Below are 144,179 nucleotides of genomic sequence, written 5' to 3'. Positions count from 1 at the left end.
GAGTGTCATCTTCTGACTCTGAGATTCTGGAAAGCAAAGTGATATTTTGCCTTAAGGCTGATGTTGGTATTTGTGTATGTGTGTGAGGCGACACTTCCTCAAACAGACCAAAGTAAAAACCCATATTTTGCACAAAATGAAACTACAATCACCCAGGTGGAAAAGAATCTCACTGAGGGATGAAGTGGAGTAGTTCTTAAAATAAAAAAAAAAATTTACAAAGGGTATGATGTCTCCAACTGATCCTAAAAAATGCAGTAATAAGAAAAATTTCTTTAAAATATCTCTGATCAAAATGAACTGAAAAACTTATCTAGCCAACAGACAGTTACAAGTGGAAGCCATTTCCCCATCAACGATCACTCATAAGGCCCCAGTGTTTTGGAGCACATCTGAAATCTGGCATTTTTATTAATTCTAGTAAAAGAGAAAGGGGGAATAAATCATATGCTTCTACTCTAGTGACCCTCTAACAGACACATAAAGATGCTAAAGGTTTGTGGGTGAAGGAGGAATAAATCACTTTAATTAAATTTATTCAGTCACAAGTGCAAAATTATCTCCAGATCCAATTTCTCACAGACAACTCTCCCTATGTACAAACAGCCTGGAACTGAGGACAAGCTAAAACATCTTCTTACCCTCTTCTAATTTTCCCTCTGTTTAACAACCTTTCAGACAAGGTCTCCCCACATTTACACAATAGCCACCTGGATCTGCTTTCCTTCCAACAAGTTTCCACTTGTGGAAGTTTTACCAGTAAGCAACTTCGTCAAGGCCTTCGTCAAGGAGCTGGAGGCTTCCTCAAAGGGTCTTGGAACTCCTTGGAGGTCTTGTCCTGCACGCCTTGTGAAAGTTCTGCAGTGCACACCAACAGGCCTGGTATCAATATATCCATAAACACCACCAAAAAAAATCAACATTCTTTGCAGAAGGAAAACAGCAAGGCTCTCATAACCACATCTGTCAGCATTTGGCTTGTAAACAGCAACCAACTCAAATGAAAAATGAACACTGGCACCTTTCTGAAAGAAACAGGCTGTGAGCTTATGAGAAATGCAGAGCAAATTAAGGATGAGATCAAGCCCAATAATACTTCCAAAGAGAAATGAATCACTGAAAAACCCCACAGCAGGAAGAAAAAACAGAGCAACACTTTTTCATAAGGGTGAGTAACTGAGAAAAATTTTGATAGTGTTACCAACTTCTGCAGCAAGAAGTGCTAGGTCATGTTAGGAGAGCCCACTAAAGGAGAAATTGTATGCTGAAGCAGCAAAGGTATTTGTCTAAAAAAATTATCTGTAAGAGAAGGAGAAGTGCAATCTCCAAGAAAAATACTATGAGATCTACGATTGAAAAATAAGCAACTTTGATTTATGTATTCCTGCCACATCCTTCCATGATATTCAGCAAAAATGGCAGCAGCAGTGTTTTGTATTACACAGAATGTTGGATTATTGCTGGTTTATTGCTGGCTTTTGTTTCTCAGTTCCTCATAGATCTGACTTCTTGTTCTTCTTGCACATAAAGAGATTTGTTTCCTGAAAAGTCTTCATAAAGCAGGCTAATTGAAAAGAGCTTGCATAAGTCCAAGGAAAACTACAGGCAATTACAGAAAATTGTAGCTGGTCATTCAGTCCATAACAAAACCAGATATTAAACCAGTCAGCCCAAACCAGTTATTATCCCTCTTATTGAAACATCCTGCAGCAAAGTCTATGCAATAATACCACGTGCAGATATCCCTGGTGGTGCCAGCACTTTATGATGCCATCTACAGACCAGGGAGGTTGAATGTTGGATTTTTTCACTGCCTGCATGCTCTGGAGAGCAAGGCAAGAGGCTGCTCACCCCAGCTCCTGAAGCAGAGGGAAAGACAAAAAAATCCCAGTTCCCACACACTGGCTGCATTGCCCTGGGCTGAACAAACTCATGGAGTTTTCCTTCTTCCTCCCCCTGTTCCTAGAGCTCCCAGCTATTTTATTTACACAGTTGATGCCAGCTGGGAAGTGACCACTGCCTTGGAGGAAGCAGAAAAGTCAGGAACTCATTTCACAGGAACCTCTGAGCCAGCACACAGCAAAATCTTCTCAGTAGACACAGAGGAATGTCAAGAGTTGTGAGGAAAAGAACGGAGCAGAAAGATTTTGGGGGAAGACATCAAAAATTAAGATAACAGAGTAAAAAAGCAATACAAATTAAGAAAAAATTCACATTTCAAAGGGCAACACAAATGGAAAAATGCATGTGTTACAAGAAAGCTCAGCCTAGTCTGTGAAAATACAAGTTGTATATGCTCACATCATCTCAATGATGAGATTGACTGACTTGAAGCTACTAAACACAGTAAACTACCACTTTTCTAATTTTCTTCTGTTTTAACCAGTTTCCATCACTCTCAGAGAGATTTCTGCAGTGGCATCTTTCCATCCTGTTTATGAATAGATGAAACTCTTTGTGGAGTACAGTGTGTGAATAAACTACATTGAACTGTTGGAGAGCTACTAAAACTGCATTTCCACTTATACATGTGGTGTATTTACTGAGTTTAAATGTGGGTATTTCCAGCCCTTAGGGCTGCAAGACAAGGGACACAGGATTGTGCATATTTATGCTTATATTGATTATCCCTGCTTAAAAACAGTGTCCTAAGAGCCTGACAGATTTATTAGCTGTTTCTGTGTTCTTACCACAGTCAAAGTGGCAGTGTTCTTACCACAGCTTCAAGACAGGCAGAGAATCTGCCTGTAGGCTGGCAGGTTTTTTTGAAGAAGGTATTGAACAGGATAAAAATGTTATCACTGTCTCTGTACAAACAAAAGTAGCCCTTGAAACCAAAGACACTTCTTTTCCTCACAAGGAAAAGTATTTTAAGCAACAAATGCAACCATGGGACACACCAGGAAAGAACTATCACCATCCAGACTGGCCCACAAAATAAAATTCAACACACGGCAAGTCCACAAAGTGGGAGCTTACAGAAAACTTGACAAAACATTTATAATCCTCTGCCTGCCAGCTACTAAGTTGCTTTGAAAACTTTTCCTTTCCCTGTGCCTAAAAAAGAATAAACCCCCCACCAAAACACCAAACCAAGAGCAAAACAAGCCCCAGCTCTTTTTAAAGTAGTGCTGGCCCTGTTGTTTGCTGCGTTAGTGTGACTTGCCCAGAGCTCAGCAGGCAGCAGCCACACGAGGATGTAACGGAAGCAAAGAGAAGCTGTGCACAAAGCAAGATTAGGGAGAGTGACTAAAACCCATGAGCTGTGCAATTAAAATGTTGACAGAGACCTAAATCCCCCTAGCACCTTTCTCCTTTCCCATATCGCTCTTTCTCAACAGAGAACATTTCATCTAATCATCAGAGAGATTTTGGTGTTGAGACTTCAGCTGTCATTTTAAAAAGTTAAGCCTTTTTAACATACTTCATGATGTCAGTGATATTCCAACAGAGACATGAAATGCCATAAATGTTAAGTTTAATCTCGTCACAAAACACACAATGTAATCCTTGTTCCTACAGTTGGTTTACTGCCAAATAAAAAAAAAAAAACCTTTGCAAAGAGTACATGCAAATTAAATAATCTGAAAGATTCCCACTGTAGTTAGTGCTGAAATTCAAGATATCACCTGTCCAGTTAAGAAAAATTAATTTTCAGCCTCAAAACTTGATTTGAAAAATGTGAGACTCCTTCTTTTGTAGCCAGCCAGCTTAAAAACTAGCATTTTCTGTAATTGACATGTTTTCTTTCTCAAAAAGGCAGAAGAATGCTACTGTTATATACAACAAATATATTTAATTTTCACATCTCTCTTTCAGGCTTGATTTTTTCCATGCAGATTCTGCTGCAAAGGAAAGAAGAGAAAGGAAAACTGTAGGAAACCCATTAGTACTAGCTCTAAGTCTGGTTCATTGAGGAACTCTTAAGTACTTCATACCGAAGTTTCCTGACTGATCCTGTGTCACTTATTTTCTGTAGCTGGTGCTAAAATCCTCAGCAGCCAAATCTGCATTCCTTCAAATAATTTTTATCAAATACACATCAGCCCAGTAAACTCAGGCTGTCTAAAGCAGAGTGTTCCTGTGGAGGCAGTTCAGCATCAGATTTTTCCTCACAAGTATTGCATCTTCCCCAAGGTTTATTCTAAACTTTATGGAATAACCTGTCTGTGCTACCAGAGGTGTTGCACTTACTGTAAGAGTAGGTGATTGTCACCCAAAGGTTGCAGGAGCTTTGTCAAGACGAGAAGCAGAGCTCTGGGAGGTGAGTGAGGCTGAGAAACACGTGTCCACTAACAAACTCCACGACAGCATGTACAGAGAAGAAAATTGTGTTGGTTTCAGGTAGGATACATACAGGATAAAGGGGAGAAGATCCAATTTTAAATGGAATTGTTAAATAGCAGAAAATTTCTCAGTGGTATCTGATCTTTCTAGGAAGAAGATGCTATTTAGCACCACATTTACAGAATGACACCGTGGAGCACAGATAACCCAAGTAATGCTATTTGCACAGACCCTTCTTTCTAAGGATAGAGGTACTCTACCAACCCTGCAAGAGGATTCAGGATTTCACCTTTTTGTATTAAAATCTTAGCACAAACTTGCAAAAATGATAATCACTTCTGATTAGTGATACAGAAACAGTGATTCTTCCAAATTATATAAATTGCTTTTGCTGTCCAGTGATCTTTCAAGGCCAGAATGCATCATTTATTGTATCATTCCCAAGAGGTATCATACTTGGCACACGACCATGTCGAGTGGAAATTTCCCGACATACGAGATTGTATCAACACAATTTGTCATTGAGCAATAATTCTTTGCATGCAAATGTCTGGATAGAGTCCAATCAAAACTGTAAAATGCTAAACTACAAACATTTTGATCTTGCAGGCTGATGTGGAATGTTTGACTCCTGGCTGAGGCTCCTTCCTCAGCATGTGCATTGCAACCGTTTGCCTGTTACTGTGTCACATTCATCATTGATGTTGTAAGGAGAGGAAAAAAACTCAGGAGTTTTCATTAAGATCTGCTTATGTAAAAGGAATAAGACAAAAACAAACACCACCAACAAAACCCAAAAATATTACTTCAAGTTTTCATGGTATAGCCCTAGATATATGGCAAATCCACAGCTGTTGGATTTATCTCTGCATTCTCTCCAGCTGAACATGTGTTTTCAATCTGAGTTTGAAAGATTTCCTTTTTTTTTTTTTTTCTACAGCTGTAAAACAATACTTTCTAATCAGAAGACGGTGGTAGACAAGATATTCTATTTTTAAGACACTCTGGGAAACTGAATTGGCTCAGTCATTTGAGAGGACTGCCAGTGGTGCAATCCAAGATGACAACTTCAGTGTCAAAGTGCAAAATTGCTCGCAACAGCATTTAGCTAAGAATCTCATGTTTACCATGATCTCAATTTTATCCATCTTTTTTTAGATGCTAAAACATCAATCATGACAACTTCTTATTTAAAAAATGTTAAAGTTAAAACTTTTAAATCTCCCTGCATGTGGGAACATCATCAAGAAGAAAACCAAATTTAGATGATACAGAATTACAGCATCAATTGCTTATTTACCATTTCATCTTCTCATTAAGATCCTTCATATGAAACTACATAGCTGGCCTCATCCAAAGCCCTGAAAATCTGTAATTCCTTCCCTGTAAACTGGGGACTGGCTCACTGGGGTGTCTTTCCACTGCAGCTTTAAAATAAAGATGTTAACTTTATGGGCACTGAATTGCATCAGTGCCAAAGGGGAGCTGAGGTCCTTTCCTCCTGGAAACTGACTTGTGCAAACATAGATAAATTTAGATTTTTCCACCTCAACTGGACCTGGCAGAATTCAGCGGTGCCCTGGCAGCAGCAGCAAGCAGAGCAGTGTCCCAGGATGAAGGGAGAGGTGCCGTGAAGCAGAGAGGGAAGGAAATCTCGTGGGGCTTCTGGAGATCTGTGGGGAAGAGAGAAGCAGCAGCTGGACACTTCATGGGCACGAGAGCAGGGACAGATGTGGCTGCAGATCCAAGTCTGAATGTGGGTGGGGAGGGCAGCTGGGGGACAGCAGGAAGGGGTTCCTCACAGAGAGGAGCCAGAAAGAAGAGCTGGGAGGTTGGTGCAGAAGTGGTAGACAGCGGGGAAGAAAATCTCCCTTCCTCCAGCTTACTCTTTCATGGGATACTATCACAACTAAAGCAAGGAGATAAAACACAACTCTGAAACTATTAAGTGCTTTTCCAATTAATTAACTTTCTTATACCACTTACAGGTGTATATTCTTCATCCAGAAGTTAAAAAACAGATTAATTCGTAGTAATGGACATTTACAGTAGTGAGGATGAACATTTATTGCAACTGATTTTTAAAAATACATGAAGTGCATGTTTGAATTGTGGGGATTTTTTTTCTCTCATGTTTATCACATCATCTCACAGGGAAGCCCAAAGCCTTCCCAAGAAGAAAGCAAGAAAAAACTCACAAAGTCTCTTTCTTCAATTGAGAACTTCCTGAGATAGAACACCTTACCTTCTCCCCTAACACATGCATGAAAATTCCATTTCCTTCCCTCAGAAGAAGCAAGTTTCAGGTGAGCATTATCCCTGCCAGCACTCCTGCTGTCCCCTGTCAGAGCTGTGCAGCCACTCCTGGCAGTGCCATGGCCAGAGGGCTGTGTGACAGACGGGGTGTCTGCCACCTCCTGTGTCCCCAAGCCTGGCAGGCACAGCTCTCTGATGGGGAGCAGCATTTTGTGTTCTGGGAGTATTTTTCTCCTGGATTTCCAGGGGCTGGGGAGTCTCTGGAGGGCTGTGTTTCTTGGCTTTTGTGTTTGGGGTTTTTTTGCTTGTTTTTCTTTTTCAAACCCATCAGTGTTTATTTAATATAAGCTCTAAATTGCTTGCTTTGCTTGCTTCACCCCCCCTCTCCCCCCCTTTTTAGTATGCCTCTAGAGGCAACAAGCCAAAAAGGAATGATCGTTAGCTGTGCAACAATCTCATGCCTTAACATGCTTTTCTGTAATTTACAGTTTAACCAGCAGTCCTGTAGCCTATATTCTTAAATCAGCCTTTCCCCTGCCAAAAAAAAAAAAAAAAAAATTGTAAATTAATTTTTTTAATTGTAAAATTTCAACTAGTTTTTAATACCTGCTCAGGAATTTTATTAGATTTAGCTTTATCAAAATAAAAAAGATTATAGGAACAAAGATGCTTATAAAAGTCGTCCCTTACATAATTATATAGGACAAAATTTATAAAAATACTTTGTTCCTGTTTTCAAGAGAACAGTCACAGGGTCAATAAAGAAAAAGACATTCTAACTCCCTTGTCACTTCAGCTTAGAAGACAGAAGAGCTATTCTGAACTCGATAGAATCTGAGCAGCAGCTCCATCCGTTGTTATAGCCAGACTCAGAATTAGATACCCCAGAATCCTGTCCACAATTATAATCCCCATTGATTCATATTTCTTGCATTAAAAAAAAAACAAAACTATTATTTCCCTCTGTGGGAGTTTAACATCTTTCATGTGGAAACGTCACTGTTGTGTCAGAGGATGGGCCATCTATTCTGAACTCGATAGAATCTGAGCAGCAGCTCCATCCGTTGTTATAGCCAGACTCAGAATTAGATACCCCAGAATCCTGTCCACAATTATAATCCCCATTGATTCATATTTCTTGCATTTAAAAAATAAAACCTATTATTTTTCTCTGTGGGAGTTTAACATCTTTCATGTGGAAACGTCACTGTTGTGTCAGAGGATGGGCCATTGAAGAGGAGACAGTCCCTAATAGTGCCATGTCCCTTAGCTTTACCCACCTAGCTCAAATTCATTGCCTAGACTCCTCCACAGGACACCCAGCAAGCTGTCAGACAAAGAGAATGCTAAAAAAAAGAGCCACTTTCCCTACCCTGCAGCCCTGCAGGTCTCCAGGACTGGAAAGCTCCCACAGCTGGCAGAAGACACCGCTTCCATGCTGACAAAACGTGCCCTGGTGATGGGATGAGGGGACCTGCCAGGCAGCTGATGGCAAGGGACCTTGTGACCCTCTCAGGGCAGCTTGGTGGCAGCAGGAGCTGGCCAGAGATGGCCAAGCAGCTTAGGAGGAAAAACCTGATTGTGCTAAAATGCTAATGCAATAAAGTCCTCGAGATACAGGAAATTTAGAACTCCCTCCCGCCAAGGTTTATTTATTAAGATTACTTTACTGGTTCTTATTACTCACTAATTTAATGAGTGACAGGATCCTCAAGCTAAAAACCCAGAAAGCTTTACCTTTTGCAGAAAACCCCAACAAAACAAAACAAAAACCCCCAAAAGAGGTAAAAAACCCCCAAACAGCACATTTTATGTCCCTATGTTCTCATGGCAAGCTGTTGGCTCTTTTTAGGCATTGAGAGTCACCTCAGGACAAGGTAATGGCCCTCTTCTCAAAACTGTTCCATGACAAGAAAATTGTATTTACACACATAATTAAGGAAGAGGAAACAAGGTTTCTGATGGTCTCAATGCACAGAAAAGCATGGCAAGATACAAATTCTTCACAGGAAAGCAGCTATTTGAACCATCCTCTCCTTATTGACACATTTCAGACAAATACAAGGAAGCATCAGACTTAAACTACCCCAAGCAAGAATAAAACTTCTTGTTACTTGCTTCTCAAAACAGCATTATGAGAAGCCTTGAATCCAAGCCTTGAAGCCTTGAACCCAAGGCTTCTTTTGGGTTTATGGGCATCACGTCATGATTTCACCAGCACAGCGTGTTTGTGGTGATGTCAGTGTCTTTGCAAGTGCTTATTAAGCAGGTTTTATCAATGGATTAAGGAGCAGCTCAGCTGCCAAGAAGAGCAAAATAAATTTTAGATCAAAGCATATAATCAACAGACATAACAGGTGACTAAATACCACTGTCAGCATCTCCTTCCATGACACAGAAGGGGTATAAATATAAAAAACAACAGTGCAGACATTATCTACTTCCTCCTTCTTTTATTTTTCAGTTTTGACTAGTATAATCAGCCAGTGTCAGAGTTGAGTATGTGCCAGATAAATTAAGCCAGCCAGGGGCTAATGCACAATACAGGCCAATATTTCCTTTAAAATATTTGCATTCCTGAACTGGTGTGGCTTCTCTCAGTGCATGGTGGTGCTGACTTTTCTGGAATCCTCTGGTTTAGGCTTGTGCTGAAGGAATTGCTCTTCCACCCTAAGTCAGTCAGCTTGAGTATTACAGATGCCAAATTGTTCTCTTTTATTTAAACTAGTGATAGAAGAGCAATTTAGTGTATTTTCCAAAATAAATAACAGGAAAAGTAAGTGCAAATTTTCAGGCTTTAGTGGGTAATAAAGATAAATCACTCGGCGCAGAGTTGACATAAAAAAATGCTACAGTTGCATAAAATCTTCTATTTAACTCATCTTGCAGATTAGAAAAGAAAATGTATTTAGAATGGGAAACAATAACAACTGTGTGAGTTTGGATGTTGCCAGAAGCACGAAGGGCATTCCCACACAGGAGATTTCTGATCTTTCTCAGCAACATCAGCCCTGAAATCCAGTCTGCACCAGCAGCTCTCTGGACTGGGCAAGACTCCAAGGCCAATATTTCCTTTATTTTTATTTTATTCCTGAAAGTTTTATCCCAAACTGGGGGAGCACAAATATTCTTTTCTAGCCCAAATATTCTTTTCTAGCCCAAAACTGATTTACAGCCACCTCCTGAGCAAATCCTTGTCCCTGCTCTCCAGGCCAGCAGGACACCTCTGGAAATCCTGCTCAGAAGACCTTGCCTTAGGGGATTCTGGAGCATGTTATGGCACAGACCAAATAAAAAAAATATAATCTTTCCCATATGGCTGGTCATTTACTGTGGTTGATATTACAATACACATTATTATCTGAATTAAATGTTTTGGTTTTAATAATCTTATTGCAGTTTTATTTCTTGGAAAGCAAATTAATCTTCAGAAATTTGCAACAGTTTCACCAGTACACCTGCAGGTAAATCTCCAAGATTTGCTCTACAGTGAACAACATATTCTGCTCATTATAAATGCTTCCCCAACCCCCAAGAGTTCCTTTCAAAACAAATTAACCTATTTTCTGACCTAAAATAGAGTGAAATTGTAAAAGAATACCAAAAGAGTTAAAATTTTTCAAGCTGTTGGTCTACTTAAGAAATCTTGATTACCACAGGTAGAAGAACTCAAACTTCTGGATCTGGCAATAAATAAAATAGAAAGTTAAGTAATTTACATTTCTTATGGTCTATACCAACCTAAGATGATCTATGATATTTTTCACTCCATATTCACTCAGGTTACTGATCTACTACAGAAGATTAAGATGTAAAAGTCCAGCCTGCAAATTCAAAAAATGGGATTTCACATCCATGACTTAACCCCCACTCTCACAAAGCAGCTCTCTCCCCCACTCCTGAGCCCTTCACGGGTCCCTCCTCGGGCCCAGAGGATGTTTTACACTCCAAATTCATCCCCTCCTCATCTGGATTAATTGCTGCGGGAGCTTGCAAGTCTTCCTGAACATACTTGGCCAGCTGTTAGGCCCCAACAGTTTCCTTTATTTATCCCTTGAAATGAAAAAGGCTTTCCTGTCATGAACTAACCCTTTCCCTACTAAATCCCAGTTTTCCCTGCTGCTTTCATTCTGTTTGTACACTTCCTGTAGGTATTGCTGATGGGACAAGGAAAGACTTGCACACGTGCTGGGGGCCACACTGCTTCAAATCAAATGTGGAATCGGGTTTATGTGCATGTAAACGTGGGATTTTAGATGGAAAGGAGCCTCAGTAACACATAGAACACGTGTAAAATCTAGGAAATAATCATATTGAAACTTGTTGAGACACTGAATCAAGTCAAGATATTTAACATTACTCATCTTACTTTGAAATAATATTATTCCGCCATAGAAGAACTCAAAAATTCAATTTCTGAAGTAGTTTTATGATATTTATGGGAATACTTAGGCTTAATATCTCAAGATGCCCCATTTGCCCAGTTCGTGAAAACTTCTGTCAGTTTCTGTCTGTCTGTAGGTCTCAGGCAGTTATTTTGCATTTTTAGGTATCTAATCTTACATTTTCTCCCTTTCAAAAATCATCCCAGGTAAACACCAGCTGAAGGTGGACAGCAGGATGCTCAGCTAAAGAGCATTACAAGGTGCTTCTGCCAAGAGTTAGCACTTTCACCACGATGCAATTGCAAAATCACTCCCTTAAAATTACCAAAGACTGAGGAATTATGTTTTTATAGCCTTTCCTTCCCTTGTAGTCTCGTGTGTTTTATCTGCCTTCCTACCACAGGTACTGTCTCACCTCCTGGCTCCTGGCCAGCACTATGAAACTGATCCCTCTTTGCTATTAGAGCATTGTAATTTAATTTGAAGAGCAGGGAGCAATGCAAATGTTCACAAAGCAAACCAAGAAGAGCTACAAATTAAATCAGAACATTTCAAAAGAGCTGAGCTTGGCTGTTCCATTCTAATCACAGAGAAGGCAGTGGAAACAAATAACTTTTTCCCACCAAAGCAGTAACTGTTCAGAAAATCAGATATCCTTGCTATAATTTGAATTTTCTGGAGGCACTGTAGGAATCCCTCTGCTCTCAAGCAGAGGTATAAAAGGAATAAAGGATTTTTTTATACCAGGTGCCAACCACAAGAGAACATGTGCAGTTCTCAAGCTGCTTGAGATGAAGACACACAAGAGCTCTTGTCACCATTTTCCCATCTTTCACTCTTTTCTACAATAACCAAAGTAACACAAAAGTTCTGAGGGTATCTCAAAATACCTCAATATCTCAAAATCTCTTCAGTGAGAATCTTATTTTAATTCTCAGAACACTTCCAAGTACAAAAATAAAAATAAAATCTTGTACAAGAAAAATTACAACTAGCCCTATATGAATAAGTATACTAGAAAGAAACATTTTAAGCCAAAAGCCTTGCTGTATATAATTTTAAAAACATTTAAATATAACGTGTGTATTAAAAACATCCAAGCCAGCACACAGAAAGGCTTCTGGATGATGTAAATATAACTTTAAAAAAAGAAAAAAAAGTACAATTTAAAAAATAAGTCAATAATATCATCGTAGAAATGAACAATTTCCAAATGCCAACACTTTAAGCAAATTCTCATCTCTGTTGGATTATCAGAGCTTGTATTGCAAACTGTTGCTTCGAAACCAGAGTGTCTCTGTAGGGTTTGTTTGCCTGGATGGTTCAGTGCCTACAGCTCCTGTGTCATGGAACTGTTGCTTTAAATAAAAAGAAATGCAAGATCTCACATGGCCTTTTAGATCTTGCAAAAGTCAGACTTCAGGGCAGTTTGTTTTACGGCCCTACAACTATGATTTATTTGAGGTTTTAATATCACTTATCAGCTAGGTAGCGGAAACCCGATGGTAATTGTGTTATCTCCACATCGTGTGCTCTAACTGCTGCCTTCATTGTCTGCAAAACCACAATTCTCCCAAAATTTGTAACATCATCTGCCAGCTTCCTTGACTGGGTAACTACAAACACACTGGCTCCAAATACTGCAAATTCCTGCTTCCATTAAAGCCATGGGGCATTCAGCATCTGCATGCTCCTAACCTGGCCAAGAAATGGGCAGGAATTCTAAAACTGCAGTACTTTAAAATTAAATTTTAAGCTAACAGCTCAGCTATATTCTAAAAGGGAGCAAAAAGATTTTTCTAGGTTTTTAAAAACAATGTCAGTACACTTTGCTTTTTAGCCTGCAAGTTGAACGTCATGTATTCCCATTTCATAATAATTTAATTTTCTGTTCTGACTTAGCCCTTGAGTGAATATTAGTCCATAAATCAGAAGAGATTGTCCTAAAAGAAGCACAACAGAGAAGAGTGTGTCCAGTGTTCTTGGCAGTGCTGACCCTGAGGACACTCACTGCAGAGTTACCTCAGGGTCCAATTTGGCTGCTGCCCTTTCTCACCCACAAATAAAAAATTTCTTTCTTTCATATTTAAAAGTACTTAAATCCTAACTCTGAACATTGTTGTTGCTTGACCCTCACAAAGTTTCCCCAATGAACTCACAAGGAGACAAACTTTCCCCGCAGTTCAGTGCGCCAAACAACACAAGGAAGATTTGAATCTTTTTTTTTCTGTGCAAAAGAAAAGAGTTACATTTCCAGAAGCACCGAGGGCACACAGAGGATCACCACTGAAGATGCAATAAGTCAAATTAATCTCTGTAACGTGATGATTGAGACATAGGATTGGGCTGTCCTGGCTGAGACACATTGCTCCCTATGGCAGCAGTAAAGGGAAAGGGCTGGGTTCAAGTCCTGTGATCTACAATTTGTGCTTTCTTTCACAGATGATGGGCCTGATTCCTTTACTCTTATTCACACTGAGCACTACTCTTATTCTTCCAGGGATTATTTGTAAACCAAGAAGGACAAAGGAATCAGAGTCACTAGACGGCACAGACACAAAAGACATTTCAAAATGTGAGTTTTCTACGAGTTGATAAATTCAGACACAAGGATTTTTGCCTGAAAGACAGTCCAGACAATAGCTTTGGTAATTATTAATTGCATCTTTCATGTGGAAGTGAACTCTGAAAAGTAAATAGCAATTTAAATGTAAAAATTAAGTGTTCCACTCTAGATAAGATCTTACTAGAGGGGGACTGGTTGACTTCTTACTGTAATCTTTTTCCTGTTTAACAAAGCCAGCCAAACTCTCTTAAGTGTTCAACACTGCTGCTTTTTATAAAAATAAACCAGTCTTGTTATCAGCATAGCAGTGCTCCCAAGACAAATTACACCACTAATCATCTTATGCCAGGAAAACTTCCTGCTGCAGACGTACAATTAATCAGAGCAGGAGCTCTACCCAGCCTGTGAAAAGGAGTATTTAATGTGTGCTTACCCTGTGCAGAGCAGCCTGGGGCTGTTCAGCACCAAACCCAGGAGAATCTGCCTTAACAGGGAGCTCTGTCCCAGATATTTGGCCTGCTGGAATCACCTCCCTCTATGGGACATCACTACAAACCCCTTTTCAGAAAGGAGCAGGAGCAAGGAGACTAAGAGGGTTTAAAACCCTGATATGAAATGGGTCTCACACACACAGCAGGATCAGGGGAATAAATGAAAAGAAAAAAAAATCTTATTCTCCTTTGTATCTTCTTAAAAATTGCTTCCTTTCACAATAAATATTTTCTAACAATATAAGCAACTGAGTTATTTGTGTTTTGGGGTGGGGTTTTCTTTTTCTTGTTTTATTTCCTAGTAACTTTGACTTGGAATAATATTCAGCATACACTTCTGAAAATTCACAGATTTCTGAACAATACCCAAGGACATAAAGGAGACTTTATTTTGTTCCCTGAATGATCTTGAACTGTAAAAAAATATGAAGTTTCCCCAAAGTAGATCTGCTCTCCAGCTCTCAGAAAGAAGCGAGCACTCAGGCTCTTCAATTCCAAATCACAAAGAATGCAGAAAGCCCAAAACAAACACACATTCTAAGAGCTAAGTACACACTCTGACTGCTCAACATACCTTGCAAGCACCCTAACAATCCTTATTTTCTGGTGCTGGCAGAATACACAGTGATGTTTCTGTGTGACTGTTGCAACTTGCTCTATAATTCTGTGCCAAAACCAGAAACGTGGTAATGACATTGAATAGGTAATTAGTAACTATTAGAGCAGTATACAAACTAGGGCGTAGCCGAGGTGTGAGCATCTGGCTAAGCCACCTGGGGGGATTTGGCTTCCTAACAAAGCACCAGAGATGGTGGTGCCTCTGTAAAAGTTTCTGTAAAACACTCGGAAGGGCTATCAAAGGGTGAAACAAACCAGAATTTCATGTTAAATCCTATCACAACAAAAATGAGAAGTAGGAGAAAAATTTTCTAGCTTTACTGCCCCTTAAAAAAAAAACCACTAACAAAGCCACAGACAACAAAACATGACACCATCGTGGATGGAGTTTCAAGGAAAATGGGCCTAGCACCCTCTGTTTTTTTAATGTCGGGATTTGAGGTGCTCCGTGGGCTTCTCCAGTTTCAATTGACACGGAGGAAGGGTAAAGTGGTATTTGTGTGTCCCCATGAAACACTCAAAGCTTTGCTTCCCTAAGCAGAAGCAGCAGCCCAGCCCCAGAGTCACCAACTTTTTTTTTTTTTTTAACTCTTTCCTACCAGCAGCTGCTGCAAAAGCAGGAATTCCACCTTCCTCCTCCTCCTCAAGAGTAGTGGAATTTGCTTTGTTCTCCCCAGCTCAAACCAGGGAGAGGTGACACACGTTTGTGCACATAACACTTATGTGATGTTAGAAGAGATAATTGTCATGTTCCAAGAGGATTAGTAGAGGACTGGTAACTGATGAATCCACCACTGGTAACAAACATTCCCAGAAAAGAAATTTCCAGAGTTTGATCATACTGGAGAATCTTTCTGTGCTTGAAGTAAGTCTGGGGACACAATATTTCTTGAGGAGTAATAATAAACCAAAATACATTAATTGTTCCAATCAGATGGAGACAAACCCAGACAGCCCTGGGAGCCTGAACCTTTCCCCTGGGTGCCAATTATAGATCCCAGAGCCTCCCCTTGATCCCCAGGCACATCCCTGCTCATCAGAGTGAGATCAGTGAACCAGCAAGTCAGGCCTTCCCAGTTGTGAGTAGGTCTCTGGATCCAAAGGATGCAAAAAAAGTCAAGCAGAGAGCTTTATCTGTTTGGGGTACAAGGGAGGGATCCCTGCAGGAGCCAGGAGTGCACAAAGCCAGGCTGGGAGGTCACAGGTTATAGAGCAAAGCTGTGGCTCCAGCACAGAGATGTCCCCAGGCTGTAGCTGCCACTGCAAAGAGAAACATCAAAAATGCTAACGCTGAGTTATCACACACGTGGAAAGCTGAGGAGGTTGAAAGGGTATAACAATCTGAGCAGATAAAGCACTCAGAAATTTATTCTGCAGTGACTCATGGACAAACACTGGAGAACTCTCCAACACAAAGTCAGGGCTTATTACCCCACACAAACTTTTTAGCAGTACTATTTCCTGCACAACAGATTTTAGAGTTTGTTTTGTACTCTTTATGGCCCAGAAGTTATTCTAAAATGTACCTGAACAATTACAGCCCTACTGCAAATCAGCTGCTGGTTTCTCACAAGCTGTTTAACTTTGTGGCCCATTCCTTATTTAATGTAGTGCAAGCAATTATTCCAAGGAGTAGCTATCCATCCATTAACACTTCAGACAGGAACAGGTCTGTGCTTGCCCCTGAGCTACCCCAGCCTGTAGCTCTGGGAAGGCCATCTCCATGGAGCAAAGGGAAATGCACCAGCACAGTCACTAAGGGCTGGCTCTGACACACCTCAGCACCCCCAGAGGTCTCAAACACCTTCAGGTCTTCTCCAGGGCAGGCAGCACTGACAACATTTACCAGACCTCAGGGATTGAATAAATGTGTTAAAGATAACAAAAGTATCTGCTTAGCAACTCATACCCAGAAAAAGAAAAATCCTACTGCTTCTAATTATTTCCAGCTCTCTTCTTGATGGACTAACTACACAAAAGGCAAGAGCACAATGGGCCCAGCTGTAAGAGCAAGACAGGGGTTTTACCTGACCTCTGCTGGGGACTCAGAAGGGCCCAGGGCTGGCAGAACAGTGGAAATGGAGCTGTTGAGTTCTCTGGTTACTGCCTGCACTAAGAGCCTTTGGTAAGAGCAGTGCTAAAGCTTGCACAGTGTGAGGTGCCTGTTCTAGGCAGGAATTCCACTTCCTGTGCATCCTCCCTGCTCCAGGTGTTCTTGCCCTTCTCTGCCAATAGCCTGTGTCAGAATTATCAAAGGCAGCTATCAAAGCTTTAATGCATGATAGAACCACAAAAATGGATTGGCAGCACTGCCAAAACTAAAGTTGCTCTAAAACTGCTGTGGTTGTTAAATGGTTAGTGAATATCTCTTACACCAGGTTTTCTAATAAAAAAAGTTCATAATTAGTGGCAGTAAAATTATTGGTAGTTGAAAAGTAGATAAGGCAGGTCTTAGGTACTGGCAGGATTTTATACTGAAAAAAACCATCCTTTGCTACATCAGAACTTAGGGCAAAAAGAGATGCAAATATGTTTCAAATGAGTAAATAATATAAATCAAATAACAGTTATTTTCAAATAACAGCACCCCCTTGAACAGATTACTTATTAAACACAAAACATGGAAAAGAGTCAGAGCATTGTAAGTTTGACAAGAGAGTCTCAGCAATGCTTAGAATGAAATCAGTAGCTAAATGCAGCTTGCATCCCTCTCCTCACAGGTATGTCTAAGTCTACCAAAAGAAGCTGATGGCTTCTGATCATCAGCCTGCATGAGGTACTACAATACTGGAGAGCTACTTAAGTTGCTTGTGGCCCCAGTTATGAAATTTAATTACCTGTAATGCTTGGGGAGAATGTTACAGAAATATCTTTATCAGAATGTCAGGAAAAAGCGACTCTCACAATACTAACAATTTCCAGCTGGCTGTGCCAGGTGAGAGCTCCTTCTGTGGTCCAGCTGAGAGAAAAACAGGCAGCACAACCCAGATTTGGGTGTGCAGGAAGGTGAGGGGATAGCCTGTGCTAGTGAAGCCAGCACATTGCTTTTATCCTGTGCTAAATCCTCAAGGGCTTCTTTAAAATTCACCAACACACAGAGAGCTGCAAAAAGAAGGGGGACATGAGTTCTCACCAACAAGCCCCCTTGTCTGCTATCCCCACTGAGGGGTTTTCTCACTGCCAAATACATGATCACCCAAGATAACCACAAGGCTTCAAGAGCACCACAACACCACAGCAAGAAGCAAGGTGAGCGTTTGCTTCACTGGCAGCTCCTCTGGCACCTTTCGTTTGGGTTGTGGAGCTCGAGCTCCAAGGAGACACCTTCAGTGCCAGGTGAAGGATCCCAAAGAGCTGCAGTGGGAATAGCAGCTGCTGTAAAGCAGTCCTCTGCTCCCAGCAGCTTTCTGTGGGAAAGCAGTGCTGTTAAAAATGATTGCTGGAGAGCCCACACGGAAGGCAGTGAGCTTCATTTCACTCTCTTCCAGCACAGAGCTCAGCAATAATGACTGACACAAAAGCAGGCAGAGGATCAGCCAGCTTTGCTGATAATGATGATAGGAGCTAAAGGACAAGAGGAATTTCCTCAAGACTCCCTTTCCCTTATAAGTGAGGCTCACTTTAGTTTCAAGTTTCGAAGATGTAACTGAATTTTTCTACAAGGGCAATAATTATTTATATTAATAGGTTCATAGGCAGCTTCTCATCACAGCACGCTTTACACAGACATACAGCTTTTTTTTTTTCTCCACAGAAGATGACAAAACAGTACAAAATTACTCTGATTACACAATGTAAAAAGTCAGTAGGCGAGACAGCTTAAGCCAATTTCCCAGGGCTGCACAAAACACCAGGAGCAGTCCGGATCAGACCATGAGCCCCATTTCTGTTTCCTGCCCTACCTTTGAGGTTTGCTGCCTACAATATTAATAAGAAATGCCAGTTACAAAACACATTATCCTCTTTGGCAGATGGCAGATGTAGAGGGATCCTTCTCTTACCAGCTGTGATGCAAACAGTAGGTCTATTTGAAACATCTTCACCGTTGCTTCAAACAGGCATTATACTTCTTCAACAGCCCATAAATGTTTGGGAAAACAGACCTGATTTCTGAGCACACTGGCGGATATAAAATGCAATGTGTCAGTAGTCTGTTGCTGTGTTGCTCTTGAGGGCATTTTCCAAAGCCAGGGTGACTGGGATCCCGTATGGCACAGCCTTTGTGAGACACAAAAGCTGCTGCCAAAACACCCTGATCGAATGTACCAGCAGATAGGCTCCAGCACCTATTACAAACCTGTGAGAAAAATAAACTGGGATCCTGTTTTTCCCTGATTGCTTCTAGTCCATGGACTGATGCCCTCTGACAGAAAAAGCTGTCTCCTCATACATTAAGACTGTAATGCCAGTTTTTATGTTGTTTCCCATGCTGCAGAGCACGGAAAACACATGGAAAACAAATGGTTTGGGACACACAGAGGATAACGTGCTTGGACAGCGACAAGTAACAGGAAGGAGCTGGCTCTCCTCCTTTTCATGTGGCTCTGAGTAAACCCCAGCAGATTTTCCCTCTTCTTCAACAGCAAATTGTCTCCTTGCTTGCTGCTGCCCACACACTTAAGGAGTGGAACTACCAAGAGGGAAGTGATTCAGGGGACTTAAGGCCCTGATGGCTTTGACTGATGCTGTGTGCCCAAAAATCCATCCACTACCTTGCCCTGCCTTTATCCTGCCCTCTCCTGGGAGCCCCTTCCCACCCCGACTTGTTTTCTCTCAGGTAGATTTTAAAATGGAAACATTGTCATTCCTAATTAAACTAATGAGACTAAAATGGAAATGCAGTCTGAGAAGCATTTCTATGGAAGTAGAACATTCCTACCATAAACTTCTGCTCTCTGTGCATTTAGTCTCATCTATTTACCTGGCTGCTTTGTCTCATGGATCATTAACAGAGCTGTTAATTAGTGTCCCAGGTCTGCAAGCAGTGAGAAGCAATTTTTGTGACTGGAGCCTACATCCTGCCTGATGTCTCTTTACCACTGAAGGTTGCCCAGCCTTGACTCCAAGTAACCAGAACAAGTTTGCAGAGCTGGTAGATAAAGAGATTTTATGTGAAAATTGTAATCTGAAAGCAACACCCTGCATTGACAGAGGGCCTTTAAAAAAAAAAAAAAAAAAGAAAAAAAGGTCACTTTTGTAAAATGCAATCTAGCTACCACACATATTCAAAGTGGAAAGGAATGTTTCAGTGGGAACTTCTCCAGGAACGAGACCATGGGTCACAGAAGTACTGGAAAAAGTTTATATGACAAGTAAGCCACAACATATCAGCTGTCTGCTGTTTCTACTGCATGGGCAACATAAAAATAATTACACCCAAGGGCACAAATCGAGGGGGTTTTTTGCAGGTGTTCATGGAACTACTTTATTTGCTATTTCTTCTGGAGTATTTCAAACAGAATGTAAACTTATGACCAGAATTATAAATTTTGCCTTTAGATTTAGAGGTGCACACAACAGTTTTACTGATGGCACTTGCTTTTCAGAATGTCAGGAATGCACAGCAACACCTATCCTGTAATCCATTCATATCTCCTTGAAAAGATAATTGATTCATGTCTTGGAAAACATTTACAGGCTGTAAACTATATGACAGTTGGAAGTTATTAAACACCAGAGCAGATGTGTCCTTCTCAAAGCAGTGGGACTGCAAATGAGATCTCTCTTGCTTTCCTGTGTCTAACACAGAGCTGAGAAGTGTTTTTGGAGTAAAACACAACATACAGCTGCTCCTGTGCACAGCAGCAGATGACTTATTGTCATCAAATACCATGTTTCATGCTGGCTTAAAATTTCTCAGCTTCCAACTCAATAATTTAAGATGAAGCCTAAATCAGCGTGGTCAGTGAAACAAGGAAAGAAAGGAGGCAGCTGGGTATGGCATAGTGACCAGAAATTATGCATTTGCGGAAGAAGTGAGGGAGATTTGTGGGCAATGGATGAGGAGCCAGCAGCAAGAATATGTTCCTGATGATGGGAAGACAGACGGACACAGAGACAGAGGAAACATTGCTAATTACTGCAGGTTCCAGTACTGAATCACAAAAGATGCCACAATTTAGTACTTAAGGGTAGGACAGCAGCACCAATTGCAGGCATGTTTCACAAACAATTTCAAATGAATACAAATTGAGGCATTTCCTCCAAGCAATGTGTACATTCATAAACAGGCACGTGTCTACATAGTTTCTGTGCTTCTCTACAGCTACAAACAACAGCACTGTTCAAAAATTCACCTTTCTGGAATGCAAAAAGTTTGTGTTTCAACACGTAGAATTCCAACTTTCAGAAAACAAATTTATGATTAATCTGAGAATACATGCACAAGATATATATCTACATTAAATCAACTATGCTTCTATTAGAAATATTTACCTTAAAAATTTAATTAAGATGCTGATTGTTAAGGGATTTCCCCCAAATTAGTCAATAGGAATGAAAAACATCCAAAGTAGTAGTTCTTGTTCACTTACACTTCTGATATCATTACAGAGAAGGGGAATGGCTACTGACTGACAGCACTGTTCAAAAATTCACCTTTCTGGAATGCAAAAAGTTTGTGTTTCAACACGTAGAATTCCAACTTTCAGAAAACAAATTTATGATTAATCTGAGAATACATGCACAAGATATATATCTACATTAAATCAACTATGCTTCTATTAGAAATATTTACCTTAAAAATTTAATTAAGATGCTGATTGTTAAGGGATTTCCCCCAAATTAGTCAATAGGAATGAAAAACATCCAAAGTAGTTCCTGTTCACTTGCACTTCTGATATCATTACACAGAAGGGGAATGGCTACTGACTACATCAAACTTAATTTTTTTCCCCATAACTTACGGTAGAACAAACCTTGGACTTAATGCTTTTCTTTTCTATGTCTGTGTGTATTTCTCATGGGCTTTTACCTAAATTACCAAATAATCCAGGCTCATTTACTCTTTGTGCATTTGTCATTTTGTTCACAACAATGCAGAAGACCAGGATGTCTCTTCCTGCATGATTAGAATAGGATCAAATTATATCCTCATTTCTCATCAAATACCTCACCTTGGCAGAAGTAACTTGAACAGATATGGAATGGTAAAGAGAGAATTAATCTCTAATTCCAGAAAAAGTGCTAGAGCAAAATCACATATGCATTTGACAAAAAGAACTTAACAGTAAAAAAAGAAAATAAGTTTAAAATATTTCTTTCTGTTAAAGATTACAGTTGTTGAAAGGTATTAATGAAAAATCTTCCTAATGGGACAAATTAAAAAACTAAGAATAAAAAATAAATTTATATCCAGAATTATGAGGCCAAGAAAACAACATGCCTGAGTGAAAATCAATAAAGAGAGAAGAGGTAAAGTGCATAAAAAAATTGATACTTTTGAATATATGTAGTCTCTCTTGATTTTCATTGGGAGAAATTACCACATTTTATTTAATCAAAATGTTTCAAAATATCAACAGGAAGAGAGATACCAGCACTTTTCCTTAAGTCCTCTACAGTGCAGTAATTAGCTAAAACCACAGAAATTTAGTTAGAAAAAGTAGCCAAAATTAAAATTTTGATGGTAGCTTTTCTTAAATGTTTTACCATTTTTTTACTATTTTACCAAGAATCATTTAAAGTGTTTGAAGTATTTCTTTTCAGTTTTAAAATTAGATCCAGCCCCTCCTACTACAAACTTGCTATAGAAGTTCCAGTTGAAATAAACAATTAAGTGAAATTAGCTTTAAAACGTCAGGAGTATGAAGAATGAACTTTTTCATTACCTGTAAATTCCTTACATTCAAAAAAAAAACCAAAAAAACAAACAAAAAAAAAAAAACCAAGGAAGGTATAAATGTACTTTATTTTAAATAAGGTACAATTCAATGCACTTTTATGTGTTTCAATATCACATAAAAGTGCATTGAATCACACATTTGGCAGATATGACATAAGATTTCCTAAGTTAATGCAATGTTTCCAGCTCCTGATAGCCAGGATAATTTCATTGTTCTGTTGGTTCAACCTGCTGTGTGTCACAAAATGCTGCTGGTTATTCCCAGTCTAATTCAGCCCTCAGGTGCTCAGAAAGGGAGGACAGCAAACAGTATCATAGCAAATATTTTAATATTACAAATACGTCACACTTGTTTGCAGGACACTTGGAATTACCTTGGAGCTCAATAAAGGGACATCTACTGGGGCTAAAAGACAAAATCTTTGGAGCTTTACACTCTCTTAAACTTCTTCTTAGCTGGCAAATGTTGATAGAAATTGAGACATCTGTACCCTTATCTTCTCTTCCCCTTTCCAAAACATTATATTTTCTTTATATAAAATGGAAAAGCATTTTAAACATATAAAAGTGATATAAACATATATAAAAGCATGATAAACATACATAAAAGCGTTCTAAAACACTTTTTTCTCTCAGTGGGCAAGCTTTTCTGCTGGCTTCTGTTTTACTCTTATTTTGCCCAATACCTGCTCTTAAGACCCACTGCACAAAGTGCATTTGTATCATTACATGTGTTGAGCAGAGTAGCCTTACAAATATTCAAATAATAGATTAAAAAACGTACTGAGCTTTATAACAGGGCTTTAAAAAAAAAAAAAAAAAGAATAAAGCAGATTATACAGAAAGCCTCTCACCAGGGAACTCAGAAGAGGCCCTGTGGTGTTTCCACACCCAGCCAATTAAAGGATTACTGCCATTAAAAAACAAGTCTTTCTTTGGGTCTATAGGTTTAAGCGCATTATCTGAAATTGGTAGGGATCATCTTTGCTTGTAAAATGCCAGTAGCTTTACTGACAGCAAATTTTGAGTTGGGCATCTTGGAGAGCAGCACAAAAAGCCTCAGTGGCTTCTATAATAAACCAAACCAGACCTCATATCAGCTTCTACTGGAGCAGAAATATAATTCCTTTATTTTGAGTTGTCTTTTGATAGGATCATTTGTCAGCAAAAAACCCCTTCCATTTTCTCTTCAGTGACTAAGGACTCGTGTCCAAACTGGAAAACAGATCTCATTTGATCTCTTGTGTCTAAGGCAATTTTTCCTTAAAAAAGAAGCATTTATTTGGCTATCAAAACCATGTGGGCACAGCACAAAATATGAGGGTTTTTCTGCAGGTTTGATTTTCCATAGATCCAATACTGACACTAATTAAGGTGTCCACTGTTTTTGTATTGCAGAGTGCTGTAAGTGCATTGGTAGCTAGAGGTCAATATGTTGGTAAAAACCAACCAGGTTTGTTCAGAACAGAACAAATTGTGTATTGCATAGTGTGATTTTAGGGCTGCATGGCTGTTGTCATGAGGACTGGAAAAGGCAGAAAATAGGGGGACACATTAGCACAGATTTTATATAGAAAACATGGAAAATAGTGTGATTTTAGGGCTGCATGGCTGTTGTCATGAGGACTGGAAAAGGCAGAAATTAGGGGAACATATTAGGACAGATTTTTATATAGAAAACATGGAAAATTGTGTGATTTTAGGGCTGCATGGCTGTTGTCATGAGGACTGGAAAAGGCAGAAAATAGGGGAACACATTAGGACAGATTTTTATCTAGAAAACATGTAAAAGACCAATAACAGATACATGCACAGGCACACTTCAGGCCCAGCCTCTGCCCTTAGTGACATTAACCCAACCCACCACAGCACTTCTGGCTCAGTGTGACCACTGTGGCTCACAGATTGGCCAACCATAAACCAAAATTGCTATGAGAGATGGTGCAATTTCTGTCTACAGCCACCTCTGGATTAAGTATTGGTTCAACCTTAATTTACTTAAGCACTATTGCAAAAGGTAACAAATATGGTTGGCATTTGGCCTCTAACTGTCTACCCTTCATTATTTCCTCACAAAGGTCAGAACTGAGGCTTTATACCTAAAAACAGCTGCAAGCAAAATATTTTTGGGGGGTGGGAAGTTTCAGAGACAGGTTCTACAAGCTTTATCTGAATGAAGGGGTCCTGCACTGCCCCTTGATTTCACCACTGGAGCAGAGACACTCAGCTACAGGTTGTCCTAAAGATACTCCCATGATATCAAGAAGGAAAGCAAAACAAGACATACTGAAACAAAGAGATTCACTTTGGGCAAGGAAATCGAGGGCCAGGAATTATTCATGAACATACTCTCTCTCTCTGTTAAATGTGGTTCAGTAGCTGGCAGGATCAAAAATAGCTGTGATCTGGATGTGCCTGCGAAAAGAAAAGAAAAAAAGAAAAGAAAAGAAAAGAAAAGAAAAGAAAAGAAAAGAAAAGAAAAGAAAAGAAAAGAAAAGAAAAGAAAAGAAAAGAAAAGAAAAGAAAAGAAAAGAAAAGAAAAGAAAAGAAAAGAAAAGAAAAGAAAAGAAAAGAAAAGAAAAGAAAAGAAAAGAAAAGAAAAGAAAAGAAAAGAAAAGAAAGAAAAGAAGCAGATGGATGAAACAAAGTGTTTAAGCAGCTTACTTTACAGTAATACTAAATTTTTTCACTTGATGAGCAAATACCGGATTAGTTATGAGTTCTGCCATGGCAGGTGGCACCTACAGCATAGAAAACATATTTTACTGTACCTGAAAAACTCAGATAAAATTAAAAAGTCAATTACAAAGGCTGGGACATATTTAGAGCCACCTTTAACTACAGTAGTTAAAAAAATGGGACGCATGCAGGCTTTACATTATTAAAAATTAGAATCACTTTATCAGAAAGGTATTGATTTTATATACAGAGATTAAATATCTCAATTATTATTATATATATCTCAATTTATTATTAAACATAAGTTCTTTGTAGAATATGTTTTATCATCCTTTATCCCACAGCAGGGTTCTTCTACTTGTGCTTTTGAAGTGGTTTTGTCTTGATTACAGAACATAGAACCACACAGCAAGGTCTTTGCTCCAGAAATACACAATTTTAATGTGTTAAGGCAGTTAAAGTTCTTCAGTAAAGCTCACTGAAGAGAAGGAGATGTAAGGCAAGAGGTGGGATTTAAAATTCTTCAGTGACACACATAGTCCTAATACCTTTAATTTTCCTGATCAGCTTCAGACAGACAAAATCTAAATAACATTCAGGAGAGTCACCGGTCCTGATCAAGCTGGACACAGCTGCTCATGCAAAAGACACAGGACCAAAGATTTCTGTGATGAGAAAATCTCACACCTTTACTAATGGGGCAATTTTGGAACCTTTTCATCTAAAAATCAAGGAGTTCCTTACATGACTTACCAATCTGCACAGGCAAAGCTCAGCAGTTAAGGAAGCACTACAACAACAAATTGTTATCTTCGCCTAAGCTGGGCTGAGCTCTGAACAAGTGCCTCTGGTTTTGTCAGCAGCCTCATTTGTCAGAAACAGGGTGGGCCACGAGGACATCCTGTGATGCTGACCTTGACCAGGCCACCTGAAGCCCCCTGATCACCACTCAACCTTGTTCCTGATTAATTAGCTCTCTCTGAAGCCATACACACACAGCCTTCTTTTCTTAGTTAAGGAATTTTTAACAAGAATCTGAAAACCCCCCTCTAAAAAAAAAAAAAATTAAAAAAAAAAATTTAAATAAACTGTGTCTTCCTCTGCTAGTGCAAAATTAACCCAGAGGTTTTTTAGTGGATGTGCTCACTTCTGGCTGTTAGAAATCAGGTAAAATAACAAAGACATTTCCCACAACATCCCTTCAGGCACTGGCAGAAACAAGGAGCAATGCAATGTCACTGTCTAGAAAGAAAGAATGTGGTTATAACCTTCTGTTTAACTGACCCACAAGCATTGCTTCTGCTGCTTTTATCCAGTTTGCTCAGGTTCCTGGCAAAAAGGCAATCTAAAATGATTTCTAACTTCTCTACTCCGCACCCTGGAAAGCACAGTACTCACTTTATCTGAAAAATTAGCTTATCATTAGATCTGTGGCAAATTCCCTCACAGATGGTCTTTCTTTATCTTTTCAATGCCTTAATTGGATCTTTATTTTGTGGTGATCGAGCTTAATAAAGGTTTCACAAGACATCCTTCTTACTGTTATCACATTGTCTACAAATTCTGTTTTGAATCCCAAATATTCTTTCTGGAATGTTTCTTTCAATATGCTAAATGTATATCCAAACACTTTCTAATGCAGTTTTGCATACTCTCAGAATACAATTAAATCTTTGCAGACTATTAACAGACTGCATTTGTTAGTGATTAAACACCTGGGAACGTTTATAGATAGCCTTTATCCCACCATTTTTATTGGTTTCCTTAATTTCTATTTACATGCTAACTCTTCATCCAGTACTTACCTGCACGTTTAAATTTCAAATTAATTTTTCTCTAGGTCTTTTCACAATTACAAGTTATCAGAAATCACTGACATATAGTAGTTATACACTTGCAAACTAAATGCATCAAAATTTGCTTTGCCATATTAGTGATTAAACAAAATCAATTTCTATGATCATTTTGTCCAGATTAAACAGAAATCTCAACTAAATTGCTTAAGAGAAGTTCAATGCAATTCCCTCTTCAAAATTAGAAGAAGGGAAGGTTAGGTTTACTGCATCTGGGAATTAATTTCTTGGATTATGCTGTCCTTGGTTGGAAAAATAAATATTACTTAGGAATCACAGGATGGGTAAGGTTGGAAGGAACCACTGTGGGGCATCTGGTCCAATCTCCCTGCTCAAGCAGAGCAAAAACTAAACCAAAGAGAATCTAGGACATTACCTTTACCTTATGTGGGAAATTTACTTCAATACGTTTCTATTTTGTGGTAGTATGCGTGCTTCTAACAAAAATATTGCTATTTTCTGTAATAATGTGATCTCCTTATGATCCCTAGGACAACATGGTTTCCTTCTCCCAGCTTGAAATGAAGATAGTAAGAAATCTTTCACAGCAATCTAGGGCTACAAACTATTCCTTCCACAAGCCTCCCACATTATCACTTCCAAAGCTGTGTAACATGCTAAATGCTAATAGGATTAACTGGGTATCAACTGTAACATGAACTAATGAACACCTAATGAAGTAGCCCAAAGCCCCTGTGATACATAAGTAGATAATTAGATCAGTTTCCCTTCCACTTGCTCATCACCCAAATATTTTGCCTCTTACAAAATTGTGGGATTTTACAGACAAGCAGAAAATGAGGAGAGGGACCTAGAAATGAGTGAAAACTGCATCTTATATAAAACAATATAGGCTGCTCATACTTCTTTGGAAGTATGCCTATCTTAATCATTGGACACTTCTAGATCCTTGAAAATATAACCCTAATTCTCCTTTTCAGAGGAGATTTATGCCAGAATCCTCCAAAGGGCTTCAGTACTGATCCATGCAATGCTGCAATGCCTGAATTTAAGCGTCCTGCAATGGAAATCAGCACTCTGAGACAGGAGGTGGCATTAGATGGAGTGCTGTGGATGAGACACCCAGCTGCAGCACTCTGCTGCTGAGTTTTAGTCCACAACACTGGGATGGATAAGTTTTACTGAAGGCACACGGCTGCAGCGTATTTAATAAAGCTGTGTTGAGTTCAGTGTTGGTAGAATTTAGTGCTGTTTGGTAGCAGGAGTTCACCCATGTTTTGTGAAGTATTATGTCAGGTTAGCAGTGTTATTATTATTATTGTTATTATTATTAAAACTGCAGCAGAATTCAGAGGTCCCAATTAAGATGCAATGAGAGGACAGTGGAACAGCACCCAGGATTTTCAGTTAATACCACACATTAAATACCACAGGGGGAAATTTAAGCTGCTTGCTGGAGACACTTAAAAGGGCAATAAAGATTGGCACTGCAGATGCCAGATAGTCAGCAGTGCAAGCAAATAACCAAATAAGGTGCGGTCTGGAAAGTTAAAGAAAATAATCCCACAGCACAAGAGAGGGAACAATGGAACATCAGCATAACAAGATGAAAAATATTTTCAAAGATACACATGTTGCAAGCCAGTATTTGTTGAGACTGGAAGGAAGGTGACTGGAGCTGTCAAGACACGAAATGATAAGGGCCTGAGAGAGATTTCTGGCCATGTGAATGGAAAACAAAGGCTGAATCAGACTGAGACTGAGCAGAAAGGAGAAAAAGCAAGAAAAGTGAACAGGCAATGAAGTCTGGTGTGGAATAACGTGTGTGATCAGGTACACACTGCCCTGAGACCGTGGCATTTCAGGTCACAACATTGTAGATCCAGTTCTCCTTGGGCTAGTACCTCCAGCTTCCCGAGCAGATACCTTTGGCAAAGCCAGGCTGAGAACAAAGACGAGATGCTGGAAGGAGGCTGTGCAGCTGGTGCTGCAGGCACGAGATATCTCCTCAAGCATTTCCTAAGAAAGTCTTTGATGCCCCAGTCCTGCTAGAAATGCACTCTTCATCCTTCCCTCCCTTTTCTTTCTGTAAGTCCTTCCTGTGTTGCTGACTAAAGTACATCCACCACTATGGGATGGAGATTTCCACTGCTTTATTGCAATTTTCCTCTAGACTATTCCTGGTATGATGTGCATTAAATCTTTTCAATCAGTTTAAAAAAAACTTTTTTGTGGTGTGGGGTTTTTTTTTTTCCTTCAGTAAATAATTTAATATTTTATACAACTAACAAAGCTTAATGCTTTTATTTAAAAAAATAAATTATTTATAGAAGACAATTAGCCTGCATTTAATTTTCAGAAGTCTATTCTTTCTTCTTTTCTGACTAGAAAACTGTGTGCAGGTCAAAACAGCACTTCAATTCTTGACCCACTCTTAAATGACTCAGTGTTGTCCCATCGATTCGTAAGAACATGTTAAAACTTGGAAGAATGAAAACCTTCATGTTAAAAAACAGTCACTCCAAAGGCTGTATGTCATTAAAGACAACACCATTCTTCTGAGGGGAGAGATCTTTGGCATTTTTCATTAAAAAAACCCCACAAACATAACATCAGTTCAGGGTCATTTGTAAAATCTGAGGCTGAAGGCATGAGGATCAACTTTTCCCCAGATTCTCCTGCACTAAGAAATGTGAAGGTACATTTCTTTGTTTCTTTGCATCCCTGTTTTCCTTGCATCTTTACTGCTGGTGACCCTAAACTCATGTTTTGAGATGACTTTCACATATAACATTCCTACAGAAACTGTGCAAGGATTGTATTGACTTATGTGACAGTGTCCTAGTCCTTGAAAGATTGGTGGGATAAGTTTGGGAACCATGAGGCTTGTTTGTTAATGAGGAATTAGAGGCTGTGAAATTTTAAAAGGGATGGTGAGCCCCAAACTGTTATTCATCAGCCACACCAGCTGGACAGGCAGTGGTGAGATAATTTTTTTAAGCAAAAAGCAGGTTGCAGCACATTCTGAGTCAAGAATTTATGGAGCCGTTGCACAATTTGATTATACAGTAAACAGTCAAGAGAAAATAAAAATAGAAGAAAGAAGTACATAAATCCATTCCAGCAGAAACTGACTGGCTCTTTAATTTTGTTATGTTTAAATGTTTTCTTCCTGAAATTTATAGCTTTATACTCCCCACTTATAAAAACATAATGCACAAAAGTGAAAGGGAAAAGGCATAACTTAAACCAGCCCAGATTGTTTTACACAAATGTATTTAATTTAAAAAAAAATTTTGAGTTTTGCTGATTGCTCAAAATTTTGAACAAAAATGAAATCAACATTTCAACCTGCCAAACACTACGACAAAGGGAATTCAGAAGTCACAGCATAAAACTGAGCTGCTGGCAGTAGCTGCCAGCACCACTAAGACACTTTGGTGCTTTACTAGCAGACAGAGCTCGTTTTTTTCACTGTGAAACACAATGGAATTGCCATCATGTTGAACACACCAAATCCCCAGCATTTGGAGGGACAGGCTTCCAAGGACTGCAACATTTTGCAGCAGCCGCCTGCTCCCGACAGCGGCGAGCGTGCAAAGCCAGCACACAATCAGACACACCGTACAGGACAGGCTTTTCATTTAATCTGCTGACAATTGCTGCTAAAGCTGCTTCTGTGCAGTGGGGTTTAATTCCTGGGCTGTGAAGTCATGAGCTGGTGCCCAGCAGAGCAGAAAGGTGAGCGCCATCCTGTGCGCTGAAAGCAGAGAGGGAATTTCATGGATGGCTCCGTGAGCTGGGGGCTGCGTCCCAACAAAGGGCTCTGACTGCCAGCCACATTCCCTCCCAACACGCCCCAATCCCCAGCTGGAAAGGAACCTCTCACAAACAATGGTTAAGCCTCTGACTTGCGGCTTGAAGCGATTTCTTTGTCAGACTTTTGTCCGTGGACGTAATTAGTTGTTTGCCAGGGAATTTCTTGGCACGGCCTATAGCCTAACACTTTTAAAACCAGTGTCACCGTCACGTTTTCTGGAAAAATCCCTTCACCGGGATTTCTCTCCTGGGAAGCTGAGAAGCCTCGGAGAAAAATGAAAACAATAATTATCTGATTTGCTTCTCCTGTGTTTTGCTGCTTTGGACATTGTTTACCAACAGGTGCATGTTTCATTGGTTTCATGTGAATTGTTTTTACTTTATGACCAATCAGTCAAACTGTGTCGAGACTCTGGGTAGAGTCACGGGTTTTTCATTAGTATTCTTTCGAGCTTTCTGTCTGTGTCCTTTCTCTATTCTTTAGTATAGTTTAGAATAGTTTTAGTGCAGCATTCTTTAATATTATATAATATCATAAAATAATAAATTAGCTTAAGAACATGGAGTCAGATTCCTTCCTTTCCTTGCCTTTGTTGGGGTCTCAGAAAATACCACAAACTAGCACTGATTTCTACCCATTGGGAAAAGGGGTCCAAAATACTTTATTGCCAGAAGCCATTAAATTAGGGATATAATTAATTAGTGACAAAGTGTTGCTTGAAGGTATTGGTGCTATTTCTGGGACGCTTGCAAGGGAGTTCTATAAAAACAGAAAGGGGAAACAGAAATGTTAATTATTTATTTGTACCTAACACCCCATTTATCCAGGTTGTTCTAAGCCCTAGATTTGCATAATGATGTGTGGCACTGAGCCATGCCTGGTACCTGGAAAACCTTGGTGACTTCCCTGGGCTTGCAGAAACAGCAAAAGGAAGAGGGACAACTTCCACTGTCCCAGGCTGCTCCAAGCCCAATCCTTGGGCACTGCCAGGGATCCAGGGGCAGCCACAGCTGCTCTGGGCACCCTGTGCCAGGGCCTGCCCACCCTGCCAGGGGAGAACTTCTTCCTAATGTCTCATCTAAACCCATTTCTGTCAGTTTGAAGCCATTTCCCCTTGTCCTGTCTCCACAGTTCCTGGCATGTACGTGTGATGCCAGCTGTACCCATTGGCAGTAACCATGTTAGCCACTGGTAAATATATTCAGATGAGAAGGGAATCTGAATATAAAAATATTCAGATTTCAAACTGGAAATACTGAAAATAGTCAACCAAGGAACATCAGATATGAACAGATTTCAAGCATAAGACATACAGATAATTATTATAGTAAAACCAAAATAATTTTATTATTATTAATATTTTAACTTTATGTAAAAAAAAAAAAAAAAAGAGCTGGAATAATACCCTTCTAGTGAAATGTTTTAAAATAATGCCATAGAACTGTTTTTCAGTAAATATTACTAAACAGGAATATGTGTGCCAATATTCAAGATCTGCATCTGGCAGTAAAATCAGAGGCTGACTACAAAACTCCTGATTTCACAAATCCAATGAGGAAGCTGCTGTCCACATTCCTCAAGATAAAATCAGATATTAAAAATTGCAAACACAGAGCCTTCAGCATAACAAAGTTTCATATAAAATGCTTACATTCACCAAGTATTAAAAGCAATTCAGTACTTCCCTCCAATCACTAGACTAGAAAAGATTGAACCTTCCCAAAGAGTTAAAAGAATTCACATTATTCTGATTATCACAGATACAATCTTTCAAAATTACAATGTAAATAATTCTTAATCAACTTTCAAAATAAAAGTCATCACAAAGCAAAAGCAAGGTCATTCATTTTTAAATCATATTTGAATAAATAGGAAAAACAGAGACAAGGGAACATCTTCAGCAGTTTGGAATTCAGCATCCATAAAATACACAATCCATACTTACAGCAATGATGACACTTGGCTTTTGTTAATGTAGATAACACTTGGTATGAAAATGCTAGAGAATCCAGATGAAAATTTAATTATAAAAAAGTAATGGCATTGTTTATCTTTGAAAAAACATCAAACTCAGAGAAGCTGTTTTCTCTTCATAGGATAAATATAAATTTTGTATATTATATTTATATATTACATAGTTGTATATTAAATAGTGTACATACACATATATAACTGAGTTTCAGATTTTATTTTATTCATGGCCTTTAAAAATATGCTTCACTATTACAGTAAATACCAACTGTATGATTCATAGGGAATTATTGAAATAATTAAAAAGTATTGTGTAACTATTTCTAAGATTTGGCCACCCCCAATCAGATGACAGCACAACTTGGTTCTATTATTTTACCCTCAGTTTGAATGGCTGTGCTTTCAAAGAGGAAAAACTGTCTCAAGTAAGTTACCCCAAAATTCAGACAAGAACAACTTGAAGGCAGTTTTATGAAACCATCAATTCTTCAAATGCTGGTTCATGGGATTTTCATAACAAATTCAGTGACTTAGGAGCAAAAATCTCCACAACTAAAGAGGTAAGTTAGATTTGAGAGGTAGAAAGTTTCTATACAATTTGGAGGGGAAGTTAAATTCTAACCTGCTGTCTCTCTGTAAAATATAAAGATCATATTTTGCTTCAGATTATCACTCTGAAAATGGACTCTACCATCAAGACAGTGAAGCTGAACAAGTTCCTGAGTGCTACAATTTTTCCAAGTAAAGAGAGTGTAAAATTATTCAGCAATGGAAAAAATAATATGCAATGCTCCAGTACCAGTTCCAGATAGATTTCAGCATTTCTGCTCAGTGTTTGAGTACAAAAGTAACTCCCCAGCATCCAGGTGGGCAGAGGCCAAAATAAGACATTCTGCTGGTAAACAGCTAACATAAATACCAATCACTGAAACAACTAGATTAAAACAAAAAAAGATTTAGCATCTGTCTGTTGCTTACAAAAAGAACAACAGTTCATGGCTTTAAAAAATTGAGTTCAACATTTCATTTACAAGTACTTGCACACAGTTCTAAATTGAGCACATTAACCAGATTGCAGAGTCATAAGTTACTTCTCCAGTGAATAAACAATGGAATTAGTCAAGCTGCCAATTTTTTTCCCTAAAACAGGAATATCACATATAAGGCCCTGCGCTCCCTACAAGCTCTCTTTTCTCTCCTGGCGGGTCCATTTTGTTGTTATCTGTTGTGTTAGCTGGCTTCATGCAGTGTTCTGGATGGAGCAGCAGCAGAAGAAAGAATGTCAAAGTGGAATTGATCCACCAAGTTTCTCAGGTGGGTTTTCCAACAAAAAATAGAAAGTGCAGCTTAACAGAATGGGTCTGTTTTTGGTTGATATCTCATCCCATCCATGAGCTCCAGCATAGCAGAAAATGATGGATCTGCCCCAAAACAGACAAACACTGCAGAGCAGAGGAGTGTGAACACACAAACAACAAGACAGGGGGAATGGAGATGGAAGAAAGTGCAAACAAAGGCTGAATGAGGAAGGAAAGACAATTAACTGCTTTTCTCTACCATGGCAGACCAGAAGAATTCCCCATCATGGGCTTCACCTCCTCCATGCACATTAACCTGGCAACTCCAAAAACCTCTTGGATAATTTTTTTGTAGCTGGTAAGGCATTTCCAGTTGGGCACAATAATGTCCTTTTGTTTCATATCAAACATCATAGGATCCTTACAAAAACTTTAAATTTTGACTTTAACACCCACGAAACCAGAGCTGTCCTAAACCAGCAAACCTCTAAGCAGCTTACCCCTCAAAAATGCATGCCACGAATACAATCTCAAGAAGGAAACAATGCCAGCTTGGAAATCAGAACATCTGATCCCAACTGGAGAGATGGTGTGGCTGAGCATAAATTGTGAGAGGTGATATTTAGTAGGCAGAATTACAGAGAGCCATGGGCAAATGATGACAGGAGGTGCAGCACCCTTTGAGCTCATTTAAACCCTTGGAAAATTTTTATCCTGGCAACACTTAAGGAATTGGGAGCTAAACAGGGCATCTTGCTTTTGAAAATGCAAGGCTAAGAACTGTCCAAAAAATTAAAATAAAAATAATTTACAACTTCATGTCAAAATGTAACACTTCAAGAAGCAACACAACAAGTTACATCTAACCCACAGCTTCAGAAATTCAACCCAAGTAAAACTCAGTAAGCCAAAAAAAAAAAAAAAAGAAGGTCTCAGAGGAAACTTTTCTAGATATGGTAGATACAGATTCTTTGTTTAGCTACAGAATAACACAGATATTTCATAGAACTCCAGGGGAACAAACTATTCTTTTTAGAAGTAGCAGAAATTTGTAGGTATAATTCTGATCTTTCTTAAACATGCTAGAAGCTCATAAACAGGGAGATGCAAATATTGATCTCTAGCAATAGGACATCTATTTGTTTTTAAGATACAGGAATAAAGAATCCTATTATCTAAATAATAAAAAGAAAAATCTTGCATAACTATTTCTAAGGTTTGGCCATTCCCAATCACATGACAACACAACTTGGTTCTATTATTTTACCCTCAGTTTGAATGCCTGTACTTTCAAAGATGAAGAACTGACTCAAGGAAGTCACGTCAAAATTCAGACAAGAACAACATGAAGGCAGTTTTATGAAACTATTATTTCTTCAAATGCTGGATCATTTTCATAACAAAAAAAAAAAAAAAAAAAACAAAAAAAACAAAAAAAACCCAAAAAAACCCCAAAAACCCAAAAACAACCAAACAACCTCTTATCTTCCCAAAGAAGAAAATAATTGACATTTTCATGTGACAACGGACAACACCAGCTACTGTCTATTGTCCATTTATTTGAACCAGCTTTTGAGAGTACTGATTCAGAAAGAAAAATCCACTCTAAATAGAATCTGAATTAGGTTTGAAGCAGTATTCAATGTGATTGTTGTATTTGAGAATAAACCCTGCAATTTCCACTCAGTCAAGAAGAATTTCCAGGCTATTTTGGAAGAAGTGACTGAAAATTGGCTAGGGAATTGATAGTGACTAGTAATGAAGTTTTTACCCTACTGGAGAGACCAATGAGTTTTATAATTCATTGTAGCACAAGTCTTGAGAACTGTGAAAGAAACAGAGTCTCAGCAAGTTAATTTCTCTAAACTTTACTAGTTTACATGGCAATTTACCTGACAAAGGACAGCATGAGAATAAATGGTTCAGGCAGTTCATAAGATGGTAAAATTCCAAGCAGGTAATGTAAAATATTTCAGATTACATGTGGAAGTAAATGGAATAAATCTATCATAGTTCTTCATGGCTTCAGACATTATTCATTCACTAACCATTAATATTAGAAAAGCATTTTGAATGAGAAGTCATGAATGAAAAGATTTACATAGGGATATCTTTATTTGTATGCTACTGAAATTATAGTCAGACTGAAGGAGACTAAAAAGCCAAGAGAAACTTGTATCTTATGGGGTTTTTTCACTAAGAAAAGTGAAGCAGTATGTAGAAGATAAGACTCTAAAAATTCATCAGGTTCAATTTTCAAAACAATATTTTTAGGCAATTACAGCCTTGGCTTCCTCTGTTGATCCAAATAACCAGCAAGCTCATACTGACAAGCAAAGCTTGTATTTATTTGCATTTCAAACAGCTAAAAATTAACTCAAGATGCTCTATTTATCTGGATCCTTGCATACAGATTTTAGTGCAGGGCTATTTTGGCCTTCAGAACCCAACTCCCTGTTGAAAATGTTACACAGGAAGTTGGAAGTTCTGTCAGATGAATTTGCCAAGGAACAGAGTTAATATTTTAGACTTTAGCTGGATGCTTTTGGATGCTTTTATTCAAGTGAGTTAAGTGAAAATGAATGTGGGCATAGGAATAGTGAGGTTTGGGTTGCCAAGTTCTCCTGCTGAGAACCAGGGGAGGATGTCCTTTCAAAATGTTTGGCTTGCAGATGCAGAAACACAAATTGCATCAGTTCACACTCAGGTTTTCAAGATTTGTCTCCCACATAACAACACTGTTGGAATGAGCAGCTGGATCCTGAGGCACAGTGCTACAGGAAAATGGGTATTCTGGGCCTTCAATATATGAAATATCTGAATTGTTTCACATCAGACAGGTGCTGGATTTGTGCTCATAGCCACACATGTTCTGTAATGGGGTTGGTATAAAAATACTGTACAACTATAGGAGTTTATCATGTGAATTCCAACAACAGAGGTCACATAACTCATAAAAAGTCAATTTATATTAGGAGGATGTAAGTCACAATGCTAGCATAATTTTATATATGGGAATTATGGCACTCCTCTAACTCCAAATTATTAGATGGTATCTAATAAAACAGCAAGGCAGTCAGAATTGCTCATACAGATGACACAATGCTGGTCCAACAGCCCCGATGACAGGATCTGAACAGAGAGCACTGGGGACAGAGATTCTGGGAGATCAAACTTCCTTCCTGCTGGAGGAAGAGACAGCTCGTGGGCTGAGACAGCCCCATGTGATGTGCAAAGTGTGCTTCATGTCAAACATTGCATTCCTGAGCCACAGCTTTAAACAAACACCAACCCTCTCTGAGTTCAGACAGAGGACAATATTGATTATAGTTCCTAAAACAGCACTTCTGCAATAATATTGGTATTTTTGCCTGAAAAAAAAATTGTTTTGCTTTTACTGTGAGTGATTTAAACATCCCCCAAATCCTTCTACTTGCCTCCAGACTATGATGACACCATTTTAACTGTTTCATTTTGATGATATATTGAGCCAATTACACTTCATAAATCTCAAGAACTTGCTTAAGCACACTCCTGCCATTTTTTAAACAAACAAAAGAAGGCTCAAACCCAACACTCGTAGATTAATTATAAAATAAGGTTTATTACAGCTACTTACCATTAGCATGAATAATTTTTATTGCAGCACAAATATTAGGATTCTTTGATTATACATTTCTGTCTAATTCCCAGTGGGGGTGGAAAAAAAGCCACAGAGAATCCCTTGCTAGAAAGACCTCACAATAATAAAGCAAAAACTGTATCAAAGCAAACGGTGAGGGTCACTGTCACCTGAGCTGTCCTTCCCCCCCTCGTTCTCCTCTTCTCCAAGTCCTGCTCTGGTTCTGTCACCCCTTCTTCTGCAAACCACTGCGGGGGCTTGGCTTTTGTTCTGAAAAAAACCCACTTTATCCACAGCCCAGTTTACCCAAAGTACGTGGATTGATTCAAATCACTCCGACTGAGCGGCCTTTAAATCAGGTTCTCTACAGAAAATAGAATTAATGCTCTCATTCCATTCAGGTTTTCAAGAGAAACGCTGATTTTAATCTGTTTTACACCTAATATGGCTAATATTTTACAGCAGATATTAAAAATAAGCACTTTGCTATAGAATTATTTGATTTAAGAAGAAAGGGAAAAATATTATCAAATTATAAACCAGATTATACTTAGGGGAAAAAAAAGGGAGGGGGGGAAGCAAAATAAAATACTGTATTTACAGTAACAATAATGAAAATTATGACTGTTTGAAGTGGACTCTGAATAACCCAGTGAAATGCTGCAGCTCCCCTCACAGTGCTATTAATCCCAGAAATTTTTCTTTCAGCAGGATTCCTCGGCAGCAGAGCAGCAATGAAACACTTACATAGAAAATCCATAATTTTTGAATATCGGGGTAATTTTAGGTGAACATTGAACAACAACTGCCAGCAATCCTGTTCACAGGCTAATTCCCACTTCTCGTTTAAGCAAACACCTGTGTAGCTCTGCCCTCTCCTGGTGCACCCAGCACATGCAGCACACACTGCAAACACACAGAAAAAATAAATTATTGTGCAGCAGCACCGACCCAGCCAGACTGACCACAGGAGGAGGTTACAGGCACTACAGTCACTCCTCTGGGCTCTGATCCATCACTGGTTAAGTGTTTATGGATAGAAAACGATCTTTCCAAACACAAGAGAAATTAAATAAGTTATTGACACAATAAAATAAAATGAAAATTGGGTTTTGCCCTCGCTTCATTTGTAGAAAGATCTTAATTAATGCTTTACTTTAGAATTGCTAAATATTTTTTCTCTTAACCCAAACTAAATTTCTCTGTGTAACTGCTATAAATATTTAGATAAGGAGATAGTTTTGAGATACATGCTTAGATCTGAGTGGTATCTCCTGATTAAGTGAGGGAAAAATCTGAAGTTTCATTTAATTTGATATTTTCTTTTATCTCAGCACTATGATACTGCCTGGTCATGTTCTTTCTCTTAACATACTTCTTGTACACATTTGACAAACTCTAGGCTTGCTACCCAAAAGTGTGAACATATAAATACAAAAATGTTCCTCGTGAATCAAAAATCTTAAAATTTCCCCCAAAAAAATTGGGTCCTGGGAAGATCAGAATCTGCTGCAACAAACTACATGAAACTCTTGGATAAGCCCTTCAGGCATTTTTAGGACATTTGTGCAGAGTGAACAATGATAAGGGAAATGTGTCAAAACATTGCAGAATAACAAGAAAGCTCTTATTTTTAATTTTTTTTTTTCTGTAAAAAAAGAATTCCTTATTTTCTGCTCCTGCTTCCCTGACAGTAACACTACAAAGGGATCATTTTTGGGCCTTGGCCTCTCACAGTGATCCAAAGGTTGCAGCTGAATTAAGAACCTTAACAAGATTTAACATAAAATAAATATCTTTCCCCCCTCAAAGAGCTGGCTTTCCAAACAATAATAGCTGGAAAAGCAAGCGATATCAGAACAAACAAATGTTCTTGTGGGCACCAAAGAACAAATTTCTTCCAATTTGTAATGCAGGTACTCCAGTAAAAGGCTTATAAACAACTAAACAGCTCTTCCCAGAGGGACTCAGCCCAAAGTGTTGGTAGAATCAAAAGCTCCAAGTCTGTAGAACCCAAGGAAGGATCAGCTCCAATCTCCCATCCCTAACAGGACTACCTTTGTTTTCCTATAAAATAGTTTTTGTCTTATCCTTGCCAGAACTATGCTAGCATAGTCTAGAAAGGAAGTATTTTCTTAAAAACAATTTTTGTCATATAGAGGGGTCAAGAATCTTTCCCAGGCAGACAGCAAAACTACTGCTCTGAGAGGAAAATGTATATTTATACATATGCATTCACAAGCTACACACAAGTTCTACTGCAGTCAATAACAGTTTTAGAAGCACTGATGTAACAATATGTTATAAAATACTAGAATATTGTAACCAAATATGAGGATATTGTAGTTTCCTGATAGTAAGTTTATAATGACTTCATTTCCCATTGGAATTCCAAAAGGGTGGTTTTCTTATTCTGGAGATAGAAGAATTGGTTTGACATATAATTTGCATTTATCATGCCAATTTACAGAATTCCAGAACAATTCCACACTAATTATGCACCTACCTAATATTTTCCTTTTCTAACTTTGTTACCTTACTGCCTGGAACACTCTGAGTATCCTGCACTGCTGCTCTTACACTCCCAAAGAGCTTGAACCAAACTGCTCTGTTTCAATAACAATACAGGCACGCACAGAGGAACTGAGAGGACATTCTCATCTCTTTGTGACTGCACTGCTAGGAGGAAACTCTGTGAAGAAGGGAGCAGCAGCCACCAACTTTAAAACATGTAACTCTTACATGAAAAAGGCCCAAAATATACCTTGGGAGCAAGCAAGCTCCCAAGAAATTTAAACCTGGCAGACAGAAAATCCTGAGGTCCAAGAGCTGCCATGCCCTGGCACCTGATTCACCTGGAAAAGTCACAGGTGGGTCTGAAATGGGCTGTCAAAATCCTCAGCAGCAAACCCTGTTCTTTGCGCTGTCCTTTGTAGATGCTTGGTGGCACCTGTGGCATCCTGCCACAACCCTGCCAGGCAGGTTCAGATCCACAATCCCTGCTCCCTGGGCTCTCAGCTGGCCTGACTGGCAGGCTGGAAGCAGGATCTTGGTGTTTGCTCTGCATAATTGCTGTTTCACACGTGTGTGAAATGGTCATTGGCACCCAAAGCATGCCAGCCACACACACTGCCTGACCATCTAACCTAAAAACTGCAGCAGTGAGGTGCCAGTGGGGAGTAGCCAGCTCAAACACCACTCCAGAGGTTTTTCTGTTCCATTTCCCAGTAGTTCATACACGGACCTTGTTTCTGCTTGGAAGTGTTTAAATCTGTTTTATAATAAAACATTCAGCACCTCTGACACTTTATGTCTTGTTGCTTTAGGACACGAAATAAAACAACACGCACACTGGAACCCCCAAGGTAAAAAGAAGGGAAGTTTATTTTCTGACTCCAACATTTATAGACTTCCAAAAGTGACAGTGGATTGGAGGATGACAGTGCCACCTCTCCAATGACACTGGACAAGACAACAGTCCATCAGATTTCTCTTCCTCTAGAAAAGAAAGTAAAACAATAATTATTTACATAAAAGTGCATGAGAAGGTTTTTTACATGAATGTAAACATCAGAAGGCTTAGAAAAACTTAGAAGAACAGGGTGACAATGTCTGAATATAACCTGTGTGCCAATGCACTTCACTGCCATTCTGAACACTCATTAACCTTCATAATTCACTTTGAGGATAAAGACTGTTGTGTTTTACTATTGTCTGTTTTCCAAGTGAGTAGATAGAATATAATATGTGGGTTTTGGTCCATTCTCCCTTCAATATACTTCTTTCTCCTATACCTGTACTATTAAAACATCATTTTACTGTGTTACCTGCTACTTTACCATAAAATCAGCTTATGCCTCTACTGGCTTGGAGACTTGGCAAATGTAGTACCTTCAGCTAAAAAGAAACCTGCCAAGAGGAAAGGAAAAGGAGGCATTTTCTCCTCTTCAATTAGGAAGATTCTTTTGCTGTGTGCATTGAAGCAATAACTCTGCATAGGTGGTACGAGAGTCTCAGTCTCTCTCCCTGGCAGAGCTTTCTTTCACCCTTTCTCCAGTTCCAGTCAATGCTTCTATCACTGTACAAAACCTTTTCAGTAGACAAGATATTCTCTTCTTATTAGAGACTTTTCTCCAGCTTTCTTTTATGACTCCCTCTCCCTTCCCTGCCCTCAGCAGCTCACTGCCTGTTCTGTCCAGGGAAGATCCAGAAACCTCCCTTTGATTTGGAGCTCTTCAGCACAGGATACCTTAACAAATCACAGCTACCTGAGTCTATTCCACAGAAAAAAACCTGCTGCTGCTTCAGTCTGGGAAAGCCTCTCAGAAAAACCACTGCTCCTTCCAGCTGCCTTCTCCTATTAAGGGTCTCTAACAGCTAGTATCCAGTCTTATGTGCAAGGCCATCCTTTGAAACATTTTTCTATTTTCATTTCTCTCTCAGCAATGTCCTATTCCATGGCATTTCTAAGTCAGCATCTCTTGCCTCAAAGTTTGCATACGGATGCACACTGTGTGGGCCTTCTGTCAGACCCTGAGAACTCTCCAAATCCATTTCTCACAATTGTCCCTCTCTCTTGAACTGAAAACACTTCTTTGATAGCCTTGTTCATCATTTGCTGTGCACAGTGAAGTACACAAGGCACTGTCACTAACATTGGCACTATAACAATCAATGCAGATAAACCTATTTTATAAAGCTCCTTTAGGCAAGATGCAAAACTCCATCCTTCAAACAAGTCATCTAACCATGATCCATGGTTTGTTTTAATCTGGTTTGTCAGATGTCTCAGTTTTTGGAGTTGTTTGTGGATGGACACTGAATGGTCAGACAAGTTCATAGAACACATCACTTTTCCACTCACAGAAGGTGCAGCTCTCTGCACTTGATTCACTGGGAAGAAACTAGGCTTTAACAAGAGGTGAGATCTGAAAGTCAGAAGGTATTTTCTGTCAGTCTTTTGTTAGAAAGAAATGCAGCAATTTGAGATCTGAAAATCTGATGTGGATGTGGCTACATCTGTTGGATAATACTATTTAAAGTGCTTCTTACCTTCACTTGTTCTCTTTTTAACAACAAGCAATAGTACACACAGTGATGGTTAGTGGTCACTGCTGATTATTTAATCACAGCATAGCTCTGAACCTGCATTGTTTGCTCTAAACCTGCTGCCTTCAAAATGGCCTGTAAATCCAATCACAATTAAAAGGGAAAGAAAAAAGGGCCTCCAGGTTTTCAGGTAAAAATTCATCTTTCCAAAAAGTGTGACATAGCCATAGTTGTGGCAAAAGGCTCCAACACTTCTTGAGTGAGTGAAAATTAAAAGTTTTTATTGAAGTGTTTTAAACAATCTTTTCATAGCTATAGTCTAATTTATTCATTCTATGCTTCTTATGACCAAAAAAAGAGACATAATCACTCTGCCTTTGGGGGTTAACAGAACCCTTGTGACTACTTGTAACCATGGAAATATGAAGAGCTACTCAGAGCCCAACATCAAACTCACAGAGGTGCTGGGAGACAGAAAATAGATATATGATGAATTTCCTACACATGAAAGCCCATTGAATCTGTACCACCTGCATTAACAACATAAAAAACAAAGTCACAAAGCCTTTTAATTGCTTAAAAGCATATGGCATTTACCACGGCTTCTCACAGGAAATGAAGGGAAATACCTTTAAAGGTTTGTTTTTAAAGCACTGAGTGCTCTGAACTAGTTTAAAAGCAGAGACAAGAGGTATAAATCGTTACTATGTGAATAGCATCAGTAACAATATGCATGAAAAGACCGGAAAAGGCCCCTTTGAAGAAGCAGGGTTTTCATGGATTGCAGTTACGGAGATTATGCAACCCACGGCCAGTGACATCTGAGTTAGCCTGCACCAAGCACCATCACGAGTGTTTGCTCACCCTCTGCTGGCAGCCCGAATTTAGCAGACATTGAAATACCTCAGACAAGCACTCACCTGATGATTTATTGACCTATCTGCCCTATAAATGATAAGGTATGTGCATATTTAACTGCCTTCCCTTGACAGCCCAAGCCACAAAGCACTGTTTAACCAAGCACAGCCATCCTCAGAACGAGACACCGTCGGATAAAAAGGGAAACACGTGCTTTCCTTGTGCTAATAAGCAAGACAGGACCAACAACAGAAAAAACATCTCTTCAATAATTCGCCTCAGCAAATTACATCTAATTGGAAGATATAGTAATGAATATAATAGGAAAAAGCCCTACAACCCATGTGCACACTGTGTGCATTACCCAGGTGCAGGGTGACCCAAAGAGCCAAAATTTGCCATCACAATCAACAGATACTCTCTCACTCCTGTAGCTTTGGCACCACCAGACCTCACTGTGTGACCACTTCCTTTTCTTTAGCTCACTGCTAGCTGCAGAATCAGAACTGCCTTCCAGGACTACTTGTAGGTCAAAAGTGAGACATTCTGGGTCTATGTCAGCTGAAGGAAATGCACACTTACTGTTTCTGACAGCTATGATTTGTTCAGCGTGCCACCATCTATTTTCCCCATTTGTCACAATTGTTTTTCAGGTCTTCATCAAATTTTAAATTCAATTTTTAAAACTAATTTTAAATTTCAGGATGAGGTTAATGCCATGAAAAAAATGAAGATACCATCTGGACAATATTTTCTTGTACATTTGATTTGTATTTTCAGGGTCAGAGCTACCTTGCATACCTTTGCAGATATGCTGAGTTAGGGTACATTCATTACACAAATCCACAGATTATTAAAATCCAAATGGATTCCACAGGGTTACATGAAATATGCAGAATGCATTTCCAGTGTGCCAAGAGAATCTTGGCTACCCTTCATACTTCCAATCAGTGTGTGATTTCTTCTTTTAGTCATATTTGGGAACTCAATACTCATGAGAAATACCAAATACAACAGGTAGAAATGTCTGAATACAGGTCAAGTAATAGCAATCTGTGGTTTTTTCTTAATGCAAAGTCTTCACATTGGCCAATTAATATAATTACTGATTAACTTACACTGTTATTTGTGGTGTTTTAGCCCTTTACCCTCTGAACCTCAAGCTAGTATCTAAAATCACAAACAAAAAGATAATGTGAAAAAATAATTAGGTGCACCACAACAGGACCAGCAAAAAAGAACAATGATTTTCATTTTTATCTTGTATTTCAGTGGAGAATCTTGAGAGACTTTAAAAATATTAAAAAGAATGCTTCATGTTTTATGCCATTGACATAATTCAGTATGACACAGCATAAGGATTATGGAAGCAAACCTAAGGAAACTCAAAATAATTGGCTACCCCAAGCTGCTACTTCCACCTTGGAGTTAGAATTAATTAAAAGATCAAGTGTAAAACAACAGTAGAAAACCACATACCTAAAAGGATTACCCTCCTGAGAAGGCAGGAAAGAATTTTAACATAGATTTCCTTTCCATAGAAGGAAGGGAGCTGTAGGTACCACACAAGACTGGGCTCTCTGGCTGAGGAGCCTACAGGAGGAGTGTGTGAGAGAGCACAGAGCAGGGTTTTATTTTGTTGGGTGTTGCATGTTTGTCTGTCATTAAGTTGTCAAGACTCCCCTGTAATCTCCTGCATTGTTTCTCCATCTCTGTTTCAAACATTGGTTCATAGGACATAAAGCTAATAAATGCACAACCTCCAAGGAAGCAAAGAAATGGACAGGGAAATAAAAAGGGTAAGTGCACAGACAGAGTATCTTAAATTTCATTGGCATTATGTGAAAATCACTGAAGCAATACTGGACAAGAAGTGCAACTGCCCACCAGCACTTCTTACTGAAAAAATTGCATTGTTTTGCTCATTCAAATGTTCTGATTAACATATTCTAGAGAAATCTGTAGCACTCAGAGCAAGGCATAACCATCTGCTTGGACTGCACCCTCTGCCCTGCCCTGGGCTCCCTCACAGCCCTCATTTTTCTGGCAGCAATCAATGTTTTAGTCATGCTCTCCCCACTCCCTCTGACTCCATGGTCAAGCTGCTGTGTCACACTGTCAAGAAACAGCAGAACTGACTAAAGAGCAGTCTGCCTATGGTCCAGACTAGTCCTTCATGCCCTTCTTGTCTCCAAGCACATGCTCATGGTGAGGGGATAGGTCTGTGTCATGTTTAAGACAAACAGTGTAAGAGGTCACTTTGATAATCATATTTCTGCTCATCACACTGAGATTTTTTTTTTACTGGGTTTTTTTTCTGAAGAAAAAAGAAGGAAAAAAATAATTGCTCACAAATCATAGAATAATACATTATATGAGTCAAAATCATTCTGTAAAGGCCCTGATTTTCATTGTTGTGGTCACATATGGAAATATAAACATCACATTGATATCAAAGAAGTGCAAGAACAGTTCACACTTGTGCCACGCCCAGTGACATTCATGTCATTAATAAGCAGATTCATGAAGCCATGGGGTGGGTGTGGAGAGGGTGGAACCTGTGTCAGATGTTGGAGGGAGCTTTGTAGCTTTACTTCAAGCTCAAACTGTTTGGGCAACTGCAGGAAAAACGAGTGGTGGAGGCAAATCCAGCACGAAAGCAGAGCTGAAGGACTCCCATGGTGCAGAACCTCCTGGCCACCACTCGTGGGGAACAAGGAGAGGTTAAATCCCCTAACAGGAAACTACAGTCTCAAGTGCCTTCAATCCAGATCCAGAGAAACCTGTACCCTTATTTTCCTTTGTTAAATCCCTCCCTTCAAACCCAAGGGATTGTAGCAGCAGTCTGAGTGAGAATACGTCTAGTGTGACATTGGTGCTTAAGATTTCAAGAAGCAATTGAAATCTTTAGCTGTCTAAACACACAGAGCACAATGGATGCCAGGCTGCTCACGTGGGAAACAAAATGTGTGAAGAAAAGCAGCTTTGCACCTTTCCCAGGCAAGTTTTGCTGCTGAGAAGAGTCAAATCACCCTTCCAGCACCTAAAGTCATCCGTGGGACCTCCTGACACCTCCCAGCTGCAGTCTCCACTTCACACCCCACAGAGCACAGCTCCTGAGCAGACAGGTCAGGTCTGGTGGGGCCAAGGGAGGGTGTAAAGGTGTGGGATTCAGGGAAAACATCGCAAGGGAGCTCCACTGCATGCTGTGCTCGAGGGTCCAGTGCCTGCCACCCCTCAACAGTGCCTTATTTTGTCCTTTCTCCTCATCAGCCTTGTTCCCAAGCATCTCCAGGAACAGGTAACTTCAGCTTCTCTCAGGATTATTTTGTCATTTGTTTAGAGCAGACTGGGATTTGAAATCCACAAAGACGGAAAAGACTTTTCTTTTTGCATGAACAGATAGATGAAGTCCTAGGACTCCATGGCAAGAGACACTTACTTGATAATTGTCAGAGTTTGGAATTAGGTTGCAACTTGGCATTCATTTCATCCTTCCACGATGTAAATATTTCCAAGTGAATCTAAATCATGCATGTAGCTCATCTTGTATATAATTATTAATATATACCATCTTTTCTGTTATTTGTGCTAGTTGAATTTATCCCCAACATATGTTACTATGGATTCCTTTTCATTGCCTTTTGCAGTCATCAAAATGGCACATCCATTTTATGACATATGCTGTATATATATTTTTGATCACATCACCACAAAACATCCCTTTAATGTTGTTGATACATTGACCATTTTTTAACACGAAATGGACAGAAAATGTCCATAGGGAAAGAGAAGACACTAAGATGAAATATGAGTGACTGAGCACAAATATGAGAATAGGTTTTACAGGATTATGTCAAGTATCCTTTAGATTGTAAAGATGTCAGCTAATGTAAAACTCTAATGTACCAGCTGCCGTCCAAATAGATCACAAAATGAAAGCCCTCATACTGAGCAGGGCTTAAAATAGAGCAGCTGATGAGTAAGACACTCTCTCTTATATAAACTTCACATTTCATGCACTAAGACATTTAATTGTCAGATATTCGTGGGGTTGCTATTTTCCATGAAAAATCTGCAGCGGAACAAAAGCATCAAACTGTTTCACTTCTCAGGCTCCAAGATTGTTATTTTCATGCCACACAGAGACTCCCTTCTAGTCTGCTTTGTGATTCATGTGTTTGGCTGAATAACTTTCCTGGAACTCAGAACAAGAGGGAAACCTTCCCTAAGTACTTCCTGTCTTTCCACATGTACTAATAACAAGACAGAGTCCTCCCACCTTTCCCATTTACAACACTCCAGGCACACCTACTGGTTGATATACTCATAAGTCTCAGAATTAGTTTGCTTTTGCTCTAGTTTTTAAATAGCAGCTTTTTCTCTAGCAACAAAACTGTTTTTTTGTCTAACATTAGTATGTACCAAAGCACTATTAATAGATTGCTTAATTAATAGACAGTGGAGAAGTCATAGCTTAGCATCAAACATGAAAGATTCAATGCTCTTTCCATTTTTCCTGGTTACACCTACTCATGGCTTTGAAAGCATCTTAATCTTAAAACCCTCGACAGAAATGTGTAATGCTGAGGGGAAGAACAGCCTATGTTGTGTGTTTAACCCTGAGAGCTTGCAGGCCTCACCGCAAGCATGAAACCAATGCTGAATTTTGACTGTGTAAGAACAAAGTAAAAACTCCAGAATGAGGTCTAGTATATTTACAAGACGAAACACCAAAAAAATCAAGTCACTGTCTGACTGTCCTGTTATAGGCTGTGAATCTGGAAATCCATCCTCCCACCATGGATTGTTAAGCTCCTATTAGAGTTATCAGCACTAACTGAAAAGAGAATCAAGCCCCCAACTTTTATAGTTTGCAAAGCTTCTTTTCAAAATGTGCCCTAAGCCTCACAATTTCCTTGTGAAAGTAAAACGTTTTGTATAACTGATACGGAAAACCAAGTGGAGGTGCTGAGTGACTCCCCAAACTCTTTAGAAGGCTGCCATGAGTTGCTCCAGTTCTAATTGTGGTTTAATATGTGGGTGTAATCCTGACCAACTCATTAATCTCCAGGCCTGTTTTCCCAATCTGCAAAAGGGAGGATACTATACTTATTTAATTAATACAGTGTGTGACTGTTTAGTTAAAAAAAAAATACTATTTAAATGACATTTACAATCCCAGCTATATTTTTCTGTTCAACTGTTTCTGCTTCTTATTTACCCTTTAGAAAAGCAAATTGAAGCTGGTTGAAATCCATTCTCTGGTCATTTCAGTACCAAAAGCAAAAGTTTTGGTGTTTAATGGGACTTAGAAAATTTTAAGACCCCTACAAAGAAAAGGCAGCAAAACTTTACCCTGAATCTTAGTGTCCTCAGTAAATCCTGAAGAAACACTGTCAGCAATTTTTAAGTGTGTCTTTGTCCCAATTATCATCTAACAAAATAGCTTCTGGAATTCTTTATTATTTTTTGTGGAGAGAGGGAAGAATCTCATACCATCTAACTCTAGGTTTGCATGTGATGCATTAAAAAAAAGTAAGCAATAAATATGGTGTTGACTCAAAATTACTCCAAGAATGAATACTGATTTCTTATAAACAAAAATGATAAATAAAACTCTAGGAAACATTTTAACAAAATCCCAGGGAAAACAAAACAAAAAGCTGTTACTTGAAAAGGCTGTAGCCTTTTATAATTTTCAACTTAATATTTTATGTTCACTAAAATTTTCTTAACATATTTACAGTTTACCATGTCTTCTTTGAGTTCAGACTTCCAGACTCTGACATACAAACTCAATTCCATATATTTTTAATGAAGTAAAAACTCTGAAATGCTTTAACCTTCATTAAGGTCAAATCCAGATAAAAATAGAAATTCTTTGTCCTGAACCTTCTGTAAAGATGAAAAATATATTGCAAAGAAGTACTTAGAATTTCTTAATTCCCTGGCTTTAGCCTGATTTTCCTCCTCAGATTCTCCTTCCTGTTCCTGCTATGCTGCCAGGCAGTGGATTGCCAACTCCTGGGAATTCCCATTGAGTATCTGAATATTAATTGGTGCCCTCAGAGACCACAGGGCTGAAATCAATGGATTGGATAAGAATATTCTCTTTTTGCCTGAAACAAACTTTTAGCCCTTTAAATTATGATAAAGGCCAGAAGGAAGAAGATTGGGTTTTAAAAAACTCAGAAGGGAGCAGGCACATGAAAAAGTCAACATTTACTGTTTTATATTTATGAAATTAATGCTCAAATGTGGAAACATTGTGGCAGGAGGTACACCCGTTAAAACAGCAAGTGTCTACACAAACAAAAGCAAGAAAACCTAATATTCCCCTGGCTTAGGTTTTTGTAATAATTCAAGAATTTGATGACCTGGGAAAAGAATGAGCCTGCAATAGCTTATTTTGATAAAACCTTTATTTTGAAGAGGTCTGAGCCAGCCACACAGGAGCTGTGACAGACTACAGTCAACAGGTCACCACTGTGTGATTTTTTTGGATCAGTCTGCAAACAATCCAAGCAGAAGTTTGCAGTTTCTTCTGCCCTCACAACTGGTTGAAGCAAGGCACCAACTCAGTGTAACAGGGTCAGGAACAGGGCTCAGGAATCTCTGGGGTTTTAAATGTACAGACAGAACAAGAAATCCAGAGATTCAAATTAAGTCTCAATAATTTTCTGTGAGCTTTGACTTCTCCTGCTTACCTGTAGGTAAGATCATAGCTTGTATGTCTAGAGAGAAATGGAGGAAGAGGTTGGATAAAAGGGTAAGACAGGTTAATTAATCAGTATTAATCAGTATTTCCAGTAATTAACCAGTATTTCCATGGCTGGAAACATATAAACAAACAGCAGCTGATTAAAATGCTCTAAAGCAGTTGGATCCACAGCTAGGTGCTAAAATAGATACCCTATCTTGCACATATTTTGGAAGACATTAAAAAAATAAACACATAGAATTCTATCTCCAAAGCATTTCGCAAAAATTCACCCTCCAAAGACTCAGAGATCTGCGTCCTCTGTGCCATGAACTGGGGTCATGAATCATGCTTGAGAGAAAACACAACTAAAACATCAAAGAACTAATTTGGCTGGTTACTTCTGAAATCTGTGGGTGTTCCAGAGACATATCAAGACTGCTTGAAGGCAACCCCTGCTCAAAATAACCCAAACAAAAAAACCTATCAGTTTTTGGGTTATCAGCTGAGAAACCAAATTCCTTTTTCTGCAGGGAAACAGTTATCTAGATTTAAAAACTTGCAGATTCTAAAGTGAAACCGCTGGCATGGCCTTATCACACCTTAGGTAGACTGCATTTAATGGAGATCATATCTGCCACTCCTCTCGACACAAAGTCAAAACCCTGAGACCTGGAAAGTTTTTACTGTAGCATTCAAATGTAAATACAGTAATCAGTTGGAACATGAGCTACATTTTCCAACATTCTATTAATAAACCACAATTTGCAGTACAATTGCCACATAGCACACCCTCTTCCTGCTTTTAAATTGTCATTGTAAACCAAACATGAGTGTAAATGTTGGTGTTTGAACATGGTGTAACCATTGGCACATTAACATAACTAAGGAGGCAGTTAATGTTCTGCCTAAGATCTAATTTACTACATTCTTAGAAAGAAAAAGCATAAAATCTGAAAATTAATCGTGTGAGAGTTGTGTGGATGAGGAAATGTTTCAGCTCTTATACCAGACACACCAGTGCACAATGCCCTGAGCTGAGCACACAGCTGAGCTGCTCTGCCCAGCAGCTCCCATGATTTGTGGGATGCTGTAATTCAAGTGCTCCCTCAAGGACCTCACAAGGAGACAATGCTCTACCTTTGGTCAAGCCTCACCTCTCCTGTTTGCCTTTTGTCTCTTGAAACCTGTGGTACAGGGGTGGTGCAAACTTTTTTGGTGTCAGGAGCTGAACTCGGGTCTTGTCAAATTTAAAATTGTTGTTTCTCAGCTCCTCACCTTTAGAATTTCTAGGTATAAGATGCCTGATTCACCTGCAGATAGAAATTGCCTGCTGCACTGACCTGACAATATATTTCAAGGGAAGTCACAGAACAGGACTGATATACATCATCCTATGGTGAAATTCGGAATTTGATTAACCAGATGCTGTTATTTTCTTTAATATCTCATGAATAGAAACTACGGTGTGAAAACAACTCAAAACAATCTCTCCCTGGGAAATCTGACATATGGCCTGCTAAGCTGCTCTCCTACAGAAACAGCAAAAGATCATAATGCCGGCCCATTCCCTGGGAAATAAAACTCACCAGCCAGTGTTCCTGGTTTCCATGGGATGCTGAGTTTTGTTTCCCAGGGAAAAGTGCAAGCATTTGTGTTCAGGGGCCTGTGGACTGAGTGGGCCCGTGCCTCCTAAAATTCCACACAGCAAAGGACGCTTACCAATGTCGGCCTTTTCCCTAGGAAAGAAAACTCAGCAGCCCAGGTTCCTGGTGTCAGTTCGCAGGAGGCACTTGGCACTGTCAGAGCAGCCCGAGTTGGCAGTGGTGGCAGCCTGGGTCAGGGAGGCATCCTGCGCCGTGCGGAATCTCAGCAGGCAGCTGGACGCTTTCCCAGGGGAAAGGCCGGCATTGCTGTACAGGTGCCAGTGGCCCGGAGTGGCCGGCTGCCTGCTGAGGTTCCGCACGGCGCAGGATGCCTCCCAGACCCAAGCTGTGCCGGGCCGGCGGGCGGGAGAGGCGGCACGGGCGCTGCGCTGGTCCCGGCCGCTCTGTCCGCTCCGGGCGGGGCTCGGGCGCTGCCGGGGCCCCCTGGGCCCGGTGCCGGCCCCGCCGGGCAGGGCGGAGGGAGCTGTCCGGGTTCTCCCGGTGCGGCGTCGCTTCTGCCTGCTGGAGGAGCCGCTTTCCTGCCGGGAGCCGCTCTTCGTCCGGGGCCGAGAGCCGCCGCTCCCGTGGCTCGCGTGGCCTCGCCGGTGCCCCCCGAACCCCGGAGCGCGCCCCGGCGAGGGCGCTGGGGACACCTGTGGCTTGTCAGCTTCGGAGCGAGCTTGCCAAAGTCACTGAAAGGAGGAGAGGGGAAAAACCCAGCCCCGACCGCGCAGACTTTTTGTCTGTGGGCTTTGTTGGTGTCACAAAGCGAGCCACAGCTTTAAATAATACCGCGGGTGCCTTCTGGACACAGTGTTCGATGGATTTCGCACTCTGTCGTGAGACCCCCGGCTCTGTGTTCTCTCATTGCTGCGCCCATCCAGCGGCAGGGGCGGACGGAACTGGATGGGTGGGCTGCGGCGAGGGTCTTTTTGGCATGGGGTTTTTGGTGGTGGTTTGGTTTTTTGTATCAAAGTGAAGTGGAATAGTTTTAGAAGGAGAAATTACACTTTTGGCCAAGTTTTTCATTTTGGCTAATACATGAGACGTTAGGTAAAATAAGTAAAAATTGATTTTTTCCTGTTGTTATTTGTGTTTGCCAATGTAGTTGAGAGAGGACTTGGGTGAGGATGATAGAGGATATCCTATTATAATATCACTTTAGGACGTTTTATTTTCTTATATCGTCTTAATGCTCAAATTAATATATTTTAATTATATGTATACATCTATATATACATATAGGTAAATATATTTAGTGGCAGTGCTGTTTAATAAATAGTGGCATTTATATGTGGTTTTTATTTGGGTTTTTTTTTTTTTTTGGTGGTATATAGTATCCTGTTGTTGGTTTCATTGATTTCTTTTGGTGTTTTAGTTTATAGAATATTTTTTGGATGGGAATTACAATATTTTGAGCTGTTTGGTGTAGCTGGTGGTATATGTTGAGGTGGTAATTGGTATTTGTTGGAGTTTTTTAAGAAGAGTTATAGGTGGTTTTAGATAATTGAGGTCAGGTGTTTAATTGTTTACTGTATTTTGGTTTTATAGTAGTTATTTTAAAGGTTTTATTTGAGATTTTTGGGGTTTTGAAATACTTGTTTTGTAGGAAGTTCATGTTTAGAATGCATGAGTTTTCAGGTTATAATGGAATTTTAAAATTTTCTTTTTAGTGAGTTTTTTTTCCAGTTTTATTACAGTTGAATCTTGTGAAGATTTTTGTTATGTTAGTAGTAGAAATAGGTTTTGTTTTATATATTGTAATGAAATTAGTGTGTACTGTGTACTGGTGTTCAGTAAGGTTTTATATTTTTGTGGATTTGATGTGTTTAGCCTAATGATTTGGTATAGTTTAAAAGACGTGGGTTTTTTGCTCTTACTTGGTTAGAGGCAAGGTTTTTTCAGTTTTAGGGGTTTTTCTGGCATAGATTTTAGAGGATCCATTAAGGGGATTGGAGATGGGATCTTTGTGTTTGATATTAGGTAGTGTAGTTATGAGTAATTAGAGGTGACTTTTGTTTGGCAAAATTTTTTTAGAGTCTGGTTTTTTAAAATTTATATATTTGTGCGCTTAGGGTACCAGTGTCCCTGCTGCAACCCTAAGCATCCTTTCTTGTTTATGTGTTGTAGATGCTTCATTCGTGTTATGCTGAGAACCCCCCAGCAGCTGGCCAGCAGAGCCGGCTGTCGCTCTCGTGGGAACTCGGGAAGCGGTACAGGGATCATTGATCAAGCCTTGACCATTGAATGGTGTCACCCGGGGAGCCCTCAGGAACGCCGGGGAGTTGCTGTAAGTTGGGGAACTAGTGGGGAGGAGCCAGGGTCCACTCAAGTTTCAGCAATGCCAAATCACCTTGTCTGTTCTTAACCCAGGCCGTCCCCCGGGACAACAGCGTCGGCCTCTGAGCACGGCCGAAGCGTGCCCGGGCATTGTTAGGGGAATGGTGAGTAGCAGAATTGTTGGCTTTGGCCGCTGCACAGCTAAGATCATGCAGTGATGTTTGGTGTTCTCAGTTGTAGCTGACCAAGGGACCACAGCCTGGTGACTGCGGGAAATTCCAGCGGGCGAGGCGACCTTCCTTCACAGCCGACATGGATTCTCATCCCCGGATGTCCGAGAGATGAGTCGAGGGCTGTGACACCCAGAGGGGTGAAAGCGAGGTGCTGCGAGGGCTTTTTGAGTGGCAGCTTAGGAGGCGGGGATGTGCAAGAGGTGGTCCCTTAGGCCACATGAAGGAAAAGTCTCACAGTGCTGAGCTGCTCAGGGCAGAGCAGTCCCGGTGCATGTCACTTGTGTCACTTCTCTGTTGTGCCTTCTGTGTCTTTTGGGTGTCTCCTGTTGCATGTCTTTTGCTTTAGTCCTTTGAGAGGCTTATCAGAAACCCAGGTGTCCATCGTTGCATCTCAGATCTCTCTGCTCCTCGGCCCAGTGCTGATTCCATTGCACCCTCGAGTCAGGAGCCCGGACAGGCATTGGCATATCATATCTCCTCAGAAGCATCCAGTCAGATGTCTTTTATGGTCTTGTTCTGAGCTGTTCTCAACAGCTGTGCACAGCAATGATCCATCCTCGTGCATTAGGACTTGTACTAGCGATGATAGCTAGAGGATTCTTACCTGTGAGTGGGCAACTGCCTCCTGAAATTCCAAACTGTATATCATGTCTCCCCATCCCAACCACCAGCCACCTCCAACTCACGCTGCCTTGACTGTCCCTTGCACCTCCTGCAAACTTCCATCAAGAACCTGGGTTGGTGAGTTTGGTTTCCCAGGGAAGAGGACTGGCATTTGTGTTCATGGCCCTGAGGCCCTGAGTGGGTGGCCGCCTCCTAAAATACCACATGGCACGGGATGCCTCCCAGACTCAACTCGGGTCTGCCAACTCGGGCTGCTTTGACAGTGCCAAGTGCATCCTCCAAACTGACACCAGGAACCTGGGATGCTGAGTTTTGTTTCCCAGGGAAAAGGGCAAGCATTTGTGTTCAGGGGCCTGTGGATGAGTGGGCGGGCGCCTCCTAAAATTCCACACAGCGAAGGACGCTTACCAATGTCGGCCTTTTCCCTGGGGAAGAAAACTCAGCAGCCCAGGTTCCTGGTGTCAGTTTGCAGGGGCACTTGGCACTGTCAGAGCAGCCCGAGTTGGCAGTGGTGGCAGCTTGGGTCAGAGAGGCATCCTGCACCATGTGGAATATCAGCAGGCAGCCGGCCACCCCAGGCCACAGGCCCCTGGACACTCTTGGCATCAGTCCCTACAACAGGCACTGGGCTCATTAGAACAGACACTGTGTGATTGACTCCATAAGGAAGATTATTTCTACAGACGAGTAGAAACAATGAGCAAAACTACAAAGGCTGAGTTGAAATAAGTAGTCAAGGAGACTTCTCCACCTCCATACCTTCTGTGCGCTAAAACAAATCAAAGCAGCACCATTTTGCTGTAAATAAAAGGATGCATCTTCTCCTCTCTCTTCATGGTATGTATTTCCATCCTGCTAATGCACGGTGTTTCATTTATCTCGTTCTGCTGGTGGGTTTCTCTCACGTAGGAGTACCCTGATGTGAACGGAGAGTTTGTATCCAGCAGGGGCCATCGTTGCCTGTGTTTAGTCCCCAGTCTATTGGGTGGAAAGGCGCTGTTAATGCTGTCCCGGGCTGAGCCCGGCTCCTGCGCTGGTGGACTGGGACAACCACAACCACACTGTGCCGCAACGCTGCTGCAATCCACACTTGATGTTACCCTAGGAAACGTAAACCAAACCTCTGGGACGTGGCATCACAGGACAGGAAATGTTAAGACAATTAGGATGTGGCAATGATAATCTGAGGCAGCGATCACGCAATCACGTTTAGCTAATGTTTGCATTTGAAAGCAACTCCACTGTGATTATGTTCTTGCAACATATCCCCTCTATGCTGCTGTGTGAATTGTCTAAATTTAGACTAGAGCATGGTGCTGTGGATGGCTTTAGCACATTCACCGCTGGCCTTTTGCACAGCCGAACAGCCGTGATGCCATGAGCAGCTCCGGCGTTGTGCCCGCGCTGGGAGGCGATGGAGCACCAATGACGGGGACACTGCCAGCATCGCACACCAAGCCAAGCTGCAGGCCGAGGGCTCGGAGGTGCGGTGCGTGACCCAGGCACGAAGCCGTGACCCCGCAGACCCCAGGCGGGGCTGCCGCGGCAGCGGGAACCTGCGGGTGGCTGCGGCCGAGGTGGCGGCGGGCTGAAGGACACCACGGCGCCCGTCCGGCAGGGCGGGTGGAGGGCAAAGGGCCGTGAGCTGAGCGCAGAGAAGCTGACCCTAAAGCGGGACGGGAGGTCCCACCAGGGCGGTGTCCAGGCTGCGCCCGGGCCCCGCCGCCGAGGGCACGAAGGAGACGAGGCGCGGGCACGGCGGCCACGATGGGGCAGCGCCGCCATGACCTTCACACCTCGGCGCGTGACGTCACGGCCGCGGCTGACGTCACGCGGCGGTGACGCAGCGGCTCGGGCGAGCCCCAGCGGAGGGGCGGGGAGCGGGCGGTACCGCGGGCGGCGCCGCTGCCGGGCAAGCAGCGCGGGCGAGGCCGAGGTCGAGGCCGAGCCCTCCCCGCCGCCCGAGCACACCGGCCCCGAACCCTTGCCGACCTCGCCGCCACCGCCACATCCGGGTCCCGGCTGCGCCCCCCCGCCGCCCCTCAGCCCCGCCCCCCGCTGGGGGGCGGGACCAGGGCCCGGAGCCGCGCTTCCGATTGGCTGGTGCCGCGGGGCCGCCCGGGGATTTGCCGGTGCTGGGGGGGGCGGGCGTTACCCGCTCGGCGGCCGCCCATTGGGCGAGGCGGGCGCGGAGCCGCTCTGCCGTTGGCGGGCGGGCGCGTCCGGTGCGGGGCCGGGGGAGGGTGCCATTGGCTGGAAAGTAGGTTAGTGGTGCGCCGTCGGGTGGCAAGCCAGGCGGAAAGTAGGTCAGGGACGGGGGCTGCCTGCGCCGGGCGTGCGGCGCTGCCGGGGGGCCGCGACCCCCGCCCGNNCGGCCCCGGCGGAGCCGCCGCCCCCGGGGGCCGCGGGAGTCCCGGGAGGGGCCGGGGGGCGGCGCAGGGGGACCCGGACCGGGAGATGGCGGCGGTGGGACCCCCCCGGCGGCGGTGCCGGGCTGTGTCTCCGGGAGCCGGGACCGCGGCGGGGGCCCCGTTACGGAGCGGCCCCGGGGCGGGCTGGCCCGGCGGCGTGGCAGCACCGGGGGGGACGGGGCTGGCAGGCGGGCCCAGAGCCGGGCCGGGGTCCCGCGGAGGGCAGGGGCGGTGGCGGGGCTCGGGGGGCGTGCCGGGCTGTGCCTCCTCCCCGGTGCGAGTCGCCCCCAGGGACGGGGAGGCTCGGGCGGCCCTCACGGAGGGGACGGTGCCCCTGCCCGGCCGCGGGAGCGGCCCTGCCCGAGCGGGGCCCCGGGGTCTCCGCCGGCCGCTCCGGCGTTGGGGAGGCCCCGTGTGAAGCCCAGAAGGATGGCGGTACTCGGGAATTCCCCGCTGGTGTGGCGCCGCGGCCGGTCCCGCCTGCGGGCAGGTGCCAGCCCCGCGGCCGGGGACTCCTGGAGCCCGCACGGAGCATCCCGGCACCTGCCGGGGCTGTTTCCGTGGGGATCCCCCTCGTCCCCAGCAGCTCTGCCGCTGCCCTGCCGACACCTGTGTGCGCCGTGCCTGTCGCAAGGGGATGGAAGGTTTTCCTCCAGCAGAGAACGTAACACAGCGGGAACACCGAGGCGGCTTCCCGAGATCAGGATTTTGCGCTTGGGGAGGCAAGGGAATCACTTTGCATTTTTAATTGCTGAGGTTTCTGTTACTCCAGTGCCTCAATTATAACAGTTCTGGGAAGATTTTCGTGCTCGAAAAACAACGGTGAAGGAACAAGTGGGTGTGTTTTCTTGCCTTGGAAGCAAATGTGCCTACTGGAATTTTAAAGTATTTCCTTAGTGTGTGAGGTAGAAAGGGTCAGCTGCAGACCGTGATCTAATATTTCTTCAAAATTCAGTCTTTAAGTAGATTTTTTTTTTTAATTCTGGAACTTCAACATTCAAAATACTACGTTTCTTTTTTCACATACTCATATTAAAGGACCTGTCCTGCCTGTTTATCTTTTCTTTTATCAGAAGGGCTTTTTAAATGTGAGTGACTGATAATACACAGGCTGCAGCTAAGTCTGTAAGGGAGAAAAGAAAGAGTGTTTTTTTCCAATTAAGTATTAATTCCAGCTAACTGTCTCTGTAAACGGTCTTGCAGAAGGCTGAGGTTAAACTCTGCCCTCTTCATAATGTATGTTTTGTATCCTCCAGGAATATGCAAATGTAAATAGCTCTTTGAAGTATTAGGAACTACAGACCTCTCTCTGGTTACTCTAAACCACAGCTGCTTATTCAGGAGAAAGGCTTTACTCCTCCTGACTTCTGTGGGTTTGTGCTTCTCCTGACCATTCATGGGGTTTTACCCCTGCTTGTAGAAATTGAGTGTGTAAAATAATCTACAGCCAGAGCATTTCACTGGGTTTTTGTGCTGTTTTATCCCATTTTCTCTTCCACACTGCTCGTTTCCGTTGTCTCTTTGGATGCCAGCTATGGTGTGTGGGGCTGTGAAGGATCAAGCTCTGTAAAAGAAGTTCCTTGGGAGACCAGGCAAGCGAGAAGCACCACAGGGAATGTGAAGAAAGCTGCTTGGTTTGGTGTCAGGAAGCTCAGGTGGCTGGAGCTGGGATTCCACAAAGGCAGAGCTGGAATTAGGGGCTGCTGCCACATCCCTGGCACTACATGCTCCTGAGAGACCTGCTGTGTTTGGGGACCCTTGCTAGGGATGTATCAGGAGGGTGATGCTTATAGGGGGGCTTTAAAGGAGATTTGTTTTTCTCCTTCAAATACCTGCTTCCAATGATTTTTTTGGGCAACTAGAAGTGAGAACAGAAAGCACTTATTGGGTTTATTTGGTGGAGCTTAGAGTTGCTCACCGTTCTTGGGAGCTGTGCAGGACTGATGGCAAAGCTGAGATCTGTGAGAGCTGCAGGTGAGAAAGGCAGGTTTTCCAAGGGAATTGATACCAAGGATGCTGGAAATACCAGGAGACATGCAGGTTATTTAGTTTACATGAGTACAGAAGTGCTGTTTCCACGCTCAAATGTAACATTTTAAGCTGTTTTCATCGTGGGGCCCATTGCCTGTGTTGTTACACTTTGACAACAGCTACAGGAAAACCTGAAGGAATGTGTTATTGTTAAGTGAAACAAAGTAAATTTTGTGCATCTTGTAGTGACTTTCAGTTCTGTAACCTGCATGCTTTTAATTCTTAACCTCTACAATCAGTTTTGTCCATAGTTCTGTTTCTGAAAAAGGGCAGAAAAGTAAAAGGCAGCTGCTTGTATCCCCAAGTGTTAAGAAGTTCTCTGAAGTTAGTTGTGTTCAATAAAAGCTGTAGAAAGGCATATCATCTGCAAATGACTGCGAAGAGAAGCCCAAAATAAATACATATTTTTAATCTGTGTAGCTTTTTGGTTCTAAGTTTGCAGAATGCAATATTTAAGCTTTCTCTGTTTACTTTGATACAGTAAACATGTTTTGAAACTTTAATTTTTGGCTGTCATCATATTTTGAGAGCTTCAGCCTGAAATAATTGATTTTGATAAATGCAGTCGCTGACTGGATGATGCTGACTGGAACTCAGTTACCAACTTTTGAAATTTGGTTTTTGAATATTCTGCTTGATCAACCCACAGAAATTACAATCTGTGTTTTGGAGGTGCTTGAAGATGCAAATGAGGTGGTTGATGGCATTTTCAAACCTGGTGAAAGAGCTTTCAGTGAGGGTCTTTCAGTGTCTCTTGGGCTGTAGATTGATGATGGATGAAGCAAAGCAAAGGAGTGCTCTGCCTGTGGGGTGTGTATATATCTATATAGGTGTGGTGGTCTTGCACTGCAGTAGGAAATGTGTTCCAGCTTTAGTCAGATCAAATCCAGACTGGTGCTCAGGTGTTATATAGTTGAAACTCAAGACACTGAAGCAGAAAAATTCTGCACTTAAAAAATCAGAAGGCTTTTCTCCCTAAGAGTTGGTGTATTGGGTTATTTGGAAAGCCTATTTAAGTTTTGAGGATTTTTTTTGTGTGAGGAAGAAATCTCAGTGTGATTATCCAGTTGGTGTTATTTGTATTTAATGACTCTGAATCTGTGATGTCTATTAAATTGAGCTGCACATTAAATGGGGTGGGTATCGAGGTAACTCGCTGCCATTAACTGCGTATGGCACCTGCCTTTTTTACCTCAGTTTGTTGAAAATATGCAGTAAGGCTACTTATCCAAGGCCCAGACTTCATCTCCTTGGAAACCTGATCTTTCACCAGATGTTGAGAAATGTAATTTCTTTTTTAATCCATTCTGCAGAAGAACGCAGATCAAAACAACATCTTCAGGCTTTGTTAGTCTGGAATATTAATTACCTAAAAAAGCAGACTGACATTTCAGTCTCTGCCCCAAAGAAGATTGATAGTTTCTGTTGTGTTTGGTGTTATTATTAGAAATTTATTTTACCTGATGCTCAAGTTCCTGGTTTATAGTTTAATTTGATTCAAGAGCTGCCTGATAGTGGGTTCTTCATGAGTAAAGTACAGGATTGTTTGAGGACCCATGCCTGCAAGGATTTATCTTTCTTCTCTCTCTGCTCAGGTCATACTTTCTCCTTTGCCTTTGCAAAAAGATATTTCTTAGGCAGCACATTGAGAATTTGTAACCTTTTCAGTCTGCTGCCATTTGAGAAGCTGTTATTCAACGTCTGCTGTGTCAGATGCACTTCTGGGTCAGCTGCTGATGTCAGAGCAGCTTGTGGCCCTGTGCTGGAGCTGTGCTGGAGTTTACTAGGTTGGCCTTGTGCAGGAATGGTGCCAGTAGGCTACTCAGAGAGCAGGAGATCTCCTTGGCAGCACTGTGGAGGGGAGAGCTCACAAGGCAGTCTCTTGGGGCCCAAGGTGCTGAAGTTTTCTGCTGACTTCCAAGGGGCCCATTCATGAGTCCAAGCAGCTGAGGTAGATAGTTGTAGTTTTTTGGGCTGGTTTTGGCTGGGTTTTCCTTGCAGATGTTGGTGGGCTCTGTTTTCACAGGTACAAGGCCGTTTAGTGGCACCTGGGAAGGGCAGCAGACACATTGCTGAATGCTGACCAGTTGTTCCCTGTGTGGCTGGGATGGAAATCCATCTTCCCATGGGCTGTTGCTGTAGCACTGGGAAGGATGTTTGGTGATTCCTAGGCAGCATCTTTTGGCACCATGTCTCTAAATCACTTTCCTAGGGAGGTACTTTACAGCAGTTCTTAGGTGCTCATTCAATTGCAGCCTTTTGCATTAATTCCTTTCTGTGTCAGCTAAAAAATAAGTGAATGGAATCCATGTATTTTAAAGATTGGATGTATTCTTGATACAGGACTACTCAGAAAACTCTAAAATTTTTATGATCCATTTGGAATTGATGTAGGATTTCAAGGGTGAATGAAAAAGACTATCAGAGAACTCAGAAATTACTACTCTTCTTGATCTCCAGTTCTTTTTATCTTGGAAACTTCCTTAAATGCCTTTACCTTTTATAATTTGCCTGACCAAAATGGACAAAATTAAAAAGACTGTAGAAATTATTAAATAATGCTGTAATGCAGAATATTTATCAGGTGAAGTGAGAAGGAAAAGTTACTTCCTAGAAAAAACAGGAAAAAAATAAAGCCAATAACTTCTATTTTAAGTTTTTTCATCTTTTTTTTTCTTTTGTAAGAATGTTTTTTCTGTCTTCAAAGCTGTTATTTTATAGTTTCCTTGAACTGGTTTGGTTGGGTTTTCTTTTCCTTAACTTGTTCTGAATGGATTTCTTTGTTGTCTTTGGATTTTTCTTGGAGCATTACAAAATTTAGGAGTACAGTTCCAATTGGAAGCAAAATGATCTATTAAAATATCAAAACTTTCATCTTTTATGTTGTGCATATACATTGTAGTCATTGAGAGTGGCAGCAGGTTGGCTTCAGTTTGAGTGCTACTGATATTTTTATCTTTCATTCAAGGACCTCTGATAACTGTATTTTAAATCTCCTCGAGTTTTGGGCTTTCTCCTGCACTTTGGCTACTGGCTTATTAGTTTTCATATAACCTTGGAAAATAATATTTATTTTGCCCATAGACTTGAATGGCCTGGTCATTTTTCAGGGATAGAATCTGTGGTCTAGAATAGATTGCAAAAAAAATCAGATGTTTGTTTTGGAGGTTTATATTTTTTTAACCTGGTCTTGACCACATTGTGGTTTCCAGTTTGAAGTTCTACAATTGTTGACTAAGAAACAGGAGGCCCTTTTATTCCTCTGTTCCCTTTCCCAATGTGCTTTGTTGCCAAGGCATTTCATGTAATCTTGGCATCTGCAAACTGGCTTTTTTATTGATGAAATTAATTCAATTACTTAATGGAAAAAAAAGTCTGTATCAACACCGTGTCCTCAACGTACTTAAGAATATTTTTGTGTTATAGTCAGGACATGGCCCAAATTCATAAATCCAGAAATTTCCTTACGTTTGTGATCTTAGAAGGCTCTGATACCTGGAATAGCTTTTTTTCCTTATCAGTCTGATCAAGTCCCAGAATATTAGGCAAATTTGCTGCCCTAGAGTAACATTTTACTGTGGTATTAATCTATACCAAATTTACTATGGCTTGGAAGTTTCTATTACAAATAGTGTTGTTTTCTTCCTGTTTTTATAGAGTTTATTCTTTTTTTTTTTTTATTTTAAAATATATTTTTACTGCAATGACCAAACCAGCCTCTGAATATTGTAGTTTATTTTAGAAACCTGTCAAGTCAGGTTCAGTGACTTCTTAGAGTGGCCTGTCACATAAAACATTGGAATTGCTGGAAATGTGCTGTAATTAAAGAACAATCTGTTCAAAATGTTGTCAAATGCTTTCTATGCAGTTTGGGTCCAAATTCTAGGAGTACAAGAAGTTACTTGTACTTTAGAAATACAAGGCCAGCAATTGGATATTCCTATTTTAAGCAGAAAGACAGATAAAGAGTTCCTGCTAGTTTGGGTTTGTTTTGGGATTTTCTGTTTTACTTCTGTTAGAAATTTTAGGACTTTTATGTAAATACATTTTTCTCCATCTGAGACATGTGCAACTTGGTCAGCTTGTCTGGCCAGGAGACAGTCTGAAGAAAGATGGGTATTTCCCTATTACAGCATTTTAAAATCTAGTTCAGTCTGTTTAAGATATCCCAGCTGGCAATAATGAGATCTCAATTACTGTACTTGGCATTATTTCTTGAATGAGGTAATTCCTGTCCTCATTTATCTGACTTGACCATGAGACTCTTCCATAGCAAATGCCTGCTTTATTTTCTTAGCTGGAGTGGCTCTTTATTTGTCTTACCCTAGTGCTTTTGTCATTATCAAGAATAAGATGATGAGGGAAAACAAGCCCAACAGAGGAGAAGATTACTGCAGTCAACTATTGGAAAAACTGTTTCTACATTCCCGTTCCTGGTGGGGATTATCAACTCACCGTTGTAGAGCAAATTTTAACAATTGGATACAGCTGATGCCATTGTGCAACTTTTCTGACTGTCCTTTCTCTGTGTGTTTCTCCCAAGAATTCTGCTCTGACTGATGGATTTTTGCAGGTTTTCAAGGAATATGTGGGAAACATGCCACTGTTCAGGGCAGGATCATCAGGGCTCTGCTCTGGTACCTTAACAGGACAAAATGCTGGTTTTGGTGCCCAGCAGTTTGGTTTATAATGACACGAGTCCATGATCTGTGGACAGCTGGATGAGTTTGGACAGCAGTTTTGATGATCATTGGAACTGGGTTGCCATGGACAGTGTAGCCTCTATCAGTGCTCCAAGCCCTTCCTGGCTGAGGATTTCCATCCGTGTATCCTGTCCCTGTGCTCCGTGGTGACATTTATGTTGGGCAAAGATCCAGGCCTGGGGAATCTGCTGGGTCTCAAAGCTAAGTATTTGCCCCAGAAGAGTGACTTGGGATTGCTGATGCCATACAACTTGTGGCTTCATAAACATTTCTGCTTTTGTGGGTTAGGAAACAGCTCACAAAGTGAGTATTCCTGAAGGAGAGGTGGGAGAGGCAGGAAGTGTGAAGAGTGCTGTTTTAAATGTGTTACACTGCAACCTTCATGTGGAAGAAGAGACTTTGTGACAGAGTATTTTTGGATTGAGCTGTGTTGGGTCATTTCTTTCATAAATCTACATAAAAATTTGGTGAAAAAATCTGGCTTTGGCACTGAAACCCAGAAAAATAAGTAACTTCTTACTTTCATCTCTGGAGCTATACAGTGGAGCTTTTCAGTATTTATTGTGCCATTAAAAAAAAAATTCTCTTTTATAACAGGAAAGAGTAACTCAGGCAGACCTTTGACTCTTTTCCCTTTCCCCTTGCTGGCTCATGTGCCTCTGGGTTTCCAGATGGACAAATATAGAAGTGTTTCAGATACGCAGATCTCTCAGGAGCTCATTCACCACCATCACCTGACTTTGCCAGAGCTGAACACTTACGTGTCCAAGTTGTTGTCAAACTGATAATTTATGTAAAATTGGCAGAGACCCAGCAATGCCTCCAGTTAAACTTGCCAGGAAGTCTGGAGGAAATGGAATATAGGAAACAGATTGAGGGGAAAAAGATTTTTTTTCCAAGACAATACATGGTTTGAACTCCGTTAATTGTGCACACCTTTGCTGCCTTTGAGGAGGGGACATGTCTGTGTAAAAACAAAAAAACCTGAATTGCTGTTCAAGAATGATTCTCAAACTTGGCATAGATCTCATCTTGCTGCCAGTTGGTTTAAATATTCTGTTTTCAAGAAGCAAAGCTTTCTAAAACCTACCCAGGCTTCCATTCAGAGAAATATTGGCACCATAGTTTGTTCTTGATGTTCTTATCAAATAGCTGTTCAGGAGAATTGTTCTTGTGTTCAGTGGCATGAAAAACTTTCTAAGACTGTAATGTGCCCTTATTAAAGATATTTACAAAAAATTTTGAACTTTACTTGGAATATAAATGATAATGTAAGACCAAGTTTACCTCAGCAGATAATGGGATAATTCATGCCTTCTGCTTCAAGTGAATTGACTTATTTTTTCCCTAGAGCATATGAGCACTAATAAAGACCAAATAGTTGCATGCATTGGAAAGAAGCAGAACCAAAAAAAAAAAATCTTCCATGTAACCAAAAAGTGAGCAAAAAGTACCCTATTGGTATCTCATTAGAGACCCAGGTAGTATTGTAGCACACTGATGATCACTATTCAACATTTTAAGATTCTTAAAGTTCCTTTAAATGCTTAAATTAGTGTTGCAGAGTTCTTGTGGCTTTTTAGACAAAATAAGTGTGCCTTTTAGAGCAGAATCTGCTCAGGCAAGTGCTTAAGCCTCCATGGATTCATTCATGGTGTGCTGTAACACTTGTGTAATCTACTTTCTTTGGCACACATTTCGGGTGCATACTTCTTATTTTTTAAAACACATATTTGGTTGCTTATCCGATTCGTCCTCTACTTTTAGGATATTTCTGTGCCTTGCTAGTTTCCAGTAGCCCCAAACCCACTGGAATGATGGTGTCCCTTGACAAACCTGGAAAAGTACTGCTTTCTGTTATTTGTCAATGGAAGCTGTTTTTCCATTTTTCTGTTGAATTTTGTTTGGTGACTTTGGAAAGCCTGGTAGCTGGTGTCTTAGCTGGCCTCTGACTTTATTTACAGACACAGACACTCAAGAATTCACCCTTGGAATTGCCTGTGTGTGGCTCTCTGTGTCCTTTTGTCTCAGTTCTGTGAGCGCTTTGTTTGCTCTTTCGTGCGTGTTTCGTGGCGGTGACGATGTTTGGGAGTGATGCTGTGTTGGCAACCAGGTCACAGAATAATATTGGGGCAGGTTCTCAGGTTTACCTGGAGGAGTGGCTGGCAAGTGGATTTTGAGGCTTTCAGGAAGCAGAAAAAGAAACTTCCCTGCCCTTTCGACACCTGGAAGACCCTTGATGCACTAGCTTAAAGGGGAAACATTAGGAATAAGTACAGCTAACTTTGACTGCCCTTTCTAGCAAACCTCATAGCAGTGAAGGATTAGTTTTTCATCTCCAAATACAACCCAGCGTATCCCCTTTAACTCCTCCCTATGACGGAATTTGGCCGAGTCTTTGTTTGGCAGCAGTGGGTGAGTTTCTCTTCAATCATCCCTCACGGTGTAGTTTTGTATTTTCCACACATCCTTCCAGAAGTGTACTCATCTCAATCATTTCCACATGTGAGCTTTTCCTTGTTTTCCACCCTTCAAAGGGCAGGTCATTTTGTTCCTGGTGGCTCGTTGTGTTGTGCTCTGCTTTTATCTTCATAGTTTTCACATTCCCACTGCTCAGGCTGTAGGCATCAGTCATCTCAGTGCAGTTGGATTTGACTGTTCCATGTGCCATCCCAACCCAGAGCAATGTTTTTTAATCCTAACTGGAGTAATGTTCATCCAGGTTCTTTCTTGACTGTGCTGCTGTTGGTGGGAGATGGATTTCACTTGGGTGTTGATTAAACAGCCTTCTAGAAAAGGAGCAAATTTATCCAAGCAGCAGCTCACAAACAAAATAAATACATTTCAGACTGTTTCTTGTATGCTTCTGTTTCCCTGGAGGCTTTGTAGGGCTACTTGTGCTGTAATCTGCCTTTGAGAGTTGATCTGTGTGCTCCCACATTGAGGTGTGTGTTTGCAAGGGAAGTTAAAGGGAGGACACTCACTGGTGAGCTCATCGTCTCTCCCCTCCAGTGTACAGAGCTGGTATCTGTTTGACTTCTGAATCACCTTACTGTCATTACTCAGACTTGTAGCTTTTTAAAAAACTACTTCTTTACAGGATTAGGTTTCATCTATTTTGTATCTCTGAACAGTTCAATGTGGGGTTAGGTAAGCACCAGTGCTGTATGGGAGTACCCAGCGGAATGCTGAAGCCAGGAGGTTAAAAGCTCTTGCAGTTAGAAAGGGTTAAAAGGCTGGATTTTCAACTTCTCAACTAATGAAATGGTGTGAATTCTGTCTTCTGAATTTCCCAAAGAGGAGTGTGTGCTGCACTGTAAAAATCCACTTAGTGCTGTATTAAATAAACTATCGAACTGATTCATAGTTACTGTGTGTGAGCTGAGTAAGGATTAGTCAGTAGCATTGATTCTGGCAATTTCCACTTGGCTTGCTTGAGAAATACATGTGCCCTTTCTAACCAGCAGCTGAGTCCTGTTCTGTATGTCACACTTCCAAGAGGAAGTGACTGAGGGTGGAAGGACTTTATTGACTGGCAGTTCCCAGGGCAACATTAGAGAGGTGCACAAAAGAATCTGTGCCTTGGTAAACAAGGATATCAAGCTGGACTCAAAGGTAGGTTGATCTATGTAGGATGTTAATTATGTCATGGCTTTAATACTTTCTCGGACTTGATAAAATGTGAATAGAAAACTGAAAGGAGTTCAAGGAATGAACTGTTTTGCAAACATAAATTTAGAGTGTCAGATGAAAGGAGCACAACTAAGCTCACTTAAAGGAGGAAGAAGCAATTCACTGGATTAATCCTTCAGTCAATGAGCTGGTAATGTTATCTGGTAGGAGAAAATGAAATGAGGTTCAATAGCAGATAGGTGACTTAGTGAAATTCAGGCTAGAAAAGCTGAAAGTTAGGAGCAAGGAGAATGAAGCTTCAGAACAGAAAAGGTGGGAGGCGGGTAAGGGATTCTTACAACACATCAGTTCTTCCAGGATATCTTTGTAAAGTAAACTTTGACCTGAATTACAGCATATCAGTGTGTCCTATAAAACAGTAGATGAGGTTGCCTCCTGTTGCAGCAGAGGAGAGCAGAACACAGGATTGTACAAGAGAACAGATATGAATGAATCTGGTATCAGTGTTGAGATAAAACTTGCCTGCTTATCTGTACTCTGTGTTTGAGTAGAAGGAAGTGCAAGGACATACAGCTTTTACCAGGCTGAGTAGGACAGGGAGGGCCAGAGAGACCTGGAGCAGAGAGAAGTGGACTACAGAGACTCTTGCAGCAAAACAAGTAAAAAGGTTAAAAATACCGCAGGGGGTTCTCTTGTTATTCTCTAAAGCATACATAAAATGTAATATCCATGAGTTTTGTTCAGCAAAACTAAAATGCAAAGCAAACACCACTTTTGGTCTGTAATCTTAATAATTAAATGGACCAAAATATAACACTTTTTTATTTTGGAATAAAATATCAATACCAGTGACAGAATATTAATACCAGTGATTTGCTATAAGGTGAAATTTCAAGCTCTGATACTGGAGAGAGACAAAAGTGGGACAGAAACCTGAGGAGCTGATACTCATATTTAGGAAAACAAAGGTGGAGTGATTTAACATGAAGGTAATGAAAGTGCCTTTGCATTTGTCAGTTAAGTTGCTCAGGGTAAATATTTTGTGTTTAGTCAGTTACTTCAGAATTTAGAGAATATAAATTTAAGCTTGTACCTTTAGGGACAACAAATAAATTCAGTGCATGTGGAAGAGGAGACAGAGCCTTTGAAGAGTGCTGAAGAGACTTGAACACATAAAAAAGCATTTCAGTGGAGCACCAGATGAATGACTGAAGAAAACATACATACAAAAATTGTATGTATTTCTCCATTAAAGTCAGGGCACAATAGTGCATGAGATTGAAGTGAGCATTTCAGAAAAGTAGGACCCTTAAAAAAAGCCAGAACTCTTTTTATCTATTGTTTAATCCATGATCTTTTGAAATATGTGATTCTTTTCTGTTCTAAGCATTTTTGTCTGGTTGGGTTTTTCCTCTGTGTGTAATCAAAGGTCAAAGATTGGGCATGATGATCTTGGAGATCTTTTCCAAACTTAATGATTCTATGATCAGTAACAGTTTGCCTGCTTTAGTGGCTCTTTGGCCTCTTTTAAAAAGAGAGTTGAGAGTTTTACTTGATTATAGGAAAGATCTGCCACTGTAGGAAAGGTTTGAGGTGAGTGGGGCAGTGTGTATGCACTGAAGTGCTTGGCAAGGTGAGGCTCAGGCCTGCCATTCTGTTGTTTGTTTTGGGTGGTTTGTGCCTGCTGACTTTTAGCGGGTTCCTTGCTCAGTGCTCTTGGTTTTGGGTGCTGCAGAGGAATTGAGCTGTTCAAACTGGATTTGAAATTCCACTTAGGAAAGCAGAACCGAGCATATAAATCTGTATTAGACTGGGGTTTTTTTCTGATAAGCTAAGCTTTCACAAACTGCTTTGCTAAACTTGTAATGTCTACTGGTTCAGTTCAAATGTTCCACCTGGTGCTGAGTGGTGGTAGGGTGATAATTGCAGGTGAGTTAGCTTAAAACACAGTTGACCTGAAAGGGTTTTTGGGGATGTTGTATATTTCACACTCCCTGTGAGTATGCCGTGTATATTGTACTTGTAAACAGAAGTTTCTGTGAATACTTAGAAATGGAGATAATGTTCTTTTACTGATAACAAAGGAGGAGAGAGCACTGTGTGCCATAAAGACCCAGTTCCTGTAGAGTTGTGTCTCCAACAGGGCTGTGAGTTACTCCTGGTGAAAGAGTAGGATTAGGGCCCACAGGTATTTTCAGCTCAGGGACTTCCCAGGCCACATGTGGTGGTAACCCTCAGCAGAATCCCTTTCCATGAGCTGGTCCTACCTCTCTGTGCAAACCACACCACCCACAGGAGCTTCCAGGCCTCCTGTTACCTGGCAGAGAGTTTCCAGAGCCTTTGCACCTCATGTGAAGGGCTGTGTTGTTTCAAGCCTTTCAGCCAAGCTTTGTCTGATATCCCCATGATGTTTGATGAGTTTGTAGATCTTGGTCCTGCCAGTTTTCTAAGCTGAAGAGGAGCAGTTTATTTCATTGTTCCTTAAGCAGAACTCATTGCCTCTATTGTTCTACTGAGTGAAAGTAGAAAGTTTTCAATTTTCTAGTAAATTTAATTGCTGGGGATTTGTTGGATGGTATCCAAGCCATCCTTTGCTCGGGAGCCGTAAATAATTACGAGCATTTGTAAGTGGTAACTAAGGGACTGCATTTTTAATATTTGGCACAAGTCTGCTACTTGCAGAAATAAAATCATCTAAACCTACTTAAGCTTTTTTGAGGAGGAATGTGAACTGTCTAGTGATCTTTCCTAGGTCCACTGGGATCAGACTGCGTAGGTCGTGGAATGTTCTCTTTGGAATTAAAACAATGGGTTGGAGAAACTTTTGGTTGCAACTGTTAGTCAGATGTCCCTTTGCTCTGTGCTGCATCCCTTCTTGATTAGGTGGGGAAGGAGGTTGTGTGGATGGATCTTTTGAGTCAAGGATGAGAAATCATTAAAAAAAAAAATCAAGCGTGCAGCCTTCAGTTTTATGAAGAGTCTAATTTTGGGGTTGGGTGGCTGTGATTTTTTGTGTTGGGTTTTTTCTGAACAGGTTTTCTTCCTCAGTTGCCCGTGTTTGGTATTGGCAGGATTTTTTCTCTCTTGGTTTTTTTGTTTTTTTTTTTTTTTTTTCTTTTTTTTGTATGTGTGTGTCTATTACATGCTGTTTTTCCTAACTTGCATTTCTGTTATTTTTAATTTTTGTAATGGTTTAGATGTCTGCATAGCAATAAGGATCCCATTAAGTGAACTGCTGGTGTTCCCTGATCATTCCTTTGCCTTTGTAAAGGCTGTCATTTGGGAACTTGAGCCTTTGTTCCAAATACAGCAGCAATTTAAAAACTTCTTCAGTTTCAGTTGTAATGTAAAAGGACGCATTCAAACTTGACTGTTGATTTAAATTAGAAATCATGGATTTAAAAGCCTGTCTGGAAAATGCAAGTCTGAGGCTTGTATCCAGCTGTATCTCTGGATACAGAGAATGTCACAGGATTGGAAATTTGGTGGTTCTCAACATCAGTGTGAATGTACAGAGACACAAAAAAGGAATATGTTGTATCAGCCATTTCTCTAAAGGGCTGTCCTATTGCTGTAGGCCTTTCTCAAGAAAATAAAGCTTCTACTCCCACTGCAGCAGTGACTGCACAGTGGATGGAAATACTCCTCTACTGTGTCTGTATATTAATAACTTGCCATTCACAAAAGAGCAGAGAAAATGTCACAGTGCAGATGTGGATCAGTGGAAAGGTTTCAGCACACCTTGTCTTGCTCAAGCCAAGGAGGGATTTGTGTGTTGAAAACAAATCCTGTGGGAGTGCTGAAAATATCTTGAAAGTGCAGAAAGACTGTAACAGGGATATTTTAACTGCTTACAGTAGTTGGATGGGACATTTCTTCCCTTCCCCTTCTCTGGCATGTCTCCTCCCCTTTCTTTGAGCTGCTTCTGGATACCATCTGACCTTTCAGCAAGGCACTTGAGATTTCTGAGCCCCCAGAAGACTGTGCCTTCTCTCAAGTTATTGTTCAGCCTGATGAATTCAACACACTGTACAGGCAGTCTCTGAGGACTTCATAAAAGTCTCTGCTGGAGTACTGGAAGGGAAATCTGGGGTAAGAGTGACAGAGACTAAAAAAGGAAGTAAAGCCATCCCTTTGGCACTAAGGTGTTCCATCAGCTGTTCTGTGAAACTTTGCTGTGAGGTTTACAGCATTATCTCGTGCTTGTCCTGAGCTAGACAAATACAACTTTTTCCAAGCCATATTCTGATGACTTTTCCCTAAACTATCACTTGATTTGCTCCATCAAGTCTTACTTTGAATGCTGTAATTACAAAAACTCAAAACCAAAACTGCTCAAAGTGCTGGCTTTAGTGAGGTTCATGTTGTAGGGTGTTTGGGGCTCATCTTGAACATGTGTCACATTGCACAGACATTCCATTTTATCTGAGGAAAAGAGAAGGAAGCATTAAAAGTAGCTAGTGCTGCAGTAGAAGCCAAGAACATTCACTTAGGTGTTCGGTGTATGGTGCAGTGAGACTTGTAACTTCACCTTCCATGTCCTGCTGAAGGACTTCTTTGGGCTGGCATTGTGGTTGCCCGGCCTTGCCATCCCTTGCCTTGTTCTCTAGCAGTCCTGAGCACTGCTCTGGCTGGACAGGGAGTTGTCAGCTCCAGCAATTCTGCTCCCAATGTGCTGTGTCAATATTAGTGCTGGCCCGGGGGGCCTTGGGAGCTCGCCCTACTTCTCAGTGTTCTCTGTGGCTGCGCTTCCAACTGCTTTGTGTGGCAGAGTGTGGGATAATGCCCCAGTGGGAGCTGTCGTGGCTTGGAAAGGCTGCCTTTCTCAGCCTTAGCAGCAAATCCCTCCTTTAAAAACATGGATTTCAGGTATGGGTGGTGGTGTTACCTGTGGAGTGTCAGATTATGTTCTTTCTGACCCAGCGATGGGAAAACTGAGAGGGGTTTTAAAAACTTTTATTCCGTTTTTAGTCTCATGTGAAGGGTGAGATAATACATATGTTATAATTCAGGCCATTACAATGAGAAGCCAATTATTTCCTAATTACAATACAATTATAAGTGTTTCTTGGCCTATCAGATTTTTTGCCACATCAGTTTTTTGCCAGTTAACTTACAAATATAGTTCTCACACTGGAGCATTAATCGAGACTTGAAAATGACATGTGAATCCTTTTTTAACGTGTGTTTCTTTACGTGTTTTCCATAGAACAATTTAGGAAGTGCTAAGTTGTTGCAGTGTCAGGGTTTCACTGTTTGATTTGGATTTAACTGGCAAATAGTGTGACTTCAGGAAAGGAAGCTGCTGAGCTTATTTTTGTCAGTGTTTATTGTTGCTCCACCAACAGAGGGACTCCAGTTGCAGGTGCGTGTGTAGGGAGAAGTTTTCTTAAAACTGGAAATTTTTCAATCATTTTAGAGTTTCAAATTTCTTTGAAACACAACCTTTAATGTATACAGTAGCTATGCCATCATTGTACGTTATCTGGATTTTTTTTCTTTTACCAGATTCTGACTTGTTCACGTAACAAAAAGCTGTGATGCTCTCTTATCCAAAAAGCACTGGTAGTGTGGGAGAACAAAAATTAAGTTGAGCCTCTAAGATAGTCTGAAGGAAGAAATGTTGAAATTCACATGGATGTGATGCATTTGTGTTTGACAGCTGATTTTGTGTGAAGTAAAACAGAAACCAGTAATATCTCAAGTGAGCACAAGCTCACTTGAAAGAAACCAGTGGGGAAAAATGAGCCTGTTGAGGATATGTTAGCTAGGGGAAATGGTGGAGAGGCAGCCAGAGTGAGGAATACCCCAGCTTGGTTCCAGGCAGGGTGAGAGTTTCTTCCTTTTCCCAGGGCTTACTTTAGGATGGAAGGGAAAGTGACAGCCTGTTGGCTTTGCTTTGTCAGGCTGGCAGAGTGCTGAGAGCAGGGGTGGCTTCTTCCAGCCAGAGATGAAATCCAGCAGGACCAGAGGGAATATGCAAAAACTGGAAATGAAAGTATCAGCTATAAATAGAACCACCTGTCTTTGCTGGTGATCATCCTTCTGGTGATATTTTTGCCCTCTTGTTCCAATGCTTTGTTCCCTGAAGATATAAAGTATTTAGCTGCAGTTTGGCAGTAGATCTCTGAATGAAAGGTCTTGCACATGCCAAATATGTTTGGGTTTGTTGTAGTAATAATATGACTGGAAAACAGCTCTGTTTAAATATCTTTAAAAGTATTTGGACCAGGTGGTCCAACTCAAAAGAAAACTAGGATTTTCACCTTAAGAGATGCACTTCAGAGGCTAAAAGAAGTGAGTAGTGGTTCAATCTATTCAGCTGAAAAATGGCTAACTTCCCATAATGCATAAACTGTAAAAGTCAAATAGAATACAGAGGAAATATTACTTGGGTAGTATTATTCATGCCATGGCTTGAGTGTGTTGTCTGGTTTGGATGCCTACAGTGCTGCAGTAAGAGCGGGGAAGAAAATGAGAACCTGACAAAAGCCCAGGAGGACTTGGTGGCTGGAAGCTGGAGTAACTAATGGAGTACTAAAACAGTGCTGTGCCAGTGAGAAGATGACTTGAGTTAAAGCTTGTGCTCACTTGAAATGTTAAAGTCAATAGATCCTGTTAAAGTACAAGCAGTAGTTCTGAGCTTGAGGAAGAAGCTCTGGAAGGGTTTCCATGGCATGTCAAGTCACTGATCACAGGGTAAAATTCTACTTTGGACACAAATGAGGAAGTGTTTTGCTAGGCTGCTGATTCATTTTTAAGACACGTTTCTTTGAATTTCCGAGAGGATTTTGCCTTCCTGCCACTGAAGGACAACTTTTGAGGTTATGAACTACAGGAAGAATATTTGCTGAGTTGTGAGGATCCACGAGCTTCACTGAGCTGCAGTAAGGAAATTAAATTTGCCCAGATCATATCACAGTCATAATAATACTTACAGTGTACAGTTGGGCTTTATTCATCATCTCTAGATTAGAAGATGTGCATTTAAACAATATGAAACTTACTTGTTCTGTTTGGCTAATTAAAGTCTTTAAGACCTGTATCTAAAACATCTGTCTGCTGTAAACTGGTGCTCATATTTAGGAGTTGGATGAAATCTTGAAACAAAAAGCTGCATCTTTAGGATTGCAAGTGGAAAAAGGAGCCATGCCCAGCCGTGAGTTACAGAGACACTGATTGTAAATTCCCACTGTTTGTATAACATGGGGAGCAAGTTAAGTAGCTTACCTACTTGTTATTTTGTATGCTGCTCCTGCTCCAGAAATGTCAGTCTAGCTTGTGTACAGTCCTCTTACAGAGAATTTTCTAATATTCTAAAAATTTTGGCTTTGAAGTCAACTCTACAGTGCATCTTCTGTTGTTGACAGATCAGAAGTAATGTGTACAACTTGGGAGACTTCACAGAACCACTGCCTCCTCAGCTGAGAAGGTTTTTGTTGTTTTGTGGGTTTGGGTGTGTATTTCTGATCAAAGCATGCTGGAAGTACTTAAGCTATTAAAGAAATCAACTTTGGTTAGGTTTTTCCTTGAAGTCCGTTAATGTTGGATAATTGATTTACCCAACTGGTAGAACAGATTTTCCTGTCTTTTACACACCCTGCTCTGCCTCCACCCTCTCCAGATCCCTTGGCTGGCTTAGGGTTGGTGGGCAAGGACTGCATCCAGTGGTTGTGAAACAGTAGGTCCCTCACACATTAGAGGCTGGACCTGGCTTGGAAACTCAGGACTTCAGCTAAGTTTAAATTGTAGTAATTGAGGGCATAGATTTCCTTTGTTGAGCCTGGGTCTGTTTCTTTTAACTCTGTCATTACTAAAAGAACAATTGATTTTGATGTCAAATGAGCAGATTGAAATAACTGGCCCAAAGGACTTAAAGTTTCTGTTGTCTTTTAATTTTAAGTTTTCTCATTCTCCCCAGTTTTGATAATACAATACCTTGTTTCTTCTCACACATACACAAAATCTTCTGAAGAATTGGAATAAATAAATATTAAATATCACATCCTAACATAGATTTTGTAAACTTACTTTACCAACATTAAACATTAGTGGACCCTGTTTTTAATGTTACTTTGTTCCATAACTTATATTACAGAAATTCTGGGGTGCTGTGCTGAACAACATTTCTGAAGCATTGTTTTAAAATAAAGGCTTGGGTGTCTTGGGTTTAAATAATTTAAACATTTCTGACATTGGGCTCAGTCCTTGTTCTACAAGCAGCTGGATTTCTCAGCACGACTGATTTTTATTCCGTTTTATGGAATAATGGCTGTATCCCTTTCCAGTGAAATCAGTCTGGATGTTTTAGAACAGCAGGACCTGTTGAAATCCCAAGACATCCAAAGGAGTGTGCTGATTGAGAGTGGATCTTTCATTGACAGATAGACCTGGGTGTAATTCTTATGTAACTCTTTTTACTCTGTAGGAGATCAGCTGTTAGCTTAGAGGTGTTGTGTGGCAGCTACACTTTTCTGGTAAAACCCTCCTTAGTGTATCCCTGTTGACATTTGAGGTGAAATATGAACATGTGTTCCTAGAATATCTGTGGTGATCTCAGTGTGTCTGTAAAATGTCACGAGGCACCCAGTAACACACAGAGCGTGCAGAGCTCTGGGGCAGAATTTGGTGGTTCCTGCTGTCAGGGGAGATGCCTGAAGTGCTGGTTCAGTCTCATTCTGTGTGCTGGGGCTGAGTTCAGGAATTCCTGCAGCACGGGGAGCTCTACCCAGTGTCTGCTGATGGGAGGACCAGTACTTCTTGGTTCCCGTAGCCTGTAGAGAGGCTACAGTTTGTTTCATGTGTAGAGGTTTCATAAATCCTCTCAAGCCTGGCCTTCCAAGAAAGGCAGGTCTTTTTCTGTTTTCCCTGTGGAAGCAGTTTCTTGGAACCTGAGGAGTGCATGTGCTGGCAGATTGATTATTGAAGCAGGCCAAATTCCTTGGGTAACAGCAGCGTGTTAGTACTGATTTCCAAGAGTGTGCATCACCACCTTTTCACAAGGGCTTGATTCCCTTGTGATGTTTCCTTTTGATGGCTGCCCAGAATGAAATATGCAAACAGGGCAGCATAAGCTCACTTCAAAGAATAACAGCTCAAAGAGTCTAATCTTGGCCGAGGAGAAGCTCACACTAGATCAAGCTTTCAGTAATGGTTGCAAACTGGCAAGCTTTGTTGAAACCCTCTTGCAGCTGGGATTCAGTGAGTAGGTAGAGAAGAGAGGCAGACACTCTTGAGATGTGAGGGGAAGTGGAATCTCCTGTGGCTGAAGGTCAGCTGGATAATCAGGATGCTTGTTCTGATGATGTCTCCAGTGGCTGTTCTGTAGAACTTTAACCTAGACCTTGAGCTCTATCACTACAGGTGTATCCCAGTCCCCTGTTAAGGAGGGAAATACTTAATGCATAGCACAGCTGGTCTAAAAAGGTTTGATTCCTGGAGGTGGCACGGGTTGCCTTTGGTTTTGATCCATTTTTCCTTTTCTGCTTTGAAGGTGATCCATGCTTCTATCCACAGGGCCTTCCCATGTGACTACACCACCTTGAAACACATATTTATCTGCTTCACTTAGAAAAGAGCATGAGCTAGGATTTTTGGAGGTTGTTTAATTCTATTGGATTCTCTTTCCAGAACCAGCCTGTTTTCCTTTCCTTCCATGCTATCTGAAACTTTATACTTAGATCTGCAGACAAGTGCAAACCTGGGAAATGTGTTTGAGACGCCGCGTGAGTGTGCTACCAAGCAGGGGGATCTCTACAGACCAGAGAGAAGGGTCCCCAAAAATTTTATAAAGAACCTTAGGAGGTTAGCAAAGAAAAATGCCAAGTCCTGCACCTGGAGAGGAAAAACCCCATGTCTCAGTACAGATTAGGGACTGAACAGCTGGAAAAGAGCTTGGCAGAAAAGGTATTCATGGTTCATGAACCACCAAGGGTGCCCTTGCAGCAAAGAAGGCCAAGAGCCTCCTGGATTGCATCAGGAGTTGTGCTGCCAGCAGGCTGGGGAAGTGATCCTTCCCATTTACTGAGTGCTGCTGAAACACTTCTGTGTTCTGGTCTAGTTTTGAGCTCCCCTGTGCAAGAGGAAGGTTTTTTAGTTAGCACTTATTCTTGGTTTTGGGACATGAGAAGTCCTTTGTTAAAGTAGCTGGAAGTAAAGATTGAGGTACTTTCCCTCATAAACGAGGAGAGATAGGAACCAAGACCCTTCTTGATCTGGGAGTCTCAGTGTTCTGTGAACAAGATAAAATGCATTGTTGTGTGTCTCCATCTCCACTGAGAGACTCTGGAAAGCTGTGAGGTGATGCCATGATGTGACCTGTTCTGCCTTTTCTCAGAGACTCTGCTGATGAAGAGATGCTTTTGGTGTGGGAGTGTACCTGGACAGATTGATCTACTGAGAAACTGCACGTGGAGTTTTTCTTCTGTTGATTGGAGACTTTTTCCCCTCCATGTCAAATTTGCTTAACTTGTAGCTTTGTGGCTGGTTAAAATTCATGGGCTGCTTCCCTCCAGCCTGCTACTTTTTCTCAGGAAAGATTGGGAGCAGCTGTTGGAAGAGGGGGTCTCTTGGGCAGCTGAGGGCTGTGCCTCTGCCCTCCACAGAGCAGGGCATCCCCCTGCCCTGTTGTGAGGGGCTGCAGGACGCTGGAGCAGCTCTGGGTGTGTGGTCAGGGTCCAAACATGAGCTGCTGATGTCAGGAGGAGTTCCAAAATTCAGATGTGAATCACAGGCTGCCAGGGGCTGATGGGTATTGGTTTCTCTGGATTGAAGGCACTTGAGACAGCAGTTCATGTTTGGATTCAGGTGTTTATTATTTCTTATCAATAAAACAGTCTCACAACCATGACTTCGGCAGCTTTTCATTAGCAAAGCACAAAATGGCCAACAATCTCTTGTTACAAGGTCTTTTAAGACTAAACTATCCAATTAAGAACTGACACCTAAATTATTTTCCCTTTTAACCCAATAACTGATCCCTGGAAGCCCACAATGTGGACTTCTGCCCAATTACAAAACATCACTCAAACCTATGAAGAAGAAGGAAGAAGAAAGTAAAGAAGAAGAACCTGCCTCTACCCTAAAACTTCTGTCTTGCTTCATATTTATTTCTATATTCTAAAATCCCAAACTCTAAGTCTTCCACCCTGTGATATTACACACTTCTAACCAACTACACACCCATAATCCCAATGCTATCAATCAATTTTGGAAGCTTTCTCCACAGCCTCAGGTCAAATGCAGTGTCCTCTTGTGGGTCTGTGCCTTTCAGCCCAGAAAGTTTAAAAATCTCAGCATCCAGGATTCCAGCAGATGGGCATGCTGAGGACTTGGTGGTAAAAGGGTGACCTCAACAAACAAGCCATGGTAAAATCCCTTCTTTGCACCAGAGAGTGTGGTGAGGTGCATCTGCATGTGAGAGGAAGCCACAGGACTTTTTGTCTTCTGTGAGTACAGAGTACTTGCAAATGGTGTTAGGGAGCCGTTAAAACCAAACAGTATCAATATATTGGGAAGATAGGAAATATTCTGACTTAGGTATTCCTTAAGTACTGAGGGCAAAGGAAACTACCCTGCTTTACTTCAGAGATCTTCCTGTGATTCCTATGGAGTATTCCATAACAAAGGCTCTGATGTTACTTGCAGCATTGAGCCCATGGATACTGGTCTGCATCTTGAGATCATCCTGGGGACACTTGGAGTCCTCATGCTGCTGAGCTGAAACCTCCCCACCACCAAGTGCAAGTGTGTTGGGAGCCTCCAGCAGCAGCAAACTGCTGCTAGAGAAGATGAAGAACCTCTTTGTGTTTTGTACCAGCTTGTGCTGTGACACTTAACTCCAGCAATGGAGTACTGCTGTGAAGGGAAGTAGATGGTTTCCTTTCTGGGGCTGTTTTTGGTTCAGTCATTCCCCACAGGGACAGTGAGTATCCTTACAATGACTTCTTCAGGAAACCACACCACGGTTTTCCTCTGTCATTGCGAAATTGCACTTTTGAGATACGAGACACTCGTGATTCATAAAGTTATGAATTGCATTTCTTTCAGAATAAATCCGTGCGTGCCTTGGACACGGCTGCCTCTTGCCTGGGGGGAGCCAGAGCTGATGGGGCTTGTGGAAAGAGGTCCTGACTCTGGGTGGGTGCTTGGCTCATGGAGTTGACCTACTTTAGCAGTGACCTTGATTTGCTCAGAGGTGTTTGTGTACTCGTGATCAGCTTTGCTGCATGATTAAGCTGGTCACGTGTCATCTCACTTTTTTTTTTTAAGGGACGAACAGTAAGATGTATTTTTGCTGTCTCATTAGCCTTGTTTCAGGGGATCAGAGGAATAAGGAATGCAAGGAAGGGGAATCCCGAGGAAGTAGTTCCAAACTACTGTAGAGACAAACTGTCATGGATACAGTGACAAAATACCATTTGATTCTCGTCTGCAGGAGAATTCAAACAGGAAGTAGACTCCATGGCATTTTTTTCAAGTAGGTCCTTAGAGTACTTTGGCAACAAGTTTGGCATCATAAATGGAAGGTTTGAACTTTGTTTAAATATATGAGTAACTTCCGTGGTCCTCCTCAAGAGAGAATTTTTCTTAGGCATTGAACATCCAGCAGATGGAGGCTGAAAAGACAGAAAATATTCAATTTCCTAGAATTTTAAGAGAGCCTTGTGAAAAAACATTTCTCTGAACTGTTCACTATTTAGTGGGGCATGCTGATTTTTGCTCTGATCATTGAGTTGACGTCTTCTTAACTTTAAAACTCATTTCAAGAGACATGCATAGTTCTTAACTCCTGTAATGCTAAAATGTAGGACTGTGATTGTTAGGACTGGGTGAGCATTTGGGACATGGTAGAGAAAGGGCTGACTGAAAATTAAATTGAGAATTCTGCTCTTTATGTATTTTTTTTCTGCTCAAATGGTCAAGACATTTAAAATAGCTGCTTTGAAACTATCAAATATAGACAGGTATAAAATGGCACAGCTAAATGAATACCTGATTTAAATTTTTTTTCTGTAATGCTGATATGACATTTTTGTTTGAGATGAATAACAATTTGGTTTTTGCATTGGTGCATGGTGACTTGTGCAGTGTTCTGGTTCTGAAGCTAAAATGCTGACTGTTGCAGGCATTCTTAAAGAGAGAGGACTGGGGTAAACTTACAAACCCTTTTTCCCCCACCCCCGTTTCTCTTTGTTCCTTCCAGCTCATCCCAGCCTTCTGTCTGAGGTCATCGTAGGTGGTCCATGAAGTTACCTAATATAGTAAAATGTGAGTTCAGCCAGCACCCTCACACAGAGGGGTGTTCAGAAGCACACTAAGTTTAGCTATAACTAATTTCTGCACATCAACTGATACTGAAGATAAGGAGTTTGGGTCTGGACCTAGCACAGAGAAACAGCCAGTGACTGGTTTTACTGGTAAATTGAGATGCAGCCACCTCGTCCACCACAGTAACACCATTAAGTCTGCAGCTGTTTGGCTGCTGGGGCTAAGAGAGACAAAGCAGACAGCTGGGAAAGTGGGGAGATAGTAGGGCCTGACCTACAGATAGCTATGTGAATGAAAGCCTTGCAAAACAAATGTGGTTATGGATTCAGTGGCATTTCATAATTTGACTTAAATTTGTACTGATTTAGCTTTGGTTAGTTCTGCTGCCAGCTGGCCTCTTAATGTGCCTCTACCAGTATGTCCACACATCCTCAAAAATGGAAAAGGGATTAGGTTATTTGGGAAAGGACCACAGAGGAGTTGTTGGGTGAGATGGACAATGAGCCCTCAGCAACAGTCTGGATGCTCTGCTGCTGGAACAACAGTGATCCTTCAGTAGTTGGTGGTACCAAGACAGTGACTTGCCTGACCTTGCAGTGCCAGGACTAGAAATTTAGATAATTTAAGCTTATGAAATTCTGAATTTGCTGTTCTGGCAGAGCTGAAGAAAATGATAACAAGCAACTTTAGATTTTTTTTTTTTTTTTTGCTAATAACTCATACCATGTCTACATACCTGCTTCAGCAGAATTGGTTACAGTGTGATTACGTTGACAGGATGTTTGGCTTGTAAACTTCTGAGAGTGCCACGGGAGCTGCTTGTTCTGTGTACTTGGACAGTCAGGATGCTCACAGGCACATCAGCCAGAAAACTCTGTGTCCAATGGACTTTGGGAGTTTTCTTGCAGGAGAAAAATGTCAGTATCTAAATTTTCCATGGCAAGTTTTGCTGAAAAACTTGGTTTGTGACAGCACGTGAAAGGAAAGGACATCCACATGTTTGTAGTACAGTTGGGAGTCACATTTGAGGGCTTGAGTATGGCCATGTGCATTTTGTATAAAACTTGAAGCCTGCAGAATAAAGCCATGTTTAACCCCTGTCCTTCGAAGATGCTAACGGCTGTTACAGTGGAAAACAAAACAGTAAGCCAAGCCTAAACCTAGGACCACCCTTAGAGTAAGGCAGTAAGTCTGTCCTTTGCTCTGTGGCAGCTATTTAACACATTCTGGCAGCATTTGGCAGCAAATGTGCTCATGATTGTCATCCTGTGATCATTGTGAGCAGAGGGGGTTTGTGCAAAGACCAGAGCATGGTAAAAAGGGCTACAAAGGAGGCGGTGCCAGAGATTCCTTCTGCCCAAAGTTTGGTCCATTGGAGATGCACATCCCAACAGCTAACCCTTTGGATGGATGGATGAAGCTTCTACACTTTGTAAGGAAATGTGTGTTTGATCCCTGGGTTGGAAACATCTATTGCTTTTGTAAACTGTGTCTAAACCAATTGTTTTTAAGGTGTTTTTTAAGCTTGCTGGTTTTTCCTCCCATTCAGGTTTTTGAAAGTAATTGACCGACAGAACATGAGGCAAGGAAGAGTTCTGAGGTTATCAGCTGCTTTGGGCTGAGCATCATCATCTTTGCCCAAGTGGATTTAGGCTTCCAAGACAGGCCTTCAGGTAAAACCTCTTCTCTTTCTCAGTTGGTGCTGTTTGGCAGGGAGCTTTTCTCAGGGTTTCTTCCAACGGTGTAGTTATTTGCAGTCTGGAGGATTAAATAGTGAAGATTTGAATTACTTGCAGTCTAAAGGATTAAAAAGCCAATTAGATTAATTTGTACCTTTAACTAGACTTGTTTGACCACCATCATTGGGTTATAATATTTTTATTTGTGGAGTCTGCTGTGCAGAGGTGTTTATTTCTATAGAAATGTTCTGAATTCAGTGGAAATAGAACTTTAAAAGTTTGTGAGCTCTTTTATGATCTTCAAATGCAGAGACACATTAAAACAAGTGTTCCCTGTCAGAAATATTCCTGTTAGAAAGAAGCAATTGGCTGACCAGCTAACATAAGAGTAAGCTTGGTTTAGTTCAAGATCATTCTGACAAATCTTTAGAAACAATTGTGTTACATAATGTGTTTTGAGAATGGTCGTGGTTTGTGTGCAATACTGCATACAGCAGTAACTGGAAAAGGAGAAATTACCTGTTTTTTTTTTTTTACAGGAAGAGGAAAAAATATAAACTGATTGTTGCAGTTTTTTTAAGACTGCTAAGTTTGAGATAGCTCTTTTGGTTAAAAATGTGTGTCTGCTTATATTAATGCAGTGTTTTTTGGTTGGGGGGTTGTTTTTTATTTCTTCCCTGATGTTAGACAGTCCAATGGCAGACCAAAGGATGGACATATCTTCTACAATTAGTGACTTTATGTCACCAGACCCTGCTGACTTGATCTCCAGTTCCCTTAGCACTTCAGGAATGGACTGTAATAGGAAAAGAAAGGGAAGCTCAACTGATTATCAGTAAGTTGGATTTCTCTTGATTTAGCACTGCTAAAAGGATGTGGCAACACAACAATACACTGGGGAAGACTACAGACATATTTATAGCAGTTTTTAAATAACCTCTTCTTTACAATCTGCTTTAAAGGTTTTAATAAAGAAGAGAGCTACTATGCACTAAGAGCCAAGATCATTATTTAATAATAAAAATAAAGCTGTCATCTCAGTGCAGCTAGAATTGAGGGTTATCAAATGGGGTGAGGAGAAAAACTTCTGGCTGGTGGGGGAATGGAATTAGTACTGATGAAATGTACTGTGTGGAGGTTGATTATATTGACCATTTACATAGGAAGTACAATGTTTGACTAACAGAAGGAGAAGATAATAAATTTATTGGAAAGTGGAAGCAAAACTAGGAGTAGTTCCTTTTCTTCACCTATTTTTTGCCTATTTAGTCACTTCCTATCAGTGTGCTGCCAGCCTTTACCTGATGAAGCTATTTTGGTCTCTCATTTGAATATGAATCTGAATAGTCTCTGGTTTGAGGTATTAGAGCTGTCTTTCTTTTAATCAACTGGTTTAATCTTTTAGTGGTTCTCAGCAGTAGAAGGAAATCCTACCACCTCTGCTGTAGAACAGTGAAGGGCACAGCAGAGTTTGCCAGACTCCCAGACCTGCACTGGGAACAGCAAGAGCAACCTACTTACTGCAAGTGCCTGTGCAAACCTCCTCTGCATTGTAACTTTACAAAGTGTGGCTGCAGGGGAACTTGTGAGTGGCCACATCCATTATTCATCCAGCCACAGAATCCATTTTTATGTAACTTAGCTCAGATTTTATTGCTGAGGGCCTTTGGATTGTTGGCAGCTCTTTTTACGAGGAGGAGCAGACTTTTTAATCCATGCTGAGCATTACAATTAAAAATTAGATTCTTTTTAGGAGAACTTAGGCACAAAATATTTAAATACCTCTCTGAACTGCCTTTAATCTCCCTGAGAAGCACATGTGTCCCTCTAGCTGAATTGACTACTACAAAATTGAGTGATCAGCCTCAATCCTACCATCTTCCTTTTCTCTAGAAAGGATTTCTCCATTTCTGTTCCTCTGGGTAGGAAGCATTACTGAAGTCCTCTTTTCCAAAAGACAGCTTGTTCTTGTAAGGTATAATTCTGCCCTTTAGGTTTTGTGTGCATTTTTTAAAATGTGTGAAAACTCTGTTTCCTTGAATCCTTAGTAAAATGAGTTTACTTATTTTGTACTCATACACGACATACCCCTGCTTATCACGTAGTCATACCATAGTTCATTTTGTGTTGCAAAGTAAACGGTGGCTACTAAATGTTCCTCTTGGAAAGCAGAACTTAAGGGAGACTAACTACCTTGACCCCTCCTTATATGTGTATATATGGGAAAATGATCAGAAATGCTGTTGTTCAACCTCTGCTACCTGTTAATGATTTTATTACATAAATTATCCAGTTTGGTGCTTCCTGTACCAGTGAAGCCAGGGAGTAAGGGAAGCAGAACCAGTGTTTTAGGGTGTTTCTTTGATCACCTCTTGAACACAAGCAAGAGGAGTCATCAGCTGCAATTTCAGCTCTCCACAACAACTTTTTAGTTCTTTCTGCTGCAATTCCTCCAGGAAAATCCCTGCCCAACTTATTGCTGTCATTTCAGCAAGGGCTGGTAAAATGCTCTTGTCCAAGGCTTCATGCACAGGACTATGAACAGTAAATTTTGCTTGGGATTCATGCTTTCAATTGAAATATTACATGATGAGAAAATAAACTACCCTGTTGCATTAATAACTTACCTTGTACCTCTTCTAGATTAGGCTTTCTGGGGGTTTAAACACACAAACATCCCAGAGCTAAAGGTGGTGTCACAAGGGCTGGTAAATTGTGAGCAGCAGGAGTCAGTGGCTAAGACAATAACTCAGGTGTGCAGATGGGGAGATTTAGCATCATTATTAATGTTATTTTAAAACTAATCACAAAGATAATTCATCTAAGGGTGCAGTGAATACATTAAAGGCTCTTAGGTTTATTTTTAAGAGGGCTCGTGTCCAGTGTTGAACAGGAATTGGCTGAGCTGAGAAGGCTTTTTCATAAGGCTTTTATAAAACATAGCCTCTTACCATGGTAAAACTCAGTGGTATTTCAGGTCACTTTACAGTCTTGAAGTGATGCCAGCAGTTATTTGCATGTAGAAATTCTGTTTAATTTCCTTGTGATATCATAAAGTGTTTATACAGTTCAGCTTGGGACTTAAGAATAAAGCAATATGTGCATCTATCCTGCTGGGCAAGAATCAAAAACTGAGAAACTTGGGATACTTTATTTTTATTTTTATGTTTTATTTCTGGCCTTAGAGTCCTCTGAAATCCCATTTATCTAACCACAAGGACAACACGCATAAAGCACAGATCTTTCCTTTCTGAAGATGAAACAATATCTCAATGATTTGCATAACATAATTTAGGTTAGTTGTTTTATTAGTTTTTCACATTAAGTCTCATGAACTATGCTCTCTTTTCTTAAAAAGCAGAATTATTCTTTCAGAAAGTAGATTAATTTGAACAAGCTTGTTTCTTTAGAAAATGCTCACTGCTATTGTCCTGTTTTCATTGTGCTTTTCATTTCAAATAGAATCTGCATTAGCTTGAGAATTTCAGCAGAAAATGTAAGACATTGTTCTTATTTCCTATATATGGTGTACTTTATTTTTCTTTCTTTTCAGACTCGATGGCTTTCCTTTTGAGTAAGTATAAATATTTTAGTAATTGGTAAACCTTAAAAAAGATGCCCCGTGTTTTTTCCCCTGCCTTTTTCTGCCATAGACTTAAAATTCATAGGTAGAAATTAAAACAGAATGAGCAGGCCTAGGAATGTTCATTTGAGCACAGTTGTACAGATTTATGTAAACCAAAACATCCTCTTCCTAATTATTTTGTCTAAAAAAAGATGTGTAATCATGAGCATTTAGCTTTTTCTACCAAATGCAGCTATGAAAACTTACACTATCCTCTCCTGCTTAGTTGTGCACGTGTGGCTACAATATTAAATGTAATGAGGGGGATTATTTCTATTCTTCATTCCTCTTTCCTTACTTTCATGTTGAAACAAAAGCAAACCATGTATCTACACTGAAAGTTGCACTAATTTCCAGTGTGCCTGGTTAGTTTCACACAGACTTCTATTCTCTTCTTGCATTTGGCCACCTCCAGTGGTGTGTTAATTTAGATTATTACCATTTTCTACCCCAAAAACAACTACTATAAGGCAAACTGAGCTATAGAACATGAAGGCATGTGCACAAGGTTGGGTTTTTTTTCCCCCTCCTGTAGTTAACTGAAAAACATTTTTGTAACAGATGATATCTTTGAACTGCAGCATGTTTTACTGTCAAACACATCAAACTGTGCCATTTAGTGAGTTCTGAAGGAGACACAACTAATTTAAGAAAATGTTTTAATGTTACAAAAAACACACAGCTTCCTTAGTCCTTCCAGGTTGTTGTTTTTTTTACTCCTATTTTTGCATTTGTGATTTAGAGGTGGCAGGAATACTGACTTTATGGTGGTTGGATAACAGTTCTGCTAGTCCTGCTGAATTTGTGATGTGTTGCTTTGTTCTGTTTCTGCAGGGAAGGTATGGATACAGATAAAGATGACCAGCATGGAAGGTACTGTTGATACAGTCACTGAAATCTCAGTTCCACAGCTCTGACACAGGATCCTGACTGTGGGATGCCTGTTCAGTGTCACTGTGGTCCCAAATTATTGCTTTGCTGGGATGAAGCAATAATCTAAACAATCTTAGTTTAAACAACAGGGAGCAGACAAGCTAAAACACCTCCTAGTCTGAGGTGCAATGTTATAGATACTGATCTTTGCTGTAGAAGGGTTAAATAAACATTCAAATTCTAAAAAACCTGATCTTAATGAGGATCAGTAGGATGTGAGATGCAGGAAAAGAGTTGGTTGAGTGCTTTCAACACTGTAACTTCGTGATGTCATTTCTCAACAGATTGGAGTATGCAGACCAACAAGGCAGGATAAAAAATGCAAGGTAATGCTCTAAACAGATATATTTCAAAGAACTGTCTCTTGCTTTTTGCCATGTATGAATTATTTGTGCATGCTTCTTCTGAAAATATCTTTTTCTAGCTTTGACCTTCCCTTATTTTTCAATATCTTTGCACTGTTGACATTTTTCATTAAGTTTGCATAGAGTGAAACAACTAATTTGGTGAGTAACTTGGTTTTAATCACCTCACTGCTGTTGAAATTTAAGCCAGATATGTTTCTGGTAATGTTACATTCTTCATCTTTCTTCTTTCAGACTCGATAGTGGGTTGTGAAAGTGTTAGGAGTGAATCTTAATATGGGAAAATATAAACCTGACCAACACTGGGTGTGTTTTCTGGCAAACCACAAGCTTGTGCTGCAGCCTTTCCTGTTGCTTATAACTGTTCTTTACCCAAATAATTCACATCAAATGTCTGAAGAGTGTCTGCTGTCCCTTCCATGAGGATGACAGGGTAGCTCACTCACCCTGAGGTGTAGCACTCACATTTTCTGAAAAATCCCTTTGCCCAGGATTTTTCTCCTGGGAAGCTGAAAAACCTCAGAGAAGAAGGGAAACAATAATTATCTCATGTGCTTCTCCTGAGTTTTGCTCCTTTGGAATGTGGTTGGAGATTGTTTACCCACAGGTGATTGTTTCATTGGTTTTTGCTGTGAGTTGTTTTGACTTATTGGCCAATTATGGCCAAGCTGTGTCAGGACTCTGGAGAAGTCATGAGTTTCATTATTATCTTTTTAGCCTTCTGTAAGTATCCTTTCTGCATTCTTTAGTACAGTATAGTTTAGTATTCTTTAATATAATATAGTATCATAAAATAATAAATTAGCCTTCTGAGAACATGGAGTTAGATTCATCACTCCTCCCTTCGTTGGGCACCCCACAAATACAATACTGAGGAGGTTGCTCTGGGCATTGCTCCGTGTGTTCACGTACATCAAATGCCTCAAGAGCGTTTGCCATCCTTTCCGTGAGGACAGCAGGGTAGCTCACTCACCCTGAGGAGGTTGCTCTGGGCATTGCTCCGTGTGTTCACGTGCCCTGCTGTGTGTGTGTGTGTGCAGGGAGGCTCACAGCCAGATCGAGAAGAGGCGCAGGGACAAGATGAACAGCTTCATAGACGAGCTGGCCTCGCTGGTGCCCACGTGCAACGCCATGTCCCGCAAGCTGGACAAGCTCACCGTGCTCAGGATGGCTGTCCAGCACATGAAAACACTTCGTGGTGAGTTGCCTGGGGCCGCAGGGCCATTTCAAGTGGCATTTCCCCAAAGTCATGCTTTTCCTCTCCCTTTTTAGCAAAAAGGAGTAAGTTAATTCATTTTGGGAGGATTCCTCCCTTCTCTTAGCATCTGATGCTCAGTGTTCATTCACAGCTTACTAGTTCATGGTCCAGTAAATACCCTGATGTGACTGGGGGAACCTGGGGATGAGAAAAGAATAATTTTCCATCATCTGACCCATTGATCACTACTGCCAGACTCCACAGCACCAAGGCAGCTGGGGCAAGGGAGAAAAGGGCTTAAGGGCAGTGCACACTTAATTCTGGTGCAGTACTGAGCACTGCTCTAAGCAGGCAATGTACCAAGTTGTTGGATAGAGAGATTACATTTTAGGTATGATATTCCCACAGGACTTCTAAGGTTTTGTGTTTGTACATTTAGCTCTGTGTGAAAAAGAATAGAGAGTACTTTGAAAACTTAATTTTGGTCTTTTTGACCAGTTTCTGTTGCAAGCACTTGAAGGGAAACACACAGGTTTGGAAGAGTTGGGGTTGTGAGAAATCACTGTGTGTTCCTAAAGCTTCATATGAGTGAATCAGTGCTTGGGTACAATTGGTGCTGGTGTTAAAAGCTTTAGGCCTCCAAGAAATGCACTACTGACAAAAAAAAAAAAAAGGGATGCAGGTAATGGTTAAAAAGATCCTGGTGATTGTTGTCATTTCTAGGAGAGCTGGTACCTTCAGTCATATTTAGCCTTGCAGTTTTGGAAGGCTTAACTTTCCTGCCACTGTCACTTGGTGAGGTTAATACTTTATAACACTTCAGTGGTTACTAATTTGACTCCTCTGCCTTTATGAAGGGAATAGAATGAGAAGAATTAGTCTTTAATAAATAGCTGCCTCATTTGTTGCCAATTTTGGGGTTTTGGCATTGTAAGATGATGTCATTGTAGTGCTGGGTTTTATCTTTGGCTTGGAATGAGAGAATTGATTTGTAAATTCCTAAGTGATGATTTGTTTACATGAGCATGTCATGTTTTACTGAGTTATAAGGAGAAGAAATAGTTTGAATGTTTTTACTCTTTAATATCTTATTTTTATAATTTCTAATTCTGAGACTAGGCCATAAATCAAGGACAGCCTTTGGGTTCAAAAATATGTCAAGGAATACTTTTATATCTCAGAGGCATTTAATTTGCATTTCTACCTCATGCAGTACTTGTGTGTTAGCAAAAAAAGCTTCATCCTTTTTTAAGTTAATACCAACAGAGCTCATGTTGATAGTCAAACAAAACCAAAAAAGTTCATTTTAAAGAACTCCTGCGATGAACAGCAGTCTAAGAAGGAGCCAAAGGAAGATTGCTCATTTAAGTGTGTAATGTTGATGATGTGGGAATTGTTTGTTTTTTTGTTTTCTTTAGGTGCTACAAACCCATATACAGAAGCAAACTACAAGCCTGCTTTTCTATCAGATGATGAATTAAAACATCTTATTCTCAGGGTATGTTCCAACTTTTAATTAAGAGATATTAATATCTGTGACTGTAGCTCTCCCAAAGCCCACCACCAGTATTTTTTCTGCCTTGTATCTCAGCTTAAAAATGTTTTGATTATGGAGGATAATTAAGAAATCTGGAGCCTGCTTCACAGAGTCAGTGAGTTTAATGATGACTCGCATTCTTAATTTAAGCAGAAAGATTGAAGAGGGGGATTTAGATGGGAACCATTGGAATCTTCAGTTTTTACATGTACAAACCAAAATCACATAAATAGTTTTCTTGCAGACTTGCTGCCCTGGGTTACTTTGCCATGATTTTCAGTGTACAATGATAGAATGAACACTTTTTTATTGAGGTCACTGATGTAACATGACTTAGTGTGTATGACTGCCTGCTGTTGTACTCCTTTTATAGTGTGGAGAGCTTCACTCATTAGTCAGTGGTTCAGCTCTTCTAGTGGCTGTGTAATTGTTGAAGCACTGCAGTGTCCAGATGCAGTATATGCAGAATTTAATTTCTGCAGCATTGTGACTCTGAAGATACATTTTTGCTTGTGTGTGACTAAAAGACAATACTTTGCAAATAGGAATTAATTGCCTCCAGGCACAGAAATAAATATCCAGGTTATGGTTGGTTTCTAAAAGAGGAGCTTTTTTAAGTACAGTTAAAATAACATTTTAATTTGAAGGCATTATTAAACATAATCATAATATTATTGGACAAGACATGGGTTCTTTCTTCTCATAAAAGTTATTTTACATTCTGGGCACAATGCCCAGAATCCTGCCAAAAATGTTTGCAGATGCAAAAAATCCCCTTCATTGTAATTTTACATTTTTTCCTGTTGACTCAGTTACCTCTAAATGTTAAGACAGCTCTCCTAGTGTAGAAATTCTACTGTACACAAAGTGCTTTTAAAGGTTATAATGGTGCAATGTGGATGTATAACTTGGGATTTGACTTTCTCCCCCACCCCCCCGATTAGGCAGCAGATGGATTCCTTTTTGTTGTGGGCTGTGACAGAGGAAAGATACTGTTTGTTTCAGAATCTGTCTTCAAGATCCTCAACTACAGTCAGGTATTCTTTTCCATTTTAAGTACCTTAAAAGATTTGAGAGCTTTTTGATGGTTATGCCTTTATCTGGGGGGTAGGCATGAGAAGAGTCTGACTTGAAAGCTGAGAGGTGTTGCAAAGAGAGAGAGCTTTTCTCTGCCATGTCATTAGAGAAGATTGTTTCTGGTTTCCATTCTAAGCAAGAGGTGAAAAGGAACTAAATTTAATTCACTGATTGAGGCATTCTGCTCAAGGATTTTACCCTCAGGCTTGCAAAAGCATTACCTATTTGGGAGTGTAAGCAAATATTGAAACATCAGTCTGGGGTTTTTCCAGTAGCATCACATGGATTTTTTAGCTTAGTTTTCTTTCTACCTGTTCTGGTTTTGCTTGCATGCTTACTGATGGAAACTGGAAAGCAGTTATATCAAAGCCAGGTTTTTAATATATGCTCAACATAAGGCTTAAGTTGGACCATATATTGTGTAAATAATCTTCATTCTTTCTGTCATCTGCGCTCCTCATCAAATTTAAACCTGTATTAGCTTCAAAAGTTTTCCTCAGCCAGCATTTAGTTAGGTATATACTAAATGCATATGTAAATAATGAAAGAGAACATTTGCAATTAGGATTTTTTTTTTTCATTCAAATGTGTGGTAGAGGTAGTAAGACTGAGTAGTAACCAGAATATTTGGTGGGGGGGAATTGAGTGTGCCAGTTCTGCAAAACTCTTACTGAAAATGATGACAGGATGCAATGTAGTCATAACTTCAATACACAGAGAAAACCTTCCATCAAATCACAGAATCATAAAATAGTTTGTTTGGAAGGGACCCTTTAAAGGTCATCCAGTCCAAACCCCCTGCAATGAGGCTGGATCTGGATGTTTGGTATTCCTTGGTTACACCTATGTGTAAAAGGATTGTTCATACTGGGTGCTAAAATGAAGAAAACATACTGAGTCATTATTTTACTTTTTGACTGAATGTTCAATCTCTACAGAATGATTTGATTGGTCAAAGTTTATTTGATTATCTCCATCCTAAAGACATTGCCAAAGTGAAGGAGCAGCTCTCTTCTTCTGACACTGCGCCACGAGAAAGACTTATAGATGCAAAAAGTGAGTGTTCCAAACTTTGGGAAAAATGTCATGTAGAGTCACTGCTGCTGGGGCTTTGCCTCATGTCACGGGTGGGGATGTGGGGGGATGCTGCCTGGATTGTCTCATGCCAAGGAAGTTGTAGCTTAAAGACAGCAAGAAACAAAAAAAGAAAAAAAAGTGTGAAACAGGTTCCTGGAAGCTGTTGGGTTTGGCATGCACTGTGACACTCTGTCTTCCAGGCATCAAAGCTTTAACTTTTTCCCTTAGAACATATGAAGCATTTCTTCTAATCCATCATTCTAAATGGTCAGAATACACTCAGTATTATCTTGGTAGTCCTCAGCTGTCAGCCAAGATAGAGGATTCATTTTATTCATCTACTTACTTATTGCTTACTGCCATCAATGACCCAACCTTTCTCTCAGAAGGATTTTAACTTTGGAATCATTTCCTGCCATGTCTCTTAGTTCTGTTCCATTCTGGTATTTTAAAGTAGTTCTGAATCTCTGTTGCTCTTGGGGTGAGTGGGTGTTTAATTCCCTCTCATAACAGAAGTCTGCACTGCTTAAGTGGAAGGTGGTATCTTACAATTGCAGATTTCCAGGTCATTAAGTCTCATGCTTGTCAGGAGCAGAAATCTCCTGGATCTCAGCTCAGAGAAGCCACCAGCTCAACTTCAGAAACTGAAGTTGAGAGAGATCATTTGAGGGCAGGGAGCCTGGAGGCTTCAGCAGAATCAGCTGAAGTTTTTTCTGGCTCCTGGTTTCATCGGTTGTCAAGCATGAATATCCAGTGCTGCCTCCTGTTTTTTTTTTTTTGGTTTTTGGTTGGCTTTTTTTTTTGTGTGTCTCTGACAAAGTTAGGGCAAAAATAAATACTATGAATTACAGTCTTCCCATCTGCTATGATAGACAGATTGGTAGAATTTCAAGAACTCATACTGGTGAAGAGTATGAGGATGTATGCACGTATTTATTTTTGTCTTGGCATGAGTAACTCAGCACAGCTTGTACTCACACCACGGTGCAGCAGTTTGGAGGGCATGTGGTGCAGGGCTGCCTGACCTCCTGGGGGTCACCTCACTCCAGTGGAATTGGAAGGGAGGCACACTTTCCACTAAAATACTGGAATTGCTGGGATTCCTCCTTATGTTAAAAGCCCACAAGGCCTGAGAAGATTTGTTCATGCTGACAGCTGCTTGATTTTACATATCCCCATGCAGACGTGGTTGGAGTGGATGGCAGGCTGTGGAAAAGTTGCTGTGTGATTTAAATCTTCCACCAGTCCTTGGAGCACTGGCCTTGCTGATACCTGTGCTCCTGATGCATGCCATGGAAACATTCCATGTCTTCCCAGAGCCCTGGTGGTACCAGCACTCTGCTGGTGGCTCAGAGTGACGTGTTTTGGTTGGTTTTCCCACAGAAAAGAATCCCCTGTGAGAATATGATAAAGGTCAGGATTTATTGTTAGGGCATGTCCATGTGCAATTATTTCTGCAAGGCAGGAGAGACTTCTGAGACATAACAGGAGGTCTTGGGGATTTCCAGTTCCTGAGTGGGTCTCTGCTATCTTTTCTCCTCTGTCTCTCCCTGGAGTGTCATTGGAGTTTTCCTGCTCCATATGCACCCATGTTTTCTGGGAGGGTGTTGTGATAGGAAAGTGCCAGAAAGGTCAGGAGCCTCCTAAGTGACTGTGTATGGAGTTCTGCTCTGGTTGTGGAAAAGTAATCTCTCTATTTTAACCAGTTCAGAGAAATTGCAGTATTTATCACAGGACTTGTGTGGATTTGCCCAATCTCTTGCTGACCTTTGCTCTCAGAGCCCGTGTTCTTGAGCTCACCTCAGTGTTCTAACAGCAGAAGGCAGAGGCAGAAGTCGCAGTGTTGGTATTGATGCCTTAAGCAGCTGGAACAGAGGCTAGACAGAGTTAAGGGGAATAAAAAAGATATTTATTGAAGAGCCTTCAAAGGCCACCCTGGCAGTACCAGAGCCACAGCCATGGCTCTGCCCAGGTGGCTTCAAGATGGAAGCAAAAGAGGGCTTGGTCACTAGATCTCACATTTTTATAAGTTTTGGTCCATTAGTATATTGGAGCTAATTGTCCAATTACAGCTCCAGCCCATGAAGTCCCATCCTGCTTGTTTTTTCTCTCTTCAGTCCACTTGTGTATGCTGTTGGGGCTGGGATCCAGATTGGCTGTCCTTGGGTCCCCAGCTAGAGAAGGAGTTGTTGTGTCTGCCTACTCTGTGAAGAGACCTTGCCATCCCCTAATATGAAACCCAGACCCATACCTTACTATCCCCTTATATGACACCCAGACCAAAGCAGCACAAAAAAAGCAAAAATAAAGACATAAAACCCGAGGTATCAGTATGGTCAGCTGTGTCCTGCACAATCACACACATCAGAACCTCAAAACCAGGAGATGCAAGGCCCAGCGAGGTCGAAGCACTGTGGGGTGGGGTTTGTGGGGTTTTTGGGGTGGTTCCCTCTGCACTGACCCTGCCTCCCTCGCTGTTTGCGCAGCCGGACTCCCGGTCAAGACGGACATCACGCCCGGGCCCTCGCGGCTCTGCTCTGGGGCACGGCGCTCCTTCTTCTGCAGGATGAAGTGCAACAGGCCCTCTGTCAAGGTAGAAGACAAGGATTTCCCTTCAACCTGCTCGAAGAAGAAAGGTAACCATCATGCCTTTATTGCCAAGACTGTCAGGATTTTTTTAATGCTGCTCGTTCGCAGTGGTTGAATTTTTTACATTTATCGTTGTTTGTTATTGAGATTCTGAGCTATGTCTTGGTCTGTTACTTCTTCAAACTCCCTCTCACCCCTCCAGTATCTCTTACACACCTGTATTAGCATTTAAAGCCAAATTCTCCGCTCTGCTTTCTTGAAACTTTCTCAGGCAGTTTGTGCCAGCAGCTCTGAGGGGTTATTGCGTCATCTTCAGACATTGGTCAGATCATGTTCGGTCTTGACTGCCTGGTCAATGTCTCCAGTAAAGGGGAGCTGTTCCTTGTTCTCTGCCCATTGATGTGTGGTTGGATATCCACCTCAAAAAATGAGTGTAATTCTAAGTTCATCTGTGGGTTTGGTACATTCTGAGTACTGGAAACGTGGCACTTGTACACCTGGAATATTTGCTTGTAGCATTAGCAGTGTTGGTAATATTTTCTCCTCTGCAGGCTCTTATTCTAGGCATATTGGAATATATATTTAGCCCAAATGTGAAGGTTTCTTCTTTGAGTACTGTGAATGATACATTTGGTGTTAGTTAAAGTGAAACAGCAAGAGAACAGAGGCAATTTTGGTGCATTCTTTGGCTGTGGCAGCTGCCCCAACTCCCAGCTTCAGCATTGGATCCTGCTTTTGTGCTCACTGCTGAGAAAGCCAGTTTGTGTAGTTGGCATAAGCCTTTTACTCCACCTGCCTATGAAAGTCATCTTCCCTGGAGTTTTCAAGCCTGCTCAGTGCTGAGGAATAGGAATTCTTTTGGACACTGACTTTTACTGGCCATTGCAAATCTTCATCATCCCTGTGTACAGCTGTCCCCTGTACACCCCAGACAGAGTATGTTCTGCCAAACATGGGTTTTTATAGGAGCCTCAGGTTAAGATGAAAGAGGCATCTTATTTATTAATCTACTAATTTCTTCATACATTCCTTTGCGTTATTCACCTCTTTTGCTGAAATAATAAAATGTGATGCAATTTCTGCTCCAAATTACCAAAAGCAGCCTGGATGTGAGCTATGTGATGTTTCAGCATAAACAGTGGTTTTGCCAAGATAAATTGTTTATTGGATTAGCTCAGATTAGCTGCATTACAGCAGGAGTGCTGAAAAATCCCTTGGAATCACAGAGTCATTAAGGCTAGAAAAGGTTTCCAAGATCATTGAGTCCCAGCCTTTGACCAAACATCCCCTGTCAGCCAGACTGTGGCACTGAGTGCTCTGTCCCTTCTTGAACACCTCCAGAGATGGGGACTCCACCACCGCCCTGGGCAGCCCTTTCCAATGCTTAACAATCCTTTCTGTGAAGAAATTCCTGCTGATGTCCAACCTGAACCTCCCCTGGTGCAGCTTGAGGCTGTGTCCTCCCATCCTGTCACTGGCTGCCCGGGAGGAGAGGCCGATCCCCACCTGGCTCCAGCCCCCTGTCAGGCAGTTCTAGAGTGGTAAGGTCTCCCCTGAGCCTCCTTTTCTCCAGGCTGAACACCCCCAGCTCCTCCTTAGTGAAGAGTATCCCAAATTTCCTGCATAAGAGAGGAGGTGCATTATTAGCAGAACTGATTTGAAGTTCTCCAAAGCTGTACCCACGACCTAACTGCTTTCTTGGGTTTTGTTGGTTTGTTTTTTTTGGTTTGTTTTTTTTTTTTTTTCTTTTCACAGCAGATCGCAAAAGCTTTTGCACTATTCATAGCACAGGCTACTTAAAAAGCTGGCCTCCAACAAAGATGGGCCTGGATGAAGACAACGAGCCAGACAACGAGGGCTGTAACCTGAGCTGCCTTGTTGCCATCGGGAGGCTCCATCCGCACGTGGTGCCGCAGCCGGCGAACGGCGAGATCCGGGTGAAGCCCACGGAGTACGTGTCCCGGCACGCCATCGACGGCAAGTTCGTCTTCGTAGATCAGAGGTGAGAATTCCCCAAGCAGCTTCCACCCTGGGTCACTGCCCAGCACTGCCTCACCAGCAGCTTGCCTTGCAGCGGTGCGGAAACACCACTGGGAAAAGAAATTGCTGCCCTTCTTAGCTTTTTTTACTGGGTTGGCTTTTGAGGTGGAGCTCAAAGCTGTTACTATGCATTAATTCAGTGTGACGGATTAAATTTTTAAAAAAATCCCCCAAACTTCCAAAAATGTGGCAGAATAACACCAGGATCTTTTCTGCCAATTCATTGGGGGGGTTATGTATGTATGTATGTAATCTTCAGAAGAAAATGTTTTGAAACTGGACCCTAATTGCTGCCTCTGTTACTTGAAACCTCCTGCAAACACCAGGCAGTTGAGAGACTGCAGAGGCTGGGTTAGGCTTTGCTAGCATGTACACTTACATAACTGTTTACTAGGACACATTCTGCTGGATTAATGCTTCTCTCTGGGACCCTTTGTGTTTGTAAGAAGGAAAGCTTTTCAAGAGGGTTATCTCTTGGAAACCGTTTGAGAGCTTATGCCCGTGTGGTATCTGCTTTCAAACATCAATTTGTTAGCTAAAAGGCTAATTCTTTCCTTTTCCAAAAGAAAGGGCTTGAATTTTCTTCAGTAGCAGGCACATATGACCTGAATCTTCCTTGAAAATTACTGGATTGTGGAGGGAAAAGTAGGAGGTTGAAGGATGTTAAAGGAGAGGTTACTCTGGGTTGGTTGGAGAGGGGTTGCTTGGTTCCCTTCCTTGTCAAGAGGGATTGAGACTGCCCAGATGAGGCTGTTCCAGTTTCTCTGTGGCTTTGGCTCAGCTGCTTCACACACAGAAAAACCCAAACTCCAAACTCTGACAGAATCTGCCTGCTGGAATTGGGTTCAGGGGAGACACAGCTGATCTTTAGTGCCCTTTGGGAGGAAGTAGAGGATAGTCATGGGAGGAAGCAAGTGCAGAGAATATTTTTTTTATGTTACTTATCTGTTTTGGAGTGGTTTGGTTTGTGGGTTTTGGTTAGGTTGGGTGGTTTTGGTTTTAATTTGATAGAAAGCTTTTGAAAATACCAACTCTTGAGTGCTCGAAGCTGGTGCTCACTCTGGGAGCTGTGGGAGCATTCATAGCTTTCTGTTGCTCAGAAAATGCCATTCTGTCTTGTTTATAGACAAGTTTTATTTTCAAAAGATCAGACTTATTCCCCTGATGTGTAGTTTGAAGGCATTTCTAAAATAATGAGACTCAGAAAATGTTGACCCATTGAATTTAAACACATATGCTTTTATTGAATTGCTTTCCAGCTGTTGTTTACAGTCCTTGGGATGTCTATGCTACTTCAAAGACTCTTTGAAAGGGAATTTATTTAGAAGAAAGCCTCATCTGTGGGCCTGAAGCTGACATCCAATGATCCTTGCTTTTCCTGGAGAATATATAGGCACCTGTAAAAGTTGAAAACAATTTATTTCCAAGTTGGGTTGTTTTGCTCTTATAGACTTGCAGTGTTCATTTATCATCTGTCCAAGGAACTCAAGAAAGAAACACTTCCTAAACTCCTTGTGACCTTTTCTGTCTTCTTGGATTTCATGGTCCCTGGAGAAGCACAGCAGTGGATTTAGGTACCAGTTAGCTGAGCTGCCAGAGCCAGGGAACTGCTTAACAATTCTCTGTTGGAATGGCAGCTACACTGAGCAGAGTTTTAAAGAGAATCATCTCTCCTCTCACTTATTCAGGACTTCTAATTGGTCTGCATGCTGAATTTGAGAGTAAAATTGAGTTTATTATCTATGCAGATGTCATCAGATACAGCTTCAGGGTTCAGAGCTGCCTTGTTAAGTTGGAGAAGCGAGCTGAGGAAAAAAGTAAATACAGGATGAAATTCCAGAAGGACACAAACAATTTCCTTCCTTGCATAATAAAACATGGTCAGATATTGAATGCACCCAGTCTGTTGATGTCTGTAATTTGGTGCAGATTCTCCTTTCCACAGCACCTGCTGTAAAAATAAAAGGGTTGACAAATTACCTGTAGCTGCTGATGCTGGTTGTTCCTCATCTGTGTGGGTATCCCACCACAGCTGTGCTGCTAAAAGCCTTGGTTACTAAAGTTCTTGGAAAAATACTGGAATCAGCTTGACTGGGTTCCCAGCTCTTCCATTTTAAAGATAGGCTTGGTTTTGCTGCTTTGTGGTTCTCTTAGAGATTGCTTTGGTGAGTTTTTTTTGAGTTTTAAGTGGCCTGGCATAAAGTTCACCCTACGAAAGTCAGTTTAAATTCTTGTTTCTTTCCCCAAGGCTGAGGGCATTGGTCTCCCTGTCAAGGGGGGCCTCAGCTGGTGCTGAAATCTCTTGTGTTTGGGAAGATACAAAAATGTCCCATATTGAAATACCATGGATTTTGTGCTTCAGCTTTTTTCCTCCTGTTCGTATTCATAATCATTAATATCTACTAATTTCTGCATTTTAGAGTGTTTAATTTGGGCTTTTTTGAGATTGCAGAAAAGATGCTGATCTACCTGGGTTTGTTCCTTATTGCCCTTCATGTTTAATTTGAATTGGAATGGTTTGGAATTGTGACACTTATTTCAGCTTCTTCAATGAACCATCCCTTCTCCCTCAGTAATTTTCTTCTAAGAAACACAGAATTTTTTCCTAAGAAAATTCATCTAAGAAGTTTAAGAATTTTCTTCTAAGAAATGTACAAAATGCAAGTTAAGTTTGGTGTGGTGTTGTTCTGTCCCGCTCCTGAACTCCTGAGTTCTCCAAACCTTTGATGTCTGTTGTGCACTTTGTGCAGAAAGCTTCGTGTTATCTTGTGGCTGCTACAAGGCAGCTTTTTTCAGCCTTCAATTCCCAAAGTTACAGCAAATCTTCAAAGCTATTTAGAAAGTCTTACATCCCCTCTGGTGATGGTAGGTCAAATGTAATACCTGAGGGCTCTGGGTGTTAGGTACTTTTTTAATTACCTGAGAATTAAAAATAGTATTCTTAAGGAATTTTTTTTACCTTCTAAGCCGAAAATTCCTTTCCGCAATACTTGAGCCTTACCCAACCTCATTGTGAGCTTTAGGAATCTCTGACTAATACTTCAACTTGAAAAGATTTTTTTTTTTTTAATTTCTTCCTCTCCCTCCCTTCCCCAGGGCAACAGCCATCCTGGCATACTTACCCCAGGAACTTCTAGGTACTTCGTGTTATGAATACTTTCATCAAGATGATATAGCACATCTTGCAGAATGTCACAGACAAGGTACGGTTCTTAATAATTCAGGAAAGAGATTTTGTTCAAAATATTAGAAACAGTTGTTGTGTTTTAAGGAAACCAAGCAGACTTGAAAAGATTTGGGTATTGCTGTTTGCGAATGCAAAGTCAAGAGCGTTGTGTTGTATGTGCCAAACACTGTGATTATCTTAGACTTGCATGGATTTGTAGGGAATATTTGAGGTTCAGGCTGGGTGAGGGGGATGAGGGAGGAATAGCATTTTTCTTGAGGGATGTGGGGAGGAATTAACAGGGTTTTCCCTGATAAGGGCTCTATTTATGTTGTGGTGCCTGCTTGATATTAATGACTTGCTTTCTACCTGTCTTCAGTTTTGCAGACAAGAGAAAAAATTACAACTAACTGCTACAAGTTTAAAATAAAAGATGGCTCTTTTATTACGTTGCGGAGTCGCTGGTTCAGTTTCATGAACCCTTGGACCAAAGAAGTAGAATACATTGTCTCCACAAACACAGTCGTTTCGTAAGTGCTTTTCCCTCAGCAGGTGCCTGGGAATGCCCATGGCTTTGCCCTTTTCTCTTGTGAGATTTGACCTAAATACGTATGACAGTAGGTGTCTTCTCCAGACAACACCCCAGGGAGAAAGGGTTTAGTTTAAAAATTGCAGTAATTTAATTTCTGGTTGTTAAAGCTTGCAGAAAATAGAAATATTTTCTTTCTTTGGGAAAAGCTGGGATTTGGTCTTTGTAGGAACATAAGGGGCATGCATTTCTTTGCTTTGGCAGGTATTTCCCCCATTTTTCCTTTCTCTTGAGGCGACTTCTCAGCAGAATAGTTGCTGTAGAGGAGTTCTGTGCTGAGAAGCTGTTGGGATCCTGCACTGCACACTTTGAGGTGGAGCAGGGTGGTTGATTTCTGTTATTTATCCGGCCCTGGTGTCAGTCACAGAGGTGACACTGCTGAAACCCTGAAGCATTCCATGCTGAAACTCCGGCTGCATGACCTGGGTTTTAATCACTGCCAGGGTTTTCCACCTGTAGGGTTGTCTCTGCCTGATTTTTCTCATCCTTGCACTCCACAGCACCACGGTCCTGGACAGCGGGGACGCGGCCTTTCCCCAGCTGGCAGCGTCCCCACACAGCATGGACAGCGTGCTCCAGGCTGGAGAAGGTAACTCCTGGGCTCAGGAATCGCTGGCTCTCCTGCCTTGGGAGCAGCTCATCCTGCCTGCACACGTTTGCTTCCCTTCTGCACTGAGATTTGTTGATATCCTAAGGAAAATGAGATTTAGCTTTGGGTCTGAGCCACGCCTGCTGAGGGTTGCTGTTGTTAAATATGCATTTCCAGATGCATTATCCATTCTGCATAAGCAATGCTGAGGCCTTTCCTGCCCTCTCACTGGGGGCTTTTCTCTGCTTGGAGTATATCAGGCTCTTTCCCAGTGCTCCTCCCAAGTGGAGGTGTTCTTTCCAACCTCCCAAGTGTGAAGTCACATGGCAGTAACAGCTCCTAACTGCTCAGACCTCACTTTCCCCTTCACTTTTCGATTCCTGCAGTTACCTGCAGGGGCTTCATTTGCAGTCATCAGCTGCCTTGGGTTTATCTCCTATTGAGTGGAATATGCACTGTCAAGTTCTTCACACAAAGCAGAGAGCAAACATGTTTGGAGAAGAGCCTGTTTGGGCACAGAGCGGGGCAGGTCTGACAAGGCCATGCTGTACCAGATCTGGACAAGAAGTAGCACCAGGTGCTCAATTCTGAAAGAGAACAGCCAGATTCTAAAAGAGTTGGGGACTGTCCTGTCCCTGCTGGCACAGAGGGACATCTGAGACCCAGCACAGCCCAGTGCAAGCCAGACTTCTCATCCATTTGAAGGCACTCAGCAGTTGCTGGAACTGTCAATAAATCCTGTTCAGGTCCTGCAGCCACTCAAAGCCTAAACACAGGTGCCCTGTGGAGAAGGTTTGCAAGCTTTTCTCTGACCTTAAAATTCTGCTCATTTCAGGTGGCCCCAAAAGGACCCATCCCACTGTGCCTGGAATTCCAGGTGGAACAAGAGCTGGGGCAGGTAAAATAGGGAGGATGATTGCTGAAGAAATCATGGAGATTCACAGGTGAGAGAAAATGGTGTGAAGTTAAATTGTTTTATTCCTGTTCTTTAAGAGGAATTAGACTTCCTTAATTTCCTCTGAAAGAACAATTTATTCAAGCTGAATAAGGAATGATCCAACTGTACTGAGACAGCTACAGATTCCTGTTCAGCCTCCCTGAGGCAGTCAGCCCCCACAGGGAAAGCATGCAGTTACAGCCTTCCAGCTTCCTGCTGCAAGAGACTGATACTGGCATTTCTTTGCAGTGGTGAGGATGATGGCCTGTTTACCAGAAAGAGGAGTTAAAAAGAGCAGCTACCTAGAAACAAATCCATTCCAGACTGTTCTTTTCCCAGTGACTTGAGGCTGTGAGTGGCACAACCTTCAAATGCCAAAGCTATTGACTGTGTGCCAAAACAGCAATGTTTGTTTTCGTGCAGCCCATTTGCTCAGATGCTTTTGGGGTTGTTAGATGTGCATGATGAGCTTTGCAGTTCCCCTGCAGCTCTTGGAGCAAGGACACAATGCTGGGGCCTTGCCATGCAGTCAGGCTGTGGGGCTGGGTCAAGCACAGGGTCACTGAGGGACTGTGGGGATCCACAGCTGCTTCTCGTGTTCTCACCTGTGTGAGCAGCTGCTTTCAGTGGGTACCACTTCATTTCTGTTGGCTAAAAATCCCTGTTCCCCACTGATTTCCTCTTGGGAGCTGTGTTCCCTTTCCTATAAAAGGGGTTTCACCCAGCAGATGTTCAGGTAGCAATTTAACCAGACTGAGCTGCAGTCCAGGAACACATTCAGTCTGTTTCCCAGTTTTGTTCCTGCTGCAGGCAGGAGACTCCCTCTGTCCTCACTTCAGGCAGCAGCAGATCTATCCCTAAGGCTTCATTCCTCTCTGTAGCAATAGGAAAAAGGGGAAAGAGGAAAAGAAGAAAAACATGGCTGAATCATTACTTTGAAGCTTAACCATCCCTTTTAGTAGCTGTAAAACATTTAATTAGCCCAAGTGAGTGTAGTAGTGCAGTTAGCACCCGTGTTTGCATTTCAGTTCGGACCCTGGGTTAGTTCCAGTCCTTTTTGAGCAGCTGTTACTATTTTCCAAAGCTGCCTTCTGTTCAGCTTTCCCAGGGGAACTCTGCCAAGGAGAAGAATCCCATTTCCATTGCTTTTCTCTGTAACTACCCCTCCTCCCTTTGGTCTGGAGATTCATTGGTGCTTCAGTCAATACATTATTAATGATGTTTGATCAGGCTATGGAAAATGGAAGTGAACAATGTGGCTTTGAGCAGTTACAAACCGTCCAGTGTCCAGTGGCCTTCTGTAGCAGGAGCTCACTGGAGGAGTCTGGGTTAGTGTGACTGAGGCAGCTGGAACTCTTAGCTGGTGGAACTTGAAGCAAAATACTCAAAAATGAGGCTTTCCTTAGCAGCCAGGACCTTTTCCTTCTGACTCTGTGAAGGCTGTCCAGAAAAAAAACAGGGAGGAAGTAAAGCTTGCAGACCAAGCAGGCTGGATTTACACAGGCCTCTTGGTCTGGCTGCAAATAACAGCCTTGCTGCTCCTGCTGGTGTGAGGAACACTGAAAAAGGGAGATTACAAAAATGAAGCTCCTGCTTTTTGCGTCTTATGGCACCTGATACCGAAGTCAGTATTTGAAACTCCAAGTCTCTGAGTGGCTTGTAAATGCATGCCCTGTTTTATGCATGTTTTAGGATAAGGGGATCATCACCTTCCAGCTGTGGCTCAAGTCCCCTGAACATCACCAGCACCCCCCCACCCGACACATCCTCGCCAGGAGGGAAGAAGGTAAGAACAAGCTTCCCCCTGGCTGGGGCAGCCAGGGCAGGGCACGTGGGACTGTGCTCAGGGAACAGCTCCTGCCCGCTGGGCTGGCAAAGGGGCCCGGCCGAAGCCCTGAGGTGGTCACACCCCCTGCACAGCACTGCCAGCAGCACGTCCCGAACTCCAGCAGTGTTTGGCACTCACCCGCCCTTTAGGTTGGATGTTTGCAGCAGAGCTGCAAGGAACGGCTCTCCCCGTGTCGCTCCACCCTCCAAAAACTCTCTGACACCCCGTGCTGGTGGAGGCTGGCAGTGCTGGCACTGGAGCACCGGCTGTGCCCGAGCCAATGCCAGCGGTGTTCCTGAGCACAAACCAGCACAGCTGGGTGCACGGGCACTCTGAGTTATTTTTAAATCAACGCCATGCACCTGCCTTGCTCTAAGATTGCTTGAGTAGCACTCAGGTGCCATTACCAGCACTGAGCCACCCGAACTCCTGTCCTGGCTGCTTCCAGCAATCTCTAAATGCTTATGGAAGTTTTATCCAAAGCAAGAACACTTACCCAGATCCTTATGCACTGCTTCAGACTTACTCAACCTTTTTTTCTCAGAAATTATGACTTGCTGATAAGAATTGCTTGTACAGGAACAGACAGTAAATATTTCTGTCTATTCCCAGCTTTGTTCTTGAAATAAAACACCAGGTTGGAACAGTTACAATTCTGGTAATAGTTATTCTTTCTTCTTCTGCCCTGCAGTATTCAACATGTTACAGAATAGGGGCTGCTGGCATGGCATAAAGGAAAGTGCAGGCGGAGGGTTGGGTGTTTTCAGCACCCCCTAGATATTTCTCCTTGTTTAGAAGATCGTTTGTTATAAACCACAGGGTTATTTTGGGAAGTTCATCTACCCTATATTAAAAATTTCAGGACAGTTTAAAACTTAATGCACCATTTCATGCTGCTTTAGAGCTTCTGTTTTGTCTTTCAAGATCTTGAATGGTGGCACTCCAGACATTTCTTCAGCTGGGCTGCTGTCTGGGCAAATCCAGGATAATTCTGGCTACCCGTATTCCGACAACTCCTCTATCCTGGGTAAGTGAAGTCACACGTGAGCACCCCCAGTACCAGCTGAACACACATGGACGCTGGTTGGTTTTAGCAGTAATTTGCTTTTGCCACCTGCAGGCTCCAGCTGAGGCATAAAGCCCACAGCCACGCACTCTGTGTGCCCAAAGAGGCGCCTGGCAGCCTGTTTTGTAAAGTTCCTTCATGCTGGAATTTCCTTAGGCAGTGCTTGGAAGCCTCTTTTCCTGAGTCAGTGGGAAGTAGCTCAGCAGCTCTCCAGCTGCTGCAGTGTTGTGCGTGCAGTCTGGCACTCAGGCTGTCCCTGTGAGGCGCGGTGCCCTTGCTGGGGAGTGACCCAGTCCCTCCCGGGGCTGTGGTGGCCCCAGAGCCCGGCCGTGCCCCGCGGGGCGCTGCAGGGAGGGGAGCAGCCCCGCTGAGGCGCTGGCTGTGCCGTTCCCTGCAGGGGAGAACTCCCACATCGGCATGGACATGATCGACACGGAGCAGGGCTCCAGCAGCCCCAGCAACGACGAGGCGGCCATGGCGGTCATCATGAGCCTGCTGGAGGCCGACGCGGGGCTCGGCGGCCCCGTGGACTTCAGCGACCTGCCCTGGCCCCTGTGAGCAACCCACAGCCAAGTGCATTTACTGCTGCAGCTCCGCACTCTGGGAAACGCGTGGGACTGAGAGGCTTTTATGTGGGAACTTCATAAAAGCTGTGTCAGAATGCAACTCATCCTACCATGTGTAACTTCAGACAAAGTGGAATAACCTGCTACAGTGTTCTGTGTTGATTTGGTTAGCTGTGTATAGCTTGCAATACTTGTATATTTTGGATTCTGTTGTTTGAAATTTTTTTTAAATCACTGTGCGACTCACTGGCATCAGTGGTAGCTTTTATATGCAAATGACCATTTCAGATGTATGGTGTGTTTTTACACTGCAAAACAGTCCCCATGTGGATATTTCTTATACTAATTGTACCATAAAGCTGTTTATTCTTTCTTGTAAGAATCCTTTACTATAAATATTGTTAAAGTGTAATGTATTAGACAGTTAAATATTTTTAAAATAAATGTTTCCCTTGTTCTAAGATGGAGCATTTACTTTGATAAATAAATTTGATAAAACCCTGCTGAAGGTGCATGCTAGAAGCACTTGGTATTTATCATTTCTTTAGCCTTGGGGGAAAAGGGAGGAAAGCCAGTGCCTTACCTACACTTAGATGACTTTGTCATGACAATATTCCCCAAGAAGCTATTGTTACTTATTCCTACATCCAAGTTGATCCTGAGAAAAGCACAACAGGCAGGTGCATTGAAATAGGCTGATTATCTTTAAGAAACACTTGTTTTTCACTTAATATTAATCCTTCCCCTGAGGAAACAAAAGCAACTACTGGCAAAATTCGTAATTCACAGATAATTCAAGCCCATTAAAATAATGGAAACTTTATTTGCATGAAAAACTTGTTTACAATCATTAATAAATGAAGAATGAACCATTTGCATTTTCCTATTTCATGACACTTATGAAAAATGTATTAAATAAATATTTGTGAACAGCTTAAGGTAAGGCAAAATTTAAGATAAAGCCCCTGTCCGTTGTTCACAATTTTTGAACATGGCTCACGCTGCAAACAAGTGAAAAAATTCACTAAAGAACTTGAACAAGATGTTACATGGGTCATTGAATCACGTCCTCAATCCAAAAACCCAAGAGTAAGTAGTTTTGTGCTCAACCATATACAATAACTTTAAAAGGGTCAATCTATTCAGAGCAAAACTATGTACAGTTAATACCTTTGATAGAAGCACTTTGTTAGTATTGTGCAATACATTTATAAAAAATGGCTTCAAATTCCATTTCTCAACCATTTGTAAAGTGCTACTATCAATTCCCACTCTGCTTCCTAACCCCGTGCCACGACAGCGCTGCGGGGCCGCGGAGCGGGGCCAGGCCAGCTCACGAGTCACCAACGTCACAAACCTACTGGTAAACACAGACACGAACGTCACCGAGCCCAGCGCCGGGGCTGCGCTCCTCCCAGAGCCACCAGGCATCCCCTGGGGCCGTGCCAGGTCCCTGCTGCAATATCCTAAACACCGGAACACAATGGAGAAACTGGCGTTGCAGTGTGTATGAGCTGGGTACAGTCACTGGAGGAGCATGCTTGCGGTGGGGCAGCGCCATCAGAGCGGGGGGTTCTGGCCCTCGGCCTCCGGCTCGCTGCTGCTGGGGGCGGGGTGCATGGGCAGGATGTCCAGCTCGTCCACCTGCGGCGTGGGGTGCAGCACCACCAGCTGGTCCTGCGGGATGTCTGCTGCTGCCGCCGCCAGGTTGGTGATGGATTTGCTCTTCACACACTGGAAGTCAACGTGCCGGCTCTTCCCCTCCTCCTTCTCCCACGACATGCGGATGAACGGCCTCTGCACGTAGTTGTAGATCACCTCCGGCCTCCCGCCCGGCCGCTTCTTCACCTTCTCCTTGTACGTGGGGTAACCTGGCAAAGGCAGGAGCACGGCAACATCAGCACTGACTGTACAGAGCACAGCCCCACCAGCGCTGTGGGACACAGAGCACAGCCCCACCAGCGCTGTGGGACACAGCACAGCAGCTGCTGGCACTGCCAGTGCACATGGCTGTGCTGTGTTCAAGTCACCTCTCCCTGTGCCCCATCAATAATGTTCACTTTACACATTAGTGCAGGGCACCAGCATCACAGTTTGGTGCCACAGCTGTTCCTTGTCAAACCAAGAAATGCCAGCAGAAATAATCTGCTATTAGCCAGCATTACAGGCAGGGCCAGTTCTTGTTTAGCTAAAAGGCTCCCACCTTGTTCAGTTGAAATTAGTTATTTTAGGGCTCACCACTTAAAAGCATTTGCTTTTTCTTGGCAAATTACAAACGTAACTATGACAACTTGGTAAGTGAATGATAGAAATCCTGCTAATTATAAAGGCTGGATTCTAAAATATCTGGGTCAGCAATCAGAAGAAAAATGTAATGCAAAGAAATCCAGTTCTTACATTCATGTTAAAAATCAGATTACTCAGTCAGATATTAGAGAGCAGCCTCCTAACTTACGTGATGTTTATTTCAGATCAGTATTTCTTTTCATTTCACTGATCCACTGGATAGTTTTGTACTTCCTGAAAGAAAATGTCTGCCTGACACTTAACATGACATTTTTCATTTTGCACCCTGGAAAGAATACAGCCCAAGAACACAATATCCAAAGCTGTACAAATGCCTTGTTACTTCAGACAAAGCACAGAGAAGATTTTGTGGAAACTAAAGGGCAAAGGGCATGAGATGCAGGTCATGAAGGCAGTAGAAAGCATCTAAGCTGTCTGCACAGAGCCCACAGCTTGGACACCAGCCTGGAGCCCATAGTCAGGTCTCTAGCTGGGTACCATTCCCCCTCTGGCCATTCTGCCACCAGCCTCAGTAGGAAAGACAGCACTGACCCCGTGCTTTTCCAGCTACATGCAGCAGAGAAGTGCAGCAGAGCCTGAAGGCCAACGAGGGAGAACACAGGCAATGTTTCCCTTACCTTCGATGCCCAGTCGGATCTTCTTGAGCCCCCTTTCCTTCAGAACTGATTTGGCCACGTCTCTGTTTTCAATGTATTTGAAGAATCTATACAACTTTGTGCTGTAAATAACTAAAAATACATTTTAATCAGAAAAAAAATCCCTGTATTCAAATATTAACCTTCTAGCCTTAAAACACAAAAGTTTATCTTTTCCACTGTTTTGCTTTACTGTAGTATTTTTATTTCAGAAGAGGGGGAGAAATTCAAGAACTCTAGAGAACAGCAGCTGAAGATACTGGGGAATGGGTTGGGTGCACATCTTGCAGGGAAGTGCGGTCCATTTACAGGTGCTTAAACTCATCATCCACACAACTGTAATACTCCAAAAATAGTAACATTTGTTTTTTTCCTCAAAGAAACCTCTAGTTGTTCTCCCACAGTAAACATGACTCCTACCTATTTCCCTCCTCAAGCTCTTTCTGAAGAAGTATTTTCTCCCTCCTCACTGGCCAACAATACCTTAATAATAAAAATTAGCTTCTCTTTTTAATTACATTTGAAGATAACAAGCAACATATGCTTCTGTGAAACAAAATATTAAGCAGAACTACTCAAACTAAGAGGTTCATTTCTGTACAACAACTTTAAATCAGCACATTCACTGCTACCTCTACCACAGCATAGCTTGGTGGGAACAATGAGGATAAACTTACTTTGTGAATACTCCTCTCCCATTTGTGGGGGATACTCTTCATCCCAGTCAACAACATCATCATCTGTCAGCACAACAATGTGGCACTCCCTCTCTCCACTTTGGGCACTGGCTACCATTAATGGGAGAATCATTTCTTCCAAGTAAAACTCAAATTGCTTGCGAGCACCATCATTTGACAATTCATGCATGAGAGCACCTAGAAGAAAATTTTAAGCATAGGCACATTTGAGAGCTTGGTAAAGAGATGAAGGCAGCAATAAGAAAGCAATAAGATTTATTTATCTTGTAGTATTACTGCAGACAGGTGCAAAGACAGTCTATGAGCTGATGTAGGTTCAGACCTCGTTTGAATATTTACCAGCCTGTCCTGCAGATATTAACATAGTGTTGGGCAGACTTTGAGACCTCCTGTGCGTTTCACTACTGCTAAATATTTGGTAATTGTGCAAGGCTCTTGGTTTTCCTAAAAGAAACATCACTTAAGCCAGTTGCTGGGAGAGCAGAGCACACAACCCACTTTTCATAAGCAGCAGCTTAAAACCAAAGCTTCTCAAAGCCCCCAGGGCAGGCGCTGCTAAATCCCTGTAAGGACAGAGAGCTCGGGCATGGGGCAGGGTGGGTGGCCCTGCCAGGGAAGGCACTGGGGTCCTGCACAGCATTCCCAGCAGGAATGCCACAGGCTGGCCCTGCACTGCACACACAGGGAGAGCACAGTAACCAGAGGCACAGGCCTTGGAGCCAGAGAGAACAGCACGTGCTGGGAATCCTGGAGCAGCCCACTCCAGCAGCAAAGCTGTGCTACTGCCACCAGGGAGACAGCCCCATTCTCCTAAGCAAAGAGCTGAAAAATGATCCTCCCTGTCCTCTGCAAAAAAAGGTACCACTGAATGTTACTGTATCTGTACTGACTCATACAGCTAAGTATTCCACAGGGTGACCATGGCACAGAATTAGATGCTGAAATATCAGACATTATTTTTCAAAGAACATCAATCCATTGGTTTTAGGGCTTTATTACATAAGAGATAAAAAGGGATGGATTTTATTCATGTAGTGCCAGCCATCTTCTTTATCTCAATAAAGGACATGATTTAGAATTAACACACACGCACTTAAGTCAATTTGTATAATTCAAATTATTTTAATAAACTCTGTACTTACTCAGATCTCTGCATTTTATAGTACTATACTCAAAGGAGATACAGAGATAGTCACACGCTTCTCTCAATTCAGGAATAGATATCCCATCAGGACAGCGTATCACCCCAGTCTTGTAGTAATCCTGCAGGATGCACCAAGAAAAACACAATGCACAACATCCACCAGCAGAAACATTGCATCATTTCATTTATGACACCTTCTCCACAAAGAAAGCCCCCAAAATGTAAGAGAGCAACAAATGTTAAACTTTGTGAACCTTCCTGTCCTCAAATTTATCAGTTTTCAGAGCTGCATTCAGAGCAGTGAGTTCTGGTTAAAAATGTCATTTAAGTGACAACTACTAATACTGATAATTTTGCTGTCTTTTATCTGTACTTCACTGAGCTCTTCCCATTCTGAGGCTGCTGACAAAGCAGTCCAGCAGCTCTACATCCTTGTGTGGATAGTAAATGGCCATCTCCATCTCAGACTGAAGTTTGCTTTACTCCTGTTAGCTGCGTGAAGTTCACTTCCAGTATTCTGTTTCACCTAATTTCAGCTCTAGAAAGGCAGAATATACTTGAATTTGGTGAACTAAATGCGTAGGAAAAGGTGAACTGAGTGCTGGCAGCAGTAATTTTTGGTTTCTTTCATGAGTACTTTCTTTCTCCCTGACTGTCATGTGTTCATGTCTAGGAAAAGGGGGCTCATATCAAGCATCTTCCCCCCTCTACTAAACAATATAAAGAGCAGTATCTGTGCCATCCACAAAATCTAGATATACAAGTTGGGTTAAACCAAGAGGTTTTACTTCTTGACAGTGCTTGTCCTAACAGTATTTGCCCCTAAAAACTCACCAGAATAGCACGAAACACAGTGGAACCAATGCCTTCAGCAACTTCATACTCTCCTTTTTCATTGGGCCGTGTAAAGTTGTGTTCTCTGCCTGATCCAAACATCCTGCTCAAGAATGAAAGTAATTTGGGTTAGAACTCCTCACTATGGTTTTCTTGTTTGTAAATAAGAAAAATAAAATGCAAGAAATTGTACAGAAACTGCAGGGGAAAAGCAGTGCATTCTGTTCAGCTGGGATTACATTTTTCACCTCATGATCTGACGTGTCCTGTCTGACCACCCTACAAGAAATAATACTTAGAAAAACAGGGTCTAACAGGATACAGGCTTAAGGCAAATAATACACTCTTGTTACAGCTACTTTTACCTCCCAAGCTGCTCATGCTTATGTCCTGCAAACTGACATTGAGGGAAAGTGAGTTTATAAATAACCTGTGTGTTAGAGCACTATTTCCGTATCTTTATTAACCTACTTTTCAATTAGCAGAAGATAAAATAAGCTTGTTCCTTGAACCAATCCCAAAGGGAGAATAACTCAGCATCATCACATATGCACAAAAAAATCCAGTGCATTAGGCAGCACCACCTACTCTAAGGCTGGGCATGGAAAAGGAAATTATTTCATTGCTTCTTTTCAGCTGATACACTTCCAGTCTGTCTGGATATTTATATGTATGCATGTATTGTATAATATACAAGTGCTTTAAATTAATTATTTAATTCTATTGATTCTTACTTCCATTTATTTCCTTTGACAGTTTAGACAGAGAAGCATTTCTTGCCTTCTCTGTGACTCACCCAGCTTTTCACAGAACAGGGATCCAAGGTACTATTTATCCCACATTGCAGTGATTTAAACAGAGCAGAAATTGTTTAATCACATTTATTACCTGTAGTGTGGCAAAGAGATTTATAAATGTGTATCTTAAATATGATTATATCCTTGTGTGCTGACAAATAGCTGTATTTTAATGAAGTGACACAGACAAACCTTTCTTTTCTTTCTTGAAGCAAGATTTTAAGTGGTGCCCTCTGCATTTGGACAAGGCAAAACCAACAAGAAATTGACCAAGTCAAGTAATGAATCTTTTCCCACCAAGCAAACACGTTAAATATGTTGCTCATTATAGTTTCTACAGAAAACATTACACACATATTGCGGACTTGCATTCAAGTGTTGATCATTTTGAGCATTCAGCCTCTCTGCTGAGTGGCTCAGGGCTGTTACACTGATTATTTGACATTTCAGAAGATAAATGGGCTGAGCTTGAACATTGTCAGGGTAGGCTCACTAAGCAAAATAAATTCCTTCAAGATTTTCCTCCTTGCTGTTGTGAAAGAGACTGTCTACACTCGCTATGCCACTTTGTTTTATGAAACACCTAGCTTGGAAAATGAGGAAGAGTGAGGCAGAATGAATATAGAAACAATGCCCAGGAAGACACAAAGAAATGGGAACATCATGAAATGGTAATTTATTTATCAGCTGTCATCTCTAGTTAATAGACATTTCTTGGCTTCCCTGCCAAAACCAGAGCACTTGCATTGAATTTTCACTTAAAGACATTTGCAAACTGGTAATATTTAACATGAGCAAGATCAGCTGCAGCAATATGAGTCCAATGGCTATTCAAATAGTTTAAATATCCAGCTCTCTATAACATTCGGGGACTAAGGAAGAAACCAAAACCAAAAGAGATACAAACCTGCCCAACATTGTGTTAGGTTGTGCAGTGAAGATGGAAGGATCTACAACAAATCTGGTGTTGTCCACGATGAGCGTTACTCGCTCGGACGTTCTGACGTTCCGAGCTCCCTCTTTGCCATTTTCATAGACAAACACCATCTCGCCACCAGCCTTGCAGCTGCCATCTGAGCTGGACTGGCTGCTGTTCCTGCTGCTGGTGCCCATGCTGACAACAGAACCATTGGGGGATGTCTTCTGGGGCCGGGGGCTGCTGGGCCGAGATGAACTGTGATCCTTCTCGCGGTCTTCGGCAGTGATGAGGTGGAAGGAGAAAAAACAGGAAATGAAATTAGAGATTTACATGAGTCCTATGTACTTGGTGTCTTTCTGGACACAAAACACATCCATTTGAGAAGTACAAATTATTTTGGTTAAATCTATTCTGGTTAAAAAACACCTTCAAAAATAACTGCCCATTTATGAGATTCCAAAGTCTGTATCCACCTCACCTTCCCCAAAAGTCTTTACAAAGAAAATTTATTACTCTAGTACTGAAAAAGGAACTCAACATAACACAGAAGCTATTGCATCACAGTGGGTACTACAGCTCAAAGAAACAAACCATATTTTGTCACTAGAAAAAATCCCTATTTCCTCTATTTCCAAATACTTAGACCCTATAAAGTAAAGGGGATGTATTCAGTCAATTATCTTATAAAAATTAGATTGCTCTTGTGATTTGAACTAGGAACATGTAGGAATACACATGGCAGACTGGAAAAAAAGTTATAGCCCATCAAAGAAGGGCATTCCCAGCCCAGGGCACATGTAAGAAATCTGTATATTGTGCCATCAACAAATAACACTTTTTATTGTATTCCTTTAAGAAAATAGTACTCAAATATAGAGAATTTTAGTCCTGCAATGGCAGAGATCTGCACACACCAGAATGATACTGTCTTGTAGGTGAAGTGACATTCCTGATGCATGGAGTGAGCTGAGATTCTGCTCTTTCGTGGGATGAGTCACGAGATCTGTCACTGGATCGGCGCCTGTCCCTTGATCTCTCGTGTCCACCACTCGCACCATGGAGGCTCATTTTGGTGTAGTCTATTCCTTTAGCAACACGGGATGAGGTGCTGAAAGCAGAAATAAGGGACATGTTCAGCATTCCGAAGTTTCAGAGACATTACACAGCTAAATTTTCAAGGCATTCACACTCCATGGAGATGTTTCCAAGATTAGGATCATCCAGCTCCATTTTCTTTATTGTACTCATGTTTGTATTTACAATTACTTGTAACATTAAGTAGGCAGCAGGAATTACCTGTTTGCTGCTGTGTGATTTACAGAGACAGCACCTGATCAGCTGAGCCTGCCTGTGAAGATGCATTCACACAAACCTCTTTCAGAATGGGTAGGTGAAATTCAAATAAGCTTTTTTTTATTATTCTTACTATTAAATTAAATGTTCTCATCAAAGAATGAAATTAGAAGTTAGGAATCTTTTTTTTTTTTTTCCCAGTGCAACCTATTTTGGCAAAACCCTCTCAGGCCACAGGCTGACTTTACACTTTTCCTGCAACTTGCCCTTTGCAAAGGCAGTCAGTCTTAAATGAGGGGATATATCAAGACACACCAGCCAAGAGTTTGTTTCCGCACATTCTGTTTTAAATTTTCACTTATTCCTAAAAAGAACAATAGTAAGCCACTACAACCCAGACATGAACTATACTATCAAAGCCATGACCTACCAGACTGTCAGTAACAAGTAGGATATTTGCTCCAAACCAGCAAAATTAATATAATAGTTTAAGATGTTTTAGACTGTGATTAAGTTACACTACTCAATTTAAGATATCAAGTATATTTTGGAATTATTAAACCAACTAACAAAACTAGTCAGTTTTGAGATCCCACAACTCCCAGAAACTATCTAAAAATTAAAAATCAACGTGCAACAGCTACTGTTGAATTTACCAAAAATCCTTATATATTCTATTTATACTCTCTAAAATAGACAAATTTATGTCTGGACAGCAGAGACATGTCCGTGTCCTTGCACCCCACCAGAATTCCTAAAGCAGATCTTTGCTGTTTACCTTTCAAGTGTGGGCATGACAACACTCCTTATTTATGGCTTTAACTGAAGAAATTCCCAAAGCCTCAGGTAGTGGATAACCCAGACAGACACCTGCACAGCTACAAGGTCTGCCAGACAAAGCAGAGCCGTGATTTCCCAGAGGAACCTCAATGCCCCACTTGCTTGCAGCCTAGCAAGAGACCTGAAATCACGACTGCAGAAATGCTGTAGGAGAACAGACAGGTAAGAATGATGGCCTGGCTAAGACAATCACAACCAATAGAAAAGCAGTCACTGGACAAGCAGACTGAGCAGCGTCCTTTTTTTAGGTTGCTTAGAAGTAATAATAAAAAAAAAAAAATCAAGGCTTTCCAGTAGCATGAGATGTTGCAGTTTCAGGTTTCAGAGACTGATAAGAAGAGAAGCTTAACTGAGAACAAAGAGGCTGTGACAGATGAGTGTTTAGCACAAGGCAAGGAGTCAGAAATGTACCTCTCACTAGGGCACACGAGCTTCTCCATGCCCTGCCGGAACGAGGGCAGGATCTCCTGTTGACAAAGCACAAGTTTGGTGCAGAGGGAACCTACTGCAATCCTGTTTCCTGCCAAGCTTAAAATGTGCTGCAGTAAGAAGTGCATCTTTGGGATGTGGAGTCAGCCAAAGGTCTATTGAATAAGGGAAAAGAACTGCAAGCCTTGCTTCTGGCTGAACACACTCAGATTTACAGTCCAAGATAATGACCCAAGCACTTCCATTAAAAGGAAATTTCCTGAGGACTTCCAATGCAGTTCTGAAGGTATTAAAATTTATAACATTTCAGCATGGCTAGCATGTCTCCTTACTTATTTTACCTCTCTATTAGAGAAAGGCAAATTCTTTATTTTGAAAGTGAAACGTGCAAAAGTCTGCAAGAGTGAGATCTGCAAACCTCCAATAAAAGCCAAAAACAATATCAACAATTTAGGGAAACCTTTGCACCTTTCCATTGAGACAGATATACACATACATAATGTAACCACTTTAATAGATACAAAATATGCCCATAAATTACTAGATACATGGATTACAGTCTCAAATTCAAGACCAAAGTCTAGCCCCAGTTTAAACATGACAATATTCATTACTACTACAGCTAAACTTCCAAAAAATGGTGATTTTTTTTTTTTAAAGAACCTCTGTATCTCATCTGTGCATTTATATTTGCATGCTACGGTATAATCAAGGGTGCCACAAAAGAGGGTGTGTATGTTGGAGTACTCAAACACCTACACAGCAGTCTGGTGACAAAACATCTCTACAAATCCCAATAAAGCCTCATGTGACCAGACCTCTGTTGAAGCACAGCTTTGATCCTAGACCTGATAACATTTCCAACCATGCTGTGAGAAAACAGAGTTTTGCAGGTGTCACATTTTATAGTATCAAAATGCATGACTCACTGTTTCTCAGGAATTAAAGAGCTCTATTTGCTTTAAATAAGGGAAACACACTAGAAAATGAAACTGAATCAACGTAATGGGATGCAGGCTTATCACACATTTTGGCAGAGCAAACACGAATTCCCCTTTAACAGAGAAGGCAATTAAAATGTGATTCTTAATCCAGAAAACCATCTAAAGCCCCATTACCCTCCAAGCAGTGATTCAGAGTTCCCAGTGAAGCAGGGCAAACCCTAGTTAATAATGTGTTCCAGGAGCTGATAAGAACAGGTGCTACAGGAAGCGACACTGACTCAGCTGGCACCACGCTTCCTCCTGAGCGTGGCCCAAGGAAGGGCCATGGCAGGCACAGCTGTGCCTCCCTGAACGGCAACTGGGGCTACTGATACTACTAGCAAGCCTGGAGGAGAGGGGCAGTGCCCAGAGACTATCTATCCTGCTCCTGCTGCCAGCCACGGCCATCCCTGTGGAGCCTGGGCCATCAATTCAGTTCAGCACACCACACTGGGAGAGGCAGAGGCTGCCAGCTGGAGGAGGACACGATCCTTGAATAGTAAATCAACTGCTTCTGAAACAGACAGATTAGTAAATAATTTCAAAGGGCTGTTCAAATTGCAGCTGGCCACAGCACTCATTTGCTTACTCCTATGTTGCACTTGCCTCCTTTAATGTACAGATTGATGATAACTGTGAGACCCACACATCATCTATTAGCCACGAGACAAAAGCCAGAATTGCAAGGTTTTTGAGAATTCAAGCAGTATGCCTTGAGAAAGAAACTGTCTGAATCATGAATCTTCATTCATCTTAGTAACAGCCATCTAAAATGTCAATCTTAAATCTCATCACTGTTGAGTCACGGTTCACAAAAAATAGTTCTTTGATCTGTTGGATATGCAGCCGACAAACTGGAAGTTTCATGTGTTCAACAGCATGAGCACTTGGATCACTGCTACCCCTTAAATAAAACTTTGTTCTGCAATGAACAAGAAAACTAACATGAGCTTAAATCTGAACAAAGAGAAAATACAGAGGTGGAGCTTAGCATGTCAAAATAGACAGGCATGGCTTTACCCTGTGACACTTGACTAGGAAAGTTGAATCCCTGAGCTGCTCTATTGTTACTCTGAAAAAGGAGCTCATTTGTGGCCAGTACATATGAAAGAAGACTTATGACTTTTATTTTCCTGTAAAGAGGCTTTAGAAGAAGTTGCAAGTGTTCAAAGAAAAAGGAAGGCATCAGAACTACCAAGTAATTTTGATTTATTTGATAGAAGGACTTGGTCACCTCCTCTTCTCCCCCTGTAACAAAGCCAGTGGGGCCAGGAGGTTGTTTCTGCAGGGAGGGCACAAAGCCTTCACTGCACACCAGCAATGTGAGGGACTAAGGACAAACCTGGCCCCAGTGAGGAAGGCAAGACAAATTGGCATTCACTGGGAGTTCCACAGCCGTGCTGTTGCAGCTTCCTACCCACCTACACCAGTGGACATGGGACTGACCAAAGCAGAGCTGCCCTGTTTGAAGAACAGGCAAACAGGAACTCCTGTGCTCCACAGAAGCACCACACAGACCAGACACACCACCAGGACTCCTCCAACAGCAGTGGAACACTGCAAGTTCCAAGTGCCAGGGAGCCACGGCTGCCAGGCTGTATTCACCTAGTGCAGCCAGCTCAGAGCCTGACTTCAAGCCTCCAAGAAAGATCTGAAGCTACAAGGACCATCTCACCCTGAAAAGACGTGTTTGCAAAGTCAGCTTTCAATGGATCCCTCAGCTGATGACCACCAGCTGCACTCCGGGCTGTGGAAGCCATAAGGCACAGCCCCAACCCATAAGCAGAATTTTCTCCTGCATGCTGAAGGACACATTGCATTTAATTTAAAAGTGTAAGAGAGGAAAAGGAACAAAGAAAACACCATTTTAAACCCTCATCCCTTCATTCACTAAAGCTGGAAAAAGCCCCATATATGTAAGGCCACCTAGTACCCAAAAGTTTCTGAAAGGGAAGAACATTTTGCTTTATCAATTTATCAATTACTTTCCTACAGGGGAAAAAAGAAACAAACTCTCCCTGCCCCCACCCCCCCAAATAAACAAACCCAAACCAAAACAACTAAACCTCATGAATATTCATGTATTTTGGCAATATTCATAAATTCAATACTAATTTTTCCCTGGTTTCAAAGGAACATTGGAACATATGCACTACATCCATTCAAGAACTTTAAGGCACTCACAGAAATTATTTTCCCCCTCAGACAGGGATCAAGGAAGCTTTGTCTTTGTAAGGGAACGAGGCATTTTCTTTAAAAGCAGTTGTCTCATGAAGAAAACCAAATAAGCTCAAGGTCTTATTTAAGCAAATCTATTTAATATGATGTGAAGGAAGGAAAAAAAAGTACCATGAAAATGGCAACTTGTCATACTGGTAACGCTTCCTATTTTTGTAGTTAAGGGAAGAGCTGCTTTTAAAAAATGTAAATGCTGTTCAATTTAATGATGCTTTGGAGTCATCTGTGGAAGAAGAGCTTCAGTTTGTCTTTATACATAACAACAGATTGCTTTGAATATATTACTAATTATTAGAAGAAGTCATTAGACCGAATTAATCCTACTGCCAAAACAATTAGCATGTATTCCAACATAAAAGCTCCATGTGCATCCTACTGAATGCTGCCAATAAATATACTTGTTTTATACAACGAGCTCGTGTCTACACAGAATTATGGTGCTTAACCAATATACTTATTACTCCCAAACCCACCCTGAAACCCTAAATAAATGAAAAAAAACACAGCAGTGGAAAATTAACCAAGACGTTTACCCTTTTTCTCCTCCATCTATCTTCTAAAACTTATATTAACTCGCCTTAAAATATAAACTTAGATCCATCCTTTGCTAGGGTTATTCCCACAATCAACACTTGTAGAATCAGGCTATAGAGCTTTATCTGTGCACTAAGTTACAGCTGCCATGCTCCGAGGCTTTAGAAGAAATCCCTTCTGCTCATCCTGCCAGGACTTACACAACGACAGCGCTTATGCCCCTCTTCCTCCCCCTCAAGCCTGTTCTTTGTCAGCAGACATTTCAATTGACCTGTGCACACAAAGGACAGTACTTTGCCTTTTCCTCATTCTTCTCCTGAATAATGCCCACACGTTATTCCTGTTAACAAATACGCACCTTCCTCTCGTGTCTATCAGGGAGGAAACACAGAAGCATGGGAACAATTTCGGAATCAGAGCACAAAGGAATTCTGTTCCTTCCAAAAAGGCAGCTTTGAAAGCCAGATCAGCATCCTTTGGCATTACTTGTTAAGTTCAGCATATTTGATAATTCCATCATTTCTTCAGTAGTCCACGGCACCGTCAGCGAGCCTTACTTTTCCCGCCATCATATCCGCCGCAGGATAAGCGCCCGCAGCTCTCCAGCCCGCGGAGCGCCGGCAGAGCCGCTGGCTGCGAAGCGGGCTGGAGGCTGACTCAGCCATGCGTGCTGCGCGGCTGACGCGTGACCCCGCAGCCATTGGGCCCCGCGCTGGCGGGCGGGGAGGCAGCGCCGCTGCCGCAGCTAGGTCGGTGCCGCCGCCGCCGCCCCGCTCCGGCACACGCGGAGCCGGGACGCGGCTACCGCACCGCCGCTGCCCCGGCACGGCCCCGCCGCGCCGGGACCGACCCCGACAGCAAAGCCACCCGAGCTTCAGGGCACGGCCCGACTGCTCCCGTAACGTCTGCCTGCGTTAATATTTAAAATGAATTCACCTGACACTGAGTTCATAAGCAGGTACATCAAGAGCCTTTTGAGAACGAGACAGCACAACCTCCATTTTTTAACTACAAGCATCCCTTTTCCAGCAAATTTAACCTAGGGAAAAATTACTCTCCCTTGTCATAACTTAAACATCATTAGTATATAACTATATTAATCAGTTCATTTACCGATCAGAAATCACTGTGTATTTTCACATCAATAGGTGATGAAGGCGAGCCCACCAAGCACAAAAAGCAGCACAGCAAATTAATACACAAGTCGGTAAAATTTTCTAAAGATTTTTTGGCGGGAGGATAACTAGGCACTATGAGACAGCTTTCTTTAAATGATTCTTTTTAGAATGTCTGCAGGCTGTTTTAAGGAGTCACAATACACTGGAGGAATAGCTTAAAAGTAAGTCCTACAATAAATAACAATCAAGATGTCATAGGGTGGAAATTAAAACATGATGCAAGCTGAAGAAATGAGGAGGATTGCTCAGCAAATGACTGCTGTAATAAAGAGGGAAGTCAGTAGGAAAAACAAGAGACTTGTGATTAGAAAGGCAGGAGAACATCGGCACTCCAGGCTGAAGAGTCAGCTCTTTACACACGGAAGGAAGATTTCTGCTCATGCAATTTCAATTACCCGAACCAGTGAATTTTCTCCTGGTTTTAGGGTCTTGTGATGGTTCACACAAGCACCCTCCCCATGCCCCAGGGGAAGAATAACCATCAACCTTGTGAGCCCTTTCTTCCCTTCAATATAAGTCAAGGAAGACATGGCTATAATAAGCTGCATGAAAAGCATGCTGGAAAAACCTCTCTCAGGCACTTTTTGCCTCTGATATAACAGTCCCCCAGCAGCAAGAGAAAGTACCCTGGTTCCCTAAACGGGGTCTCTTCTCCACAGCAGAATTAGGATGTGTTTTCTTCTTTACTCCTACATCAGGCAGAAAAAAACATGCCGTGGATTTACTGGCTCCCAAATCCCACAAAACCACCCCTCAGGACAGGACATGCACCCAGGAAAATCTTACAGACAGTCCAGAAGCCACACCTGACTTGGGGCTCCGTGGAAGGAAGCCCTCAGAAAGAATTCTCACTGCTTAATTTGGGGGCTGCCACGGGATCTTCCTTAGCTTGAAGCAGAAACTCTGTCAACACTTTCCACCCTCAAAATTCTTTAATATTCACATAATTCTGGTCTTCAGTGGGTTCTCTCAGCCATGAGTAATGTACTTCTTAGTAATGCAGTTCCATTTCAGGAAAGGATCTCATGAGCAGAGTGTTCAGTTGCCAAAGGGATTTCTTAAAGCAGCAAGGACTTAACCTTTAGGAGGGAACACATTCACACCTTATGACTTGTACCAAGCTCCCAAACACAAGACTTTCATAAAAGAACATTGGTTGCCTTTATTTATATACCAATTTCTGCTGCATGTTCAACAAGGTTGTTAAATAAAAATCAAACTAAGAAACTCAAAGAAATATCCTCCTTAGAACTGGAAAAGGCCTCCATTTATTAAAAAACAGCTTTAGAAGTTCAAATTCAAAAGAACTGGGACCAAACACAAACTATGTAGCCATTACAGTTTCCATTCTCAGAGGCACAAACAATGAAGTGTTGTCCATAAAAAATTCTGGTTCTGAGCATAATCACCTCTAAAGTGCTTGTGTCCTAATTAAATGTGCCAAAGTCCACCACAAATAATACCTGACAACATTTGTGAAAGGCAATTTGGGTGCTGAAGAAGTTCAGGAGGATTTAGTGTGTGCTTTTGCCCTGGAAGTTGCTAAGTTTCCCTTCTCAGCAGTGTCAGTAAGCTGTAATTGCACACATGAAGGATGTCAAAAAGGAAATCAAAACCCCAGTCCTCACAACTCTAAGATCACTCACTATACACTGGGCACCTTGAAAGAGATGAACAGACTGGAGTTTTTGAAAGCTATCACTGAGTGCAGCCCATTTTTCTGGATTCCAAGACCAGCTCTTCCCAGCGCACATCAGTTTTTTTGAGGGTTTTCCATCCTGGTGCCTACAAAGCCTGGATAAGGAGATTTTGATCTGCCAGTGCCAGGCTGCAATTAGGCATGTTTGCAGTGACTGAAAGCAGGTGATGCACAGTACGACCTGAGCCCCTGGTAAATCAGGCCTCATTATTTTCATGCCATGCCTTGTGCAGGCCTGCCCCATGCTGCAAAATATTCAACTGCAGAAATCACAGGAAGGGAAATAAAACCTGTCCCACAGTGGAAAACAGATTATACATTCTGATATCCTTCCACAGATGAGAAAGGACCTCTTCTGGTGATGCTTCATGTACTTTACAGAATGCTGAGACACATGGTACTTCCATTCACAACCCATGAATGCATCCTCCCAGCAGGCATAAACAATATCGGGGGGGGAGGGGGAAATCCCAGCATTTAGCATCTGCACAACAACTTCTCAGCTATTTACAAGATTTAAAAAGCAACTTTAGATTTTCAAAGAACCAAGAGTCATGGCAACAGAATCAAAGCAGAGCCACATTTTGTTCATAAATGCAGTAGTGCAGGCAAGACTTTGGATCTAGTAATATCTAAACAGAATGAACAAATAAGAAACTGTCAAAAGGGACTAAAACAGACGCAGACTTAGAAAAATCCAGGACAAATTGTGAAGAGGCAAATTTAAGCCAAAGGCTTTTCATCACAACTCTAGAAAAAGCACTCAGTGCAAGAGAATTAGAATTAAAGTCTTCCAACAACAAAAACTCCAACACTATAGACAAATTACATGTGGGAAACTAATAACTGATGAAAATTTGAATAAAAAGTACAGAACAGCAACACCTAATAATGAAAATATTAATTCAGAGAAAATTTATTTAAACCTTCACCACTATTAATTCAATGTATGGTTCCTGAACATTTTCTTCCATCTTATTCAGGTACTTAAATAAAAAGCATCTGCAAGAATTTTCTGTAATAGCTTAGACAAACAAGACTGCTTGTATGATTATTTAGTCATCTTTAACACCATATAAATTCATCCTGATAGGCCCTGCAGATTTTTACCAGGGATCACATGCATTACATTTTTAGTCCTTATTTTCCACATCTCTCCCTTCTGAGTTTTCCATTCCACTGCCATCTCAGAACAAGTAAGAAAGAGGAGGAGAGAAAACAACAGTACAACTTGGCAGGTTTAGAAAGCTGGACACTCACTAAACTGGAAAGAACAGGATATAATGCTGACCTGTACAAGGATTCAATCCACTCCCCTTTGGACAGTTCTGTCCCATGTCCTCGGCCCCACAGAGCTGTGGCTTTCCTTGCTGCCACACAAGCCCTACACAGAGAGCTGTTCACAGCCCTAGATTAGGTTTTCTATGAGTCAAGAAAATTATCTAAGCTATTTTAAGAATGTTAAGGCTGAAGGATTAAACACTCCAAAGCACCAAGCTAAGAATCTATCTCCTATATTACTCCTTTGTTGAGATTATTTATTACAAAGCTCTTATTTCACCATTATGTTTTCCAAACCAGAAATATTCTCTCTTTCTCGATGATAACAAGGTGTATTTTGAGTAAGACAAACCAGACTGGAGTACTCAAACCTTTTAACATAACAGTTCTAGTTATATTATTACAACTTAAGCTTCCAAATGCATTTTTTCCCCTCACACTGTTTTTCACATAGACTTTCACTTGTCTGGATGAAAAAGTGTCAAGTCAGAAACTATAGTAATATGTCCATATTCAGCCACACAAAATTCAATTATTTTATTCAGGCTTTTGAATAAAGTACACCATTTTCCAATAATTAGATTCTCTGAAGTAATCCAGTATCTCAAAGGAATAAGGTAACAAAATATTTATCCTTATTTATCCCTTATCCCATTACAACGTCAAATTATTATTTAGATTCTCAAAGACTTCCAAAACCACTTTATTTGGAGAAAAAAATCTAAATGATCAGATGTTAGCTTGAGTACTATATCCCTACCATACGGTTTCCATAAAAATGCTGTTCAGCATTGGAAACAAATTATGTTTTGCCAGAAATATGTCCAATACCTGCAATTATCTTTGAGGCATAGATTTCCTACCTTCTGATGTGTGATTCTTTAATTCAGATTGCATTAAATGATCAACAGCAGCTTTTCTGAAAAGTACAGGCCATGGATGTCCTTGAATTAACTCCTATCTGCATCAAATAATCTTTGCAGAAAGCTGCAGAGCTTTTTGTTGAAACGTTTCCCCAACATAGATAATCCACCCCAAACCACACATGGTCACACATGTGTCCTGTTTCTCTGGGTTGGATTTACCCAGCTGCAGCTTCCAGCTACCACACTTTATTTCAAACCTGCCTGCTGACTACAGCTCATCACCATAATTTCTGTGACTGATCAAGAAGTCATTCTTTAACCTTTGGGTTCTCCCTGTCTCAGAAGATACTCAGTAGCTTCTGGACCTTCAGGGAAGTTGTTGATTAGAGGCAATTCTGAACTGCTGACACCAGACTTGCAGTAACTCCACTGCCCACCCAAGAGCCCTTTCAACCACATGATGTTGCTAGAGACTTGTGTTGCCTGCTCTCCCTGCGGTGGCAGGGCCACGTCCTTGACAGGTGACAAACACGGCCGTGTCCTTGGCTCCCTGCTGAATTCGGTCACACGAGAGCACGTGTCAGATCTCTCAGACCGCAGCTGCTAACGAGCCTTTTCAGCTCCTAACAGCCCCATCACGGCTCGCACCCGTTTTAGGTTCTGTTCCAGATCCCCGGTGATGGGAGGTTCAGAGCTGAACCGCCTGGACTGGGCTCAGCAGGGAACTGTGGGGGCACTGCCCAGCCCTCACTCCACACAAAGCCCGTCCTACCCACACTGCTCACTGCCGAGGCTGTGCCACTCTGGAATCCTAAAAACGGAGCTGCATAAGCCACCCCCAGACAGCAGCACCTGAATAAAAACATCAGCTGCATAAAGCTACACCCTCAAACCTACCCTGAATAAAAACATCAGCTGCATAAAGCTACACCCCTCAAACCTACCCTGAATAAAAACATCAGCTGCATAAAGCTACACCCCTCAAACCTACCCTGACCTGCAGCACCAGCCACTCTCCTCGGGTCTGTGTTAACCACTCCATTATTCAGAGCACAGGCCTCTAATTACATGGGTCTCCCCCTGAACCTTTTAATTACTGCTGCATTCTTTTGTCCTGCCCTCTTGAATTTCTCACAGTCATTCAAGAATTAATGGCAGGAAAACAACCCACAGTATTAATTGCCTAGAGAATACTTTGGACAACACTTGAGTCCAGTTTATCTGCATCTATACAAGTAAAATGTGAAATGAGTTGCTGGTATTGAATATGGTCCTCAGCTCTTTCCCTATCATCTTGCCAGTAGGAAAGCTTGAATAACTAACAATTTTAGCTCATTTACAGAGACATTTCAGTTATATTTAGCACTCCTAAAAGGGCAAAGTACTTGAAAGATACACACTTATTTGGATGCTTAAATATCTTTCCAGCAATATGTTTCTTCTCATACATTTGCAAGGTGACTAACTGCTTTGCTTAGTTCATTTTTGAACACTCTACACTGGAAAAACACTAATTAATTTCATCATTTTGTCAAATCAAGAAGCATTTTAAAAAAACATTCTTACTGTGAGGGATGCAGGCAAAAGCAAGATATGACACAGCTTAACAAAGAAAGTGCTACAGAGAGTGATACTGGCATGCAAGCAACTATTAGTGCTCACCATGGACTAGTTGCACATATTTTTAGGGATGTAACTCCTAGCAAGCACCCCCAAAAAATTCATATATTTAATCACTCAACCGGTGTTTTGACATGCACACAAGGCATTTAGGTTTGCCTTTTTTGTTGTTTTTTTTTTGTTGTTTTTAAAGGACTAAAATGCAACCCATGGCAAAACAAATCTAAGCACAGATTGGGGAAGCTGACAAATCAGGTCAGAAAACACCTTTTAAAATAATTAAGAAGCGTTCCTTTGAAGAAGAATTACAACGTTTATGACAGGACTTGCCACAACCAGATACAGTAGCCTTTAGGATGGACTTTGAGTGTAGTTTTTGAGATGCAATAGATGGGACACAGCACCTACCTTGAATGTTTACAAAGTTTACGAGGTCTATTATGCAATTTCCGATCCCAATTCTCTGGATCACTGGAGTTACTGTCATAAGGATGAGGCCGTCCTGCCATTCCACTGCCAGCTTCCTCACACTACTGCTCTGAAAAGCACACATGCAGCACTCACAACCTACATTAAGAGAGCAGTGTTTACCTTTAAGTAATGCCACACAGGAAAAAAAAAGTCAGACATGCAGAATTTAGTGTTGTTAGGTTTTGATTTTTTAAATGCAGATTACAGAAAAACAGGATACGCTGAAGCAGAAATTGCATGACAACAATATTTTACACGTTTTGCTGATACCTGCACTAAAAAGAGTATTTTGTTATAAAAAATATAGTTCTGTAAATGCTGGCAGGCAAATTCATTTTGCAACAATTAAGTTCACTGTGTCCAAACAGAAAAGTCACTGGTTATAAAACACAAGACAAACATATCATGATTTTCTTTCAAATGTAAAAAGTTAATTCAAAGGAGGATCCCAAGTGTAGAACAGAGACCAACAGTTTTATGATTTGAATGGCTGACCAAGAGGAAAACAGAATGAACATTTATATCTGAGTCCTCACTACAAGATGGAATTAACAGCAATCCTTAGAAACACTTGATGTGGTCCAGTTTCACTGACTTTTGCAGAGAAGTCACAAAAACGTAATAAAAATAGATATAATAACTACCCTTCCTTGAGTGGGGTCAGATGTTATGTTCAACTCCCTTTAGAATTCTCTCATAGCTCAAACCACCCTGTGACTGTCAGCAGAGACAGCCAATCTCCAGACTGGTGCTCAATCATACCTCTAAGTGACACTTGTGGCAACAGTTGGATAATTCAGAACGACCTGGTTACAAAAACGATAAAGCAGCCACAAGCGAGCAGCTGATGATTGTACAACATCTGGAAAAAATTGAATTACAGATAGATAAACCCTCCTAGTAATGGGAGGTCTATTTAATGTTTCTTTGCAATTTTAAGCTACATATTGTAGAAACACTGTCTCTCTACCTCACCCCACCCTTAACAGACTTGTATTACATTAAATGAAACTTATCCTATGTGGAAGTGAGGCCCAAAGCAACTGAGACCTCTTCAAAACAAAGTTACTTCTCAAATAAACTGTCCTTTAAGTCATGGAAAATGGAATAGCTCTCCTGGCAAATACAGATTTTCCTAGCTAAATTTAGACCCAAAAGTTTTTATTACAGGGGAAGAAGAGAACGAGCTTCTTAAAAATGTTGCTTGCATCCAAGTTTTGACTTCATGTTTGGTTTTACCCAAGCAAACAGGTTTAATACAAAGTATACAGTCTCCACCACAGGGTTGGGTCTTTTTCCTGTTAGAGTTTCTATAATTAAATGCACTTTGATTGGAAGACTCCTACGGTCAGGTGTCCATATAGAGTCAGGAAAAGGAAAAAAAACCCATTTTATTTAAAATTACAGTAAATACTCATCTTTCTAAAAAAAAAAAACAAAAAAAAAACAAAAAAAAAACAAAACAAAAGAACAAAAAAAAACAAAAACAAAAATCCTCTGATAAGCATTTCATTGTGTATTACCTGGAAGGACAGGTTAGCAAAGCACAGTCAGTGCGTGAGGATATTACACAGAGAAGGTTGTAGGATCTGCACACATTTATCAGGAGAAACAAGGAGAGACCTACAACCTGTGTCAGAACACAAAAAGTATTATTAGGGAGACTAGGGGAAGGAAGGCTGGTTTCTAAGGCCAGGAGCAGTCCTTCCCAGCCGAGGTGCAATACCAGGCACACGAGCCGTACAAGAATAAAGACACTTTGTATCCTGGGCTGAAACAAACTGCGTTCATTAGATTGAGCATCTCCCCTCCAGCCAGGTACACAGCGAGCCTTGCTGCCCATGGCAACAGCAGCCCGGGAACACAGAGCCAGGAGCAGCAGTGCCCAGGGACTCCACAGCTCCTGCTGTGCCATCACCCAGCCCTGCTTCCACTCCAGGCTTTGCCAAAGCACCACAGCAGCTCCACACACTTCTTTGCAAGCTTTTGTTTCTTTCCATAAACTCTTTTTTCCCTTTAAGACTATCTAAGAGCTTTATAGACACCTCACCTTCTCAGATACACACCAAAGCAGGTGCCTTAGGACAAAGAGGCACCCAGCACCCAGTTCTGATTCCTTGCATAGAGGCCAATATTTGAATTTAGCTTTTGTACTCCAAAGATGTGCAAAAGCAGCTGTTTTTATGAGAACTGCAGCTGACAGACCAATTTAAAGCTACTTCCTTAAATTGTCTCACACTCTCTGCTTCCTCCCCATCTTTCTTATAATGAAAATTCAACAGGAAGATGCAGGTCCACACACACCTGTAGGAAAAGCCTGTTCAGAGCAGGATCATCTCCTCCATGTGCTTTGCCCTGCAGCTCCACGCTGAAGCCCTCACAAACAAGATGCCACAGAAGGCCAGAAACAAACAAATGGAACTGCTTCCCGTGAAAAACAGCATTCCCTTCTCCCAGCTCACAGGGAATCCCAGCAGTGTCACTGAGGAAGTGCCTCAGAAACAGGGCACACTAATGAAAAGAAGGGAAACAATCCCAAGTGTCCAAAGTTGCATCTTGTGAAACCTCCTGTTTAGTTCCAAGCATGTCACACTATGAACACTGTTCCCTCCATCCTCCACTCCAGGGACCTCAACAATTAACATTACTCTAAAAAACAATTTGCTGTAACACAGCCAATTTTTTCTCCTTGACCACTGCTGATAGTGCTTTTGTGCAGATTATAAATAAATGTACTTCTCAATTTTAAGTTTCACCAAAACCTTAGTCTAAAGACAAAGAACTCTTTTGTTTCGCTCTGTTGAAAAGAGTTTATTTTTTCAATTAGAAAATGCTGCATAAACTCTGAAGTAACCAACCAGTCATCCTGATTAATTTTTAAACACTTCTGCAAACCCACTTTTTCCTGCAGCAGAAAATAATGTTTCAGCTGTGGATTGTTTTTTGGGTGGTTTGTTTTTTGGTTTTTTTTTTGTTTTTTTTTTTTTTTTCTGCAACAAAACACAAGGCAGGCAATAAACAAAGCATGTTTTGGGAACATTCTGACCTTGTGTACAAGAAAAAAAACAAAAACAACAAAACAAAACAAAAAAAAATCCCTGCAAGAGTAAGGAACCCGAAATACCATTTTAAACCTTCCATGAAAACAAGGAACCACATCTGAAATGCTGGTGAAGGTGAAAAGGCACTGGGAGCACATGAAATAAAGAATCAAATCCAAATACCCTCAGCAGATCACACTGACATACTGGCCAAAGTGGTTGACATTCTGATTAGCTAATTAGTAATTCTCCAGGTGTAAAGAATGATTTCATACCCTTCTGCAGAAAGCAAATACTCCAGAGAATCATCACAAGGAATAATAGGAAATCAGGAAGCAGACTTTAATTTTCAAAGCTTTCAGCACAGACAGCTAGAACACTTCAGATTTGATAACATCAACTTGAAGCCAGAATCATCACTAATTTATGAAAGTTGCAGGCTACTGAAATACAAGGGAATTGTAAAGACCCAGTAGGTTCAACAAGTTAAAAGTGTATGTGGTAGAGCCACCCCAGACATTGCAAAATACAGTAATTAATGCGTTTACAGCACTACTTAAGGAGCTCATGAGAGGATGTATCATACACCAATTTGTGATAAATGTTGGATAGATTGTCTTTAATAATACTTAAAGCATATTCAGTTCTGTGCCATGACCAAATAGAATGCACAAAGGTTGCTGAGCAGATCAAGGAAGATTCAGACATCAGGTGCTGGACAGAAGTGGACATGCACTTCTGTGAGATGCAGGACTTGCATTTTTCAAGGCACTGCAGGCCAGCAGTGGGTAGAAAATGCTCTCTGGAAATCTTTCAGCAAAGAAGTAAAGCTAATCAAAACCAACACCAATGCACTTCCAGCCAGCCAGCCACTCTGTAATTGCTGAGCATACCTGTAGGCTGAAAAAATCTGGAGTCTTACTAAAAATGATGATTACAATACCCTGCAATTTTGAGGCAGAGAGCCAAAATGTCTTCTGGCCACCAGTTCATCAGATAGAACAAAGATCTCATGGCTCCTGCTGTCAGTACTGAGGACAACATTCAAATGACTAACATGTAATACTTCAGGCATCTACTCAGCTCTGAGCTTTGCTCAGAAGCATTTCTAAAAGCAGGACAGGTTTCAGAAGTTCCTCTGCTCTAACCTGCTCTCTCAGCAGAGTGCACTGGAAAGGTGACCCAGGATAATTAGGAAGCTCCAACACACAAGTCACCAGCAAGGACAAAACCTGGCATTAGCTGCGACAAAGAAACTTCAAGGCTCAGATTAAATATTTAGACTTTCTGTAAGGGGTGACAGTCTGCTGTTCACTGCCTCTACTCATCAAAGCACAAAAGCAGCAGCAAGAAAAAGGAACTTCCAAGTCAGATTTACTGGGAATGCAAGCATGGTGACATTACATCCTAATTAAGAAATACAGTTCAAAGGACACATGCTCATAATGCAAACACCACATACCATGGAAATCCATACCTGTCAAGTGAGTTTCTTGCAAACTAGTGCAGACATCAGTCACAATTCAGCCACATAAAATAGCTTTATAAATCATCATCACTGAAATGTTATCAAACTGACACTGATTAAAGCACGGCTCAGAGACATCCTTTGCAATACAGGCTCAACATTAACATAGCAGGGCAGGACTGAAGCTCCTCTTAATGAGCAAGTGGGGAAAAAAAGGAAAAAAAAAACCTGAGCAGCCACAGGAAGCTGGTGGTATTCCTATCTACAGCAGCATAAACAACAGATATCTAGGGACTAGCCTGCAAGCTTTACCTTTTTAATTCCTAAAGGGAACACAACGATAGAACAGCTATTTGACATCAGAAGCCTAAAAAGCAAGAGGCAGAACACTCCCAGCTCCCCCTCTGTACCGGGGCTCTCTGTGGGAAACCTGCCCAGCTCCACCTGTAAAACGCCCAGTGAATGGAGCAGCTTCTCCCTCCAAAAGCAGAATCGTGGCTCTCAGTGCAGGAAAAGGAGCAGAACTCAACTCCTTGCCACTGCCACTGGCCCCACCCCTGGTGGCCCTCCAATACACAGAGAGAGGCAGGCACAGGGCTCCACCACACCTGGCACCAGGGACGAGATGCAGGGCACCAGAGCAGCAACCACATTTCCTGAAGGAACAAGCAAGGTCTGTACCCACGGCTGTACCCAGCAGTGGCAACACATCTCAGCGAGCAAGGAAATTCATACACACAGTTTTTCACAGCTGAAATGAAGTCTAAATTAGCTTTTATACATATTTTAAAGAGATACATACTTTCATTGATAAGCAACATTGCTAGAGGAAAGCTGTGCTGAAAGGAACTGGCACATAATGAGGTTCTGATTTTTGTCTATGAATACAGGACAAAGCAGCCCCAGCCTGAAGCACACAAGCTGCAAAAACACACAGTTTATAACAAAGTGACAGAAAACCCAACAGTGACGACATCTGTTACTAATTTAACACACAATGTCATCCACACATCAGCTGTTCACCATTTTCAAATGCAATTGTGCCTAAAAGGAAAAGTGGGCTTTAAGAAGGAATTTAATGTGGGATGTGAAAGCTGCTTTAGCTTGTTGTCTTTCTTAACCCCCGGGTTCCCTGGCATTAACACACACACACACAAACGTGCTGAAAACACTTCCCAGAGCAGCCTCACACAGCACCATCTGCACAGAGGGCAACAACAAGCACAGGCAGGATGTGTGATGAGGTCTGGAGACAGAAATGGTACAAATCCAGGGGTAACACTCAAAGGCTTTTGGCAATCTGGGCCTTAATAGGAAAAGAAAATAAAATCTCTGATGCTCTGCAAGAGACTCAGTCCAAGACACACTGACAGACCTGCCAAACACAGTGCAACAGTCTTCCCTAACTACAGGGCAATGGATTAAAAAAAAAAAAAAAAGGAAAAAAAAAATAATCCAGTTCCTTTTGACTGTACTTGTGTTCAAGCTATAGAAATTCCAGGTATCCAACACCAGGTGATGCAGAGACAAGTGCTTCAGCTCAGAAAAAAGATAACAAGTGTGCACCACCAGGTTATGAACTCTGAACAGCGAGGTTGATAATTTGAATTGTTTCTATGACACACTGGGTTTCTCTGGCAAACCTAGGAGGAAAAGAAAGTATCTTCCAGGGAAAGGATCAACAAAGCTGAAGCAACAACAGAGCTAACTACTCTTTAAATTAATCACTGAAGGTGATCCATGAAGAATACAGGCAAACAGAAGTAAGGAGAACAGTGTCAACAGTCAAAAGGCTACTGAGAAGCCAGATTTTAAGCATGTATTCGAATTTGTAAGATGCAGCCAACAATAAAGAACAAAAAGACACAAGCCTCAACCACTCCTTTGGACAAAGAAGCCAGACAAGTGAGAGGAACAAACCTGGGAGAGGTCTACGATGAGCTCGATCCAAATTCTGAAAGAAAAGGGTTCTAAAGTGACACACTGAACGGGAATAGAGATAAAGAGGAAAAAGATGCAGACACGGCAGCTACAGACAAAAGTGAACATAAAGAAAAAAACTAATGACAGGCAACTGTAACAAGTAATTGTACTCTGACAGATTTATCATATAAACAGCTGATATTTCCTACAAATAAAATATGGTAACACGGAAAAAACCCCCATAAAGATACTGGACTCATTATGAAATGGTTTGAGAGGGTAAATGACCGCTCACAAATGACACGACGGCTGTCAGACAACACCACTGTCTGCACAGGCCTCACAGCGACTGCAGGTGCTACCAACAAACAACACGAGATGAACACCAGGAATTTCGGCCGTGCCCAGCCCGCTCACGACACGGAGCTGCCGAGGCACGGGGCAGGCGCAGGCAGCGCTCTCTGCGGGGCTCCGCGGCGGCGGCGGGGAGCGCCCGGAGCCCTCCTCAGGAGACCCCCCCGACCCACCTGCTCCGCGGGGCTCGCGCTGCGGGATCTCCGCCGACCCCTTCCGATCCTAAAGGCTCTGCAGCAGGGGAAGCGGCGCCGGTCCGGCCGGCGGGAGCCCCGGGGTGCCGGGTGAAGGGTGCCAAAGGACCGCCGGCCGCCCGCACTCACCGGCTCCAGCGCGGCCGCCTCCCGCCGCCGCTCCGCCAGGCCCGGCACCGCCGCCACCTCTCGCGAGAGCCGCCCCCGCGCCGCGGAGGAGGCGGCGGCAGCGCCCGCATCTCGCGAGACTCGCGGGGCGGGGCGGAGTGCGCGCGGGACGCCGTTGCCAGGGAACGGCCGGGGGCTCCCTGAGGGACCGCGGGCAGGGAGCGGGGCGGGGGACCTGCGGCCTGTGAATAAAAACCCAGCGGGAAAATACCGCGGCGAGTGAAATGAGTTAACAAAACCGAAATCGCAACAAGTCACGTACAAACAAGATACATCCCCCGCGCAGCCCTCCGCCGAGAGCGGGGGCGGCCGCTCTGAGGAACCGCGGCGGCGCTGGAGAGCGAGCGCCGCCCGACGGCCGTGGGGAGCGGCGGGGCGGGGAGCCGGGGTCTCCTCCGGGGAGCCGGGGCTCCTCCTGAGGAGCCGGGATCGCCGAGGAGGAGCCGGGATTCCTCCGAGGAAGAGCCGGGGCTCCTCCTGAGGAGCCGAGATCTCCGAGGAGGAGCCGGGCTCCCGTTGTGGAGCCGGGCTCCCCTTGAGGAGCCGGGATCTCCTGTGAGGAGCCGGGATCTCCTCCGGGGAGTCGGGATTTCCTCTGAGGAGCCGGGCTCTCCCCTGCGGAGCCGGGATCTCCCCTCAGGAGCTGGGATCTGCCTTGCAGACCCGGGCTTCCCCCGAAAAGCCGGGATCTCGTCTGTGGAGCCGCCATCTCCCCCGAAGAGCAGCGCTGAGGGGATGATAGCGGGCCAGCTGCCATAGGTGAGCTGGTGCCTCTGATGTCTCAACTTTCATCCTAAAACTGATTCCTGATTTAAATTACATCTCTGTACCGCCCTAGAGGAAATACGGACTCTGTGTAATCTGCAGTCTGTTTAGGAATACAATTAGTAGACGTGGCTGTCATTCCATAAAACCCCAGGAGAACTACTCTGTCCTGCAGATTAGGCACCCTCAATGTACTGGAGTGTCACAGGTGGCACTAAACCCTTCCCACTCCTCGTGGGACAGAGGAGGGAGAATAACCCAATACTGAGCATACTCAATACTGAGCCCCAGGAAGATTGAAATCTAAAGAAGACATTTGCCTTTTTTTCTAAAATATTCTCTGATGCATCATTATTAAATACAAGCAGGTTTGACTTTCATACCAGGGAAAAGGACTTTAGAAATCCTTATGCACATTGGAGACAGGAGGGGAAGAGGGGACAAGAGAGCAAGAACTTGTGCCGTGTCCAAATACCCCATGAAGGATGGCAGCTTTGCTACAACAGACAGCAAAGCACGAATCTGTTACATGAATTCTCTTTTCTATCCTTTAACAATGGCCAGAGAGACAAACCACCCAGTTCTAGAAAGCCAGAGGCAGAACAATGAGGGGCAAGCAGCTGGCACAAAAGCTGTCAGAATGTGCAAACAAGGCAAGGAATCTGATGTCTGTCTTGTTTCTATTTGACTTCTTGTGATTTTGGATTTGCTAAATTTTCACAAGCTTGTTGGTTTTGTTTTGTTTTGGTTTTGTTTTTTTTTTTTTTCATGTGCTACTGTTTAGCTTCTCCTGAGGATCAATATTGATACTGGTGTTTTTTTTCAATGAGTCACCAGTGAGAGACACAATTGATTTTCACTGAGAATTCTGTAAAAGCAGGTGTGTACAGTCAATATGCATCTGCACAGGATAGGCCAAAAAAGCCCTTTGATAGATTACAAAGCAAGGTGATCCTTCCCCTCTCCTCGACACTGGTGAGGCCACATCTGGACTGGTTATTTGATATACCTTTATCATGCCTTTTTATTTCTTTTCTGACTGCTGCTGTTACAATTTATTATGATGAGATTTATTATCATACATAAGGGTTTCAGTGGCCGTATAATTTCTCACCATCCTCTTTCTGGTCCCCTCAATCTATGAAAGAGAGATGACCAAAATTGCACATTTTTCCAGGTGCAGATGAATCTTTACATTTTTTGGTATTAAAATGTTTTTGATAACATCCTCTGCCCCACACAGAAACTTTTGCTATTTTAATTGCTGCTACAATGATCAGAGGTTTAAGCTGAAAAGCCATAACAAATCTACTTTGTAGATAATTAGTAAGTAATTATATAAATATTACATCTTATTTCTAATGGCCATTACCTAGCACTAATCTGCCACTCTGTTGTCTCTAGTCCAGAGCACCACCTTCAAACTGACACCAGAAACCTGGGCGGGTGAGTCTGGTTTCCCAGGGAAAAAAAACACCCAGCTTGGGTCTCGGAGGCATCCTGCGGAACCTCAGCAGGCAGCCGGCCACCAAGGGCCACCGGCCCCTGAACTCCAGTGCCAGCCTTTTAACTGGGAAACAAAACTCACCAGCCCAGGTTGCTGGTGCCAGTTTGCAGAAGGTGCTTGGGACTCTCAAAGCAGCCTGAGTTTGTGGTGGTGGCGACTTTGATCAAGGAGACATTCTGCGCCACACAGAACCTCTCCTGTCAGCTGGCCACCAAGGGCCACAGGCCCCTGAACACCAACGCCGCCCCTTTTCCCTGGGAAACAAAACTCAGCAGCCCAGATTCCAGGTGTCAGTTTGCAGGAGGTGCTTGGCACTGTCAAAGCAGCCACAGTTTGTGGTGGTGGCAGCTTGGGTCTGGGTGGAATCCTGCACCGTGCGGAACCTCAGAAGTCAGCAGGCCACTCAGGGCCACAGACTCCTGAACAAAAATGCCGGCATTTTCCCTGGGAAACAAAACTCAGCAGCCCAGGTTCCTGGTGTCAGTTTTCAGGAGGCACTTGTGACTTTCAAAGCAGCCAGACGTTGCTGTAGTGGCAGCTTGTGTCTCAGAGGCATCCTGCCCCATGTGGAACCTCAGCAGGCAGCCGGCCAGCAAGTGCCACAGGCCCCTGAACAACAATGCCGGCCTTTTCCCTGGGAAACAAAACTCACCAGCCCAGGTTCCTGGTGTCAGTTTGGAGGAGCTGCTTGGGACTAAAGCACCTCCTCCAAACTCCTCCAAGTCATACTGCAAGTGTGCAGAAAGTTTAGATATTTCTGTAATCATCATTCATCTATTGGATAGCTGAAGATTGGGAGGAATTGTTTGTTTGCAGGATAGAATTTTTTTGTTTAGATCCAAATGAAACAGGTTATGATTTTGGCACTTGAAGATAATAGTTTTTGCATGTGTCATTTTTGCAAGGAGACATAAATAGATTTGTGCGAGGCAAACACTTTTGGTTTAACCACCATTGTGATTTTGTATGCAGGAAGAATGGAAGGGAAAATAAAAATTGCTCTCATCATTACTTTTGTGCTCATTTTGCTGTCATAAAATTAAATGACTTAATAGTCTTAACCCAAATGCTAAATTATATCCAAACAGTCACAGGCCAGTCAGTTCTTATGCTTTAAAATAATGTCCAAGAGCTTTTGGTCCACTTTATTTGGTAATATATAAGTGAGACATAAATACAAAAATGCAATTTTATTTCTTGAAGTTAGCACAGATGCCTGATTAAAGAATAAATAGAAAGTGCACCTTAAGGCTTTGATCCTACAACCAGACAGTTGGCACAGAGCCCTTGTGCCATCTGCTCCCAGCATCGGGGCCTTTGCATGGCTGCAAGGATGGCCGAGAGGATGGGCTGCAGCTCTCTGCTCACAAACACATCTCTAGCCCTCAGCAGGTTGCATCTGTATTTGTGGGGAGTTAGGAGGGGTCTGTGAGGCTCCCCAGGGCGTGCCAGACATCAAACAAGCAAATAAGAGCCAGCCTGGGAACATCCACTTGGGCTTAGAGCAGTAGTTGGTCTGGGTCTGGGCACTGCCAGTGGAAAATGTGGAGGCACCCGCCAGTATTCCTGCTGGGAAAACTTTCTCATTCATCAGAAATGACTGGGGCTCCTGAACACACGTGTGCATACACCATGCAAAGTCATTTTGTATTTGCTGCTTTTTAAAGTCATGGCCATAACTGATTTTTCCCTATACAATTCTTTCTGAGTCCTGCTTGGAGTTTGATTGTATTCCAGCTAATGGTTCCTGTCCCAGATTGATTTCTGCATGTTAATGGTTCTCCTTCTGGATGTCTGGAAAACTGAGATCCCAATTCCACAATCAATTGGTTAGGGAAATGAGTAATTTTATTCGTGAGAGCCACTGCTCTCACAAAAAAATTACACATGAGGCCTAGCACAACATATAGATGTTCAAAGACAGTTTCTAGAGAAAATGAGGGACAAAGAGTATATATCACAAGATTTTTGTTTCGATTGTAATTGTCTGGTGTAGAATCATTTCCCAGTTCTATAGTTAGGGCCGTGCTTACATATGTGCTACCAAATCTGCTCCCACTGTTTCTGCAGTTAATTACAGGGTTTCATCTTTAGGAGGAGGGGAAGGTAATCAAACCTTCCCTTCATTTCTGTATTTTGCAAAATTCCTTCAGAATTTGTTTTAATTTTATCCCTTTGTACTTTAATCTTAAGCTTTGCCTTCCTATCCTATTTCTTTTCTGTTTGCAGTCTTTAATCCTAAATTATTATTGTGCAGCTTTTGCTATGTAATTAATGTTAATCTGATTTTAGGCCTTCTTCTGAAAATAGATGTGGGTTTAATTTATGTATTTCCATTAGTACAAAGTTAAACAAAGATTAACCCTAGGCCCTTTCCTGGAGACAGGCTCCCCTGCATTTATTCCTTCCTGGTTAAGAGTACAAGCAGGCCTGGTGATGACACACAAATACTGCCCGTGTAAGAGTGGTAGAACTGGCCTTAAATGGTTTTCCAGCTTTCTTACTGATTTGCATTTATTTTTCCTTTTATGCTGGCAATTTATAAAATACATCAGCCAAAATGTACCCAGCAGTGGTCCTGGGTAGACTGTAAATACATTTATTATTTGGTTGTGAAATGTCTCACTCAGCGGGGCTACAGCCTTGAACAGAGCCTTTAATCCTTACTGCAGCTGGAATAAACATGAATGAAATGCCCTACTTGATCAATGCTACACAGACACGTGCTCACGTGGACGGACACAACGCTCTGGCTGCTCTCACTACGGCTTTGTTTTGAAGAGGACATCCATGTAAGCCTTGTCCAGATCCACGGATTTCTTCTGCGCTGCTGCCCGCAGGTGCTCCGGGAGCAGCCTCCGGCCCAGCACAACGTCGTCCTTGCTCCGAGGCCTCTGGGTGCGAGCGTCCTCCTGGGCACTGTGCACGTCCTGCAGCTTCATCTGCAGCCAGTCCTGCCTCTCCACCGTGTGCCGATGCTCACCCAGGTTATGCATCAACTGCATCTCACTCACAGACCTCCTCCTGCAGCAAAGAAAAGCAAAGACACGGGCCCATGGGAGCCCTTCTTGGGCTGCAGAACTTGGCTCAAAGGCCCAGCTTTGGGAACTTTTGTAAGGAACCACAATATGTAGCTGTAGGAGCTGCCTGGCTGATCTGTAAGGCATAGAATGACATCTGGAGAAGAGAGGTATTGTAGTAATTACATATCCTCTGAACAGAGAGAGACATGGTTCTCCCAGGAAAATCCTGGGAAGCTGTGTAGAAGCTGTGGGAAACTTAGACAAAAGAATTGAAACAATTATTGTCTCTCTTTCTGTAACCATTGTTTATAGATATAGTTCTCCAGAGTGTGCTACTCACAGTTCACCAATAATGTGAGAGAAGATTGTTAAAGGCCAATCAGGTCTTAGGTCCTTGTTTCTATAAGAACTGTGGATTTCTAATTATAAAATGCCTTTTCATGCCTTCTGATGATGGAGTCTCTGTATCACCTTTGGCTGTCCCTGACACCACTTTAGTGCTGGAGGGAGAGTGGAGGGTGACTTGTTATTGGTAATGGATCTATCAGTGAGAAGGCATCACAAGTGGGAAGTCAGTTTTGTGACAGTATTGTTCCTATAATTTAGTTCAGTCATTTTAGAGGAGCTTAGGGCTTTATAATATTAGGTAAGGGATCAATGAAACTATGGCATTTATTTAGTGGTAGTTTTCTATGTTCACTAGAGCTAAGGAAGCATAATTCCCTGTGGATTTGTATTTCACCTGGCAGATGTTAGTGTCTAAGTGTGAGTTACAGCTAGATTCTTACAGTACAAAAGATGTTCACCTGTGTAGACCCCCAAGACATGGAGCTTATCCAATCTGAATAACGAGAGAAGACTTACATGATTTTTATCCCTCTACTCAGCTGCCTATTTTCAAAAGATATGTATACACTCAGAGTGCCTGAGATCTCTAGAGGTGTTCCTAGAGGACAGAGTTTGGCCAGCTTGGCCAAGGGGTTCAAAAACAGGGACAGAACTCACACACACATGCACAGACAAACCACCACGCTCTCAGGAGCAGCAAAAGCCAGCCAGTGTGAGATAATGTACTTACACCATTGGTCTTCCATCAGAGGTTGTAAAAAAGCACATGGCACATAAAATGATTGCAGCCTGGGCCAGGTTTCTTATAGAAGTCATTTTGTCTGCAAAGGTAGAAATGAATACGCGTAAAGTCTGTAATTCAAGTTATTTCTGTTTGCTCCAAACTAATTTAAATTAGAAAAAAAAAAAAAAAAAGTTGAGAAACGTCAGACAAGAGTTTTTGAAAAATCTTTTTTGTGAAACGGGTTACAGCAAGGAATGCAAATGAAGGATTTATTTCTAATACTTATTTTGTGAGCAACTTATTGTTACTTCCTGGGCAACTCCGTGAATTTTGGTCATTTATCTGCCCTACATCATCATCATCATCATCATCATCTAGGTACCTATCTCTTGCATAATTGGGTGAAAAGCACCATGTTCTTCCAATATTATTATTACTGTCATTATCACCATTATGACTTTGTAACCTTCAAGTCCAGTGAAATACTTGTGTATAGCTATTCAAATGAAAAAATGTTATAGAATAAAACTTTCTCTATTTCTCTCTTTCTTTTGCATATTCTTTAGAATGGGGAGGCTGACACTTTCCCTGACAATTTTTCATAGAGGCATAACTCTGCTGAATTATCCCACAGTTCCTGTTGAGTTACAGAAGAAAAATCAGAATTAAGTCCCTCATTTCATCAGGGATAATCCTGCATTTCCTGTATGAATTCCCCTCTGATATTTACATCATCATCAGAGCTGCCATTTGGAATATATTTTAAAAATACTTACCGCTGATGATGCTACAACAGGTAAAAACAACCTGGTTCCAATACCAGGTTCAGTACTGGCAGGCAGAAAAGGCATCTTTTTGCTACCACTTAAGAAATTTGATACAGAGTAACTGAAACTGAAGAAATGTAAAACTCCACAATGCCTTTTTATTTTTTGCAATAGTTTCTGCAGCTTTGCTCTAGCTCAGAAAAGCATTTATAACACCGTCTCTTACATGACAGTATCAATGAGGTCCTGGCAGTCCATCTAACCCAGGATTATAAATTCAGGACTTGAATTCACTTCAAGATTTTCTTGTTCACTGTCTCTGACTTTTCCATTTCACAAATTTAGTTCAGATAACAGAACAGTTTGATCATATTAATATTCACTTATTTTTTAAGATAGTCTGAAAAGAAGCTGACACAAAAATGGGTAAACAATCAACGATAAAAAATTCTAATAAGTCTTCCAGAGAACTTGTTAAAAAGAAGAGTATACTTACCAGATAGAAAGTTAAAGAGTCTTCTTGCTTGGGTATGTCAGCAGATGACTGTCTCTTGATGTCAAGTATATTTAAAGACCACTGAATTGGTTTAGTGGACCCCCTAAAAGTAACTTTAAAATAGAGCTTCTAAGTAACTTGGAAGCCCTTTTATTGTCTCAGTTGATGTCACTGTCACACACACCCTCCTGACCCTCATGTACCCACCCTCAGATGCTTTCGTTGATTTGACATTTCATTTACAGGGTAAAGAGGCCTCAACAGAAAGTCAGTCCTGGGAAGCTGGGAGGAAGTTTTACTTTTAAATTCAGAATTGTGCTCAAGATAACGTGAGCTCTGAAGCTGTTGGAAGGATTTGCAAAGAAAACTTTGAGTTATTAAATGCAGGCAGGTAAAACTTAAATGAGACAGTAAGTGATCCACAAGTGAAAGATTACAACTAAATATTTTTACAAAATACTGAAAAGATAATACTTATAATACTTGTGGGAAATAAGAATAGTCACTCCAGGTCAGATATAAATTTATGTATAAATTTACTTATATTTACTAGTAAGGAGCAGAAGCCCCAAGAATGATAGGGGATCAAGTTTTTAATGAGAAGCTGGTGCCACTGAAAAGTTGTTGAAATGGTGTTAGACCCTCACTGCTCTGTTTTACCTGTATCTGTGAATAGCTCTGAATATCCCAAATGTGCTCAGTGGAATAAAGGCATTTGAAGCAGCTGAGATAAAAATTAGGACTTTATAAATTTTGGGAAAGAGATATAGAATTCTGCCTGCTTTCTAAGACGTGAAATGTGCAAATCAGCAGTATTTTCCCTTATGCATGAAGAAAGATTATTTTTGCTGTGAAGAAAGATATTTTTTCTTGTGTTAGATGCTTCTTCTGACTTCCAGTATATTTTTCCCAAAAAACCCAAGCAAGCATCCACAAACAAAAAACAGTCCGCATTTGCACATTGTAACCCAGAATTTGTAAGATATTATTGCTGTTACCATGAATGCTTTTTGTTTCTATTATGGTCTTGTTGTATCTCATAAAGAGTTGTAAAATTACATGGGGAAGGGGAGGGAAGAACCAGAAACTCCAAAAAGCTCTAGAGAGCTCATGATTCCCTCAGCCTATGGATTAGTGAGTAAAGTGAGAACTAATGAAGCAATTCACTTGAACAAGTCCAGGACAACAGAGTAAAGACAGCTTCCAGCATTATATTGTCAGCTGGCAATATCCTTCCCTCAAATGCAACATACAGGGGTTCATGGGAATATGTTTTATTAGGAGATTTGGATCTCCTGGAAACACCAGGATATTAACCTGAAGGCTAAAACATGACTAAAATATTAGTAAAGGATACTCCTAGGCATAATGTGACTAAAAATGTACAGTGGAATGGCATAACAGGTATGGATTTTAAAGTCTCCACAGAGTTGGTAATGGAAAACTCTCTTTTTAGATTTTACTGTAACATATGCAAAACCTTTAATGAAATTCTCAAGGTAATTTTTTTAACAGAAAATTACCTTGAGAGTAACCTTTAGCATGTGACAGCAAAGGCTGAAGTAAAGGACAAGTGCCTAAAAAACGGTGTCATTTTTATTCAAAGGTAGTGGTAGGTTGTACCTAAAATTTCAAACAAAGATGGCTTAACTTGATACCTTGAAAAAGAAGCAGTTTATTTCAGGAGAGTGAATTCACAAAAATAAAAATATTCAGTATGTATCCATTATTTGTAAACAAATAGATCCTGTGATGGTGATTAAAGAAATTTTGCATGGCAGCTCAAAATGGGCATATGCAGGAAAAATAACTTACTTGATTTGGATTTGGATTATTCTCCCTCATATCCAGAAATTATGGTATTTGAAAATACAGCTGGTAATAAGTTATCCAGTGTCATCCCTGTTTGCTAAACTTGGCATGTCAAATGTGGGAATGACAGATAATGGACCAAGTGAATGCAGTTTTTTTACCAGATACTGTAATTGTTTGCACTTTTGTTTGGACACAGTGTATCCAGTGTTTAATGAGGGGCTGAAAATGGTATTCAGCTCTTTAAATGTTTCAGTCAGAGGATGATTCATGTTCAGACTAAAATTTTTCCCTGTCTTAATAATCCTTTTAAAAATTCAGATCTCTTTTGGGCGCTACTGAATTGATCCCAAGAAACCAGGGCTAACAACTGCTGAACTGCTGTTCAGTAAGAGGCTTAAAACTACCCAAATTTATAGACACTGCCATAAAAAAGAAACAACAGATAGCAAAGTTAAATATAATCTCTTCAATTGAAAGGTATTTCATGATATTTTGTAGATACAGAACTGTGCACATAAATACAAAGGCAAAGTATGGATGAAAAAACCTGCAGGTTCTAAGGAATTCTTTGTGCCTACAAATGAGACCTGACCTGTGGAAGACAATTTTTGCTCCTCTTGGAATAAGAAGAGGGAAAACTCAGTGGATTCTGAGTTTCCATATTCTGAATGCAGCAGGCTAAGAATGAGCCTATGAGTGCAGGAATCAGTGGGTACAAGGGAACAGAGCAGTCAGGGGAATATAAACCATTAAATGTTCCAGGTACCTGCCAGACAAAGGCAACTGATTCAGAAACTGGCTGCAAACTCTTGGTGTAGATGTTGCAGTATCAATACTGACATTTCTTCTCCTTCTCCTCCTTTGGAAGA

The 144,179-nt window shown here is 41.7% G+C and overlaps 3 protein-coding genes across 15 annotated transcripts; 1 reads left to right on the top strand and 2 right to left on the bottom strand.

The window, feature by feature from the left end:
* The first annotated feature begins 57,287 nt into the window (after positions 1–57,287).
* Positions 57,288–106,473, top strand: ARNTL (aryl hydrocarbon receptor nuclear translocator like). Of its 9 annotated transcripts, none has more exons than XM_041485809.1 (19): positions 57,288–57,307; positions 82,640–82,763; positions 83,457–83,604; positions 86,323–86,343; positions 87,229–87,267; positions 87,612–87,653; positions 88,733–88,890; positions 90,309–90,388; positions 91,372–91,464; positions 92,443–92,560; positions 95,068–95,217; positions 96,926–97,172; positions 100,307–100,413; positions 100,756–100,906; positions 101,466–101,554; positions 102,390–102,498; positions 104,184–104,277; positions 105,244–105,346; positions 105,783–106,473. In XM_041485809.1, exons 3-19 carry the CDS (start codon positions 83,465–83,467, stop codon positions 105,941–105,943), a joined length of 1,902 nt encoding a protein of 633 aa, XP_041341743.1. In that variant the 5' UTR covers positions 57,288–57,307; positions 82,640–82,763; positions 83,457–83,464; the 3' UTR covers positions 105,944–106,473. The 9 variants fall into 9 exon arrangements, with proteins under 9 accessions (XP_041341743.1, XP_041341734.1, XP_041341784.1 ...); XM_041485800.1 differs by lacking the exon at positions 57,288–57,307 and adding an exon at positions 57,321–57,345; XM_041485818.1 differs by lacking the exon at positions 57,288–57,307 and adding an exon at positions 82,501–82,522 and having other exon boundaries at positions 96,929–97,172.
* A 281-nt stretch (positions 106,474–106,754) lies between these two features.
* Positions 106,755–133,894, bottom strand: BTBD10 (BTB domain containing 10). Of its 5 annotated transcripts, XM_041485882.1 has the most exons (10): positions 133,677–133,894; positions 133,147–133,180; positions 126,655–126,813; positions 114,200–114,393; positions 113,274–113,559; positions 111,570–111,672; positions 110,734–110,854; positions 109,571–109,768; positions 108,876–108,986; positions 106,755–107,822 (listed from the first exon to the last, which is right to left on the bottom strand). In XM_041485882.1, exons 3-10 carry the CDS (start codon positions 126,753–126,755, stop codon positions 107,512–107,514), a joined length of 1,425 nt encoding a protein of 474 aa, XP_041341816.1. In that variant the 5' UTR covers positions 126,756–126,813; positions 133,147–133,180; positions 133,677–133,894; the 3' UTR covers positions 106,755–107,511. The 5 variants fall into 5 exon arrangements, with proteins under 5 accessions (XP_041341816.1, XP_041341836.1, XP_041341825.1 ...); XM_041485902.1 differs by lacking the exon at positions 126,655–126,813; XM_041485891.1 differs by lacking the exons at positions 126,655–126,813; positions 133,147–133,180.
* A 5,005-nt stretch (positions 133,895–138,899) lies between these two features.
* PTH (parathyroid hormone) lies at positions 138,900–140,324 on the bottom strand. The gene is made up of 2 exons (XM_041485934.1): positions 140,239–140,324; positions 138,900–139,161 (listed from the first exon to the last, which is right to left on the bottom strand). Exons 1-2 carry the CDS (start codon positions 140,322–140,324, stop codon positions 138,900–138,902), a joined length of 348 nt encoding a protein of 115 aa, XP_041341868.1.
* Between the last annotated feature and the right edge of the window lie 3,855 nt (positions 140,325–144,179).

The sequence above is a fragment of the Pyrgilauda ruficollis genome, unplaced genomic scaffold, assembly GCF_017590135.1.
Source record: "Pyrgilauda ruficollis isolate IOZ18807 unplaced genomic scaffold, ASM1759013v1 scaffold119, whole genome shotgun sequence".
Classification (NCBI taxonomy): domain Eukaryota; kingdom Metazoa; phylum Chordata; class Aves; order Passeriformes; family Passeridae; genus Pyrgilauda; species Pyrgilauda ruficollis.
The sequence above is the reverse complement of the archived record's forward strand: the minus strand, read 5'-3'. Positions and strand labels throughout refer to the sequence as shown.

Bases quoted from the DNA above. Each gene is read 5' to 3' on its own strand.
- ARNTL (XM_041485809.1), top strand. From the start codon at position 83,465: ATGGCAGACCAAAGGATGGACATATCTTCTACAATTAGTGACTTTATG. The intron at 86,344-87,228 runs GTAAGTATAAAT...CTGTTTCTGCAG, and splicing joins CTCGATGGCTTTCCTTTTGA to GGAAGGTATGGATACAGATA. The intron at 104,278-105,243 runs GTAAGAACAAGC...TTGTCTTTCAAG, and splicing joins CCTCGCCAGGAGGGAAGAAG to ATCTTGAATGGTGGCACTCC.
- BTBD10 (XM_041485872.1), bottom strand. From the start codon at position 120,085: ATGCCAAAGGATGCTGATCTGGCTTTCAAAGCTGCCTTTTTGGAAGGA. The intron at 110,855-111,569 runs GTGAGTTTTTAG...TGCATCCTGCAG, and splicing joins CTGTGTTTCGTGCTATTCTG to GATTACTACAAGACTGGGGT. The intron at 108,987-109,570 runs GTAAGTTTATCC...ATGTATTTTTAG, and splicing joins GGGAGAGGAGTATTCACAAA to TTATTTACAGCACAAAGTTG.
- PTH (XM_041485934.1), bottom strand. From the start codon at position 140,324: ATGACTTCTATAAGAAACCTGGCCCAGGCTGCAATCATTTTATGTGCC. The intron at 139,162-140,238 runs GTAAGTACATTA...TCTTTGCTGCAG, and splicing joins TCTGATGGAAGACCAATGGT to GAGGAGGTCTGTGAGTGAGA.